General features: G+C 38.9%; 1 protein-coding gene and 2 non-coding genes across 8 annotated transcripts; all 3 read left to right on the forward strand.

Moving 5' to 3' along the window:
* The first annotated feature begins 10804 nt into the window (after positions 1-10804).
* Positions 10805-10911, forward strand: LOC112586326. Its single transcript, XR_003110786.2, has one exon. It is a non-coding gene; the product is annotated as a U6 spliceosomal RNA (small nuclear RNA).
* Positions 10912-15062: 4151 nt separating this feature from the next.
* On the forward strand, positions 15063-15166 carry LOC112586337. Its single transcript, XR_003110797.2, has one exon. It is a non-coding gene; the product is annotated as a U6 spliceosomal RNA (small nuclear RNA).
* A 31880-nt stretch (positions 15167-47046) lies between these two features.
* KLHL8 (kelch like family member 8) lies at positions 47047-121013 on the forward strand. 6 transcript variants are annotated; one of them, XM_044945665.1, is made up of 12 exons: positions 47047-47176; positions 49396-49530; positions 53997-54311; positions 87569-87921; positions 94814-95362; positions 96526-96712; positions 102735-102878; positions 103786-103897; positions 109141-109309; positions 109529-109688; positions 112145-112346; positions 116252-121013. In XM_044945665.1, exons 4-12 carry the CDS (start codon positions 87715-87717, stop codon positions 116373-116375), a joined length of 1854 nt encoding a protein of 617 aa, XP_044801600.1. In that variant the 5' UTR covers positions 47047-47176; positions 49396-49530; positions 53997-54311; positions 87569-87714; the 3' UTR covers positions 116376-121013. The 6 variants fall into 6 exon arrangements, 5 of the variants coding, with proteins under 5 accessions (XP_044801600.1, XP_044801601.1, XP_044801602.1 ...); XM_044945666.1 differs by having other exon boundaries at positions 54057-54311; XM_044945667.1 differs by lacking the exon at positions 49396-49530 and having other exon boundaries at positions 47049-47176; positions 54057-54311.
* The last annotated feature ends 883 nt before the right edge of the window (positions 121014-121896 follow it).

The raw sequence follows: 121896 nt of genomic DNA on the forward strand, positions 1-121896 counted from the left end.
AGCACCAAAGAATTGATGCTTTAGAACTGTGGTGTTGGAGAAGACTCTTGAGAGTCCCTGGGACTGCAAGGAGATCTAACCAGTCCATTCTAAAGGAGATCAGCCCTGGGATTTCTTTGGAAGGACTGATGCTGAAGCTGAAACTCCAGTACTTTGGCCACCTCATGCAAAGAGTTGACTCATTGGAAAAGACTCTGATGCTGGAAAGGATTGGGGGCAGGCGGAGAAGGGGACGACAGAGGATGAGATGGCTGGATGGCATCACTGACTCGATGGACGTGAGTCTGAGTGAACTCTGGGAGTTAGTGATGGACAGGGAGGCCTGGCATGCTGCGATTCATGGGGTCGTAAAGAGTCGGACACAACTGAACGACTGAACTGAACTGAACTGAACTACCATCTCCTAGCCTGTGTTATAAATGCTCTTCACATGTTAAATTATTTAACTCTCATAAAATCTTTATAACATAGATGATTTTGTTGTCCTTGTGTGCATGCTAAGTCACTTCAGTTGTGTCTGACTCTTTGCGACCCTATGAACGCACCAGGCTCCTCTGTCCATGGGATTCTCCAGGCAAGAACACTGGAGTGTGTTGCATGTCCTCCTTCAGTGAACCTTCCCAACACAGGAATTAAACCTGTGTGTCCTATGTCTCCTGCATTGGCAGGTGGGTTCCTTACCACCAGTGCCAGCTAGGAAGCCCTTTGTGATCCTTATTTTAAGATCAATGACCTGATGCACAGAGAAATTACTAAATAAGGTTAGAATGTACATGCTGGGGACCAGCCTCAGCAGAGTCCAGGGATACTCTCAAGATGAATGGTGTCGGCGAATGAATGACACGGGGAGGCCAAGCTTTGGTGAGCAAGGCCCGTAACTTTATTTTCAAAAGGAGCCTTTATACCCTGACTTGTACATAGAGGGAAATGAAAGATGCAAGGTCATGCAGAGTCAGCCCAAACACTCCAGCAGTTTTGCCCTTATCGAAATCAGGATTTTTTTCTGTATGCCTTTCCATAAACAAGGGTCTTATGCTATGTACATTATCTTCTGCCCTGGAGGCCTGTTGACATTTTATGACCCTTTTTTGATAAAGGTTGATCAACCAGAAAACTTGTTTTCCCTTGAAGTGTTTTTTCTTTATATTTCTAATCTGTGTCAGCCTCAGAAAGTACTAAACAGAGTTACATTCTCATGGAGCAAAGGTGCAGTGGGTCACAACAAAGAAAGAACTTACTAGCTCAAAGGTCTGATGTGGTTAATACCAAGGCTACTACTTGTTTTTCTTGCATTCCAACTACATTAAGTAATGCACTCCCACGTGCGCAGTGGATAAGGGATATGGGAACTTGGCAGCAAGCATTGGCCCAATAGTGAAGCCCTTTACCAGTACTATTCTAATAATTTTTAACCCCTTAAAGGGCTCTATGCCCATTAGGACTTTTAGAATGTTTAGGCTTCCCGTGCCTTTCATGGTTGGGAAGTTGTGAACAATCATGTGCATTAGTTGTAAGAGTAAGGAAAAACCTGTCAAGCAAGCTAGAATGCCAACAGAGGGATTAGAATAGAAATATTCCTTTCATGCCCAGGAGCCTTATCAACTTAGAGCCCTAAGTTGATTTTCTCCAGAGAAAGGTGGTCAGAGATAGCCCTCTGCTAATATCAGAAGAGTGGTTAAAAGGCATAATATAGTAGACAGTAGACAGACAGATTTTGGTTTTGGGGTAGATGCTCGAGCAGGTCCAGGGAATCCCTTGAGTCCTGATCCACCTTTGCCTGTCAGGTCTTCTCTGCACGACCTTTGTCATGGGTGGGATCTCCCGTGGTGGCTCCCAGCATGTACAGCTACTAAGTGACCCACCAAGGACTGGAGCCGTTGTCCAATAGAACTCATATTTATTTATTTATTTATTTGGCTGTACCGGGACTTAGTTGGGATGTATGGGATCTAGTTCCCTAATCAGGGATCAAACCTGCACCCCCCCTGCAGTGGAATCTGGGAGTCTTAACCACTAGACCACCAGGAAGTCCCTAGAATACATCCATTTTTTTTTTAACTACTATACCATACTGCCTCCTGGGAAGCTGTGGTGTATTGAGATTAATACAATATATATGATATATTTTGCTAAGAAAGTGGTTCACCTGCTTTTAATACTAGCTTCAACAAAAGACCTGGTTTATTTCTCTCTCATTTAAAAACTCTAAGCTAGGAACTTCCCTAGTGATCCAATAGCTGAAACTCCAAGCTCCCAATGCAGTGGGTCCAGGTTCAATCCCTGGTCAGGGAACTAGATCCCATATACTGCAATTAAGACTTGGTGCCACCAAATAAATAAAAATATTTTTTTAAATACTAATTTTAAAAAGCCTAAACTATTGGGAGGCCCAGGAGAAGAAGCCAGCCTTGCTCTACAGTGTCATTTAGGGACCCGGAACTCTTCTACAAATACTTCTCCATCTGCTCCTACGGTGTGTCTGTCCCCTGTCTTCCAGGACATCGTGGTTCCAGCACAAGGGAAGTGGGAAAGAGGAAGTGAAGGGAAAGCAGTTTTCTTCTGAGTATGACTTGGAAGTCACACACACCATTGCCATTCCTATGAAGAGAAGTGAAAGTAGTTCAGTCATGTCCAGCATTTTGCGATCCCATGGACTATAGCCCTCCAGGTTCCTCTGTCCGTGAAATTATCCAGGCGAGAATACTGGAGTGGGTTGCCATTCCCTTCTCCAGGGGACCTTCCTGACCCAGGTATCGAGCCCTGGTCTCCCACATTGCAGGCAGATTCTTTACCATCTGAAGGCTCCAGGAAAGTCCCCAGTTCAGCCATAACTTCATCATACAGCCTCAACAAGCTGTCTAAGGAACTGAGAATGTAGGGTTCAACAAGCCAGCCATGAGCTCATTGGAAACTCAGAGAAGAGTTGATTCTTTGCAATCTCTACCTTGCTTGGTCATCACATAAACATCACGTTCTTAATCATCAGACCATATGTAGTACCTAGGTTGTAGAGATGGAAAGTTATTTTATTTATTTATTTAAAAATTTTATTTATTTTACTTTACAATATTGTATTGGTTTTGCCATACATTGACTTGAATCTGCCATGGGTGTACATTTGTTCCCCATCCTGAACCCCCGTCCCACCTCCCTCCCCATACCATCCCTCTGGTCATCCCAGTGCACCAGCCCCGAGCACCCTGTATCATGCATTGAACCTGGACTGGTGATTGGTTTCACATATGATAATTTACATGTTTCAATGCCATTCTCCCATATCATCCCACCCTTGCCCTCTCCCACAGAGTCCAAAAGACTGTTCTATACATCTGTGTCTGTTTTGCTGTCTAGCATACAGGGTTATCATTACCATCTTTCTAAATTCCATATATATGCATTAGTATATTGTATTGGTGTTTTTCTTTCTGGCTTACTTCACTCTGTATAATAGGCTCCAGTTTCATCCACCTCATTAGAACTGATTCAAATGTATTCTTTTTAATTGCTGAGTAATACTCCACTGTGTATATGTACCACAACTTTCTTATCCATTCATCTGCTGATGGACATCTAGGTTGCTTCCATGTCCTAGCTATTATAAACAGTGCTGCGATGAACATTGGGGTACACGTGTCTCTTTCCCTTCTGGTTTCCTCAGTGTGTATGACCAGCAGTAGGATTGCTGGGTCATATGGCAGTTCTATTTCCAGTTTTTTAAGGAATCTCCACACTGTGCTCCATAGTGGCTGTACTAGTTTGCATTCCCACCAAAAATGTAAGAGGGTTCCCTTTTCTCCACACCCTCTCCAGCATTTATTGCTTGTAGACTTTTGGATCGCAGCCATTCTGACTGGTGTGAAATGGTACCTCATAGTGGTTTTGATTTGCATTTCTCTGATAATGAGTGATGTTGAGCATCTTTTCATGTGTTTGTTAGCCATCTGTATGTCTTCTTTGGAGAAATGTCTGTTTAGTTCTTTGGCCCACTTTTTGATTGGGTCTTTTATTTTTCTGGAATTGAGCTGTAGGAGTTGCTTGTATATTTTTGAGATTAATTCTTTGTCCATTGCTTTGTTTGCTATTATTTTCTCCCATTCTGAAGGCTGTCTTTTCACCTTCCTTATAGTTTCCTTTGTTGTGCAGAAGCTTTTAATTTTAATTAGGTCCCATTTGTTTATTTTTGCTTTTATATCCAATATTCTGGGAGGTGGATCATAGAGGATCCTGCTGTGGTTTATGTTGGAGAGTGTTTTGCTATGTTTTCCTCTAGGAGTTTAATAGTTTCTGGTCTTACATTTAGATCTTTAATCCATTTTGAGTTTATTTTTGTGTATAGTGTTAGAAAGTGTTCTAGATTCATTCTTTTACAAGTGGTTGACCAGTTTTCCCAGCACCATTTGTTAAAGAGATTGTCTTTTCTCCATTGTATATTCTTGCCTCCTTTGTCAAAGATAAGGCATCCATAGGTGCATGGATTTATCTCTGGGCTTTCTATTTTGTTCCATTGATCTATATTTCTGTCTTTGTGCCAATACCATACTGTCTTGATGACTATGGCAAGTTATTTTTTTAAATGTGTATAGAAAGCAACTCAGAAAAATTCTAGGTGGTAGAGAATAGGTAAAAAATAGTTTGTATAAATAGGTAAGCACAGTTTGGTAGTAGTGGGATGAACCCAATTTTAGATTCTGTAAGACTTGGGGTCTAATTTGCCTCTGACATTTACTAGTGTGTGAAGGTGGGCAATTTATTTAAATTCTCTCAACTTTGGATTCCTCATCTGTAAAATGAAAGTGACAACCAACACTTACTTTCAGAATTATTTTGGCAATTAATTAGATAAAGTATATAATGTCTATAAAACACGTCAAGTTTGACATTTCCAACACCAAACTCTCAATATTCTTTCCCAAACTTGCTTTTCTGATAGTCCTGCCTGTCAGAGTAGATAGGCAACTTCATCCTTCTATCTTCCCAGGCTAAAATCCCTGGAGTTATCATTATCATTTTCCATCTTCATATATAAACCATCAATAAATCCTGTCCACTTGCCACACAAACCACATCCACTATTCAACCACATCTCACCACTTGCCCTGCCACCACCCTGCTTCCAGTCATCATTTTGCTTTGCCTGGATCATTCCAACAGCCTCTTAAGTGTTCTTCTTGCTTCTTCCTGAGCCTCCTACACTATCTCCTAGCAGGCAAAATCATCTTTTTAAACATAAGACTGATTATGTTCAGAGCTATCCTCTGTTGTCTCAGAGTAAATCCTTCACAATCTGGCCACCTGTTGACTCTCTGACCCCATCTCTTATTATTCTCATGATTTTAAACTCAACTGGAGTCTGAAGATCATAGATTAATACCTATAAAGCAGCTGGTAAAGTATGGCTGGGATTCATCTATTAATGCTCTCCTCTAGCCAGAGCAATAGGGAAAAGAGATATTCAACATTTCACTGTGTTGAAGACCAATATTTTAAAAAAGCATTGAAAGAAAAGTGAAAGTGAAGTCGCTTAGTCATCTCCGACTCTTTGCAACCCCTTGGACTGTAGCCCACCAGGCTTCTACATCCATGGAATTTTCCAGGCAAGAGTATTGGAGTGGGTTGCCATTTCCTTCTCCAGGGGATCTTCCCAGCCCAGGGATTGAACCTGGGTCTCACACATTGCAGGCAGATGCTTTACCATCTAAGCCAATTTTATTTTGAAAAATGCTCCTTAAGAATTCCCTGGAAGTCCAGTGGTTTGGACTCTGTGTTTCCATGGCAGAGGGCATGGGTTCAATTCCTGGTTGGGGAACTAAGATCCCGCATGCCATGTGGTGTGCTAAAAAAAAAACAAACTCTTCTTGTCAAAAGAAGCGTATGGAAAAACAGCCGAGGCATCATTGAGACCTCAACTTGAATGATCATCTCATCTGAATCAGCCTCTTTATCCTGTCATTCATCACTGTATTATATTTCTTCCATAGCACCTCCCAGTTCAGTTCAGTCTCTCAGTCATGTACGACTCTTTGCAACCCCATGAACTACAGCATGCCAGACTTCTCTGTTCATCACCTACTCCCACAGCTTGCTCAAATTCATGCCCATCGAGTCAGTGATGCCATCCAACTGTCTCATCCTTTGTCGTCCCCTTCTCCTCCCACCTTCAATCTTTCCCAGCATCAGGGTCTTTTCCAATAAATCAGTTCTTCATATCAGTGGCCAAAGTATTGGAGCTTCAGCTTCAGCATCAGTCCTTCCAATGAATATTCAGGACTGATTTCCTTTAGGACTGACTGGTTGGATCTCCTTGCAGTCCAAGGGACTCTCAAGAGTCTTCTTCAACACCAGACTTCAAAACCATCAATTCTTTGGCGCTCAGCTTTCTTCACAGTCCAACTCTCACATCTATATGAGAGAGTCAGTTCCTAGGCCGGTTGATAAGGAGTCTAGGGGTCCCCAAGGAGAGAGGGGTCTGGAATTCTCAAAGAGGAAGAAAGGACAAACTTTTTTTCTTTCTCCACATTCCTTAGGATTATATAACAATAATGTATCCTGCCTAAGGACAGTCTCTGGATTAAACCTTCTGTTATCTTAAAATGTAAATTATGGGAGTAGACCTGGTCTTTACAAGGATGTACCTTGCCTGAGGACAATGTTATCTTAAAATATAAATTATGGGAGTAGGTCTGATGAGGTCTTTACAACCTCCAGACATTCTTTGGATTATATAACTTCATTGTTAACACTAGCAAGCAGGTACTATTTCTGCCCCCTTCTGATGCCTATGTCAGAAGCTTTCTCTATCTCCTTTATACTTTAATAAAAGTTTATTACACAAAAGCTCTGAGTGATCAAGCCTCGTCTCTGGCCCCGGATTGAATTCTTCTCCTCCGGGGGCCAAGAATCCCGGTGCGTTATTCAACAACCTTTCACATACATGACTATTGGAAAAACCATAGCCTTGACTAGACAGACCTTTGTTGGCAAAGTAATGTCTCTGTTTTTTAATATGCTGTCTAGGTTGGTCATAATTTTCCTTTTAAGGAGTAAGCATCTTTTAATTTCATGGCTGCAATCACCATCTGCAGTGATTTTGGAGCCCCCAAAAAATAAAGTCAGCCACTATTTCCACTGTTTCCCCATCTATCTGCCATGAAGTGATGGGACCAGATGCCATAATCTTGGTTTTCTGAATGTTGAGCTTTAAGCCAACTTTTTCACTCTCCTCTTTCACTTTCATCAAGAGGCTCTTTAGTTCCTCTTCACTTTCTGCCATGAGGGTGGTGTCATCTGCGTATCGGAGGTTATTGATATTTCTCCTGAAATGTTGTTAGTATTAAAACCACTACATTTATTGTCATTTTCTCAGTGTTCCCAAGGACAACGGATGTTCAAACATGAAAACCTAAGGTAAATTGTTTATGTAAAACGCATTCATAACAGAATTAGAATAAATTTAAAGGAATTTAAAGGCAAATAAAATTATAAAATTAATTTTTAATACTTATGGAAGCTATCCGATTCACACGTTTTCTTTCCAGTAACCCTCTGGTCATATTTCTGTGGGGTGTCCTTAGTGGCTGTGTGCTTCTCTTTCCAACTCTTCATTCAGTGATATCACACCCGTAGCATGAAACCTGCCATTGACGGAGTATTTACAGAAGAAGGGTATTTACAGTATTTACAGGATAAGGGGAAAATCGAAAAATCAGATTTTAGAACCCTCTCATCCTGGGAGAGCTAGCTGTTAAACATTTACCATCTCATGGCTGAACTTAGCATTTGCTAAGTTTACTATATGGAAATATATAGTAAGAGGTATTTTACAAACCTGTTAGGAATTGTGGGAAACTTGAGCCATAAGTTCAAGAACAACTAAGCAAGTAGGAAAAAATGAAGCAGTTATTATCTCTGCTGCTGTTTAGTCTCTAAGTCATGTCCGACTCTTTGGCAACCCCATGGACTGTAGCCCACCAGGCTCCTTCTGTCCATGGGATTTCCCAGGCAAGAATACTAGAGTGGGTTGCCACTTCCTTCTCCAGGGGATATTCCTGACCCAGGGATCAAACCCAAGTCTCCTGCATTGGCAGGTGGATTCTTTACCACTGAGCCATGAGGGAGGCCTAATTATTATCTCTAGGAAAAGCAAGACATAATAAATATACTATAACTATAATGCATTACCTGACTCAGCTAGGGGCAAAATCTTACATAATCGTTATAATGAAAGCACTGAGGACTTCCCTGCTGGTCCAGTGACTAGACTCTGTGCTCCCAATGCAGGGGGCCTGCATTCCATCCCTGGTCAGGGAGCTAGGTCCCACATGACATAACTAAGGGTTCAAATGCCGCTACTAAAGATCCCTCATGCCACAGTAAAGGCCCAGTGCAGCCAAATAAATAAATAAAGATTTGTTTAAAAACGAAGCACTGTGTGCATGCTAAGTCGCTTCAGTCATGTCCAACTCTGTGCACCCTATGAACTGCAGCCTACCAGGTTCCTCTGTCTATGGGATTTCCCAGGCAAGAATACTGAAGTGGGTTGCCCTGCCCTCCTCCAGGGGATCTGCCCATCCCAGGGATGGAACCCCCATCTGCCTGAGTCTCTTGCATTGAATTATTTATGACTAGCACCACCTGGGAAGCTCCAGGTCTCCACATTGCAGACAGATTCTTTACCATCTGAGGCACCAGGGAAGCTGCAAGCACTGAATATGGATTTAACCAAAACTGGAATATACATTTTTTGGAGGGAAGAAAAGAGGGAAGGAGCTCTGTGTAAGGGAACTAAGATCTTCACCTGTTGCATTGGAAGTGGTTGACAGGCAAGGGAATGTCCCCCTCTTGGACCTCTAGATGCAGGGAGCACGTCTACCCAGTGGGTCTAGTCGCTGCACTTTGAAATTGACCACTATAGCTATGTGGAGGTCACTCCTCCCATGGGCTGCTCCCAGCCAATGACTGGGAGATAGGGCATCCCTCCAAAGGGTGACTGTGACTCGAGGACTCCTCATTGGCCTTTTTGGCCTTTCCTTAGGGCTGCTCTGTGATCTAAGGTGACTCTACCCCATCTTCTGCCCTTCCCTGTCTCTTGACTTAGTAAGATCTCCAGGCAGTCTAACAGCATCTCCCAAGCTTCTCCCAGGTCCCTTTCCATTTTTCCTCACAGGCATGTCCTGGAATAAAGTTTTCTCTTTTGTGTCTGCCTCTTTGATGGTCTGGACTAACACAGAAGTCAATTAATAATACCTAAAATGAATGAACCTAATGATTATAGATATATATATTTCTTGAAATATACATGTAAATATCAGAAGAAGTAGCTAAGAACAGTAAAAGTGCTGAAGGGCATATATTTTTAACTCTTTAGCACTACTTGACTTTTTAATATGTGCTTATATTAACTATTTTTTAACTTTATTTTATATTATAGTTGATTAACAATGTGATAGTTTCAGGTGTATAGCAAAGTGATTCACTTATGTGTATACATGTATCTATTCTTTTTTCAAATTCTTTTCCCATTTAGGTTTATATTAACTCTTTTGGGGCTCCCGTAGTGGCTCACATGATAAAGAATCTATCTGCAATGCAGGAGACCCAGATTCAATCCCTGGGTCGGGAAGATCCCCTGGAGAAGGAAATGGCAACCCACTTCAGTATTCTTGCCTGGAGAATTCCATGGACAGAGGAGCCTGGCAGGCTGCAGTCCATGGGCTTCCAAAGTGTCGGACACAACTGGGTAACTAAGCACATATAACTATTTTTAAGTAAGTTGTCTAAAAGTTAAAGGCCACTGCTCTAGATATTGGTTGCTGTTGATTTTTAAGGGGAAACAAAACTTCATATACACTTTATCATCTGTTTTTCTAGCAATGATTCCTTTCACTTTCTTTTTGAATTCAACAAACTCCTAGCAAACAGCTCCTCCCAGAGGGAGCAAAATGATCTGCCATCTAAGTGCCCACTCTGGGATGAAAGTGCTAGTGACCATGCCTTTGAGTTATTTTTTCCACATTTAATATACATGAAAGAATAATTTTTAGAAATGTCATTTTTCTTTTCTTGTCTTCTCCTCACTTCAGGTAGAAAAGCCCTCATTATGAGTTTGGCTTGGGCATTTTTGCAAATGCCATCAAATTTGTATAAACCTACTAGAACTAGAACACCTTTTCAGATAAAAAGGACAGTTTACTGAGACACTGTATTTTATTATCCAAACACAGCAATAAGACCATTCACCATCTTCATGATTGGTTCAGTTATGTCTGACTCTTTTTGACCCCATGGACTGTAGCACACCAGGCTGTCCATCACCAACTCCTGGAGTTTGCTCAAACTCATGTCCATTGAGTCAGTGATGCCATTCAACCATCTCATCCTGTCATCCCCTTCTCCTGCTGTATAGCAAAGTGAATCTGCCACATGTATACATATCATCTTCATGATCATTAGGGAGGATTTTCCCATGTTGTGCTCATCTTTATGAAAATGTCACCTAATCCTAAATCCTTCATTTTTCACTTAAAAATGTAGTGGGAAATTCTAGTTAAACTGATAGATTAAAACATAAATTTACCACCATTCCCTCTCATAACTCCTCTAGAATGGCAATGAAGGAAACTTTAAAAGATGTAAAGTCACAGGGTAAAAAAAATTGCAACAGGGAAGAGAATACACAAAGCAGATGGATGAGTGTAAAGTAACAGCAGAACAGAGAATCCTGAAACCTAGCCCTCAGAGGGCTAAACCTGAAAGAAACAAACTGACATTTGCTTTTGAGGAAATTAAAGTAAAACAAGCAAGCACAGGGCTCGCTTCACTAGCACATATACTAAAATTGGAATGATACAGAAAAAATTTGTATGGCCCCTGCACAAGGATGACACTCAAATTCGTGAAGCATTTCATATTTTTTGGATTGGAAGATTGGGACTGACCTATATACACTCAGTTCAGTTCAGTTGCTCGGTCGTGTCCAACTCTTTGCAACCCCACAAACCGCAGCTACTGTGTAAAAAGCAGATAACCTATAAGAACCGACTGTATAGCACAGGGAACTCTACTCAGTGCTCTGGGTGGCCTTCCTTCCTAATGGGAAGGCAATCAAGGAAGAGGGGATGTATGTACACATGTGGCTGATTCACTATGCTATACAGCAGAAACTAACACAACATTGTAAGACAATTTTACTCCAATTAAAAAAAAATTTTAAATAAATCCTGTTAAATGCCTGATTTGCATTGCCACAAATTCTGTGGAATATTCTGATATGGGTTTGAACTGTCTTCATCAAAGTAATCTTTATGCAATCTGATTAAACCATTTTTAAGACCCCCTGGTGGCTCAGAGGGTAAAGCATCTGCCTGCAGTGCGGGAGACCCAGGTTCAGTCCCTGGGTTGGGAAGATCCTCTGGAGAAGGAAATGGCAATCCACTCCAGTACTCTTGCCTGGAAAATTCCATGGACTGAGGAGCCTGGTAGGCTACAGTCCATGGGGTCAGAAAGAATCTAACACAACTTAGTGACTAAACCACTGCTCATGAGCACTTAAAAAAAATGCAAATATAATGATATCCTCAAAGATTTAAGACATTGTATAAGATTTAAGATATCCTTAGAACAATAAAAATGTGCTAATGAACTTTTAGAAAACAAAAAGAGAAATCTTGGAAGTTAAGTGTAATATTACAGATATTAGAAATGCAATAAAAGGTTTAGAAGATAAAGCCAAGGAAATTACACAGAAATTAGAACAAAGAGTGAAAGTGAAGTGGCTCAGTTGTGTCTGACTCTTTGCGACCCCATGGACTGTAGCCTACCAGGCTCCTCCATCAGTCCATGGGATTTTCCCGGCAAGAGTACCAGAGTGGGTTGCCATTTCCTTCTCCAGGGGGATCTTCCTGACCCAGGGATGGAACTCTGGTCTCCCGAATTGTAGGCAGACGCTTTTACTGTCTGAGACACCAGGGAAGTCCAGAACAAAGAGACAAAGAGTTAACATAGAAGGAGAGAAAAATTAGAAAACAGGAGAACCAGAGGAGTTCCAGAAGACAGAGCAGAAACAAGAAGTGTAACTTAAAAATCCCCTATTTATTAGTCATGAGTTCATTTGTTCTCTTTTTAGTGAGTGTCTTCTCTACACCAGACATTGTGACAGGTGTGAGAACATGGCAGTGAGCAAGAAAGCAGTAGAATTCCTTATCTCGTGGAGCTTACTCAGAAATGAAGGTTGTGACTTCTTAGGTGGAAAGAGCCCAGTGAATATCGTGAAATAAATGAAAAATGTTGACAGTAAGACACACCATCATGAAATTTCAGAACACTAGAGATGATTTAAAAAAAAAAAAATTCCTAAAATCTCCCAGAAAATCTTTTATATACAAAAATTATGAATAAAAAAAAAAAATAGGCTTCTCAACATTGACACTAGAAGCTAGAAGACAATAAAACAATGTCTTTAGGATCCCAGGGGAAATTTCCTACCTAGAATTAAATTCCCAACCTGACTATTAATCAATGTGAGGGTGGAATATAGTTATTTTCAGATACCCCCAACTTTCAAGGTGGCTCAGTGGTTAAAAAAAAAAAAAAAAAAAATCCACCTGCTAATGCAGGAGACTCAGATGTGGGTTCAATTTCTGGGTCAGAAACATCCCCTGGGGTAGGAAATGGCAACCGCCTCCAGTATTCTTAACTGGAAAATTCCTTAGACAGAGGAGCCAGGCTACAGTCCATGGGGTTGCAAAGAGTTGGACATGACTGAGCACACACACGCAAACTTTCAAAACCTTTACCAATCATATGTCCTTTCTTGGAAAGCTACTAGAAGAGGTTCTTCACACAATGGAAGGTGAACCGAAAGAGACATACCATCTAGAAAATAGAAACTCCAACACAGGAAGGCAAAGAAAATTCCAGGACAGGAGCTGTGTGTTAGACCCGATGATGGTGATGCATGCATGCTCAGTCATATCTGACTCTGCGACTGACCCCATGGACTCTAGCCCACTAGACTCCTCTGACCATGGAATTTTCTAGGCAAGAACACTAAAGCAGTTTGCCATTTCCTACTCCAAGGGATCTTCCTGGATCAAACCTGCATCTCCTGTGTCTCCTGCATTGGCAGGCAGATTCTTTACCACTGTGCCACCTGCGAAGTCCCTAGACAGCAAGCAATCTCCATTAGAACAGAAGGTCAGAAAGCTCCAGGGGACAGCTGTTCGCAGAAAGAGGAAGGGGTGGGGATGGGGGTGGGGGATGGGTAGGCAGAAAGAAAAGCAAATTACTTAACTGATATATATGTATAACTTAAGAGGAGATTTACCCTGCTCTCAAGTTATGAATGAATAAAGGGTGAATGGATAAATAAAGAATATCAATTATACTTCTTTTTTTTTTTTTAAGAATTCGCTTTCTTTAAAAGGCAATTATTAACTCTTGTGGCGGGGTGACTGTACAGAAAAGGACATAACGTACCACAGGCTCATTTGTGAATAATGCTTACACGCTCATAATAATGTAAACTCTGAATATTAATTTGACTAAAAGGATCAAGAAACCAACACAATATTGTAAAGCAATTACCCTCCAATTAAAAATAAATTTAAATTAAAACAAGAATCATATAACTATATTGGGAGATGTTAGAAGATTGCTCAAGTTTAGAGAAGCTGTTGGAGGTGTAAGATAGTGACTTTGTAGAAAGCAATTGGGAATATGTAAAATGAGAAGAAAACCTCAAGAAATAGTAGTGTGAGCATATTATTTAGAAATGGAAATAAATTCCATGAATAGCTCATTGAAACAAATGTTTCTTCTGATGAAAAGAATGGTGGTGGGGATGAATGTGGCTGTGGACACTCAAGCCATGTTAAAATCTGAGAATATGTATTTTTCTGAAAAAAAATTTAAATTATAAAAAGGGAAATGGTTAAAAATTGATGCTGCTTCTTGCCTGGAAAATCCCATGGACGGAGGAGCCTGGTGGGCTGCAGTGCATGGGGTCGTGCAGAGTTGGATAGGAGTAAGCGACTTCACTTTCACTTTTCCCTTTCATACATTGGAGAAAGAAATGGCAGCCCACTCCAGTGTTCTTGCCTGGAGAATCCCAGGGACGGGGGAGCCTGGTGGGCTGCCATCTATGGGGTCGCACAGAGTTGAACACGACTGAAGCGACTTAGCAGCAGCAGAGCAGTTGTCAAAAAGTATGCAGTGAAATATAAAAATAATTGCTCAATAAAGCTATTTTACTTAACAGTAAAAAAGCAGACTTTCCCAGTTAGTTCTGTCGAGGAGTGTGTAATTTCCTCGGTTCTGTCTCACTGCAGCAAGAATTTGAAGCAGTGGACGGACTACTGTTATAGCTTGGTTTTATTTAGAAAGTAAAGGAAAATGCATCCTCCAGGTGTGAGGGCCGCTGCTGCTGCTGCTAAGTCGCTTCAGTCGTGTCCGACTCTGTGCGACCCCATAGACGGCAGCCCACCAGGCTCCCCCGTCCCTGGGATTCTCCAGGCAAGAACACTGGAGTGGGTTGCCATTTCCTTCTCCAATGCATGAAAGGGAAAAGTGAAAGTGAAGTCGCTCAGTCATCTCTGACTCTTAGCGACCGCATGGACTGCAGCCCACCAGGCTCCTCCGTCCATGGGGTTTTCCAGGCAAGAGTACTGGAGAGGGGTGCCATTGCCTTCTCTGAAGTGTGAGGGGCAGGCCGAACCAAAAGGCGCAAAAAGAAGAGAAGCCTCTGGCTCAATTTTGGCTTCTCCTTTTGTATGTTTTTTTCTCCTCCCGCTGAGCCTGACCTATGGAAATCAGGCTAACCAGGAGGGTGGTTTGTTTTACCTACGGTCCTCATTCCGGTCCTCGGACCTTCCTTGGTCCTATTTTCTAGGGCTTTTCCCTTCTTTGTCTTTTAGCCACCGCCATTTTGGACTCCTTTTTCCTATTCTAATTACCTAACAGTTCAAACACTCATCTTTTGAATCTGAAGGCAGAGCAAAGGAGTAAGTCATCTAAGAAAATAAGTACTGGTCCATGACTGTGGAATAAAAACAAATCAGGAAGGATCCTCGTTTTTGGCAGCTCATAAATTAAAACTGGAATGACACGGAGAAGATTAGCATGGCTCCTGCACAAGGCTGACACAAAAATTTGTGAAGCATTTCATATTTGGGGGGAGTTTGGGATTAGCAAACTATTACATATAGGATGGATACACAACAAGGTTCTACTGTACAGCATGTGTATCTGAGACACTGCTGTACAGAAGAAATTAGCACGACATTGTAAATCAACTATACTGCAGTAAAAAAAATTTTTTTAAAGAAAGAATGAAATCAGAAAGGGCTTCAAGCAATTTGGGCAGTGGATCTACAGTATATCATTAAATAGGCATGAGGTTCTGATCTGCCTTCTGTTCACCATTTCTCACTACCATGGAAGTCTTGTTTGCAAGGGAACTCAGAGTCATCTGGCAGAACTCGTCATCTCTTCCTTCCTAAAAAGGAAGTGGTGTAAACTTGGTGGTATCCAAAAAAGGGAGCAGAAACAATGTTAAATATCTGTAGAGCATTAAAAACAGAGAGAGATAGGAGTCAGAGAGAGAAAGAGACAGAGCGAGAGAGAAAACGTGCTTTAAACAGAATCTTCTGACTTAGCAATTTTTGTTTCATTATTATATAAACCTTGAGCAAAAAAAAAAACCAAAAAAACTCTTTGAAGCTCCATCTGGAATGAATCTACTACTGGGCCAGAAAAATGACTCAGTAAATTCTCAAAGTATTTGAAGTAAAAGAGTACTATCCTTTAAATTCCTTCATCTAAATTTTGACAAAATAAGTAAAACACAAAGATTCTCCAAGAAAGAGAGATAATGGAATAAACAAAAAGAAGAAAACCTCCTTTCCTCCCACCAGGGATTAATGACGGGAAAAACTGGATTTCCTTACAATCCATTCTTAGCCACATATCTCATTAATAGTTTGTCCTCCCTTTCACTTACTGAGTAGCGTTGTGTTAGTCGCTCAGTTATGTCCTACTCTTTGCAACCCCATGGACTGTAACCTACCAGGCTCCTCTGTCCATGGGATTCTCCAGGCAAGAATACTGGAGTGGGTTACCTTCTCCAAGAGGAGAAGCCATTTCCTTCTCCAGGGGGATCTTCCCAGTCTGGAGATTGAACCCAGGTCACCTGCATTGCAGGCAGATTCTTTACTGTCTGAGCTAAAGGGAACTCAAACTTAATCAGATCAGATCAGATTAGTCGCTCAGTCGTGTCCGACTCTTTGCGACCCCATGAATCGCAGCACACCAGGCCTCCCTGTCCATCACCAACTCCCGGAGTTCACTCAGCCTCACGTCCATTGAGTCAGTGATGCCATCCAGCCATCTCATCCTCTGTCGTCCCCTTCTCCTCTTGCCCCCAATCCCTCCCAGCATCAGAGTCTTTTCCAAAGAGTCAACTCTTCGCATGAGGTGGCCAAAGTACTGGAGTTTCAGCTTTAGCATCAGTTCTTCCAAAGAAATCCCAGGGCTGATCTCCTTCAGAATGGACTGGTTGGATCTCCTTGCAGTCCAAGGGACTCTCAAGAGTCTTCTCCAACACCACACTTCAAAAGCATCAATTCTTCGGTGCTCAGCCTTCTTCACAGTCCAACTCTCACATCCATATATGACCACAGGAAAAACCAGAGCCTTGACTAGACGAATCTTTGTTGGCAAAGTAATGTCTCTGCTTTTGAATATGCTATCTAGGTTGGTCAATAACTTTCCTTCCAAGAAGTAAGCATCTTTTAATTTCATGGCTGCAGTCACCATCTGTAGTGATTTTGGAGCCCAGAAAAATCAAGTCTGACACTGTTTCCACTGTTTCCCCATCTATTTGCCATGAAGTGATGGCACCGGATGCCATGATCTTCGTTTTCTGAATGTTGAGCTTTAAGCCAACTTTTTCACTCTCCACTTTCACTTTCATCAAGAGGCTTTTGAGTTCCTCTTCACTTTCTGCCGTAAGGCTGGTGTCATCTGCATATCTGAGGTTATTGATATTTCTCCCGGCAATCTTGATTCCCGCTTGTGCTTCTTCCAGTCCAGCGTTTCTCATGATGTACTCTGCATAGAAGTTAAATAAACAGGGTGACAATATACAGCCTTGATGTACTCCTTTTCCTATTTGGAACCGGTCTGTTGTTCTATGTCCAGTTCTAACTGTTGCTTCTTGACCTGCATACAAATTTCTCAAGAGGCAGATCAGGTGATCTGGTATTCCCATCTCTTTCAGAATTTTCCACAGTTTATTGTGATCCACACAAAGTCTTTGGCATAGTCAATAAAGCAGAAATAGATGCTTTTCTGGAACTCTCTTGCTTTTTCCATGATCCAGCAGATGTTGGCAATTTGATCTCTGGTTCCTCTGCCTTTTCTAAAACCAGCTTGAACATCAGGAAGTTCATGGTTCAAACTTAATAATGTGCATCAAATGGAGATTTTCTTTCAGAGCCTATATAACATCCTCTCCCAGAAGAGAAGAGCCTCAGGGCTTCAAATGGCCTTTTTAGCAAGAAGGAAATAGCAACAATGATTAAGTAACCCTTCTTCTGTTCCTCTTCTCTCTTCTCGTATTGAAGTATAATTGCTTTACAATGTTGTGTTAGTTTCTGCAGTACAGTGACCAAGTGAATCAGCTATATCTATTCATATATCCCCTCCCTCCTGGGCTTCCCTCCCCCTCACCCCCATCCCACCCCTCAAGGTCATCACAGAGCACTGAGCTGAGCTCCTGCAGGTTCCCACTAGCTATCTGTTTTACACATGATAGGGTACATCCCTATCTAATCTAATCCTAATCTCCCAACTGGTCCTACCCTCCCCTTACCCCGCTGTGTTCACAAGTCTGTTCTGCACATCTGCATCTATATTCCTGCCCTGTAAATATTTTCATCTGTACCATTTTTCTAGATTCCACCTCGCTATCTGAAGCCAGTAGCATGTTTTCACATCCTGATCTCCCTATGCTCAGGGCTCACCTTAGGGAATGGCTGAAGTCTGATGGCTGTTAAATGGCAGCTTTCTTTCGTTCCTGAGTTCCTGGGGTGCTGCAGTTAATGGGGTCACAAAGAGTCAGACATGACTGAGCAACTGAACAACAACAAATGGCCTTAGAGGCTCAAACAGCAACATTAAATAAACATAAGCAAGATGTGAGGTAAAACAAGCCCTTCTCCAAGGATAAAAATCCAGCTAAAACAAGAATTCCAATACTTTGGCCACCTGATGCAAACTGACTCATTGGAAAAGACCCTGATGCTGGGAAAGATTGAAGGCAGGAAGAGAAGGGGACGACAGAGGATGAGATGGTTGGATGGCATCACTGACTTGATGGACTTGAGTTTGAGCAAGCTCCAGGAGTTGGTGATGGACAGGGAAGCCTGGCATGCTGCAGTCCATGGGGTCACAAAGAGTCGGACACAACTGAGCTGAACTAAAAACAAGAACTCTGGATAAAAACAATTCTAGAATAGTCTCAATTTGTGCCTAACAAATGTAATTATTCATACTTGAACTCTAGCCTTTTCTAGTCCTGTGGCCACTGCTGAGTTTCCCAAATTTGCTGACTGATGCTGAAGCTGAAGCTCAAATACTTTGGCCACCTGATGTGAAGAGCCAACTCATTGGAAAAGACCCTGATGCTGGGAAAGATTGAATGCAAAAGAAGAAGAGGGTGGCCAAGGATGAGATGGGTAGACAGCATCACCGACTCAATGGACATGAATTTGAGCAAACTCTGGGAGATAGTATGTGCGTCCTAAGTCACTTCAGTCATGTCTGACTCTTTGAGACCTCATGGACTATAGCCTGCCAGGCTCTGTCCATGGGATTCTCTAAGCAAGAACACTGGAGTGGGTTGCTGTGCCCTCTTCCTAGAAATCTTCCCAACTCAGGGACTGAACCTGTGTATCTTATGTCTACCTGCATTGGCATGCGGGTTCTTTACCACTAGCACCACCTGGGAAGCAGGACAGGTGTCCATGGGGTTGCAAAGAGTCGGACATGACTTGGCAACTGAACAAAAGCTACCTCTTATAACTTTTTTCTGTCCTCAAAACAGTTTCAGGATTATTTCTAGAGTCTCTGCTCTCATAGACGAGATGGAGAAAAAGAAAGGATGCTGCTTTCATAGTACAGTTTATAAAATTGCTGTACTTGAATCAGCTGAAAAGCAGTGATCCAAAAATTTTCAGACTTTGCTCAACATAGCATCATTAAGGAAGTGACTAGGGGAATTGCTACTCTGAAACAAACTCTAACCAACGGGGAGGAATAACTTGGTGAAATGGAAAAGACAAGAATCTTGGGAGAAAATTACATGTCAGTATTAGAAATAGAATGAAGAGGCAAGGACTCATGAGGCACACAATTGCTATCTTTACATATTTGAAGAGCATCCATGTGGAAGAGAGATTTAGACTGTTTTATTTATCCCTAAGAAGCAAAATTTGGTCCAGTGAATAGAAACTGCAGGGTAATAGATTTCAGTTATTGTAAAGAAATAACTTTCAAAAACAGTGCTATTCAGTAAGGTGTACCTACAATAAGTTGTATAGAACGACCACATAAATTACATTATCAGTAGTATAGACTGTCATAATTAGACCAGGAACATTATTTTGAATATGATTAGGTTGATTTTTATAGTTTAATCAAAGAACCATCTCAAAGTCAGGCCACAGCTCTGTGTAGTGAAAATGTCTTGAATGTATTTTTAAATCACATTAACCCTAATATTAATATGGGGATTATATAACCCACCTAAAATATGGCAAGAAAATGTTAATATAAATTAAATAATGGAGTATACATTTTCTGCTTGAGCAAGTCTTATTTGAATATAAGACTGAGTTGCTTGTTTTACAAATTTTTCTCTTGTTTCTTTTGTTCACAAAGCTTAAGTTAAGGAAAGATGTTTTAAAAAAAATACTCAGTGCTATTCAAAGATTTGATAACTATAATTATCTGTGCCAAGTTTTTTGTTTTGTTTTGTTTTGATTTTCATCTCATATTACACAAAAGTAGAGAAAGTTACTGTTACAGGTGGGAAATTCTGTTTGCTAGGGGTGTCCAAGTCATGACTGGGAGGCCTTGGAGTTAGAAGTGATCCTATAAGCAAAGGGATATTTAGCTCTGTATCGGTATGTAACGAACTACTCCAAAGCTTAAGGACTTTAAAAAGAAATATAGCAAGTCCCCTATATACAAACCTTCAAGCTGCAAACTTTCCAAGATGCGAATCATGTGGGTTAGTTCACATGTCTGGCATACATTGGCACAGGTGTGCATCCCCTACGAGTGGCTTTGCTTTTGTGTACTTTACCGCACAGTACTATATAGAGCACAGTAGTACAGTATCTTTATTTCAAGCCCAGGATGTCCGGAAGCAAGCGTCAGTGATGTAGCTGGTACTGCTAAGGAGTGCCAAGAGGTGACCAGAGAAACAAAAGTGAAAGTATTTGAGGCTGGAGCTTGCCCTCCGTCTCTAATTGCTGACGATCCTTCAGCTCTGCCATCTCCCACCTCCTCTCCCTCCTCCAGTCAGTAACGCTTCTTGCCTGTTCACTTGATGCCAGTTCTTGTATGCCAGCTGTTGTTCTGCACTACTGTAATTTTCAAAGTACTGTACTGTAAGATTAAAACATTTTCTTTATTTTTATTCACTTGTTATGTATTATTTATGTGAAAAGTATTATAAACCTATTACAATGTAGTACTATATAGCCGATTGTGCTACTTGGGTACCTAAGCTAATTTTGTTAGACTTACACACAAATTGGACTAACTAATGAATGTGCTCTCAGAACAGAACTTATTCATATGTAGGGTACTTAATGTGTTTACTTAGCTCATAATTCTATGTATGAGCACTTTGATGTAAATTTAGTTGGACAATCCTTTCCTGATTATGCTTGCCCCTGTGTTTACACAGTAGAGAGGAGGATCTCAAGAGAGTGAGAGGAAATGTACAAATTACTAGCAGAACATTGCTGCATCTTATTGGCCGAAGCAAGTCACAAGGTCACCCAAGATTCAAGGAGAGGGGAAACAGATTTCACATTTTAATGGGAGGAATTGAAAAGTGATACTGTAAAGGGCCTGGCTACAAGGAAGATGAAGGATTGTGGTCATTTTCATAATCTTGTACAAAAATGTCCCAGATGGCACTAGTGGTAAATAACTCACCTACCAAAGCAGGAGATGCAGGTTCAGTCCCTGGATCGGGAAGATCCCTGGGGAAGGAAGTGGCAACCCACTCCAGTATTCTTATCTGGGAAATCCCATGGACAGAGAAGCTTGGCAGGCTAAAGTCCATAGGGTCACAAAGAGTCAGACATGACTGAAGCAACTTAGCATGCACGCATGTACAAAAAAGTCACTCAAGGATCTTCAGCAGTGGAATGTTGCAGTCAAATAAGTGTTCTAGAATTATCACTCGGGCAATATGTTGAGAGCCATTTCTTTGATATCCCTCAACTTACACTACAGAAAACACACAAGTTATACACAAGACAAGTTAGTCTTGTCTTTGCATGGTTCTGATACTCACAAAATTCAGTTACCACAGGATAGCTAAATAACACCATCACCCAACAACATGGGTTCAAACTCTGTTATCCCGGTAGAGTTTGTTGTTGTTGTTCAGTCACAAGTTGTGTCCAACTCTTTGTGATCCCATGGATGGTAGCATGCTCTTCTGTCTTCCTCTATGTCCCAGAGTTTGCTCAAATTCATGTCCATTGAGTCAGTGATGGCTATCTTACAATCTCATCCTCTGCCACCCTTCTTCTCCTTTTGCCTTCAATCTTTCCCAGAATCAGGATCCATTCCAATGAGTTGGCTTTTTGCATCAGGTGGCCAAAGTATTGGAGCTTTGGCTTCAGCAACAGTCCTTTCAATGAATATTCAGTGTTGATTTCCTTTAGGACTGACTGCTTTAATCTCCTTGCAGTCCAAGGGAGTCTCAAGAGTCTTCTCCAGCACCCTGGTACAATAATTGAGTATAATTACATAGAGTACCAACTTTACTGCTTGCTTTTTAACCCACAAATCACTGTGTAAGTAATTGATGTACACATGATCAGTGGCCAATCACGTCACTTCTTTTGAAGGTTGTCAGTGATTGGTCATTGCATACCTGCAATTTAGTTCACACTTATACAGCAAAAATGCAGCTGTGTGGTCCTCTCTTGTCTCCTAGTAATAAACCCCTGTGACATCTTTCAAAAACGCATCTTTGAAAGAGGAAATTGGCTAAGAAAGATGGTGGTGGTTTAGTCACTAAGTCGTGTCCGACTCCTGTGATCCCATGGATGGTAGCCTGCCAGGCTCCTCTGTCCATGGGATTCTCCAGGCAAGAATACTGGAGTGGGTAGCCATTTCCTTCTCCAGAGGATCTTCCCGACCCAGGAATCGAACCTGGGTCTCCTGCATTGCAGGCATATTCTTTACTGACTGAACTATGAGGGAAGAAGAAAGATGAAAGTACAACAAATAAACAAAAAGTAATATTGCTGGATATAAAATTAAAATCGAACATAAATGGAGTTATAAAGAAAGCACGGGCCATGGGAATGTTGACATTATATATGCAGACAGAAAGGAAACTTAGCGAAGGCAAACTTATTGACGTAAATGAAGAAAGCAGTTGTAATAAAAAGGATAGAGATGTTCCAAGGGAAAAGACAATAGCAAAACAAACTTTACATTAACGCAATTCTCAAAGATATCTGACAACACTGAAAGCACAAAGAATAAAATTTTGGAAGCTGATCCAAACTTACAAAAAAATATGAGAATAAGCCAAAGCATAGAAAAGTTGGTCATTCCATATTGTAAGTTCTGCAATAAGAAAGCAAGCACTATTCAAACGATTTGTGATGTTTTTTACAAACATTTAAATTCTCAATATGTTTAATGTTTTAAATCGCAATACACTAAAAAAATATTAGTTTTACTATTTTTCAATTTTCTTATACATTCATAACCAACAGTTAAACTTTTTAATGTTTTGACAGAAAGTCACAGAATGCTTGCAGTTCTTCCTATTGAAGATTGCTGTGCATGGTTTCAGCCAACTTACTCGTTTTATGGTCCCATAGTACTGGGCAGAGAGGATTCCCTGGTACAAGAAAGTTCCTTCTAAGTTCATGAGATTGTTCTCCATTTATAATTACCAGATTTGAAATTGTTTTGATCAGTAAACAAAAAATTAGATATTAGGAAAAACAAATTGAGTTTTAGTAAATAAAAGTATTTTTAATTAGAATTTATCCCATTGTTGCTGTTCAGTTGCTCAGTCGTGTCCAACTCTTTGCAACCCCAGGGACTGCAGCATGCCAGGCTCCTCTGTCCTCCACTATCTCTAGAGTTTTCTCAAACTCATGCCCATTGATTCGGTGATGCCATCCAACCAGCTCATCCTCTGTCGTCCCCCTATCCTCTTGCCCCCAATCTTTTCCAGCATCAGGGTCTTTTCCATACTAGTCCCACAGCTTTAAAAAAAAAAAAAAAGATCAAACTACTATCCAATAAAATGTTCCCAGAAAGAGAACTGCTTTTCCCCAAACATGACTTCAGAGCCTATGATAATGATGCATAATGAGCAACAAGCAGATCTTTATCAAGAATCAAAGCTTCCTGCTATAAAGTAGAAATCAGTTACAGCCTCATCTAAAATGAAATGCTTCCAAGCTTAAAAGCACACCAGCTTTTGGTGGTAGAGGCTCGCTGCCAATCTTGGTCCCAGCATACTCTGTTTGTATTGGTCTCTCTGGTCATCTGAGCTGGAGGAATAAATAAAAGCCCCTCAAAGACCACTTCTTCAGTAACTTTTCCATGCCCTTATTGTTCAGTCCAAAAGTACTGGTGAAAGCATTAAGGCTGAAGAGCAAATTATGTGTCCAGCAAAACAAGTTCACACACCAAAAAAAAGAAGTTTGGAAAAGATAAATGACTTAGCTTTCCTCTCCCACAACTAAATGGATCAAAATAAATACCCATTTTTTTAAAAAAAGAAGAAGAAAATAGGAGAAGTAGTGAAAATGCAAAAGGGAGCCTTGTTAATATTAAAGGTATCTTCTGAGATTCTCTTCATACTGAAACTGAAGTCACTCAGTTGTATCCAATTCTTTGCGACCCCATGGACTGTAGCCTGCTAGGCTCCTCCACCCATGGGATTTCCCAGGCAAGAGTACTGGAGTGAGTTGCCATTTCCTCCTCCAGAGGATCTTCCCAACCCAGGGATCGAACCTGGGTCTCCTGTATTGCAGGCAGACGCTTTACCATCTGAACCACCAGAGAAGCTATGAAGATATGAAGTTACCCTTATAATCTAAATATGGAGTTGGGTTTTTCTCAGTTTGTTTATTTTTTCTTCCTCTGGGTCGTTGTTGCTTTCTCTAGTTGCGGTGCATGGGTTTCGCATTGCGGTGGCTTCTCTTGTTGCAGACCGCAGGCTCTAGGCCCAAGTTCTTCAGTCGTTGCAGCATGCAGGCCTCAGTCCTCACGGCATGCAGGCTCCAGAGGGTAGGCTCAGTACTTGTGGCACACAGGTTCTAGTTGCTCCAAAGTATGTGGAATCTTCCCAAGACTAGAGATCAAACTCGTGTCCCCTCTATTGGCGGGCAGATTCCTATGGACTGTACCACCGGGGAAGTCCGTGGAGTTGTTTTAATGTAATAAGAAAACTATCACATTTATCTACATAGATTTTACTATATGCCAGGCACTGTGCTGAGCACTTAATGAATATTCATTCTGGGAGTCATCTCAACAGCTCTTTCAGGTATTTTTATGTATCTCATTTTAGAAGAAACTGAGGCCCGGAGAGGTTAAGAAACTTGCCCCATATCGCATTACTAATGCAGTAAAGCTGGAATTTGAACCCAAGTAGACTGGCAACAGAGGCTGTGCTCTTTTTTCAGTGTGCTGCGAACTGTTATTTTTTCCATCCAGTAGTCTAGTTTGGTATGTTTTTGTGTCTCTTTTCACATCCCTCCCACTGATCTCTGTTCTGCTGAAACTTGGAAAGCATTATCTTCTTTACACATCCCTCCCACTGATCTCTGTTTGTTCTGCTGAAACTTGGAAAGCATTATCTTCTTTACCCATCTATAGGATCTTGGATCTGATTCCTAATCTATGATTTTCACTCAGCATAATGGTCTACGAACTTTCAATGAGATCACATTGTATATAAGAAAGAGATGTGGTTTTGTTTCCTAAAGAGACAGAGGTCTATCCTTATAAAGTGACAGTCTTTGAAAAAATAGTCATCCAATTCTAGTACCACCATGTACCAGGCAGTGTGCTAAGCACTTTTATGTGCAGTTTTTCCTGTGTCCCGCACAACAACCCTAAGATGTAGGTATTATTATAATTCCCATTTTATAGATTGGAAAATTGAGATTAAAAGAGGTTAAGTAACTTGTTCAAAACAAGACAGCCAGTAGGTTATGGAGCCTAAATTCAAGGCTTAGGTTTATCTGGCTCTGAAGATCATTTGTTTTTGTCCATATTTCTATGCCATTTGACATGGTTTTATTTCCTTACAAGGATATTCAAAGGAGTTTGAGGGACTATTGCGTGACAGAAACTGCTGTCACTTTCTAGATAAAATTCTTCCTCTATAAGATGATAAGCCACACAGATACCCAATGGCTTCCCTGGTGGCTCAGTAGTAAAGAATCTGCATGCCAAAGCAGGATACTTGCAGGAGACGCAGGTTTGATCCCTGGGTAGGGAATATCCTCTGAGTAGGAAATGGCAACCCACTCCAGTATTCTTACCTGGAAAAGTCCCACGAACTGTAGCCCAGCAGCCTCCTCTGTCCATGGGTCACAAGAGTTGTGCACTCCTGAGGGACTAAACAACAGCAACCTTATATAGTCAACAAGTCATCGATCTATAACCAACCGTAATAAATACTGCATAATAAAATTAAAGGGAAGTTAAACTATAATGAAAACATACCTTCTAAGAAAGTGTCATTATTATTTCTTACCTATTCTAGACCATGTCTCATAAAAATAAAAAATTCGACACAGTACAAACACCTTACATAAGTCATCCACAAAACACTTAACACTATGACATTTCCAAAATAGCTACACTTTTCAGAACCTAGACGTCCTTCAACGTGCTCAACAGTCCTAGTCACAGCTTTCAAAACCACACATTTCTCATTATCAGTGAAGGAACACTTCAAAAAATGTGACATGTACCCTTTCAAGCATCACTTTATTAGAAAAACAAATAAAAAGAGAATGCAAAAAGAAGCCGTTTGTTAAATCAATTTCAGATACTGTGTCTAATGTTTTTTCATAACAGAACTTGGAGTCGATACTACGTGCTTATTTATAATTTGACTATTTTATATTAAATGATTTAAGTAATAACTCTTCATATTCAGATATTTTTTTCCTAAAGAATGTATTTATTTAAGGGTCCCAGTGGTTGTCAAGGATCTGCCATGGTCTCATGGATGGGAAAGGAGGATAAGATTGCCATTGCATTTTACGGCCTACTCGTCAGTTACAAATGGATTCCCTCAGAAGAGTAGTCATTTTAAATATTATTTATATGTTTGGCTGCTTTGGATCTTAGTTGTGGCCTGCAGGATCTTTAATTGCAGCATGTTAACTCTTAGTTGCAGCATGTGGAATCTAGTTTCCCGACCAGGGATGGAACCCAGGCCACCTTTGTTGGGAGCACAGAGTCTTAGCCACTAGGCCTCCAGGGAAATCCCATGAGTAATAGTTTTTGCAAAGTAAAAATTCCATTAATTTTGGAAGAACTTTGGTTATGGTTTTTTTGCATGAATTTACCTATCCCACTAGGAATTTAACAAAGAAGGCTGAGTGCCAAAGCATTGATGTGTGGGAATTGTGATGCTGGAGAAGACACTTGAGAGTCCCTTGGACTGCAAGGAGATCAAGCCAGTCAGTGCTAAAGGAAATCAACTCTGAATATTCATTGGAAGGACTGATGATGAATCTGAATTTGCCCACCCGATGCAAAGAGCTGACTCATCAGAAAAGACTCTAATAGTAGGAAAGATTGAAGGCAGAAGTGGGTGGCAGAAGATGAGATGGTTAGATATGAATAGCATCATTGACTCAATGGACATGAATTTGAGCAAACCCTGGGAGCTAGTGAAAGACAGAGGAGCCTGGAGTGCTGCAGTCCATGTGGTTACAGAGTAGGACACGACTTAGGAACTGAACAACAAGAATATTTAAGAAAACATCAAAGAAACCTGTTTTTAAATGGGATGTTTCATTAACACTGCTGAATTAATCACTACGTCATCACGTCTTAATTCTCAAAATTTCCTGGCAAGAACTCCTTAGCATTTCTGTCCCACACCAAGCCCCATACTTTATTTTTAAGTTTGAATTTTCAAGCACAAATATTTTTTGTGTTGAAATTTTTTTCCCGAATTTTAAACTTTTTATTTTGTATTAGAGTATAGCCAATTAACAATGTTGTGGTGGTTTCAGGTGAACAGCGAAGGGACTCAGACATACATATACACGTATCCATTCTCCCCCAAACCCCACTTCCAAATATTTTTAATAAAAAATTTCTTCCATTTTATAGGTGTTGGACAGAGGGGTGCAAGAGCTGGCCTTGTCATTTTCCCTGCAAAGCCATGAATCCAGCCTGCCCTGGGAGAAAGAAAGGAGATTCATGTAGAATTTGAGAATGAGGCATGAAATTAAGATGGGTCTGATGAGAATGAGATACAGTAACAGAAGGAGAATCTTTGCCCTCAAACAGTGGTGAGAAGATTAGCAGTTCATTCTCAACATGTTGAGGCAACTCTCAACATTCAATTACACAAATTTGCAAATAACATTCAATTACACAAACATTCTGGGCTGATGTTTTCCCTCAGTCTCTTCCCCAATGCAGGATGTCTAAATCAAGTGCTTTTTATTTGCATCATCTAAAGCTTGAATAAAAGATTGATGAATTTTTCTACACTCCCCTGAAAAGCGCATACAATGTGGCGACGACTCTCTCAGAGCTCATTCTTGTAGTTAAATACTTAGGTGCCTAGAGTAACCGTAGCTGCTGCACCGCCACCATCCGTCTTTCCACATCACTCCCCCAAGCTCTAGCATTACAGAGAGTTACTAAGGCTAGATTGAAGGGTTTAATGAGTGGAAAGATTAAACAAAACAAAAACAGAAGAGCCATCACAAACTGCAAATTAAGGGATCAGCAAACCCCCTGCTGGTTTAAAAATCCCATTCTACCTTGCCAAGGCACTAATTAATATAATAAAAAGCACAAAGATTTTTTGCTTAAAATTAAACGAGCAGGCTGCCCACGCAGGGCTCGCTGCCCACTCTCTGAGCAAGCATCTGCTTAGAATGTCACCAATTGTCTCCTTGGGAGGTTAAAGGAAGGGAGGAAAAATTGCTTTGGCAGAGAGACTAACAGTTAACTATGCCCCCTTTGAAAAGAGAATTCTTATCCTGTTTTTAATGCCAAGCACATACAATGTCAAGTAACTTGGTCTTAATACCAAACATGACAGAACTGCAGCAAAGGGATAAAACTGCTACTATTTATATTAACAAAAATAATAGATGTATGCATATCATTTATTGCAGTGTTAACCAGGAATTGAAATTTTTCTTCTTCCCAACTTGCACTCCTCTCTTGTACCTAGCACAGCACTTGGCACATATTGGGCACTCAATAAATATGTGTTTAATAATTATTCTAATTTAAAAGGGCTTCCTTAGTGGCTCAGTTGGCAATGCAGGAGACCCAGGTTCGATCCCTGGGTAGGGAAGACTCCCTGGAGAACGAAATGACAAACCATTCCAGCAGTCTTGCCTGGAGAATTCCATGGACAGAGGAGCCAGGCAGACTACAGTCCCTGGAATCGCAAAGAGTTGGACACAACCGTGCGACTAATCTTCACTTTCGCTAATTTTAAAACTATGTATTTGTTGATGTGCCACAGACACTGTTAATGTTAGCGGTTCAATATTAGTTCTTTTTTTTAAATTTTATTTTATTGAAGTATAGTTGACTTAATACAATGTTGTGTTAATTTCTGCTGTACAGCAAGGTGATTCAGCTATACATACATATATGTTTTCATATTTTTTCATTATGATTTATCACAGGATATTGAACATAGTTCAGTGTGCTATACAGCAGGACCTTGTTGTGATAAATTCTAATGCCCAAACTCAGAGGCCAAACATCTTGTTTTGCTTTATTCAATGAATAATGCATTTATTATGTCCATCTCTGTTTTAGGCACAATAAATCACACAAAAAAATTAAAGCTTTGTTGGGGGCCAGCGTGAGGCTCTTCGCCCGTGGCAAAGGTCATGAGGAAGGAGGCTCGGCATACGCAAAGGCGGGATCGAGCCTCAGGAGTCCCCCTGGAAATCCTCGAGCATCTACCCCCATAAGCAGAGCCTGCCTACTTTACTACTCCCACCTACACCTCTGACTTTACGAGGGGCTGTCCCCCACCACCTCTTTCGGAGAAGGAGTTAAACTAGAGCTCCAGTTAATAAAAAATCCTGGGTGTGACAGGAGTGTTTTAACCTACAAACTCCTCTGAAGGTTCTCTAGCCTGCCTGACAGGCTTGTCCGGCCACACGTGATTGCTCACAGCCTCCCAACCGTGAGAGGCACGAGATGCTTTAAACCTTCTAAAAATAGGTTCCTTAGAAAAGTTAGAAAACTATTAGTATAAGTATAATGGGCTGATTAGAAATTGTATTGGTGAAGGGTTTTTCATTTGTTGAGCCAATGTTTGTTGCTAAGTCTCCATATCCCCTGCCCTTACACACATTAATGAATATATAGAAGAAATAAGTATTAACCTTTGATATTAATCATGTTAGACCTTAGGCTAAGTAAATTCTTTCCTTAACTAAAACCCATTACACCCTCACCCTATAGGAATGTAACTTTATTTGGGTGGCGTCTGTTTTAAGAATAATCACCCCTGGAGAAATAAGTGTCCTGGTTGACTGACCACTGTCACAAGGAGAGGGTCATAAATTGTCAGCAGGCCCCCTGGCCAGAAGATGATGTAACACCCCTAAGACCTCTGTATACATTTGTATGAAGCACCTGACTTTGATAAAAATCAGGACTGCTGACCCCGTGTGACTTTTGCATAACATCTCTGTGTATAAAAGTAGACCATGGAAAATAAAGAATTGGGATCAGTTCCTCGAAAGACTGATCTCCCCATGTCGCTCTCTCTCTCACTCTGGCTGAGTCTCCATCTGGAGCGCGGAACCCGCCATGCTTACTAATTATGCCTGGGCTTCTAAGATCTGACCAGGGAGGCCTCAGTGTCTCCTCTCCTTCAGGAGAATGGAAGGACGCCTGCAGCCTACGTAAGTGGTGCAAACTTCTTGTCTTGAAGTTTTATTGGTCTCCCACATAAACCAAGCTACTCAGCCTCTTTTCTCCACTGAATTTTCCTACTGAGCTATCCTTATTCTATTACTCTTTATATCTCTAATTAATATCTAATTGAAGTTATTGTATCCTGATCCTCGCCGACGCCGTCCCCACTTCAAATACCTTGGATCAGCCGGGGCTGGACCCTGGCAAAGCTTCCTTGAGCAGCAGGCCTCAAGAGAAAAAAAAATGCCCAGATAGGAAAATACTACAAAGAAACAAGAACTGAGTGACTCATAGCAGGAGTAAACTGCTATCTTTCTATCACCGTTTCTTCAGTCAGTTCAGTTCAGTCGCTCAGTTGTGTCCAACTCTTTGCGACCCCATGAATCGCAGCATGCCAGGCCTCCCTGTCCATCACCAACTCCCGGAGTTCACCCAGACTCACGTCCATCGAGTCGGTGATGGCATCCAGCCATCTCATCCTCTGTCGTCCCCTTCTCCTCCTGCCCCCAATCCTTCCCAGCATCAGAGTCTTTTCCAATGAGTCAACTCTTCGCATGAGGTGGCCAAAGTACTGGAGTTTCAGCTTTAGCATCATTCCTTCCAAAGAACACCCAGGACTGGTATTCCATTACATTTACGAGTGTGTGTGCTATGTGCAAAGTCATTGTATGTACCGTTACTCATTTAACTAACTTTATCTTGAGAGTTGCTGAATCCGTTTTGAATTTTTCCTACTACCACAAATAATGCTGCAATGAACATCTTTTTATGTGTATCTGTGTATTTATGGAATTATAATATTTGGGACTGTTCATAAACTAGTTATTGATTTAAAGGGATTCAACCACATTAAAGACTAACGGGAAGAGATATATTTGCTTTTTATTTTATCTCTTCTTGCCACCTCTGGCATCTCTTTCACCCCTGACTTAAGTCTTAGATATGGTTAAGCATCCTGATCTCCTCTCTAGGTCTCAGGTTCATCCTGAGAACAGGAATATGATCATGTGAAATCAGAATTGGGGTACACAGAAGTAAGGACGGTGCCTAAGTACTGGAGACAGCAAGAACGCTGACTGTTTCCACTCTTGTCCACTTACAACCCACGGTCTGCACAGTGGTAAGAATGAGAGTAAGGCTAGAAAAAAAAAAATCAGACCATAATATTTTGCTTTTCTCATGGCTCTCCATTGCTCTTCAGACATAAAGTCCTTACAATGACCTATAAAGCCTCACAAGATTTGACCTCTGGTTACATATCTGACCCCCTCCCACCCCCCACCCCACAACTTCTCTCCCACAGTGTTGCCACATTCCAGCCAAACTTCCTTGTTTCTGTTTCCCAGAACACCAAGTTTCTTCATACCTTCATATATGCATTTCCCTCCAGCTCCAGCTCTGAGTTGGTTAGATAGCATCGCCAACTCAACAGAGCAAACTCTGGGAGACAGTGGAGAACAGAGGTGCCAGGTGAGCTGCAGTCCATGACTTATTGACTGAAAAACAACAACCAGCTCTTTCCCTGGGTGATCATGTGATAAGATCTTTCATAGCACATGGGAGGCTATTGATAAATATTAGTTAAATGAATAAAGAGAGGAGGTAAATATTCAAGCTAATCATATATTAATTAATTGAGCTAATACATTTTGATCATCTACTATGTGCTAAGCATTGGTGATACAAAGATGAACGTAAGACAAGTTACAACCTTACTTTCTTTTCAGGAGGAAAAGGATTGTTGTTTTAGATGCTTAGAGAAATCGTAAAGTACCAACTCGAAAATACCAACCTTGAACCATGATTTCTTTTTAACAAAAGTATTTATTTATTGCCCTCTCTGCATAGTATGTGGGCCTTAGTTCCCCAACCAGCAATTGAAATCCCACCTCCTGCATTGGAAGTGTGGTGTCTCAACCACAGAACCACCAGGGAAGTCCTGAAACATGATTTCTAAATCAAGAGGTATATTAATATTGGAACCATATTAACAACAAAGCTTAAATTCAAAGATCCTTCCTCATTGTGCAAACTGGTTTTGTTCTCTTATTGACTTTTTCCAGATGCAATAACCCAAAGGTATTCACCTTTTGGGATTGTCTTGTGACTATCTCCATGTCTGCTATAGAGGAGAAAGTTTTAAGACCTTTGATAAAAGTTTGCATATATAAATATGAAGAGAGATCTTTGTAATGATATGCACTTTCTATCGTTGAATTCTGGATTTTGATCCCATCTGAATTATGTTTGAAATGGACAAATATTACACATAGTAGAAGACCAGTCAAATAATAACGATCCAGCATAAAATTTATCCAGGAATGAAGCATGGTAAATATCAAGAAAATTCAGTGAAAGAAAGGATTTCAGAAGGCAAAGAGGAAGCGAGAGATCTCATGCTGGGTGGCCTCAGTCTTCAAAGGTGAAATGGAAGACAGGTCTTCAGTTAGAGTAGAGAAGTCACAAGATCTAAGGGCCTGAGAATGTCACCCACATAAATTTTGGAGAACTTCATGGAAAAAGTTGAAGGATCAGGTAGAAATTTGCAGCAATCTCAATCAACAGGTTTGGGTTTTTTTTTTTTTTAATATTTATTTATTTACTTATTTGGCCACATTGGTCTTAGCCACAGCACATGGAATCTTTCATTGCAGCTGCACGGACTCTCTAGTAGTGGCTCTCAGGCTCAGTAGTTGAGGTGCAAGGGTTTAGTTACTCTACAGCATATGGGATCTTAGTTCAAACCCAAGTCCCCTGCATTGCAAGGCAGATTCTTAACCGCCGGACCACCAGGGAAGTCCCAGCAGGGTTTCTTTAGTTTCAGAATCAGTAAAGAGAACAATGATAGTGTCCTGGGTTTGGAGATGACTAATAGAAATGGCAAGTGGAGGGGCCTCTGCACTTTCATTGCAGGGAGCATGAAGCAAGGGTTCCATCCCTGGTCAGAGAACTAAGATCCTACAAGCCACATGGCCAAAAACAAAAAAAGGCAAGTGGACCAGAAAATCAAGGACTGTAGGAAAAGTAGAAAGAATAGCTTAAAAATCCCATGTACTCAACATCCAACTTCAGCAATTATCTCCTCATAGGTAATCTTGTTTTATTTTTACTGCCACACTCCTCCTCAACTCATTAGATTATTTTGAAGACAATCACAGATATAGTAATATTTCACCTGGATTTTAATATCTTTAAAAGTAAGAGCTCTTTAAAAAAAAAAAACCCATAATCTCAATACCATTATTACCGTTGAAAAATGAACAATTCTTGATGCAAATATCCTATCCATGTTCAAGTCACTCCAACAGCCTCATAATTTGTTATAGTTTTAGTCAATTCAGAGTCCAACCAGAATGCACACTTTGCATGCACTTTATAGGTTTCTTAAGTTTCTTCAAACTTAAAAGTTCTCCCTCCCACTCTTTCTTTGCAATTTATTGTTGAAGAATCTAGAAGTAGGAGATGGACTCAGATTTGCATCTAAGGCTAGACTTTGTAGGAATTTACAGGCCATTGTGAAAACCATTAAGAAAGTAAAATATTGTTGATCTCAATTTTAGAAAGAAATTTATTTATTTGGCTGTGCTGAGTCTTAGTTGCAGCACGTGGGGTCTAGTTCCCAACCAGGGATCGAACCCAGACACCGGGAGCATGGAGTCTTAGCCACTGGACCACCAGGAACTCCCTGATGTCAATTTTTTTCTAGCCTCATTCTCATTCTGGCTACCGTGTGGGCAATGGATAACAGTGGGCAAGAGTGGAAACAGTCACTCCATCTCCAGCACTTATGCACTGTCCTGACTCTGGGTCCCTCTGTTACGGCTTCACATGACGATTTTCCTGTTTTCAAGATAAACAATGACTACACTGGGTATTTGTGAATGCTTTCAATCAAATAGCTCTCTTGAGGACAAAAGACAACCTTCTTTTCAAGATTCTTGATCATGAACATGAGCGAATACACAGCAGATTAATCTTGGCATGGCAGAGAATAAGCCCTCACTTGCTCTGAAGTGCTCCCCTCTGTGCAGAGACAAAATGGACCTTGGCCAGACTCGCCAGTATGAGCTGAATCCCACTGTTAACAGCAGCTTGCAGCACAAGCCTCACTGAGTCTGCTTGAGTTGGCAGCATTAAAAGAAACTTGGCCCTTGTTAACTATCAGAGGCAAATGCCCCATCCTGTTTCTTTCTTTTTTTTTTTTTTCCCAGCTGCCACTTCAAAATAAAGTGAATATTTCAAAGTCTATTGAGTGCTACAAATAGAACTCAAAGATTTAATAAAAACACACATTTCAAAGAGAATTCATATGGAAGCTTTTGAGTGTGCCTGCTACCAATAACATCTGAAGTCTAAGTTCCAGGAAAGGGCTTTTCCTAACCCAGGATACTTAATAATCAAGAAAAATTGTTGTATTCTTCTGTATAAAAAGATTAAAATTTCCAATAACCTCTAGAAGGTACGATGATATTTGTCACCATGAATTATTTTTTATGAAAGTATTTCCTGTTTACCAGTTCCTTTGGAACTTTGTTGCATAGTGACAATGACAAGGCAAATAATGTAAGCTGAGTGGATTCCACGTCTACTGCTTGGGTTTGAACCCTAGCTCTGTCCCTTTCTTAACTGTAAAACCTTAGGCAAGTTACTTAACCTAAGTTCAGGTTTCCTCCTAGTAACAGGACTGTCATAGGCTTGTAATAAGGACTGGATGAGTTAATAGCTACAGTGAATTTTGAACACTAACAATAGTATTAGAAAGTGTTAGGTATTATTAGCTACCTTCAAAGTTTTAAAATGTTGTTGAGGCTATGATTCTTATTTTAAATTTTTTAAATGAACAATTTAGTAGGTTTTAGTATTTTCACTTAGTTGTGCAATCATCACAAATATATACTGCCCAGTCATTTTCCACTTCCTGACAATCACTAACCTACTTACGGGCTCCATAGATTTGCCTGTTCTGGCCACCACATTTAAATAGAATCATAGGGTCATTCAGTCGCTCAGTCACGTCTGATTCTTTGCAACCCCATGGACTGCAGCATGCCAGGCTTCCCTGTCCATCACCAACTCCCAAAGCTTGCTTAAACTCATGTCCATTGCATCGGTGATGCCATCCAACCATCTCATCCTCTGTTTGTCCCCTTCTTCTCCTACCTTCAATCTTTCCCAGCATCAGGGTCTTTTCCAATGAGTCAGTTCTTCGCATCAGGTGGTTAAAGTAAAGTGAAAGCATTAGATGCTCAGTTGTGTCCAACCCTTTGTGACCGCATGGTCTGTTCATGGGATTCTCCAAGCAAGAATACTGGAGTGGGTTGTCATTCCCTTCTCCAGGGAATCTTCTCTACCCAGGGATCGAACCTGGGTCTCCTGCATTGCTGGCAGATTCTTTACTGTCTGAGCTACCCGGGAAAGCTACATTTCTTTTTATGGCTGAATAATATCACTTGTATGGACATATTATAGTGTGTTTGTCTACTAATCAGTTGATGGACATTTGGGTTGTTGCCAGTTTGAGGCTGTTACAAATAATCCTTCTATGAATATTCATATCCAAGCTTTTGTATGGACATACATTTTCAATTCTCTTCGGTAAACACCTGGAGAGGAATTCCTGTGTTATGTGATGAAGTGAAAGTCACTCAGTCGTGACCAACTCTTTGAGACCCCCATGAATTACACAGTCCTGGGAATTCTCCAAGCCAGAATACTGGAGTAGGTATAACCTTTTTCTTCTCCAGGGGATCTTCCCAACCCAGGGATCAAACTCAGGTCTCCCACATCGCAGGCAGATTCTTTACCAGCTGAGCCACCAGGAAAGCCCGTGTTATGTGATAATCCTACTTGTAAATTTTTGAAGAAATGTCAAACTGTTTTCCAAGGTGGTTGCAGCATTTTAATATTCTCACTAGCAATGTATGAGGATTCCAGTTTCTCTCCATTCTCCTCGACACTTATTATTCCTTGTTTGTTTTTATTATAGCCATTCTAGTGAGTGTGAAGTGGTATCTCACTGTGGTTTTGATTTGCAATTTTGCTAATGACTAATAATAGTAAGCATTTTTTCATATGCTTATTAGTCACATATATCTTTGTTAGAGAAATGTTTATTCAAGTCCTTTGCTCATTTTAAAATGAGATTGCCTTTTTAATTGTTGCATATACATATTTTTAATACATTCTGGATACAGATTCCTAATCAAATATATTATTAGGATAACTCCCATTCTGTGAGTTATCTTTTCACTTTCTTGATAGTGTCCTCCTTGAAGTACAAAGGTTTTTAGAGTTGAGGAAATCCAATTAAAAATTTTTTGTCTTTTATTACTTGTGTTTTTGGTGGTGTATGTTGCATCTAAAAACCATTGCTTAATCAAAAGCCACAAAGATTTATGCCTAAGTTTTCCTCTAAAAAAATCTTTACTTTTTACATTTAGATCTTATATCCATTTTGAGTTAATTTCTGTGTGTAGTACAATATAGGTATCCAAATTCATTCTTCTACATGCGAATACCCAATATGGCTCTTCTTCCACAGTACCACATACCTTGATTACTGTAGCTTTGTAGTAAGTTTTAAAATTGGGAAATGTGAATTCTCCAACTTTGCTCTTTTTTAAAAGATTCTTTTAGCTATTCTGTGTGCCCTGCATTTCCATATGAATTTTAGAATCAGCTTGTCACTTTTACAAAAATGTAGCTGGGATTATGTTGAATTTCTAAATCAATTTGGGAAGTATTATCATCTTAATGATATGAAATCTTCCAACATGAGATGTTTTTCCATTCATTTAGGTCTTCTTTCATTTCTTTCCACAAGGTTTTACAGTTTTCAATGACAAGTCTTGTATTTCTTTTGATGCCATTGTAAATGGAATTTTCTTAATTTCATTTTTGGATTGTCTATTCTAGTGTATAGAAATAACAACTGATTATTGTATATTGGTCTTGTATCCTGCACACTTGCTGAACTCGTTTATTAGTGTAATAGTTTGTGTGTGCATGTGTACCCCTTAGATTTTTCTATATAGAAGATCATGTCATCTGTGCACAACATTTTACTTTTTTCTTTCCAGTTTGGATGTCGTTTATTTCTCTTTCTCAGCTAATTGTCCTAGGTAAACCTCCAGTACAATGTTGAACAAAAGTGACAAGAGGGAACATCCCTGTTCCTGACATTAGGGGAAACCTTTTTCTCTCACCATTAAGTATGATCTAAGCTGTGATTTTTCATACTCTTTAGGATGAGGGAATTCTCTTCTGCTTCTAGTTGGCTGTGCATTGTATCATGAAATGGTGCTGGCTCTTGTCAAGTACTTTTTCTGCAACCACTGAGGTGATCATGTAGCTTTTTTCCCCTTCATTCTTTAATATGATATATAAAAATGATTTACATTCATATATTGAATTATCCCTGCATTTCTGAGATAAAATCCCATTCGGTCAAGGTGTACAATCTTTTAAATATATTATTGGCTTTGGTTCACTAGTATTTTGTTGAGGATTTTTGCATCTATATCCATAAGGGACATTGGTCTAAAGGCTGTTTTTTCTTATAATGTCTTTGTTGGTATTAGAGTAATACGAGCTTTATAGAATGAGTTGGGAAGTTGGGGCAAATCTAGAAATCTGCCCATTACACATAGGTTATCTAGAACTATAATTGGCATACAATTTTCATGATATTCCCTCATAATCTTTTTTAAAATTTCTGTAAGGTTCATAGTAATGTCTATACTTTCATTTGTGATTTTAGAAATTTGAGTCTTCTTTTCTTGATCAGCCTTGCTAAAGTTTTGTCATTTTGTTTATTCTTTTCAAAAAGACAACTTAATTTTACTTTTATTCATTAATTTTTCTTTTTGTTGTACCACATGGCTTGTGAGATCTTAGTTCCTCAACCAAGGATTGAACCTCTGTCCCTTGTAGTAGAAGCATGGAGTCTTAACCACTGGACCACCAGGGAAACCCAATCAAAAAGACAACTTTAGATTTCTTTGATTTTTTTTCCCCTTCATTCTTATATTCCCTATTTTATATAATTCTAATCAGTTATTATTTCCTTCCCTCTGCTTGTTTTCAGTTTAATTTTCTCTTCATTTTCTAGTTCCTTAATGTATACAAGTAGCATATTGATTTAAGATCTTTCTTCTTTTCTAATGTAGGCAGTTTAGTTCAGTCGCTCAGTCGTGTCCAACTCTTTGTACCCCCATGGACTGCAGCACGCCAGGCTTCCCTGTCCATCACCAACTCCCAGAGCTTACTCATGTCCATCGAGTCAGTGATGCCATTCAACCATCTCATCCTCTGTCATCCCCTTCTCCACCCACCTTCAATCTTTCCCAGCATCAGGGTCTTTCCAAATGACTCAGTTCTTCACATCAGGTGGTCAAAGTATTGGAGATTCAGCTTCAGCATCAGTCTTTCCAAAGAATATTCAGGACTGATTTCCTTTAGGATGGACCGGTTGGATCTTCTTGCAGTCTGAGGGACTCTCAAAAGTCTTCTCCAACACCACAGTACAAAAGCATCAATTCTTCAGGGCTCAGTTTTCTTTACGGTCCAACTCTTACATCCATACATGACTACTGGAAAAACCATAGCCTTGACTAGACAGACCTTTGTTAGCAAAGTAATGTCTCTGCTTTTTAATATGCTGTCTAGGTTGGTCATAACTTTTCTTCCAAGGAGTAAGCATCTTTTAATTTCATGGCTTCAGTCACCATCTGCAGTGATTTTACAGCCCCCAAAAATAAAGTCAGCCACTGTTTCCACTGTTTCCCCATCTATTTGCCATGAAGTGATGGGACTGGATGCCATGATCTTAAGTTTTCTGAATGTTGAACTTTAAGCCAACTTTTTCACTCTCCACTTTCACTTTCATCAAGAGGCTCTTTAGTTCTTTCTGCCATAAGGGTTATTGATATTTCTACCGTCAATCTTGATTCCAGCTTGTGCTTCATCCAGTCTGGCATTTCGCAAATGCAGTTATAAAACTTTTGTTCCTGCTCTAAGACTGTGCCTATCAAGAAATCATAAAGGCTAAATGTATGAAATATAAGACATAATGCTTAGCATCCAAGGACCTAAATGCATTAACAGTACACAAAATTTTTTTTTGAAGGAAGAGCAAAAAGAGAATTTATCATTACTAATGTTAAATTTGTATTATTATATTTAAAATATGAACTGAAAGCTATCAAATCTAACATTATTTTCAGAAGTAGGATATAAATGAAAAATATATGACTTACCATCTATCATTCTATTAATTTCTCCCTCTACGTCAGCCAATATTTTCCTTATTCCCATGCTATTAAATTTATCTCAGTCTAGTGATTTATTTATTTAATCAATGATTGCATCAGTATGTTGTTTATTAAGCCTTCCAATGAAATTAACTAGAACTAGGCTAACTTTGTATTTCCCTAATTATGTTTTTAAACAGAATTTTTGGATGAGAGCTCCTACTGAGAACAGCTAAATAAACAAAAATTTTAAGAAAAAAAAATATGTACTGGCAAGTACCTCATACATCAAGTCCCAACTCAAATATAACTTTTCTTTGAAGTTTTTTTCTGATTCTCTAAAAAACTATGTGTCCCTACAAACTTCTAATACATTCTTCTTTTATAGGATTTGCCATGTTTTGTTGTTACTGCTTGTGTTATTATAGTGTTTTCTTCATTAGGCTGTTAAATTGTGAATTCTAGGATGATGAGGAGAATGCTTTAGTCATCACCATGTCACCAGGCCTTTACGCAGTCCCAGGGACTCAATGCTACTCATCCGGGAGTATGGCTACCAACCAGTCATGGGATTTTAGCCACAGGAATATGTGACACCTTAGAAGTTTGTGTCACATCTCTTGGCTTCTCATTTACTCTCCATTGTCAAAGAGTTTGGGGTTGTTATCGTCATCTTCACTTTAAAATTAGAGAGACACAGTACAGAGATAAGTGACTTTCCAAAAGTTACATGATGAGTAAAAGTCTACTATATAAATATATTTTCAGTCATCAATGTTCTAAAATGATATTATGCTGTTCCCTGAGGCTGTTCCCCTAACGTGTCAGTTAACGAATCAAGTTGGGCTTCCCTGGGGACTCAGTGGCTTCCCTGGTGGCTCAGACGGTAAAGTGTCTGTCTGCAATGCGGGAGACCTGGGGGGGTGGGGGGTGGTGAGGCTCAGTGGTAAAGAATCTGCCTGTAGTGCAGGAGATGCAGGTTCAATCCCTGGTTCAGGAAGATCCCCTGGAGAAGGAAATGGCAACCCACTCCAGTATTCTTGCCTGGAGAATCCCATGGACAAAGAAGCCTGGTGGGCTGCAGTCCATGGGGTCACAAAGAGTTGGACACAACTGGGCGACTAAACATCAACAACAATGAATCGAGTTAACGCTTTTTGTACCATAAGGCCAATATTCCTAACATATAAGGAAAAAGTGACAAATTTTACAAAATCAAAACCTTAGAAGAAAGTCTACTACTGTTATTTTTAACTTTCCTTTTAACCTGGTGTCAATGCTAACTTTGAGATTGTTTCCTTTGTTTCCATTTCTTCCACCTTGGAGGTAGAGCTCTTCCTTCACTATTGCTCCTTAACCAATATATTCCAGCAGAGGGAGCTCCAAGTGTTTCACAACTACTATTACGGTTTCTCACTTCTCCCTCCGTGCCTATCCCAAAGACAGTGAAGTGAAGTCGCTCAGTGGTGTCTGACTCTTTGCGACCCCACGGACTGTAGCCTACCAGGCTCCTCTGTCCATGGGATTTTCCAGGCAATAGTACTGGAGTTGATTGCCATTTCCTTCTCCAGGGGATCTTCCCAACCCAGGGACCAAACCCAGGTCTCTCTCATTGTAGACAGACGTTTTACTGTCTGAACCACCAGTTTTAGCTTAATTTTGGTGCCAAGTTATTGAATGGGTCTGGCTTTCCCCTGAGGATGCATTACAAGTTGGTACGGTTTGAAAAACCTGAAGAGAGACTCTGTGTTTTACAATATATCTCCATATTCCATGAAGGAGGTCATATTTAAATACAATATGAAGTATAGAGCATAATTTTTAATGCTTGATTTGCTATAGTATAGAATCCATCTGCAATACCAGAGACCTGGGTTCGATCCCTGGGTCAGGAAGATCCCCTGGAGAAGGGAACAGCTACCCACTCCAGTAACTTCTCTAGGAAATCCCATGGAGAGACAAGCCTGATGGGCTATGGTCTGTGGGGTTGCAAAAGAGTTGGACACGACTGAGCAACTAAGACTTTCACTTTCATTTAGCAGATCAAATACTTTAAAATACTTCTATATCTACAATGTGGACCCAGAACTCATTCTACTCTAAATCTAGTGGTACATCCAAGAATCAAATGCTGATTGTGGTAAATTGCTGGTTTGCCTGTATTTTAGTAGTTTATGCAATATCTAAACAATAACAAAGAGTACTTTGTGGGGTGCTTCTAAAAGATTCGTGTAGCTTGAAATAAACACTCTAAAAAAATTTATTTAAAATAATAAACTAAAGAATAAAAAAAGAAGTGGAAAAATACTGAGTATTCGGTAAGCTGTCCATAATGTAGGCATAAGTGGTAAATTAAAATTTAACTTACCAAAATCCATTCAAGACGTCTAATAAATTAAATTTAACCTGTAAAACTCAAACATCGTAAAAGAAAATTTTGTGTGTGTCAGGAACAGAAACAAGAAAATTTTTATGTGTCAGAAATTTTCATGTTTCTTAAATATAAAAAGCTCAAGCCATTAGGGTAAATAAAGATAGATGAATTTACTTACATTCTAATTAAAAACTGGTTATCAAAAAATACCATTAAAAAGTAAGAAGCCAAGCCACAAAGTAGAAGGAGATGTTTAATACTCAGATAATAAACAGAAGATTAGTATTAGTATTTAGAATATTAAAGGTTACTTCTAAAAACTAATCAGTAAAAAGAACAAAAATCCACAAGAAAAGGAAAAATTTGAGCAAGAATTTTACAGAAAAGAAAATCTGAATTGGTAATAAACATACGTTCATTAAAATCTCATTCATAGATTCATAGCTATATTAATTCTAATTAAAATCAGGAGGGACTACCCTGGTGGTCCAGTGGTTAAGACTTCACCTTCCAAAGCAGAGGGTGAAGGTTCCATCCCTGGTGGGGTAGCTAAGATCCCACATGCCTCAAGGCCAAAAAACCAAAACATAAAACAGAAGCAATATTGTAACAAATTCAGTAAAGATTTTTCAAATGATCCACATCAAAAACAAAAGTCCAAAAAATAAAAAAACAACAGATTAAAACCAGGAGACACTATTTTATATTTAACAGACTGGCAGAAGTTAAGAAATCTGGCAAAACTAAATGTGGACCAGAATGTGGGACAACTGAAATCCTCAGAAACTTTTCTTAAAAGTGTAAATTGATATAATTGTATTGGAATACAATTTGGCATTACCTAGAAACATCAAGCGGAGAAGGCAATGGGACCCCACTCCAGTACTTTTGCCTGGAAAATCCTATGGACGGAGGAGCCTGGTAGGCTGCAGTCCATGGGGTTGCTAGAGTCGGACACGGCTGAAGCGACTTAGCGGCAGCAGCAGCAGAAACATCAAGGGGCTTCCCAGGTGGCTCAGTGGTAATGAATCCACCTGCCAATGCAGAACACACAGGAGACTCGAGTTCAGTCCCTGGGTTGGGACCTCTGGAGGAGGAAATGGCAACCACTCCAGTGTTCTTGCTTGGGAAATCCCATGAACAGAGGAAGCTGGCAGGCTACAGTCCATAGGGTTGCAAGGAGTCAGAAAGCACTTAGTGACTGAGTATGTATGCACAGTGACATCAAAGTCATGAACACTGTGAAATCAGCAATTCCACCTAATTCTTGCCTTTGCTATGTAAGCTTGTACATACCACAAGTGTCAGAGTCTGTAATAGGGAAAAAAAACCCCAGAAATAACTCAAAAGATATCAACAGAGGAGCCAATTATGGTACTCATAATTATGGTACACATCCAATGCAGTATTACACAGTAGTAAAAAATGAATAAACCATCAACAAGAACAAATCTTACATACAATGTTGAGCAAGAAAAGCAAGTTGCCAAAAAAAATATGTATAATATGATATTGCATATTTAAAGGTCAAAAGCATGCAAGCTAAATGCCAGAGTAAAACTGCAAAGCAATATATGGAAATGAAAAACATACATTCAAGATAGTATTTACCTCTGGACAGAGAGAAGGGAATGTGTTTGGAAAGGATCCCTCAGAGTAAGACTTTAATTATTCTTTATATCTCATGTATACACATATACTGTTATGTATAAGATAAATTTAATTATTTTAAAATTATGAAAATTGTGTGTGTAAAGCTCTTTTAGCCCTAAAGGGAGAAGTCCTCCTGACAGAACGCTGCTGCTGCTGCTAAGTTGCTTCAGTTATTTCCGACTCTTTGTGACCCCATGGTCCATAGGATTCTCCAGGCAAGAATAGTGGAGTGGGTTGCCATTTCCTTCTCCACTTGACAGAATGTGGTGGGTCTAAATTAGAGTCACGATTGTAGAAATAAAGCTTTAGGAGAAAACCTGTGAAATATTGTGAACAAAGAAACTGCATAGTCATGTTTGATTGCGTCTGAATACAAAAAAGATTAAAAAGAAGCTCTGCTATTTCAAATTTTGGAGTCCAAGAGAGTTTAGATAGAACTGAAAAAGTTGGTGATGGTAACAGACTGGAAGTCAGGACTCAACATGCTGAAAGTGAATAGTGATAGGAAAGCCAATGGAGAGATGCAGAAAGACTGATGTGGAAAGTCACTGATACAGGGGCCAAGGTTAAACTTAAGTGTAAATTAGATACCTGAAGCAAGGAGCGGTCAGAGGCCGTTCTTAGACAGGTCTGTTCTTGAAGGTAGAATAACCAACCAATTAACAAAAAGCAATGAGATCATAATGTCAGCTAGTATCACAGCAGCACGGTCTTCCTATGATTGTCTTTGTATACAGAAACAAGCCAGATCATTAAAAAAAGAATGGCCAATGGCAATATTAAAAAGTTCATCCTTGATATTAGGGTAGAAATAAAATTAATTATTGGCAAAGGGTTAAAGAAGAAAACAGAGATGATAGAACTGTCAGGAAGTAGTCTCATACTTTGCGGGTAGGAGCCACTTATGTAAGATGTCAGAAACCTTTTGAATCTATGTGATCTCTGATGTAGCAGTTCCACTTTGGGGAAGTATCTTAATGATTTAGTTACATGTTATACAACCTATAAACAATTTTTTTTGAAAGCTGGAACACTCTAAATAATTAAAACTGAAAGCTTGCTTAAAGGAATAGTAGTAGTAAGTCCCACTCCAGTGTTCTTCCCCGGAGAATTCCAGGGACGGGGGAGCCTGGTGAGCTGCCGTCTCTGGAGTCGCACAGAGTCAGACACGACTGAAGCGACTTAGCAGCAGCAGCAGCAGCAGTAGTAAGTCCATACAGTGAAACATCCTGAAATCATTCTTATTGTTTTGCAGAAAATTAGTTCCCTGACCAGGGATTGAACCTGTGCAGCTTGTAGTGGAAGGGGGAAGTCTTAACCACTGTACTGCCAGGAAGCCCTTGCAGTCATTTTGAATGCTATTAAACATGAGTTGTTTTTTTTTTTGATCTTGTCAAGTTATTCAACATACATTCTTCAGTGGGAAAAAAAGCAATTAAAAAGATCCATATTAATTCATGTAAAGAAAATGTTCCAAAAGGGCACACAGCAAGATATTAACAGTCGCTATTTTAGAACAGTGCTATTATTTTCAATAATAAAGATATGCTGCTGTTATAAAAAGATAAGACAACACTAACTTTATTTTTAGTATTTTAAAAAATCTGTAATTTTCCTCAGGCGGATCAATAATAATATGTTTAGATACCATGAAAGCCAAGAAAGAGGAAAATATCAGGACAGAGAAGCTATATCAAGAAAAGTACATCCTTGCATACTCCTACCACAAGTGGGTTGAATATCATTGGTGATATCACATCATTCTATCTTAGAAGTAAACATAAATAATTTAAGTAAGTGTTTCATATGGGAGGTGTTTCTAGGAAGCATTGGCAGCAGCAGAAAGAAGAAGAAAGGGAAGGAAGCTAATTAAGGGTGAATTGTTACGCAGATCATCCTTGTGTGTCTGAGGGGACTCTGGGAAACCTCTTAGGAGCTACTTCAGAGTTGCCCCCATCTCCATCATTTCGGTGAGGTTGCTTGATTTTTCACTCACCAGCTCCCTTCAATCACTATTTGAGACCCCTTGGGAGGAGACGAGGAGAAGGCAATGGCGACCCACTCCAGTACTCTTGCCTGGAAAATCCCATGGACGGAGGAGACTGATAGGCTGCAGTCCATGGGGTCACGAAGAGTCGGATACGACTGAGCAATTTCACTTTCACTTTTCACTTTCATGCATTGGAGAATGAAATGGCAACCCACTCCAGTGTTCTTGCCTGGAGAATCCCAGGGACGGGGGAGCCTGGTGGGCTGCCGTCTATGGGGTCGCACAGAGTCAGACATAACTGACGTGACATAGCATCGGCAGCAGCACTCCCTGGGAAGCCCCTCTGGGGCAGGTAGAGGGTGGGGATTAAAAAAGGGAGAGAATTAAGAAAATTACAATTAGTTTCAACTGGTCTGTGCTGAACACTGTGTTAGGTGCTATGGAGATTGAAAAGAAGCAAAACATAAATTGAGCTTACAATTTAATGGGATACTTACATATCTTTGAAACATTTAGTGGCAATAAAGGCTGTATATAGTTAAGTGTCAGTGGGAAAGATACAGCTGAAAATGCTAACCAGGAGAGAGGGATGTCTGTATTTAAAAGTAAGTCATATACTTGAATCCTAGACCATAGCAGAGGATTATATGACAATTGAAAATGAGAGTGTTCTAGGTGATAAGCCCAGCCTGAGCAAAAAATGTCAGAGCAGGTGGCTGAATATCTTCCAGTTGTCCCTCTAGATCTCTCTTCGTTCTTCTCTATCCAGCTTTGTGCCAGAAAAGCTGACGCTGATGAACAAAATTAACAGATTTCCTTGTCCTCTGGCTTCCAGAAGCTGCCTTTGGCAGGCAGTGTCACTAGTAAATCAAAGAGAAGGAGAATGGGACTTCTTTGGTGGCCCAGTGGTTAAGACTCTGTATTTCCAGTGCAGGAGATGCGGGTCTGATTCCTGGTTGGGGAACTGAGAGGGACCAAAAAGAAGAGGGAAATTAGGGTATTTCTATCCTAGCACCCTTCCTGCAGGGACTCATCAAGGCTTTATTATAGTCAGCAGGTCTCTATACACAGCTTTCTCTCCTCTCTGGGTTCTGGTAGTTTCTTTCTTATTAGCTCAGGAATACTGCATGGGTCCTTTTAGCTTTACTTAGAACCTGTTCACCAGAGAAGGCAATGACACCCCACTCCAGTACTCTTGTCTGGAAAATCCCAGGGACGGAGGAGCCTGGTAGGCTGCAGTCCATGGGGTCGCACAGAGTCGGACACGACTAAAGCGAATTAGCAGCAGCAGCAGCAGAACCTGTTCACACCTTTATTAAATTTGCCTCAAATGGCTCCTTCAATGTAATGGGAGTTCTCTGCCAGCAGCCTTCCTGAGAGGGTGAAAGCGGGCTGCTTGGGAGGAGAGAAGAGCTAAACTTTTGGCAGAACTTGAGGGTGATGGTTCATGTTGAGAAGTAGAGGCAGGTAAGCTGGACATTTCTTTTAAAAATTTTCTAAAGAAAAATGGTAGTCCAGATTTAAGGGTAATAATCTGGGTGAAGTCTTAAAATTCTTGACTAACATGTAAATGACTGCTTGCCATTGCAGCGCACATCAAAGGTGATCACATATCTTCTGTCCTGAGCTCTCTTTGGCCTCATTTGTTTTCTTCTCAACAGTTGTGAGCATATAAAAGCAACAGTCTTTTTTGTGGTACCTCCCTCCAGCCAGGTAGGCACAAATCCAGTGACCCTCTGTGCTTCTGCCTCAGGGCTCAGCTGAAGATCAAGCAGCAACTGAAACTTCCCAGAGAGGCTGAACAGCAGACTATTCAATTCTAATAATCCACTTTTGCCTCTGAGGAAATTGGCTGAAAGGTTTTCTTTTGGTTCTGCTTCCTTGAAAAAGAAGTGCCATTATAACAATTTCCCTCTTTCAACTTTGGCTGATAAACTCCCAAAGAGACGCACTTAACAAAGAGGGTCTAAAAATGTGATTTTCATCTGAGCAAGAATTATGAGCGCATGAATGTGGTAACAGGAGAGCCAGCAACCATTTAGGGGAAAGAATTACATCATTGTTACAAGATTGCAACATGAGAACCTCCATGTTGTCTTAAGGGTTCTATGTAAAATGGTCAAGGCCTAGCAAAGGAAGTAAATTCACATACTCTGCTGGGTTACTCAATCCTAGTTTTCCTCTTACTGATTTTCATCTGCTCATCTCTTCCTGGCTCTCGACAGATGTACTTCCTTCTCCACTGGCCCAGTGAAAGAGCAGTCCTAAATTGCTAATTCATATAGAAATAAAGCCTGTAAGCCTGGGCAGGCTGCGGTGCCAGTTCTAACATTTAGAAGGAGCCATATTTTGTTTATAATATACAAATATTACCTTTTTCACAACTGGAACTTCCAACCCCAAAAGGCTTGGGGGAGGACTGGTTTGGTGGCTCACTGGTCATTGAAGACCTAGGCTCTTTCTGTCATTTTCCACCATCTTATACATGATTACTACCCTCAAATAACCTCATAGTCTAAAGTGGCTGCTAAAACTCCAGCCATTACTTCCAGTAAGAAGGAAAGAAGCATAAGAGAGGTATCTTCCATTCCTTTAAGCAGCCATCCCCCTCAAAGTCCCAAGCAACACTTGTACTTATACTTTAAGAATAGAACTTAGTCTGTCAGGGAGCCTGACAAATAATCTATTAGCTAGGTACCTCAGTTCAGTTCACTCACTCAGTCATGTCCGACTCTTTGCGACCCCATGAATCGCAGCACGCCAGGCCTCCCTGTCCATCACAAACTCCCAGAGTTCACTCAGACTCACGTCCATCGAGTCAATGATGCCATCCAGCCATCTCATCCTCTGTCATCCCCTTCTCCTCCTGCCCTCAATCCCTCCCAGAATCAGAGTCTTTTCCAATGAGTCAACTCCTCGCATGAGGTGGCCAAAGTACTGGAGTTTCAGCTTTAGCATCATTCCTTCCAAAGAAATCCCAGGGCTGATCTCCTTCAGAATGGACTGGTTGGATCTCCTTGCAGTCCAAGGGACTCTCAAGAGTCCTCTGCAACACCACAGTTCAAAAGCAGCAATTCTTCGGTGCTCAGCTTTCTTCATAGTCCAACTCTCACATCCATACATGACCACTGTCATTCCTTAAAAAAAAAAAAAAACAACAAACTGGCCTTTATTAATGAAGAAGGCAACAAGATACTGTTTAAGCAGCTAGCAGGATCTGTCATTCTGCAACGTAATTTTTTTTTTAATAATAAAAAGAAAACCTTCCATAGATTTCTGTGAGAATGTGAAGATATCAGAAAGCTAATGCAATATAGATCTACAGCAGTTTTCATAGAGATCAGGCACTTGGAATAGTATTGGAACTGAAACACAATTATTACATTTGTATCACTGTGCCACTTTCTACAATACATATGGATAAAACTTGGCCCAGAACTGTGTAAGTTTCTCTAAATGTGTTTTTCTGATAAAGTTAGGAGGCTTTTGGAGTGTGGCAGTGTGTGTGCCCTTAGTTGCTCAGCCATGTCCCACTCTTTGTGACCCTTTGGGCTGTAGCCCACCAGCCTTCTCTGTCCATGAGATTTTACAGGCAAGAATACTGGAGTGGGTTGCCATTTCCTTCTCCAGGGAAACTTCCTGACTCAGGGATTGAACCCACATCTCCTATGTCTCCTGTATTGCAGGCTGATTCTTTACATGCTGAGCCATCGGGGAAGCTGGAGTGTGATAGGATGGAGGCGAACTGCTCTCATCCCTTCATATTAAAGAAGATTCCACAGCTCCCCCCAAAGGCAGCTTGAAAGCTTGACCATGTCTAGGTAGGCTCACGGGAAATGGAAAGCGATCTGACTTCGGCAGAAGGGAACAGCTAGAGTGAAATGTTAAAAGTGTGTGTGTGGTGGGGGCAGGAGGCAAACCGGAGTTTAAAAACTCACCAACACAGATAAATTTTCAAAAGAAATTATTTCGTGCGCAAACTAAACTGGCAGTGGCTTAGCAACAAAATGATGCTTTTTGTTTTAGCTCCATCTGTTGACCCACCTGCAAAGGACCCCAAAATAATCATTCTAAACAAGAACAAAATAGCTGCTATGTAAACATATCCTCAGTGATGCCCTCTAGCCGAAGCTGCACCCACTCCCCCACCCCAAGTCCTTCCATTCAAGTCATTCAAGGAACTCAGATTCCTTATTACATAGATATTATGGAACCACCAATGAGGATTAGCCATCATGCTTTAAGAAGCAGAGTTGAGTAGTTACAATGGAGACCTTGGTCTACAAGCTAAAATACATGCTTTACAGAAAATACTTTCAGGATCCTTCTTTTAGCTCACTTGGTAAAGAATCTGCCTATAATGCAGGAGACCCCGGTTTGATTCTTGGGTCAGGAAGATCCTCTGGAGAAGGGATAGGCTACCCAACTCCAGTATTCTTGGGCTTCCCTGGTGGCTTCAGACGGTAAAGAATCTGCCTGCAATGCGGGATATCTGGGTTTGATTCCTGGATTGGGAAGATCCCCTGGAGGAGCGGATGGCAACCCACTGCACTATTCTGGCCTTGAGAATTCCATGGACAGAGGAGCCTGGTTAGGCTACAGTCCATGGGGTTGCAAAGAGACGGACCCAACTGAGCGAGTTTCACTTCCACACTTTTCTTTACTGCCCAAAGTTGATATGTATCTGTTTATTTCCTAAGTATTTGTTAATCAGCCATCTTATACTCAGTACCATGTTCCTAATTTCTATTTAGGAAGCTATCAGACAAATGAAAGGATACCTAATTAAAATGCTCACTGAAAAGACAGCTATTTGAGAAGCAAAAATAGGTTGTAATGTGAGCATACACAGAAAGCATTAGCACAAAACAAAGAGGAGGGGAACTGTAACCAGGATATGCTTCCTGATGAAAACAATATCTGGGTTGATACTGAAAGGCAAGCAGGAGTTTACCAGGCAAAGAGGGAGACAGAAGGCACAGCAATTTCAAAGGCCCAGAGAGAAATTAGGGAAACTTAAATATCTCAGAGATGAGGGTGGAAAAGATCAGCAAAGGCTTAGAGATACCTATGTCAGATTAATGGCAAGGGTAATGGATGAAAGGACTGTCATAAAGTAGTTAAAATAGGTTAAGTTAGGCCATTGTGGGGCAGAATGCAGGATGTGATTGTTGTTAAGTAGAGCTGAAACCCAGGTCAAGATTGGATGAGGAAAGGGTGATAAAATATTAATACAAGTGGAAGAGTAGGAAGAAAGGTCACTGCAAGCCGGTGACTCTGACCTGGACATGAAGGTGTGTCTTGCTTGTTCAGGATATTCAAGAAGTTTTCATAGTCAGACAGTTGTCCAGGGAACTGCCCAGTGACTGAAAGCTTTGCCTCCACTGCAAATGAAAATTAAATGGTCCCCTTCATTAATCTTTCCAAATCGCTTGGCAGGCCACATCTGAAATTCTTTTGGATATTATAAAGCCTTTCATTCCAGATTAAAGACTTAACATGCAAATGTCAATTGAGATCAAAACATTGTAATTTATTTGGACCAAAGTACAACAGACAGTGAACCAACAGAGGTGAGATCTTTTCCAGTTTTAATTCATGGAATTTTAGAAAAGGAAGGAGTCTCTAATGAATAAGTCTCTTATTAATTAGGTTATTATGTAGTTCTGTTAATTCTGAAATGGAGCTAGGGAGGAATGAATAAAAGCTTAAGAAGATATCTTGGTCATATTCAGGAAATGTGTGATCTTTTCATTGAGATTGTAGCAGAGGAAAAAGTTTTTCTTGACTCTCCTAGGGTCTCTGAAAATTAAGCAAATGAAGACAGATTAACAGGATAAAAGCATACAAATTTTATAGAATTTTTACATGTTATATTGGAGGGCTTCCCTGTGACTCAGAGGTAAAGAATCTGCCTGTCAATGCAGGAGATGCAGGTTCCATCTTTGGATCTAGAAGATCCCCTGGAGAAGGAATTGGCAACCCACTCCAATAATTTTGCCTGGGAAATCCCATGGACAGAGGAACCTGGAGGGCTACAGTTCATGAAGCCTCAAAGAGTCAGACATGATTGAAGGACTAATACTTTCACTTTTCAGACAAAGAAATGATAAATTTGTGAAGAATTGACAAGACAGTGGGGTTTGGCCTAGGGTTAGTAAATGGTGAAGGAATTACTAGGAAGAAAAGAATTAGCTTAAGTATGTTTATACAGATTTCTCAGCCCTAAATTCAATCTCTGGCAATATGAATGCCTATAATTTTCTCCTGGTATAGGGAGGGTACCTTTTATATGGGAGTTTGATGACCAGTTTCGGGGAAGAAGGTTGGGGGTTGGAGAGACGTTCCTGCTTTTGCTATTTTCTCAGATTCCTTCAGTTGAAGATATTCAGTATGTCAAGGTGCTATGTTTTGGGGGTACCATGTTCTGAATCTCATCAAGATGTACCTTGTTTAGTAAGACATTATTTTTAAAAATAATTATTTGAGAGCAGTGTTGTGGCTATATCACGTTTAAGGGGAGGACTTCCCCCCCCAGTTTATTGTTATTTGATTTGAAAATTTCATTGAATTTTTGCCTGATCTCCCCTCTCCCAACAAAAAGTTCTAGATTACTATACCTTATATGCTCCCCACTTCCCTTGCCACCTTCTGCATGTGCATGCATGTGTGCTAAGTTGCTTTAGTTGTGTCTGAGTCTTTGTGACCCTGTGGACCATAGCCCTCCAGGCTCCTCTGTCCATGGGATTCTCCAGGCAAGAATACTGGAGTAGGTTGTCATGCCCTCCTCCAGGGGATCTTCCCTACCCAGGGAGCCAATCCGGGCCTCTTAAATGTCTCCTGCATTGGCAGGCTGGTTCTTTACCATTAGTCCACTTGGGAAGCCCAACCCTGTGCATACCTTTTTTTTTTTTTTTTAATATTTGTTTGGCTGTGTGGGGGTTTTAGTTGTAGCATGCAGATCTTTCAGTTGCAAGATGTGGGATCTAGTTTACTGACCAGGAATTGAACCTGGATGCTCTGCATTGTGAATGCAGAGTCTTAGCCACTGGACCACCAGGAAGTCCTTGTATACCTTTTTAGTTCTCATTATGTGTTTAGTTCTGTCTCTTCCACTAGCTCTTAAGTCTCCACAAGGGTAGGAACTATTCAGTTTCGTTCACTATTTCCCAGTTCTTAACTCAGTGCATGCCATATACTAAGTGCTCACTAAATATTCTTGAAAAAATAAATGGAAACCATATTGAAATACTGTGTAGATTTCTATGATGTAGTTAGTAAGTACAAGCAGTTTTTTATATGTCTATTAGCAGAGAAAAAAGAGCAGTTCTATAAGCATTTTTTAGGGGACACTGAACATGCAATTAAAAAGTTCATATTATAAAAAAATTCTATTAGAATATGACCTTATTAAATACACAGTATTACATCATACTTCCAAACAAATTTTACAATTTTTGTGTGTGCACACTAAAACTGGTCTTGCTCCACTTTTGTTTGTTCATATTAAAATTTCAAACATAAGGTCCTGAAGAGAAATATTCTGAAGTACTAAGATTTATTTCTATTTCTGCTATTTTAAAATGGAAAAGTGATTTTTTCGCCCCTAGAATTGAAATTTCAAATAGTTACCTTGGGGTTTTTACATAAGATGCAATTTTTTTTTCTAAAGGCTCTTTTCTAGCTAAATCAATCGAAACCTATGTATTAATATTTATAAATGTATCAGGATTGAATTTATTCTGAAATAGATTCCTAGGGTTGTGAAAGCTAGAGCTTGCTCTAACAAAAGATTTTAGCCTTCAAATTTTTTTTTTCTTTGCTCGCTCGTCTATCCCCTCCAACATTTCATTGAGTTTATAGAAAAATTAGTTGATTTCAACATCATTTTCACTTGCAGTGGTTTTTAGCAGTGAGTGCTCAGGTCGATCAACTGCTTCCTTGGTCTTACAAACTATGCTGCTATGCTATGCTAAGTCACTTCAGTCGTGTCCGACTCTGTGCGACCCCACAGACGGCAGCCCACCAGGCTCCCCCGTCCCTGGGATTCTCCAGGCAAGAACACTGGAGTGGGCTGCCATTTCCTTCTCCAATGCATGAAAGTGAAAGGTGAAAGTGAAGTCGCTCAGTCGTGTCCAACTCTTAGCGACCCCATGGATTGCAGCCTAACAGGCTCCTCCGCCCATGGGATTTTCCAAGCAAGAGTACTGGAGTGGGGTGCCTACAAACTATGGGTAAGTAGTTATATAAACACCAGGTGTTTTGTATCAATGTATCTCTTTTGCAGAGCCTGTGGAGAAATTGCCAGGAACAAAAGTAGACCCTTTTTTCCTTCTTTAAACGACAGAAACCCAGGAACCTTCACCATGAGCGAGACGGGACTTATGGTACATACAGCCACAAAAGAGAAGAAACGGATAACTTCGGAGGTTAATCATGCGGTGGCCTATCTGAACCTGTGTTTTGAGGACGCCAGTCAGGCCCCGCCGGCTGTCCCCAGCATCAGGAAGGACAACACTCCCCAGCTGGGTGAAAACTCCCGCCGCCCGCGCCCGAGCCGGGCTCGGAGAGCACGCGGGGCGGGGGCGGTCCCCTGCTGGAGGTAATTGGAAACCACACTACCCAGAGTGCTGTGCGCAGGCGCGGGCGAGAGGACGCCGGGCGCCGGCTAGGCTCGGCGAGGCCGCGCACAGGGGCGCGCGTCCGTCGGGTGCTCGCGCGGGGCCGGTGCGGCGCTGTCCGGGGCTGCAGGAACCTGGCAGCGCGGCTGCATCCTTGGCGAGGCCCGGGACAGGGGCGGGGGTGGGGAACCGAGCGGAGGGAACCAGCCGAGGACTGAGGTAACCGGGCTTTCGTCCCCCGCCCCCCCAACTCCCTCTTTTCTTTGTGCGGTGCTGTCCGCTCGTGCGAAGTCCTCCGTCACCTCAGCCCCGAGCTCAAATCGTAGCGCCGCCCGGGCTCGCGCCTGTGGCGGAGAAACTCCCCGAGTCCTGCACGCCGGAACCCAAACTCCCCTGCCGGGAGGGTTTCGGCCCCTTCAGCCGCTGCGCGGTTTCTGTCGCCCCCTCCCCCGTTTGTGGCGAGAGGCAAGGCGCGGGGTGGGGGGTAGTCGCGTTCCTCGAAGGGAACCCCGGTTTCCGGCTCTTCAGCCTGGCTCGTTCCTCAGGGTCTTTAGAAGAAAAGAGAGGCGGGCAGGTGCTTCTCGGGGTCCAGGCGAGGGCGGCATGTGGGGGCGGGGCGGGCCCGCGGGGCTGGGGCCCTGCGGTGAGGGACGCGCCGCCCGCGAGGGTCGGGGAGGCGGGCGCGGGTATCGGGGTCAGCCGCCGTCCGGGATGCTGGCCCTGGGGCGTGCTGGCCGTCCGTCTGGAGGGTAACCCTCCGGGACTGGCCTGCCGGCGAGACTCATGACCCCGGGGGTCTGGCTGGCGTGTGCTGGGGGCTTGCAGCTCGCCTTAGGTGGAGACCCTGCGGGGAGCGGGGGGGTGTCGAAGAGTGCCTTGGAGTTTGAGAGCAGAAACTGCAGCCTCTTTCAAAACACGCCTCTGCTCAGTGGAGTTGTTTTACAGCCCGGGATACCTGCTCTTGCCTCCTTTTCACGCACTTCTGGGCTTCGTTAGCCTGCTGGTTTCCCTGAGAGAGGCGGTTTATCTACATCCTTCGCGCTTTCTAGCCTGGGGCTGGTCCTTGACTGGATTTGACAGTCCTAGCGTTTGGATTGCCTGAGTTTGAAAAGGGTTTTTGTTTTGTTTTGTTTTGTTTTTGGTATGTTTTCCCACCTGGCAATGTTGGATCGGGTGACTTTAAGTAGGCTATTGAACTTTTTTTGTCAGGATTCTTTTCCATCTGTATTAATAGCGTAACTATGCTTGGCCATTTTAGCTTATGCTTATGTTATACTGCTTCGGGAGGATTCTTTGGGAAAATGTTCTTGCAAGAAGCTAGGTTGACACAGGTGTTTTATCTGCTGGTTGCACTTTTTCTTTCTTTGCATTCCCCCTCTCCCCCCCTCCACCCCGGTGAGGTTAGTTGTTGGACTGTTGGTGTTCTTCATTCTCGTAGACCGAGGAAATTCTTTTCCTCCGTCTCCCTCCAGTGTTGATCCTGCCAGAGAGTAGTCTTGGGTAAGCAGAGGACCTCAGCTAAGCGGTGGGTTATTTCATTGGCTGCAGCTTTTCCTCCTCCTCCCTACGATCACCCATTCTTTTGTCACTCATCCCGTGACCTACTTCAGACTTTAGTCGCTGTATATATCGCCTTTAAGATACAGAGAGTATGAACATAAATAAATATCAAAAGAAATTTTAGGATACCATACTCAGCTATTGCTTAACTTCATATTAACATTTCAAGCTGCCAATACTTTTAAAATCTTTTTAAAAACGTTTATTTTTAATTGGAGTACAATTGCTTTGGGGCCTTCCTCGTGTCTCATCGGTAAAAAAAAAAATCTGCCTGCAATGCAGGAGGCGTGGGTTCCATCCCTGGGTGGGGAAGATCCCTAGAGAAGGAAGTGGCAACCCACTTCAGTATTCTTCCCTGGGAAATCCCATGCACAAAGGAGCCTGGTGGGCTTCCTGGGGTCACAAAAGAGTCTGACACGACTTACTGACTAAAAAACAAAAATAATTTCTTGACAATGTTATGCTGGTTTCTGCTGTACAACAGTGTGAAATCAGCTGTAGTATATCGCCTGCCTCCTACTCCTCTAGGTCATCACAGAGCATTTAGCTGAGTTTCCTGTGCTATAAAGCAGCTTCCCACTATAGTGTGTATTTGTCAGTGCTGTTCTTAATTCATCCCCCTCTTCTTCCCCACCTCTGTCCACAAGTCTTTTCTCTGTATCTCTATTCCTGCCCTATAAATAGGATCATCAGTATCATTTTTCTAGATTCTTTATAAAGCTGTTAATTCTTTTAACATTTGATAAGATTATTATTATTTTCTAAGATGGTAATATATTCTGTAATAATTGCACATTCTGTCTCCTGGCAGGAAATTTAATTCACAGCCACTGAGGATAATTTTTAAAAACACTGTTTCCTCACTTGTTAAGAAAGTGAGGTAGATATATTAGACTCCGTATCCTTTATCAAAGTAGTTTATATTTAGAGCAATTTTAGATTCATAGCAAATTTAAGTGGGAGGAACAGAGATTTCTCATATACTCTCTGCCGTCATATGCTCCTGCCTTGCCCCATGTAAGCAGTCTCCCCCTCTATCAAAATCCCTACAGCAAAAAGGTAAATTTGTTACAGTCAGTAACCTACATTGATATACCATTACCCAAAGTCCAGAGTTTACATTAAGGTTCACTCTTGCTGTCTATTGAATATTCTGTGGATTTAGACAAACGACCTTTTTTCAAAAAATCAAGAACTCTTAAGAATTGTAGAGAACTGAAAATGGGTTTGTCATTTTGAAAAGATTAAAGGGACTATTTTGAATGTCCTAAAAATTAATTTCAAGAATTTTATGTTTTAAAACATTGGATATCTAAACTGGTTTTTTATATTTGAATTTTCAACAAAGGTTAATTATTTTTATATATTAAGAACTATAGCGATGAGGAATAAGAAATACTTCATAGAAGTAACAAAATGTCATGTCTTTCAGTCCTAAAACTCATTAGCTTGACCATTTCTTCACTATTCTGAAAAACATGTTTTATGTTAACCAATGAAGGAAGAAGAGATGGAACATTTAGAATAGACATTTGGGGATTTCCCTGGTAGTCCAATGGCTAGGACTCTGCACTCCCAAGGCAGGGAGCCCAGGGTTGATCCCTGGTCAGGGAATTAGATCCCACATGCTGCAACTGAGAGTTCCAATGTTGCCTCTAAAGATACCACATACTGCAGTTGAGACCCAGCATAGTTAAAGTATACTTTTTTTTAAACTGATGTCAGTATTCGGAATATAACTACACTAAAATGTGACCCATTAGGCTTTTTTTTGATCTGTTTTCTTTGTCTGAAAGCCTTTTGTGGAAGCATCAAAATGTAATAATGAGCTGGAACTAGACAGTTCTGGGTTAGAATACCAGCTCTTAATTTGTTGGCTGTGTGCCCACGGCAGGTTATTTTCTGAACCTATTTCCTTAAATGTAAAAGGGGGTAAAATACTAATTTTTATAATAGGTGAAGTCATTTTAGAAACTGTAAGGCACTATCGTTTATTGATATCATTAGTCACATGCTATATTTCAGAATGCTGTCAGTTTATTTTTTTGTTGAAAACTGCTTATGTAAGTACTATGAAACTTTTTTTAAAAGGCTATACAAGAGAATTCATTGTCTGTGAATAGTTTAGTTGATTCTTGTGAGTTAGAGGTAAAATTATGGAAGAGGGTCAAAGGGAAGAGAAAATTTCTACTTTGTCTCTGGTTCTTAACCTGGGTCTATGGATGTATCCATAAATGGTCTTCCAAGATTCTGTGAATTCTGTGTATATTTCTGTTTTTCTGGAGAGAAGACCCACAGCTTTCAATGTATGTTTAAAAGGAGTTCACTACCCCTTTTAAAAAAAAAATGGGAGTGTAATAGCTTTACAATGTTGTGTTAGTTTCTGTTGTACAACGAAGTGAATCAGGTATGTGTATACATATATCTCCTCTCTCTTAGACCTCCCATCCATCTAGATCATTGCTGAGCTTTCTGTGCTCTATAATAGCTTCCCACTAGCTATTGATACATGTAGTGTGTATATATATATATACACACACACACACTATATATATAGTTATATATATGCTACTCTCTCTGTATATACATATATATATATAATGCTACTCTCTCAATTCATCCCACCCTCCTCTTCCCCTCTGTGTGTCCACATGTCAGTTTCCTATGTTCTGTGTCTCTATTCCTGCCCAGCTAATAAGTTCATCTGTATTGTTTTTCTAGATTCCACATACATGTGTTAATATACAATAATTGTTCTGAGTTATCAGAATGAGAACACTGTACGACAGACTCTAGATTCATCTACATCTTTACAGATGACCCAACTGTGATCCTTTTTATGACTGAGTAATATTCTATTGTATATATGTATCTTCTTTATCCATTCATATGTCGATGGACATTTAGGTTGCTTCCATGTCCTGGCTGTTGTAAATAGTGCTGCAGTGAGCATTGGGGTACATGTGTCTTTTTGAATGATGGTTTTGTAATCTATTCTGTAATAATTGCACATTCTGTATCCTGGCAGGAAATTTAATTCACAGCCACTGAGGGTAATTTTTAAAAACACTATTTCCTCATTTCTTAAGAAGAGAGTAAAGAAGATATATTATACTCCACACCCTTTATCAAAATACTTTACATTTAGAGCAATTTTAGGTTTATAGCAAATTAAGTAGGGGAACAGAGATTTCATATACCCTCTGCCCTCATATGCCCCCTGCTTTGCCCCATATATGCACAGTCTCCCCACTATCAAAATCCCCACACCAAAAGGTACATTTGTTACAGTCAGTGAACCTACAATGATATACCATTACCCAAAGTCGAGAGTTTTACATTAAGGTTCACTCTTGGTGTCTGTTGTATATTGTGTGGATTTAGACAAATGACCCTTTTTCAAAAAAAAAGAACTCTTAAAGAGTTAGAAAGAACTGAAAATAGGTTTGTCATTTTGAAAAGATTAAAGGGACTATTTTGAATGTTGGGATTCTCCAGGCAAGAATACTGGCGTGGGTTGCCATTTCCTTCTCCAGAGGATCTTCCCAACCCAGGGATCGAACCTGAGTCTCCCGCATTGCAGGCAGACTCTTTACCATCTGAGTCACTGTGGAAGCCCCAAAATTAATTTCAAATGGCTTTTGTGTATTAAAACATCGGATATTTAAACTGGTTTCTTATATTTGAATTTTCAACAAAGGTTAATTATTTTTATATATTGAGAACTAGAGAGATGAAGGAGAATAAATGCCTCTTAGAATACCAAAATGCCCTATTTTTCAGTCCTAAAACTCCTTAGCTTGACCATTTCTTCACTTTTCTGAGAAATATGTTTTGTGTTAACCAGTGAAGGAAGAATAAATGGAACATTTAAAATATACATTTTTTTTACACTAATGTCAATATTCAAGATATAACCATATAAAATGTGACCCATTAGGCTTTTTTTTTTTTAAATTATTTGTCTGAAGGGCTTTTGTGGAAGCATCAGGATATAATAATGTATTGAACTCAGTTCTGAAACTAGACAACTCTGGTTTAGACTATCAGCTTTTCACTTTTGGCTGTGTGAACCAAAAATGGTCTTCCAAGAATCTGAATTCTGTGTGTACTTGTGTTTTTTCCTGGAGAGAAGAACCAAAGCTTTCAACATACGTTTAAAAGGAGTTCACAACCTTTTTTAACTGAACCATTTAGATAACAACCATTAGCTTCAGTTATCTAGGTTTCTGTACTAGATTTTTTGCATATTATTTTCAAAATTAGTGTTTTTGAGAAAAAGTGAACAGAATTGTGTGTGTGTGTATGCAGGTAATTTTTGAAGCACCGCGAATGCCTGTTTTTCTTCTAGAACTGGAGGTTGATATTTTTGATATAGTATGTTGATAGCAGTAAAAGTACTGCTGCTTACACCTGGAGTACATACCACTGATTGATCCGTTACCACGCCTCCCTCCACCCCTCTAGTGTTGATGGGCAGCAGACTGCGTGGCAAAGCATGCACCCTAGTACCATCCAGCACACTGGAATAGTATTTTGAAATGTTAAAAGATAGCTTGGTTTGTTTATCCTAAAATCTGGATTTTTTTTTCTTTTCTCAACAAAATACTAAAATGCTAATGAAAATTAAGTATTTTTTCTTCCAAGCTAGGTGATGATATTTATATTGTATATTTCTGGTGTGATATTTCATCTTACATAACACAGAGTATGAAGTTCTATTGAATCCTAATTGATGATCATTTTAAGGTTCAGCACTGCTAGTTTGGAAAGAATATGAAATTTATAATCAGCTTATGTAGATTAGATGGTGATTTGTGATTTTAATTATGACATTTAAAATTGATCTTATTTGCATTTTGTGAATTTGAGAAGTATGTTAGAGTTCTAAGATTGAGTTCATTCTTGTAGTAGAGTTTGGAAGTAAGCTACATAAAACTGCCCTATTTTCTTTGTTAGTGATAGGTTGCTGAACTTTCGGGCTTTACAGTGTGAAGCCAACTTCTGTTTCTGGGTCAATTACCGGTAGCAGTCACAAGGTCTAAAGACTATGAGATGGATCAAGTGATGGTATACCAACTTATGAATGAATCTATTCAGTAATGTGTTTCTGTCTTTTTGAGTTTTCTTTTTTCTTTGATATTGGTATTTTCATTTGATATCTGAATGCTTTTCACAGTTCAAGGTTTTAAATAAATAGTTGGGGATTTATAGACTAATCTACAAATTAGTAGCAGAATTGTGTTCAGCTCTCTAGACTTGCACTTTTTATAAAATCTGAGAGGTCTATATAGATCTCAAAGATCAGTTAGAGGTGAATGTCAGCATTTGCATAGCACCACATATATATATTTGTCACTATGCTGCATCTTTTGTTATTTTATTGCAGAGGATTGCTTATTTCTTTAATAATGAAAGAGTGAGTTTAATTAGAAATGGAAAACAGAAGAATCATTTTAGCAAAAATTTTACCTGTGGAAGTACTGTCACATTAAAAAGATCAGTGTTTTTATAAGGGAAAAGAATCTGAAAATGAAAAACGTGTGAGTCACTTTGCACTTCACCTGAAACTAACACAACATTGTAAATTCACTAAAGGTCAGTGATTTTATGTGTATTTTCTTACTCTTAAACTTTAAAAATATTAAAAAACATTTTCTGTCTGGGGAGAATATTATATCCATATTGTGGTTCCATAATCTAAACATACCATGCAAGATGTATAAAGACAGAATTAATGCTGTCTTCAGCCTCCTATTAAGAGTTTTGGCCGCACAGTCATGCATGCCTGTGTTGAGACCTAGGCATTGCCACTTAATAGCTGTGTGACCTCGGGTAGGTTTCTTAACGTCTCTGAGCCTTATTAGCAACAGCTATAAATATAGTAATAATATTGCTTTGAATTATCCTGAGGATTGAATAACTGTGAAATATCTTAACTCAAATAATAGCACTTGCTTATATAGCTTATGTGCCAGACAGTTTATTAACTCATTTAGTCCTTGTAACAATCTTAAGAAGTTTGTATTGCTGCTTTCCTCATTTTTACAGGTGAAGAAACTGAGGCTAATAAAAGATTATGTAACTTACCCAGAGTCATAGTCATACATGCAAAGTAGATAGTAATGCTGACTATTGTATCCAGGGGTCCCCAACCTCCAGGCCTCAGACCAGTACCTCCTGTCAGATCAGTGCCGGAATTAAATTAGAAATAAAGTGTACAATAAATGTAATGCACTTGAGTCATCCTGAAACCACCCTGTTTCCAGTTCATGGAAAAATTGTCTTCCATGAAACTGGTTCCTGGTGCCAAAAATGGTTGGGGACTACTGGTTGTATCAATAGTTTTTTTTTGTTTGTTTGTTTTTTTAAAGAAAGGCTTAGAGCAATATAACCAGTTCTCATCTTTTGCTGTAGTGCAAAATGCATCTGAATGTAGATCTAATAGCATATTGTATTTCTTTGCTGGGAAAAATGTTGATTGGAGGATTGTGTTCCTCACCGAGGACTGAGGATCACATAATTTATAAAAGTAATAGTGTCAGTTTATTGAATGCTTACTGTGAACTAGATACAGGGCTAAGTATTAATACATTACATATATTACTTCATTTATTCTTCACAGTAGTCTTAACAGTATGCTCAAGAGTGGTTTTAAGTAACTTGCCTAAGGTTATACAGCTAATGGGACTCTCAAAACTGGCTCTTAAGTCTGCTATTAACTGCTGGTTTTTGTGCCTTGTGTTAAATACGACTATAGTTTTCTCTGTATAGTCTAAATACGACTATAGTTTTCTCTAAAAAGAAGGGCAACAAGTTAGTTTTAAATTGAAAAAAAGTACTCTCTTAGTTTAGAACTAGAAGTACACAGGCTCTCTGTATCCACAGATTCCATATATGTAAATTCGAGGAAACTCGGATGAAAACATTCAGGGAAAAAAAAATTCCAGAAAATTCCGAAAAGCAAAACTTGAATTAGCTGCACACTGGTGACTTATTTACATAGCATTTACATGGTATTGTTGTTTATTGTTCAGTTGCTAAGATGCGTTTGACTGTTTGCAACCCCAGAGAGGATTTAAAGTAAATGAGAGGAGGTTGTACAAGGTTATATGCAAATACCATGCATGCCATTTATGTAAGGGACTTAAGCATCCTTGGATTTTGGTATGAAGGGCTGTGTCCTGGAACTAATGCCCCAGGATACTAGGGGACGGCTGTAAACAGTGATTACCCAAATCTGTGGTCTCTTAGGCCAAGCCTAGCTTGCTGCTGGTTTTGTAAAGTTTTATTGGAACCCAGCTACTCTCATTACTTTATGTATTTATCTATGGGTGCTTTCCTACTGCAGTGGCATGGTTGAGTAGTTGTGACAGAGTCTGGATGGTGCAAAAAGCCTGAAATATTTAATGTCTGGCCCTTTATAGGAAAAGACGCTGACCCCTGACCTAGACCAACACTGTTCTTTTATAAATGAAGACACTGAGACGTGAGAGATTAGGTAACTTCCCAATAATGCAGCTAGTTAAAATCCAGTTCCCCTAATACCTACCTCACTGTTTTTTCCCCTATACCATGCTACTTCTTAAGCCTTATAAAATCAACAAGTGTATCATATGATCATTATGTGAGGGACTGTAAAGTACTCTGAAATATTATTATATATAAAAATATTTAACCTAGTTAAAACAGACATGCTAGCTATAGTAAGAGGAAATATTTGGTCATTTTTCTTAGAATTTGAAGAGCTTTGGGAATATGCTTAGTATGGCCCATGCCTTAAAGGTCTGTGGCTAGTTTTAAACTTACATTTTCTTATTTTCCTCCATAAATTTCTCTGTAACCAAAAAAAAGAGGCTGTAGAATTTATTCATTAATTGGTTTGAAAACAGCAGTTCAAGTTAGAAGCATATCACATATACATTTTTAAAAAAACCATATAATTTGTACCTAGTTTTTTCTGCTTACTAGTACTTTATCCTTGGGCATTTTTAAGCACTGAGATGATGTGATCAGATTTGAATTTGGGGATGATAACTTGCAGCAGTAACAAGGATGTGAGAGAAGAGGCTATGGGGAGGCTGTGAGATGATGGGGCCTGTGAGTAAAGTGCTGTGGCTGGAGAAGCAAGGCCAACAGTATGAGGAAAAGTTAGGGAGTGGAGTGTATGAAACTAGGTCATAGTTGGATAAGTGGAATGGGAGCTTTGAGTACATATAAGCTATTGCATTTTTAATGGGGAGCCCTCTTGATCACCAAGGCTAGTTTAGATTCTCCCATGTTACCCAGTGTATCTCCCTACTATTGCCTTAACCACAGTATTATGACCACTTGTTTGTGTCCCAAAGGGATGACTCAAGCTCCTTAATAGTAGGAATTACGTCTTATTCATCTTTTTTTGGGGGGTGGGGGACTTACTTTAGATAACTTAAAAAATTAGATTATGCTTGTGCATAAATTTTTTTTTCCTTCTGGAGGAGGGCATGGCAACCCACTCCAGTATTCTTGCCTGGAGAATCCCATGGACAGAGGAGCCCAGGGGGCTACAGTCCACAGGGTTGCAAAGAGTCAGACACAACTGAAGTGACTTAACAGGCATACTTTTTTTTTTTTTTTTTAAGGAAAATATAAGAGATAGACCAGATAAGGTATTCCTGAATTTCGAGATAGACCAGATAAGGTATTCCTGAATTTCTTCACATTTAGGGTCTGGCTCTTGCAGCATTTTAAGAAGTCTTTTGTTTTTTTCCATACATTATAGCCTCCTAGTCCATCTGCAACATAGATGGTGCAACCTTCCGTTAGTGTGCTCTATCATCTGCTGAGGGGTTTTCTTTTAGGCCACTAGCACCATCCTTCTAATTTTGGAGCAAGTACTTCTTGGTGTGTAATGCATGTTATTTTTGCATGTATCTTGGTAGCAAAATGTAATTCAACCTCACCTACTCTGACTGCTTTTCTTGAGCCCCTTGAAGTAATTTTCTTCAGACACTACAGTAAAAAACTAGTTTGTGAATCAGTGCCTTGGTAAAGACAACAGAAATGAATGACTAGAAAAATGAAATTTAAAAAGATACACAAAATGCAAACTTCAATTTTTATGAAATTCAACATACAATTATTGTCAAATACAACTTTGTTCTAAGAGTTTCTAGGCACTTGATTTTTGTACCTACCTCGTTGCAGTGTGTTTAAAAAAAATGTGGACCAGACCCACTTTGAATAGCACTGCTTTAACGCCCTTTGTTGTTGCTTTGCCTATTCACCTGTGAATTTCCAGAACCTGCAATATAATGTCTGATGACTGACTGAATGATTAAATATAAGGCAAATGGTATTTATCCTTAACACTGACAGTATTAGTTTTTTTTTGTGAAATGTTATAAAACCACATGACCACTATATATCATATCCTTTAGTATATATATGTGTGTGTGTTGGCTTATGTGTTTATCTTGTTAAGGCAAATGGAGTTCCCAAACTCCTAAGAGAAGACTGATTCTCATATAGCCATGGTAACAATTAGTCATCAGAACCAGTTTGAAATTGGCTTACTTAATAAATGACAGTTCTTTAGCGTTGGTTTTAAGTCTGTTTAATGAATCAGTAACAACGTAGTGAATAAGATTTTGTAAGCCTCTGAAAGTTCACCAGCCACTAAGCACCACACTCCCTTCCAAACTGAGATTAGCGGTGTGCTCTACTCAGAGTGTGCTTGACCAGCAGGGCTCTCACTGGAGTATATAATAATTCTTACTTAGCTTTGGGTTTTGTTTCATATATTGAATGGGAAGTATCCCAATTTTGGACACTTGGAAACAAATTATTGGTGAATTAATTTTTTAGTAAACTTTATGTTTTTATTCAGATAATTATCATTTGTTATTTGAGTACAACCCTGTGACATTCTTAAGTAAAAATAATAATAGAGACTCTTTAAGAGTTCACAAATGTAGTTCGCGAATTAGATAAAATTCAAGTCCTTTTTAAAGCAAGTTATTTTATACTAGACTTTTAAACTATTATGATTGTAATAAATTCAGTGGTCTAATTCAAACAGGCAATGATTATGGGTAGTGGAACCGGAGTAGAATGCCTTTTTAATAAAACAGACCCTAAAATAGAAACATCTTACAAAATATTCAGTATAGTGAAAATGTTGTTTAGGGATCCTGGAAATGACAGTAGTATTTAACAAGCAGACTGATAACAAATAACAATTGTATCTAATATATGCTAAGAAAAATGTTTTTTTGTAAGTCATAGTAGTAAATTCTTGGAAGTTATTTGTATCTTTAATGAGTAGGAACTACTGAAGCTTGTCAATTCAGTTTGTCAAAGAAGCAGATTCTCCTTTAATTATTGGCACAATATATTTCTTCTGGATCATCTGATTCAAAATTTAAAATCTCGGTGCACAGCAACTAGAGAGTAGCTCCTGCTTCTTGCAGCTAGAGAAAGCCCATGCACAGCAACAAAGACCCAGGGCACCCATAAATGAATAAAATAAAAAATTTTTAAATCTCTGCTATTTGCTTTTGTTAAAAAAAAAAAAAAAAGAGGAAATAATGAGTGTAGCTTAATTTTTTCTGACTTAAAAGTTAAAAAATGAATTTAAGCAACATATTAATCTTTGTAATGAAATAATTGAAAAATGTCTTTGCTAAATGACATCCTTTGTGATTATGGTTAAAATAATACATCCAGAATTCAGGGTTAAAGTAATTTAATTATATGTTGATTTAGATAATAGAAAAAGAGTCTCTAGGGTTCAGAACTATTCTGTTTGGAAAGTATTTTTAGTACCTCTGCTAACTGTATGCTGTGCTCAACGTGGGCCTAGTAGAAGTGAGTAGAAATTGCCTATGTTTTGGGGACTCAGTGTTACTGGAAATACTAATAGTAATCAGGCAATTATTACAAGTATTATAAATTTGAATAAGGGTTGAGTATGGTACAACAACAGATTGGTTCCAAATAGGAAAAGGAGTTCGCCAAGGCTGTATATTGTCACCCTGCTTATTTAACTTATATGCAGAGTACATCATGAGAAACTCTGGACTGGAAGAAACACAAGCTGGAATCAAGATTGCCAGGAGAAATATCAATAACCTCAGATATGCAGATGACACCACCCTTATGGCAGAAAGTTAAGAGGAACTCAAAAGCCTCTTGATGAAAGTGAAAGAGGAGAGTGAAAAAGTTGGCTTAAAGCTCAATATTCAGAAAACGAAGATCATGGCATCCGGTCCCATCACTTCATGGCAAATAGATGGGGAAACAGTGGAAACAGTGTCAGACTTTTTTGAGGGGGGGCTCCAAAATCACTGCAGATGGTGACTGCAGCCATGAAATTAAAAGACCTTACTCCTTGGAAGGAAAGTTATGACCAACCTAGATAGCATATTCAAAAGCAGAGACATTACTTTGCCACCAAAGGTCCATCTAGTCAAGGCTATGGTTTTTCCTGTGGTCATGTATGGATGTGAGAGTTGGACTGTGAAGAAGGCTGAGTGCCGAAGAATTGATGCTTTAGAACTGTGGTGTTGGAGAAGACTCTTGAGAGTCCCTTGGACTGCAAGGAGATCCAACCAGTCCATTCTGAAGGAGATCGGCCCTGGGATTTCTTTGGAAGGAATGATGCTAAAGCTGAAACTCCAGTACTTTGGCCACCTCATGCAAAGAGTTGACTCATTGGAAAAGACTCTGATGCTGGGAGGGATTGGGGGCAAGAGGAGAAGGGGACGACAGAGGATGAGATGGCTGGATGGTATCACTGACTCAGTGGACGTGAGTTTGAGTGAACTCTGGGAGTTGGTGATGGACAGGGAGGCCTGGCGTGCTGCGATTCATGGGGTCGCAAAGAGTCGGACACGACTGAGCAACTGATCTGATCTGATCTGATGGTATAATCTGCTTTATAAGTACAATGAAAAAGATATTCAGTTGTTACAGGAGCACAGAGGAAGTACACCCAATCCAGGCTAAGAATAAGGGAGATTTTTTTAGGGCCTTTTTGAGCAAATAAACCTGAGTTGAGTCTTATAAAAATGAGTTAAGAGTCAGCTGGTAAGGATGGATGTTGCTTTAAGGGCATTTCAAAATGAGAAGATAGCCTGAACAAAGGCAGAAAGATAGCATGAAGTGTGTAGAGAATTACATGCAGTCAGGTTTTTCTCTGCACAACATAAGGTGGGGTTTACCATCTTATTTCACAAATATACACAAATTAATTTTGATAAATACACATTCTCTGTCAACTTTAAGATGTGGCTCTGAAATTAATCAGAAACCACTGTAAAATAAAATGCTTTCTATCATTTAAAGTCTTCATCTAACTGAATTGTAAAGAGTACAAACCAAACTTATTTTAAGGAAGCTTGAGTCTCCTAGCACTGTTGCTGCCCGTAGTAGGTACTGCATCAGTAACTGTATAGCTCTGAGTTGTCTTTAGAGGTGCTTTCAGTCGAAGTGCTGCTCTTGTCATGGAGCACAGGCTCTAGAGTGCACAGGCTCAGTCGTTGATACGCGGGCTTAGTAGCCCTGTGGCATGTGGGATCTTAGTTCCCAGACAGGGGTCAAACCTGTGTACCCTGCATTGGAAGGCAGATTCTTAACCACTGGACTACCAGAGAAGTCCTCAAAGTGCCATTTAGAATTCTTTCTACTAGTATAAATGCAAAGAAGTTTGAAAAACAGTATAAAGTGGACTGACTTATCACAGTTGTACCTTTATGCTTTTGCTGTAAGTCCTCTTTTCTCTGATTATCGCAAGTTGTTGTGTTTACATGTAAAAAAAAAATACATTTTTGTTAGGTATTTTCTGCAGTGAATCAGTAAAACCTATGTTCTTCTTTTTGAAGTACTTTAGTCTTCAGCTGTTGGTTGATACGACTTTATTGGCACTTAGAGGAACAAAAAAATGATCTTAACTTCCTACCTGTTTTAGTGCCATAATGTACCAGTGCTAAGTCACTTCAGTCATATCTGACTCTTTGCCACCCTATGAACCGTAGCCCGCCAGTCTCCTCTGTCCATGGGATTCTCCAGACAAGAATACTGGAGTGGGTTGCCATGCCCTCCTCCAGGGGATCTTCCCAGCCCAGGAGATTGAACCCAAGTCTCTTATGTCTCCTGCATTGGCAGGCGGGTTCTTTACCACTAGTGCTACCTGGGAAGCCCCATAATGTACCAGAGTGTGATAGAAATAAACTCTGTGGACCATCCCTCTTGTTTTCTGTTGTGTTTATAAACTCTTACATCACTGACTCAGTGGACATGAATTTGAGTATACTCTCGGAGATAGTGAAGGACACTGAAGCCTTGGGTGCTACAGTCCATGGGGTCAGAGAGTCGGACACGACTTAGCGACTGAACAACAAATATTTGGGGAAGGAGTATCTTTTTTTTCTTTCTAAGAGAATCTTAGGTACATTAAAAATAATTCTGGGTTAGAGTTTAGGTGGAGTTACACTTTAACTCATTACAAATTTGTGTTCTTTAAAGAACTTAGCTGACTGATGAGACTTATAGAGTGAAGTGTTTTACAGTAAATATTCTTTTCCTCTTCCTGGCTTCCTGTTCTGTTGTATATAACAAAATTTTTTAAAAATTGAAGACATTGAATTCTTTAAATACACCATTAAAAATTTTTTTTTTTTTGGCTACACCAGAGGTCTTGTGGGATCTTGGTTCTTCAACCAGGGTTCGAACCCTCACCCCCTGCATTGGGAGCACGGAGTCTTAACCATTGGACCTCCAAGGAAGTCCCTAAAAAGACCATTTTAAAATAATTTGGTGTGAAAGTTTTTGAGCTCTTGTCTCATGCCCAAATCTAACATCAAATATAAAAGCAATTTTATAAAAATGAGTATTTGCTAATACCCTCTTGATAGAGCAGTCCTCTGACAAAGGAAATTATTTTATGACCATAATAAAACTTTCTGCTAGACAGAGCTAGAGTAGTTTGATATAAGGGGGAAAATGTGTGATAGTTTTAAATTGAGTATATTTAAACCTAGTGAAGTTTAAATGAGATATTAATGATACCTACAGTCACATTACCCATTTAGGACATGAAATACAGTATGACAAAAGTTCTAGATGAAAGAAGACTCATTAGGCTAACCAGTAATGGAGAACTGACTCGGTTTTTTTAAATTTGGGGGGAAAAACACCCAGCCCACAAGAATCAGGTTAATTCAGTTACATATGATGCAAGCTCATGTGGGTAAGATACATGGGTGTCTTTGAGACATAATCTCAGTTCACACTGTGTTAGGTAGATAAGTCTAAAACACAAGAGGAAGACAGTGAACAAACTAGAGAAGTACAGAGTACTGTCTATGTTCATAGAAGGGGGATCACGTCTTATTGGGAGAATTAGAGACGTCGTGGAAGAAACATTACTTAATAAACTAGGCCTTCACATCCTTCTGCATGCGGAAAAGCTTTGAGGGCTTGTGTGTATACTTGAGGAAAGTGGAATAGTGACATCTGTGAAATAGTAGAAGAATGAACTGAATCAGAACTGAACTGAAACCCTAGCTTCCACAATTTTCTATCTGTGTGACAGGGCAAGTCAGGGATGTTTAGGCCATCTGTAATGTCGTGGATGTGCGTGCTAAGTCGCTTCAGTTTGTGTCCAACTCTGCGATGCTATGGACTGCCACCCGCCAGGCTCCTCTGTCCATGGAATTCTCCATGGCAAGAATACTGGAGTGGGTTGCCATGCCCTTCTCCAGGAGATCCTCCCAACCCAGGGGTCAAGCTCAGTGTCTCCTGCATTGGTAGGTTGGTTCTTTACCACTAGTGCCACTTTGTGATGCTTAAATGAGAGTATAGTCAGCCCTCTGTGTCTGTGGATTCTGTGTAAACGGAGGGCCAACTGTATTCTACCATTTTGTATAAGACACTTGAGCATCATCTGGTTTTAGTATCTGAGGGAGGTCCTTGAACTAATCCTCTGTGGATACTGAAGGACAGCTGTATCTATAAGATTTCTGGGAAAATATGTGACAGTGGTTTAGTAAGTAGTGTTTCCCCTTCTTTTTCCTATTTTATGTCAAAAATTAGTGGAGGAAAAAATTGGAAGGTAGGCTGGAGTCAGAGCAAGAAGAGCCTTGAACGCCTGGATAAGCTGCTGAAATGCATAACATTAAGCAGCTTGGAAGTGACACAGCCACATAAGTCTGGCGGTCCTACATAGATGTTTTGGGATGGGATGGAGAGGCATGGTGACTGGTTAATGAAAGATGCAGGAGTCTGAATTAGGGTGCAGTGAAAGAGAGGAGAGTTTAGGGAGAGTAGGAAGAAAGACAAATGGGAGAGAGATTTTTTCCCAAGTAGAAATCAGGGGAATTGAAATTAATGGGTTATATAAGTCAGAAAAGCAGTCAGATACGGCTCAGGTTTTTGAATGAGGGCAGCTGAAAAAATGGCATTGCCACTTGCAAAAGCAGAGGAATTAGAAAAAATAGCTGATTTTAGAGGGGAGAGGGTACAGAATTTGACTTTTCATGTATTTTTTTGTTCTGTGATTCTCTTTCACTTGCGGTATGCTCCAAATCATAATGCAGGGGTTAACAGCACAGACATTTGTAAAGTGTCCTGCTGGCTAGGTTTGAGTCCTGACTCTACCACTTAAAATTATATCCTTAGGGAATTGACCCTTTTGTCAGTATGTAGTGACACAACATAAAACTGCCCATCTAAACCATTTTTAAGTGTACAGTACATTAGTCTGTGTGGATCACAATAAAATGTGGAAAATTCTTCAAGAGATGGGAATACCAGATCACCTGACTTGCCTCTTGAGAAACCTATAAGCGGGTCATAAAGCAACAGTTAGAACTGGACATGGAACAGCAGACTGGTTCCAAATAGGAAAAGGAGTACGTCAAAGTTGTATATTGTACCCTGCATAACTTCTATGCAGAGTACATCATGAGAAACGCTGGGCTGGAAGAAGTACAAGCCGGAATCAAGATTGCCGGGAGAAATATCAATAACCTCAGGTATGGAGATGACACCACCCTTATGGCAGAAAGTGAAGAGGAACTAAAGAGCCTCTTGATGAAAGTGAAAGAGGAAAGTGAAAAAGTTGGCTTAAAGCTCAAAATTCAGAAAACGAAGATCGTGGCATCTGGTCCCATCACTTCATGGCAAATAGATGGGGAAACAATGGCTGACTTTATTTTTCTGGGCTCCAAAATCACTGCAAATGGTGATTGCAGCCATGAAATTAAAAGATGCTTACTCCTTGGAAGGAAAGTTATGACCAACCTAGACAGCGTATTAAAAACCAGAGACATTACTTTGCCAACAAAGGTCCATCTAGTCAAGGCTATGGTTTTTCCTGTGGTCATGTATGGATGTGAGAGTTGGACTGTGAAGAAAGCTGAGCACCGAAGAATTGATGCTTTTGAACTGTGGTGTTGGAGAAGACTCTTGAGAGTCCCTTGTACTGTAGATGGAGATCCAACCAGTCCATCCTAAAGGAGCTCAGTCTTGGGTGTTCATTGGACGGACTGATGTTGAAGCTGAAACGCCAATACTTTGGCCACCTGATGTGAAGAGCTGACTCATTTGAAAAGACCCTGATGCTGGGAAAGACTGAGGGCAGGAGGAGAAGGGAACGACAGAGGATGAGATGGCTGGATGGCATCACCGACTCGATGGACATGAGTTTGGGTGAACTCCGGGAGTTGGTGATGGAAGGGAGGCCTGGCGTTCATGGGGTCACAAAGAGTTGGACACAACTGAGCGACTGAACTGACTGACTGACTGACTAACATTAGTCTTAAAACACTATGTACACATTGTTGTGCAACACATTTCTGGAACTTTCCATCTTGCAAAACGGAAATATGTATATCTATTGAACAATAACTCTTCTTTTTCCCCACCCCCCGCCTCTGACAAACACATTTTATTTTTTTCATGAGCATATGAATACTTTAGATACCAAGGGGGAAGGTGGAAGAGGGTGGGATGAATTGGGAGATTGGGATCGACATATATACACTACTATGTATGAAACAGATAACTAAGGGGAACCTGCCGTATAGCACAGAGAACTACTCAGTGCTCTATGGTGACCTAAATGGGAAAGAAATCCAAAAAGGGGGGATCTATTTGTATATTTATAGCTGTTTCATTTTGCTTTATAACAGAAACTAACACAACATTGTAAAGCAACTATACTGCAGTAAAAATTACGTTAACTGTTATCTTATGGTTTCTGGGAGTGAGGAATCGGGACACAACTCATCTGGGTCCTCTGCTTAGGATTTCACAAGGCTGCAGTGAGGGTGCTGACCTGTGTTATCATGTGGAGGCTTAACTGTGAAACAGTCTACTTCCAAATTCATTTAGAAAGTTGGGATAATTTCTTTGCAGTAGTGTGACTGAGGACCCTAACGTTTTACTGACAGGTGGAGAACTCCCTCCGATCCTGGGGATTGCCTGTAGTTTCTTGCTGCAGGGCTCTCTGTCCATGGCACTTGGCTCCTTAAAGGCTTGCAGATGACCCTCTCACTTCAGTCTGTTCAATCTTATATAATGCAACATAATCAAGCGAGTGACACTTCATCACCTTTCCATGTTCTGTTGGTTAGAAGCAAGTCACAGGTGGGTCTTATCTTCAGGATTATATGAAAGCATGACTCATGGGAGGGTCACTGTTCTGTGTCTACCACAGTAGCTCTAAGAAGATATTAATAACTATAATCTGTAATCTTACATTGAACATTTTGGTCCCTGTCAAAAGCTAGAAACAGTTGTTGATGCAATTAATAATAAAGAGGCTAATATAGGAAAAGACTAGTTAAGGTATTTTTTTTCAGAAATGACATAAGTGAAGCTTCCATGCTAATAATACCAGTATTTGCAACATGGTTTATAATTTCATAAGTGCTTATAAATCCATTATTGCATTTGATTTAATTTTTGGAATAGTCTTATGAAGTAGATAGATATACCTGTTTACAGATGAATAAGGTTAGCAGGGCCCTCAAAAAAAAAACCTCACACATAGCCAGTAAGTGCATAATTACGTATTTTAACTTAAAATCTCTTTGTTACTGTCACTAAAGTAGAATGTAGCATAGAACTGTTCATGGTGTGAATACTCATCAAATGTGCTTTGATAATGAGTAAATTTGACTTTATATAAATATAGTAAATTTGATATGAAAATAAATGAGATTTTATAATGCAAGTGTCTGTTTAGCAGCACTGTATTTCTAATCCTCAGAATATTTCTTTAAGATAAGTGGCTTCTCTGTTTCACAGATGAGATAACTAAAGTTTTAGCGGGTTGTCATTTGCCCAAGGTTATTCATTTGGTAAATGGTGGAACCGTGAGCTGACTTCAAAATGTAGCATAAGCCTGTTTCAGTCAAAATACCCTCTATTTTTGCTTTGCATCACTGGATAAAGTCTTTAAATTTTCCAGTTTATAGCTTCTCTTTTTGGAGGTAGTGCATTCCATGTCTTAAAAGTAATGTGCTCTTGAATTGTTCTCAAATTAGATATTTTAAATCATTTTATTTATTTATTTATTTATTTATTTATGGCTGTGCTGGTTTTTGTTGCTGTGCTGGCTTTTCTCCAGTGTGGCGAGCAGTGGCCACTCTCTAGTTGTGATGTGTGGGCTTCTCATTGAGGAGGCTTCCCTGTTGGCTTCAGGCGTGTGGTCTCAGTAGTTGCCGCTCCCAGGCTTGAGAGCACGGCTCAGTGGTCGCGGTGCACAGACCTAGTTGCTCCGTGGCATGTGGGATCTTCGTGGATCAGGGATCCAACCCACGTCTGCATCATTGGCCGGTGGATACTTTACCACTGAGCCACCAGGGAAACCCCTAGATTTTTTTTATTGTGGTAAAATACACATAGCATAAAACTGTTTTTAAGCGTATGTTTCAGTGGTATTAAATACATTCACATTGTTAGGCCATCGCCACTATCATCCATCCCTGTAACTCTTTTCATCTTATAAAACTGAAACTCTGTACCCGCTAAATGTCCCCCTCCTCTCCCCACAGCCCTTGGCAATAGTCATTATACTTTCTGTGTTTATGATTTCACTATTTGTATCTCATATAAATTGGATCATACAGTCTGTCTTTTATTTGACTTATCTCACTTATCTTTAATGTTCTTAAACGTTCATCCACATTGTAGCAGAATAATATATTTATACCACATTTTGCTTATCCATTTATTTGTTTATGGACACTTGGACTGCTATAGTGAATAGTGCTGCTCTGAACATGGGATTGTAAATATCTCTTTAAGACCTTGCTTTCAGACTTACAAAAGGGGAAGGAGTAGGGAGGGATAAATTAGCAGGCTGGGATTACATATAGACACTGCCATATATAAAATAGATAACCAACAAGACATACTGTATAGCACAGGGACCTATGCCCAGAATTTTGAGTTCCTTTGGATGTATGTCCAGAAGTGGAATTGCTGCATGATACAGTAATTCTATTTTAATTTTTTTGAGGAACTACCACACTGTTTTCCACAGTGGCGGTACCATTTTACACTTCCACCAACTGTACACAAGGGTTTCGGTTTTCTGTTGATCTTTGCCAACACTTGTGGGCTTTGGTTTCAGGGTAATGCTGGCCTCGTAGAACAAATGGGGAAGTGTTTCTTCCTTGTCAATTTTTTGGAAAAGTTTGAAAAGGAAGGTATTAGTTCTTCTTTAAATGTTTGGTAAAATGTACTGGTGAAGTCATAAGGTCCAGGGCTTTTATTTGTTGGGAGATTTTGATTACTGATCAGCCTCCTTACTAGTTATGCTGCTGCTGCTGCTGCTAAGTCGCTTCAGTCGTGTCCGACTCTGTGCAACCCCATAGACGGCAGCCCACCAGGCTCCCCCGTCCCTGGGATTCTCCAGGCAAGAACACTGGAGTGGGTTGCCATTTCCTTCTCCAATGCGTGAAAGTGAAATCGCTCAGTCATGTCCGACCCTCATCGACCCCATGGACTGCAGCCTTCCAGGCTCCTCCGTCCATGGGATTTTCCAGGCAAGAGTACTGGAGTGGGGTGCCATTATAGGCCATAGTTATAGAAATAGAAAACAGATTTTCTATTTCTTTGTGATTTAGTGTTGATAGGTTTTGTGTTTTGAGGTACTTGTCCTTTTCATCTAGGTTATCCAAGTTGTACAGTTCATAATTTTCTCTTACAGTGTTTTTTGATTCTTTAGAATCAGTAGTAATGTCCCCATTTTAATTTCTGGATATAGTGATTTGAGCCTTCTCTTTTTTCTTAGTCTATCTAGCTGAAGTTTTGTCAATTTTGTTTATCTTTTCAGAGAGCCAGCTTTTAGTTTGATCAGTTTTCCTCTGTTGTTTTTCTGTTCTCTATTTCATTTCTCTTGGCTCTATTCTTCATTATTTCCTTCCTTCTGCTAGGTTTGGGTTTAGTTTATTACTGTCATTCTAGTTCCTGAAGTTTTAAAATTAGGTTGTTGATTTGAGATGTCTTTTTTTCCCCGCAAGTGTTTTAAAACTGTAAATTTCCCCTTGAGTGCTACTTTTGCTGCATCTCATGAGTTTAGCATGTTGTTTTCGTTTTCATTTGTCTCTAAGTATTTTCTAATTTCCCTGTGATTTCATCTTTGATTCATCAGTTTACAATTATGTTAATTTCCACAATTTCATACATTTTTCATTTTTCTGTTACTGATTTCTAAATTCATTGTGAAGTGATTAGAGAAGATACTTGGTGTGATACCTATCTTTTAAAATCTGTTGAGTCTCAATTTATGGCCTAACATGTGGTCTCTTCTGGAAAATGTTCCATGTGCTTGCACTCAAGAAAAATGTGTATTCTGCTGTTGTTGAGTAGAGTGTATGTTGAGTTCTGTATATGTCTGTTAGATCTAGTTGGTTTATTATGTTAAGTCTACTGAAATCTTCAACTATTAACTGTAGGACTATTTCTCTATTTCTTAGCTTTTGTTCCATATATCGTCATGACTTGTCATTAATACGTGTTTATAGTTGTTATATCTTCTTGCTGTATTGAACCTTTTATTAATATATAATTTCCTTTTTTGTTTCTTGTAACATTTTTTATTCAGTCTTATTTTTTTTTTTAATTTTATTTATTTTTAAACTTTACATAACTGTATTAGATTTGCCAAATATCAAAATGAATCCGCCACAGGTATACATGTGTTCCCCATCCTGAACCCTCCTCCCTCCTCCCTCCCCATTCCATCCCTCTGGGTCGTCCCAGTGCACCAGCCCCAAGCATCCAGTATCGTGCATCGAACCTGGACTGGCATCTCATTTCATACATGATATTTTACATGTTTCAATGCCATTCTCCCAAATCTTCCCACCCTCTCCCTCTCCCACAGAGTCCATAAGACTGTTCTATACATCAGTGTCTCTTTTGCTGTCTCGTACACAGGGTTATTGTTACCATCTTTCTAAATTCCATATATATGCGTTAGTATACTGTATTGGTGTTTTTCTTTCTGGCTTACTTCACTCTGTATAATAGGCTCCAGTTTCATCCACCTCATTAGAACTGATTCAAATGTATTCTTTTTAATGGCTGAATAATACTCCATTGTGTATATGTACCACAGCTTGCTTATCCATTCATCTGCTGATGGACATCTAGGTTGCTTCCATGTCCTGGCTATTATAAACAGTGCTGCGATGAACATTGGGGTACTCGTGTCTCTTTCCCTTCTGGTTTTCTCAGTGTGTATGCCCAGCAGTGGGATTGCTGGATCATAAGGCATGTCTATTTCCAGTTTTTTAAGGAATCTCCACACTGTTCTCCATAGTGGCTGTACTAGTTTGCATTCCCACCAACAGTGTAAGAGGGTTCCCTTTTCTCCACACCCTCTCCAGCATTTATTACTTGTAGACTTTTGGATCGCAGCCATTCTGACTGGTGTGAAATGGTACCTCATAGTGGTTTTGATTTGCATTTCTCTGATAATGAGTGATGTTGAGCATCTTTTCATGTGTTTGTTAGCCATCTGTATGTCTTCTTTGGAGAAATGTCTATTTAGTTCTTTGGCCCATTTTTTGATTGGGTCATTTATTTTTCTGGAGTTGAGCTGTAGGAGTTGCTTGTATATTCTCGAGATTAGTTGTTTGTCAGTTGTTTCATTTGCTATTATCTTCTCCCATTCTGAAGGCTGTCTTTTCACCTTGCTAATAGTTTCCTTTGATGTGCAGAAGCTTTTAAGGTTAATTAGGTCCCATTTGTTTATTTTTGCTTTTATTTCCAATATTCTGGGAGGTGGGTCATAGAGGATCCTGCTGTGATGTATGTCAGAGAGTGTTTTGCCTATGTTCTCCTCTAGGAGTTTTATAGTTTCTGGTCTTACGTTTAGATCTTTAATCCATTTTGAGTTTATTTTTGTGTATGGTGTTAGAAAGTGTTCTAGTTTCATTCTTTTACAAGTGGTTGACCAGAGTTCCCAGCACCACTTGTTAAAGAGATTGTCTTTAATCCATTGTATATTCTTGCCTCCTTTGTCGAAGATAAGGTGTCCATATGTGCGTGGATTTATCTCTGGGCTTTCTATTTTGTTCCATTGATCTATATTTCTGTCTTTGTGCCAGTACCATACTGTCTTGATAACTGTGGCTTTGTAGTAGAGCCTGAAGTCAGGTAGGTTGATTCCTCCAGTTCCATTCTTCTTTCTCAAGATCGCTTTGGCTATTCGAGGTTTTTTGTATTTCCATACAAATTGTGAAATTATTTGTTCTAGCTCTGTGAAGAATGCTGTTGGTAGCTTGATAGGGATTGCATTGAATCTATAGATTGCTTTGGGTAGTATACTCATTTTCACTATATTGATTCTTCCAATCCATGAACATGGTATATTTCTCCATCTGTTAGTGTCCTCTTTGATTTCTTTCACCAGTGTTTTATAGTTTTCTATATATAGGTCTTTAGATTCTTTAGGTAGATATATTCCTAAGTATTTTATTCTTTCCGTTGCAATGGTGAATGGAATTGTTTCCTTAATTTCTCTTTCTGTTTTCTCATTATTAGTGTATAGGAATGCAAGGGATTTCTGTGTGTTGATTTTATATCCTGCAACTTTACTATAGTCATTGATTAGTTCTAGTAATTTTCTGGTGGAGTCTTTAGGGTTTTCTATGTAGAGGATCATGTCATCTGCAAACAGTGAGAGCTTTACTTCTTCTTTTCCAATTTGGATTCCTTTTATTTCTTTTTCTGCTCTGATTGCTGTGGCCAAAACTTCCAAAACTATGTTGAATAGTAATGGTGAAAGTGGGCACCCTTGTCTTGTTCCTGACTTTAGAGGAAATGCTTTCAATTTTTCACCATTGAGGATAATGTTTGCTGTGGGTTTGTCATATATAGCTTTGATTATGTTGAGGTATGTTCCTTCTATTCCTGCTTTCTGGAGAGTTTTGATCATAAATGGATGTTGAATTTTGTCAAAGGCTTTCTCTGCATCTATTGAGATAATTATATGGTTTTTATTTTTCAATTTGTTAATGTGGTGTATTACATTGATTGATTTGCGGATATTGAAGAATCCTTGCATCCCTGGGATAAAGCCCACTTGGTCATGGTGTATGATCTTTTTAATGTGTTGTTGGATTCTGATTGCTAGAATTTTGTTAAGGATTTTTGCATCTATGTTCATCAGTGATATTGGCCTGTAGTTTTCTTTTTTTGTGGGATCTTTGTCAGGTTTTGGTATTAGGGTGATGGTGGCCTCATAGAATGAGTTTGGAAGTTTACCATCCTCTGCAATTTTCTGGAAGAGTTTGAGCAGGATAGGTGTTAGCTCTTCTCTAAATTTTTGGTAGAATTCAGCTGTGAAGCCGTCTGGACCTGGGCTTTTGTTTGCTGGAAGATTTTTGATTACAGTTTCAATTTCCGTGCTTGTGATGGGTCTGTTAAGATTTTCTATTTCTTCCTGATCGAGTTTTGGAAAGTTGTACTTTTCTAAGGATTTGTCCATTTCTTCCTCGTTGTCCATTTTATTGGCATATAATTGTTGATAGTAGTCTCTTATGATCCTTTGTATTTCTGTGTTGTCTGTTGTGATCTCTCCATTTTCATTTCTAATTTTATTGATTTGATTTTTCTCCCTTTGTTTCTTGATGAGTCTGGCTAATGGTTTGTCAATTTTATTTATCCTTTCAAAGAACCAGCTTTTGGTTTTGTTGATTTTTGCTATGGTCTCTTTTGTTTCTTTTGCATTTATTTCTGCTCTAATTTTTAAGATTTCTTTCCTTCTACTAACCCTGGGGTTCTTCATTTCTTCCTTTTCTAGTTGCTTTAGGTGTAGAGTTAGGTTATTTATTTGACTTTTTTCTTGTTTCTTGAGGTGTGCCTGTATTGCTATGAACTTTCCCCTTAGGACTGCTTTTACCGTGTCCCACAGGTTTTGGGTTGTTGTGTTTTCATTTTCATTCGTTTCTATGCAAATTTTGATTTCTTTTTTGATTTCTTCTGTGATTTGTTGGTTATTCAGCAGTGTGTTGTTCAGCCTCCATATGTTGGATTTTTTAATAGTTTTTCTCCTGTAATTGAGATCTAATCTTACTGCATTGTGGTCAGAAAAGATGCTTGGAATGATTTCTATTTTTTTGAATTTACCAAGGCTAGCTTTATGGCCCAGGATGTGATCTATCCTGGAGAAGGTTCCATGTGCACTTGAGAAGAAGGTGAAATTCATTGTTTTGGGATGAAATGTCCTATAGATATCAATTAGGTCTAACTGGTCTATTGTATCATTTAAAGTTTGTGTTTCCTTGTTAATTTTCTGTTTAGTTGATCTATCCATAGGTGTGAGTGGGGTATTAAAGTCTCCCACTATTATTGTGTTATTGTTAATTTCTTCTTTCATACTTGTTAGCATTTGTCTTACATACTGCGGTGCTCCCGTGTTGGGTGCATATATATTTATAATTGTTATATCTTCTTCTTGGATTGATCCTTTGATCATTATGTAGTGACCATCTTTGTCTCTTTTCACAGTCTTTGTTTTAAAGTCTATTTTATCTGATATGAGTATTGCTACTCCTGCTTTCTTTTGGTCCCTATTTGCATGGAAAATCTTTTTCAAGCCCTTCACTTTCAGTCTGTATGTGTCCCCTGTTTTGAGGTGGGTCTCTTGTAGACAACATATGCAGGAGTCTTGTTTTTGTATCCATTCAGCCAGTCTTTGTCTTTTGGTTGGGGCATTCAACCCATTTACGTTTAAGGTAATTACTGATAAGTATGACCCCGTTGCCATTTACTTTATTGTTTTGGGTTCGAATTTATACACAATTTTTGTGTTTCCTGTCTAGAGAATATTCTTTAGTATTTGTTGGAGAGCTGGTTTGGTGGTGCAGAATTCTCTCAGCTTTTGCTTGTCTGAAAAGCTTTTGATTTCTCCTTCATACTTGAATGAGATCCTTGCTGGGTACAATAATCTGGGCTGTAGGTTATTTTCTTTCATCATTTTAAGTATGTCTTGCCATTCCCTCCTGGCTTGAAGAGTTTCTATTGAAAGATCAGCTGTTATCCTTATGGGAATTCCCTTGTGTGTTATTTGTTGTTTTTCCCTTGCTGCTTTTAATATTTGTTCTTTGTGTTTGATCTTTGTTAATTTGATTAATATGTGTCTTGGGGTGTTTCGCCTTGGGTTTATCCTGTTTGGGACTCTCTGGGTTTCTTGGACTTGGGTGATTATTTCCTTCCCCATTTTAGGGAAGTTTTCAACTATTATCTCCTCAAGTATTTTCTCATGGTCTTTCTTTTTGTCTTCTTCTTCTGGGATCCCTATGATTCGAATGTTGTAGCGTTTAATATTGTCCTGGAGGTCTCTGAGATTGTCCTCATTTCTTTTGATTCGTTTTTCTTTTATCCTCTCTGATTCATTTATTTCTACCATTCTATCTTCTAATTCACTAATCCTATCTTCTGCCTCTGTTATTCTACTATTTGTTGCCTCCAGAGTGTTTTTAATTTCACTTATTGCATTATTCATTATATATTGACTCTTTTTTATTTCTTCTAAGTCCTTGTTAAACCTTTCTTGCATCTTCTCAATCCTTGCCTCCAGGCTATTTATCTGTGATTCCATTTTAATTTCAAGATTTTGGATCAATTTCACTATCATTATTCGGAATTCTTTATCAGGTAGATTCCCTATCTCTTCCTCTTTTGTTTGGTTTGGTGGGCATTTATCCTGTTCCTTTATCTGCTGGCTATTCCTCTGTCTCTTCATCTTGTTTAAATTGCTGAGTTTGGGGTGTCCTTTCTGTATTCTGGCAGTTTGTGGAGTTCTCTTTATTGTGGCGTTTCCTCACTGTGTGTGGGTTTGTACAGGTGGCTTGTCAAGGTTTCCTGGTTAGGGAAGCTTGTGTCGATATTCTGGTGGATGGAACTGTATTTCTTCTCTCTGGAGTGTAATGAAATGTCCAGTAATGAGTTATGAGATGTCTATGGTTTTGGGGTGACTTTGGGCAGCCTGTATCTTGAAGCTCAGGGCTGTGTTCCTTTGTTGCTGGAGAATTTGCTTGTTATGTCTTTCCCTGGAACTTGTTGGCCCTTGTGTGGTGCTTGGTTTCAGTGTCGGTATGGAGGCGTTTGATGAGCTCCTGTCAATTAATGTTCCTTGGAGTCAGGAGTTCCCTGGAGTCAGGGTTTGGACTTAAGCCTCCTACTTCCAGTTATCGGTCTTAATTTTACAGTAGTTTCAAAACTTCTCCTTCTATACAGCACCACTGATAAAACATCTACGTTAAAGATGAAAAGTTTCTCTACTGTGAGGGTCACTCAGAGAGGTTCACAGCGTTACATGGAGAAGAGAAGTGGGAGGAGGGAGTTAGAGGTGACCCAAATGAGATGAGGTGGAATCAATAGTGGAGAGAGTGGGCTATCCAGTAGTCCCTTCCTTATGTACACTCCACAACTGGACCACTCAGAGATGTTCACGGAGTTATACAGGGAAGAGAAGAAGGAGGCAGGAGACAGAGGTGGCCAGAAGGATAAAAGGGGGAAATGAAAAGGAGGGAGACAGATCCAGCCAGTAATCAGTTCCCTAAGTGTTCTCCACCGTCTGGAACACAGAAATTCACAGAGTTGGGTAGAGTAGAGAGGGGTTAGGGAGGAGATACAGGTGACCTGGTGGAGAAAATGGAGAGTCCAAAGGGAGAGAGAGCAGTCAAGCCAGTAATCTCGTACACTAGTGAAAAATGGGTCCTGAAGATTGGGTTCTTAAAGGTACAAAATTGGTAACAAATACATAAAAACAAAAATTAGAAATCTAGAGTAGAGTTTGGAATTTCAAAAATGCGATGTTAATGAAAAGAAGAAGGAAAAGAAAGAGAGAAAAAACGAACAAAGAAAAACAAACAAGGTCGTGAAAGTAATAAAGAAACTACAGGTACAAAATTGATAACTAATACCAAAAAGCAAAAATTAAAAATCTAGAGTAGAGTTTGGAATTTCAAAAATACAACGTTAAAAAAAAAAAAAAAGAAGAAGAAAAATAAAGAGAGAAAACAAACAAACCAACAAAAACAATGTCGCAAAAATTATAAAGAAAATACAGGTACAAAATTGATATCAAATACCAAAAAGCATAAATTAAAAATCTTGAGTAGAGTTTGGAATTGCAGATATATGATGTTATATAAAAGAAGAAGAGAAAGAAACAGAGAAAAAAAAAGTCACAGAAATTATGAAAAAAACTATAGGTACAAAATTGATAGCATATATCAAAAGACTAAAATTAAAAATCTAGAGTACAGTTTGGAATTTCAAAAAAACAATGTTAAAGAAAAGAAGAAAAAGAAAAAAGAAAAAAAAAACAAAAAAAAAACCATGGTCAAAAAATTATAAAATATATATATGAAGTTTGCTGAAGAAGAAAAAAAAAAATAGGGTCTTTTTTTTTTTTTTTTTTGCAAAGTAATAGTTATAAAAGTGAAAATTAAAGGACAATAGAGGACTTAAAAATTTTTTTCCTTTTTTAATTAAAAAAAAAAAAGAAAGATTGATCGTAAAAATAGTAAAAATATATCTAGGTCTTTCTCTGGTTTTGTTGTGAGTATTGTGGGTTCAGTTCATTTTTGGCAGTTCCTTAGTCCGACTTATATTTCTCAAGATCTATAGGCCCCTTCCTATGTAATCCGTAGTAACCACAGGGTTTTAATCTATGGCCTGTAGCTTCCAAGGCGTTTCCCTCTGTTACAGCTTCTTCTGTTTGCTGGTCTCTTCAGTGTCTGGTTCCCGCCCTGACACAAAGGGGATGGTTGAGGACACTATTTTTTTTTTTTTTTTTTAAATTTAGGCTCACTTGTTCAGCCGCGCTGTGGGGAGGGAGGGAGGGATGCTGCAGACAGATAACCCTGGCGTGCGCTCGCAGTGCCTCAGCCACACTGGGTCTGCCCCCGCTCACGGCGCGTGTAGCCTCCCTGCCCTCACTGCTCGGGCTCTAGGTTGTTCCGCCGGGAACCATCAGAGGCTGGCCCTGGGCTGAGCTCCCAGGTCCAAGCCGCTCAGGTTCAGGCACTCGGGTAGTCCTCAGAGGCGCAGACTCGGTTGGGCCTGCGTTTTGTGCTCTTCCCAGATCCGAGCAGCTCAGGTGATGTGTTTGGCGGGCGCCAATGCTGCGACTTATCGCCTCCCCGCCACTCGGTTATCTGGGTGTAAAACCGGCGCACCTTCTCAGGCAGATGTTGACCGTCCAGACCCCCAAGAAGTTTTAGTTAGCAAAGAAGCCTGCTTACAGTTTTATAGATAGTGTCTCTCTGGGGCTGCGATTGCCCCCTTCCAGCTCTGGCTGCCTGTCACCGGAGGGGGAAGGTCTGCAGCCGGCTATCTCTGCTCAGTCCTTTGTTCTGTGCGCGAGCCTGGCGGTGTCTTAGGTTAGGGCTGGCTTTTCGCGTGGTAGATATCCCACAGTCTGGTTTGCTAGCCCAAATTATTTCGCTCAGCTAGCGCTCAGGACATTCGGGCGGATTCTTACTCTAAGGGACACAGCCCGCGCCGCGCTTCCCTGCCCAGCCCCCGCTCGCTAATGCCGTGTGCTGGCGTCTGTGCTGCTTCTCCGCTGGGGGAGTTACCGTAGGGCTCACAATCCGCGATTTTTAATTGTTTATTTTTTTTTTTCCCCTCCCTTTTATGTTGCCCTCTGTGCTTCCAAAGCTCGGCACAGATTCGGCAGTGAGAGGGTTTCCTGGTGTTTGGAAACTTCTCTCTTTTTAAGACTCCCTTCCCGGGACGGAACTCCGTCCCTCCCTCTTTTGTCTCTTTTTTTGTTTTTTATATTTTTTCCTACCTCCTTTCGAAGAGTTGGGCTGCTTTTCTGGGTGCCTGATGTCCTCTGCCGGCATTCAGAAGTTGTTTTGTGGAATTTACTCGACGTTTAAATGCTCTTTTGATGAATTTGTGGGGGAGAAAGCGTTCTCCCCGTCCTACTCCTCCGCCATCTTGGCTCCTCCTCCTTCAGTCTTATTTTTGTCTAAAACTAGTGTAGCCATTTTTGCTGTCTTTTGGTTACTATTTGCATGAAATCTTTTTTCAGTCTTTTCTATTTAAACTATTTTGTGCCTTTGGATTGCAAACGAGGCTTGTGTAGACAGCATGTAATTGGATCATGTGTTTTTATTTATTTTGCCAAAATTGGAGCGTTTAATCCATTGACATTTGGTGTTACAAACCAAAATTACAGTAATGGTAGCTTTTTACATTAATAACTTGTTAAAAATTCATCTCTCAGATACAAAAAAGTAGTTACAAACTGCTGTTACAGTAATACTAGCTTTTGTCATTATCCATGTATATTACTTTCATATTCATGTGGCTTTTAGTTACTGTCTAGTATTCCTTCATTTCTTTCATCTATAGGACTTCCTTGAATTGCAGGCCAGGTCTAGTGATCTTGAACTCCATCAGCTTTTGCTTATCTGGGAATATCTTCTCTCTCACTTTTGAAGGACAGTTTTGCTAAATATAGATTCTTGGTTGACAGATTTTGTCTTTTAGTACTTTGAACATATCTGCCCATTATCTTTTGGCCTCCAGAGTTTCTGATGTGAAATCCACTGATAAATTTACTGAGGATCACTTGTATGTGATGATTCACTTCTCTTGTTTTCAAAATTCTTTCTTTATCTTTTTGGAAGTTTGACTGTAATATGTCTCTTTGAGTTCATCTTTTTTGAAGCTCATTAGATGTTTATGTCTTTCATAAAATTTGGGAAGTTTTCAGCCATTATTTCTATGCACTTTTCTTTGTCTCTTACTCATCCAGGACTCCCATGATATGAATGTTGGCCTGTTTGATGTCCCACAGGTCCCTTAAGTGCTGTTTATGTATCTTCAATCTTTCTGTTCCTCAGGCCTGATAATTTTCTTTAATTTCAAGTTTGCTGAGTCTTTTTTCTACCTGTCCAGGTCTGCCTTCAAACCTCTCTAATGAATTCTCAATTTCAGTTATTATACTTTTCAGTTCCAGAATCTCTTTATGATTGCTTCTTAGGTTTTCTGTTGCTCTACTGATAGTTCCATTTTGTTAACATGAATGACTGTACACATCTTCCTTTAGTTCTTTGAGTATCTTTAAGACAATTGTTTTAAAATCTTTGAAAGAGAGCTAATGGAATTTATCCCAAACAGACAGTTTCTGATGATTTATTTTTCCCCTTGAATAGCCCATACTTTCCTATTTCTTTGTATGCCTTGTGATTTTTTTGGTTATTGAATACTAGACATTTGAATCTAGTAATGTGATAACCCTAGAAACCAGATCTTCCCTATTCCTTAAGATTTGTTGTTTTTTGTTATTACTTGGCCTTTTGTTGTTGTAGGCTGTCTCTACACTGAAGGTCACCCTGAGGTATAAACCTAAGGTCTCAAGTTTTTTTCTGAGCCTTTTCCTGGGCATGCATGGTCACTTTATAATTTTCTGTGCATATGCAGTTGTTTTTTAGTGCCTTAGTCTTTAGTATTTTGCTTGTAAAGGGGGATAAAGAAAATGAAGGGGTGAAGGGCACCAGCCTTGAAAATCTGGAATTGACTTCAGATGAGAGGGAGGGACTTGAAACAACGGGAGAAGGTGGAATAGCAATGGAGGCCAACCCCTTGTCTGCAGTTCTGTGATCAGAAGTAGCAGACAGCAATCAGAGGGGAGATCCCTCATTTCTGAGGACAGAGTCCTTTTTGCCTGCTGTGGCTCCTGGAAACTCTGCAAGCTGCTTTGGGACAGCTGCTTACCGCTTGGCTGAGGGTGGGCAGCTGCTACTGTACAAAGAGCTGAAGTTGACCAAAATTAATCGTAACTTACTGACTTAGTCCTCTTCTGGAAGTTGTAAGCCTTCAGCAGACTTCACAGAGTTCCACAGTAGTTACATCAGGCGGATTCTGCTGGTGCAGTTGTTGTCCATGTGGGAGACAGATTCCTTGTGCTTCTGCTCTACCATCATACCATAATTTTCCAATTAGATTTTAAAAGAGTTCCTTCACTGATATAAAATAATTTGCTGAGATGGTTAACATAACATTTAGTGTAAAAATACAAAGTCACTTGCTGTTTTTTCAGCAGTGATTTATATGGTCATATTACATATATAGGTAAACTATAATTTCTAGTAATTTTTGAGAGGTTGTTTTTTAATGTGTGTTCTGTTATTTCTTTCAATCTCAGCAAACTGGACAGTGGCATTTGAGTAGTTTTTGAAAAATGTGTGAAGTTTAGTGGACTGTATCTACCTTCTGCCTTCTCCCCGTCCTTTACAAAAGAATAAATGGGATGTTTCAGAAGAGAGCTGTATTAAACGAAGAGTGTCGCAAATGGCTTCAGAAGCTGTGAATGCAAAACAGGCTAGGAATCGCTTCACAAAGGGGAAAAGACAACAGCAAATAAAGAACAGATCTTCACTTGGTGATGGTGATGGAGAAGACTCCTTTCTCTTTGAAGCAAATGAAGCTTGGAAAGATTTTCATGGTTCTCTTCTTCAGTTTTATGAAAATGGAGAACTCTGTGATGTCACACTGAAGGTCAGACTGCCTTTTTTTCTTTATTTTTTTCAATCTCTTCAGTGTATTGTGTAAAATCATGGTTTCTGTAACCACACAAGGCAAATTTTTGGTGCTGTACTTAAAATCAGAATGGTTTTATTTTCAATCCTTTATTCTGTTGAAGGGGAAGGGTAAGTAAAGGGAACTTAACATAAGAAAAGTTACTGTACTAGTTAAATGTTGATATTCACTGTTGCTTAGTTTCACTTCTGAAAGTTCTGGAGCCCTAAAACAAATAGTTATTATTTGTGAAATGAATAAATTACTGCTGACCTGATAAGCTTTTAACTTAAAAATCTTGATGTATTCACTTATTCTTGATGTTGTTTAGAAGTTGGGATTTTTATTGTGTATGTAGCTGCACTAGTGTTTTATTGTATGTTCCTATTCTGGTGCAAGCATACCTCTCTTTTTTTGCATTTTGCTTTATTGCGTTTTACAGATAATGCATTTTTGTTTGGATTTTTGTTTTGTTTTTTACACATTTGTTTTTTACACATTGAAGGTTTGTGGCAGATGATAGCATTTTTGAGTCTTTTAAACATAATTTCTCTATGCAGTGGCAAACAAAAAAAAATCATTTGATATGCTTTATTTTGGTGGTCTAGAACTGAACCTGCAATATCTCCGAGATATGCCTATAATTTAATCTCTGTTTCAATATTATGAAACAGAGATTAAAGTTTTAAGTTTTTAAGTGAGATTGTTTTTTAAATGAGATTGTTTATTTATACCTGATAGTGAACTAGATTTGGATGAAAAAGACTTCAGTAAACTGTGTCAAAGGTTATGTTGCTCTGCCACCAAAGACAGTTTTAGTAAAATTGGAAAATTGATAGAGCAGTGTGAAAGAGCCTGTAGTCTGATTGTTTCTCATTGCTCATTTAAAGTACTTACTTACTACTATTCTTATCTCTCATCGTGATATTAAGCTTTTTTGAGGATTTGTGTGCATCCATGCAGAATTTTTTAACGTGAGATTTGCCACTTTGGGATCTCTTAGATTCTGCTTTCTGCTCCTAATCAGTCAGGTCTTAGAGCTCAGAGTTATGGGGATTGAGGACATCCTTGGAGAATCGGATCAGGGGACATTCAGCAAAAGTCTGTAAACTGAATGCATAAATTCTGAGTTTCAGGTTCAGAATGTCCAGGAGTATAGAGTTATACTGTAAATAAATGACCTATATTCTCTTTAATTCTTAAACTTTTGGTGTCTTTACATATTTCTAGGTCCTAAGATATTGAGAAGAAGACCATTAAATAATTTTACTGACTGTATATGAAATTTAGCCTTGTATACATTTTAATGAAGGAACACCTAAACTCTTTGATTTGTACAGTATATTATGTTCAGTCTAATTTCTATTGTTCTAATTTTCAACCATACTGTGAAATTCAGTGACCCACACTAGCTTGGGCAAAAATAAAAATGTAAAATAGATTATTTGAATTTAATAAATTATCAGTTCAGTGTATCAGTATAAGCTGGAAAATAAATATTATTGACTGTATCAGTATATAATTTTTAATAACTACTGCATATAAACTTTCTTAAGTGAGAAGTATGGATACAGCCATTTTAGGGCAAGCGATAACTAACCTCATAACTTTTCTTTGTTTTACTGCTTGACTTCAGCAATAGGTTGAAAGGAAAACTTGAGAAGAATCTATAGGGGAAGTTCTAAAATGCTACATTTGAAGCAGTGACAGAGGTCATTTAGGAATGAGAAACTTCATAATTTTATGATTTTAATTTTTCAACTGTAAAATTACGATTAGATTTTTGTGAGGAATAAGTGAGTTAACATGTGAAGCCCTTAGAACAGTGCTTAATACATTAAATAATAAGTAATCAATTCTTAGGATCATTATGTATACTACTGTTATTGTTCCAAAGAGATCAGATAATGCTGCTATGGTATATTCTGTTCCTGTCATTAGGAGGAATTACAGTCTTTTAGTATATCTGTTATTGGATTTATTTCTTAATTCTAATTCAATATTTCTTAAACTTTCAGAATTTAACTATCATATAATAAAACAACTAAACCCAGTAGGATTATGGGTAGTTTATAATGCTTTGTTCAATATAAACTTCACTTTTTACATTCATATAACCTTGAGGATTATGCTTTGATATATTCATCTCCTTTTTTCTATTCGCATGCTTCCTTGATCATTATTGCTTTTAGGACAAACATTTCAGAAAGGCAGTTATCAACATTTGTTTTATTATTCATATGTAAGGCCATTAGTGTGTTTTTAAATTCCAAAGTGAGCACCTAAATTGGAAACAAGTAAGTTCATTTAACAGATTATGTACTAAGGTCTTACCACAGTACACAGAGAGTATAAATAAATCTGAATAATATGCTATACTTGTATTGAGGGAGTTTAAGGTTTAGCTGGAGATAGACACATATACAGCTAACTAAAATACAATTTAGTACCTGTCATTTTATGACATTTTTATGGAAGCAAAAGACAGGATCTATTAATTATATCTGAGAGGTGATTGGAAAGGCTTCACATAGGAGATTATATATTATCTTAAGGTCATACCAGGTTTACCAGAAAGGTAAAATTTATTTATATATTATGTTTATTAGTGAAAATATTTTTAAACAACATATCTCTTGGTAACACTAAAATTATAAATGAGGGAAGATTCTTAAGGGCAACAGTTTGGTTGGGGAACAGACAAAGGGAAATTGTCTCAAAAGGGGTATTGCATAGCACTCATAATACTTAGATTATGTGTTACAAATCAACAAGAATAGCATCTGCAAAGATGCTTTTTTTTATGCTTTATTTAGTCTGAGGAATGTCATTGTCCTTTTAATTTTTTTTCATTGTCCTTTTTAAAGATCGTAGTTAATTTACCTGAAGAGATTAATAGAGATTATTAAAGGAGGACAACCCGTTCCATCATCTCTTGATGCCACCACTGAGATATGTTTCATTCATATTATTTAGCTTCTTATTTTGAAACTGCATGTTTCTGTGATGATTAAAAATTTTTTTTAAATATTTATTTATTTGGCTTCACTGGGTCCTAGTTGTGGCATGGGAGATCCAGTTCCCCAACCAGGGACTGAACCCAGATCCTTGCATTGGGAACACCAAGTCTTAGCCACTGGACCACCAGGGAAGTTCCTATGATTTTTTTTTTTAATAAGTATTTATAGGATTCTAATGAACATGTTCAAGACTCTTAAGTGTTATAATTATTTGCCATCAAACTTTCAGCTGATCAGGTAAGAATAGTGCTCTGAAAGATTGCAGAGAAACAAAATATTTGAGCTCCATTAGAGTAGTGATGGAGAAGGCAATGGCACCCCACTCCAGTACTCTTGCCTGAATCCCATGGATGGAGGAGCCTGGAAGGCTGCAGTCCATGGGGTCGCTGAGGGTTGGACACGACTGAGCGACTTCACTTTCCCTTTTCACTTTCATGCATTGGAGAAGGAAATGGCAACCCCCTCCAGTGTTCTTGCCTGGAGAATCCCAGGGACGGGGGAGCCTGGTGGGCTGCCATCTATGGGGTCGCACAGAGTCGGACACGACTTAAGTGACTTAGAAGTAGAGTAGTGTACTTCCAAGAGGTAAAAATGATAAAAGTTATTATCCTTATAAATGTAACAGTTCCTGACTGGAGAGAAGACATAACCTAATAAAATAAATGATAAAGGAGAAAGTGATTTTATATTTAACACTTAAGTATTCTATGTTAACTCTAATAAAATGATGATCACTTCTACTTTTGTCCGTTCAACTAATAAGTCAATATTTTTATTTTTTTTATGTTGCTCAGAAGAAGGGATATTTGAGTATTTATATCCATAGATCTTTGTTTATTTGATCACCAAAATGCTACCTAAATTTTATTATTTTCATTGTGCAAGTTTTTTAAGTAAATGTGAGATAACACTTGGAGAAGGAAATGGTAACCCACTCCAGTGTTCTTGCCTGGAGAATCCCAGGGACGGGGGAGCCTGGTGGGCTGCCGTCTATGGGGTCGCACAGAGTCGGACACGACTGAAGTGACTTAGCAGCAGCAGCAGCAGAGATAACACTGTAGAACAGTCTATGTAGCTGGACATTGTGATACGGTAATTCACTGCAAGTCAAAACATTTTCTTGAGTCTTAAACATTTAACCCCTTCTTGACTTTGACAGTTAAACATATTTTTGGCTACTCAGGCTGATTAAAATTGGTGGATTATTGAAAAAACTGGGTAATTGAGCTAAAAAGGCAAAATTACTACATGGGATTAAACTGAAAAATTAAAATACAGCTTATAAATGGATGTAAAAGGAGACTTGGGTATATATGCTTTTTCTCTCCTGCTTTGTGTCTTAGGGACTTTTATTTCAATGTCTTCAGACATTTAGTTTGAGTTACTGTTAAGTGGCATAACTGTAAACATTTCAACTTAATGTATACTTTAGTTTTTGTTTTAATGGTTTTTTAAAAATTTAGTATGTTTTCAACAATTCATGTTAATGGAATTATACAATTAATACTTAGAAATGAAGTAAATACGTAAGAACAACAGTTTGTAAAAGAATAGTTCACAGGATATCCAAGTTTTTTAAAAGTACTACAAATGTAAAAATTAAATGAATTGAAAAATTATTCAGTTATTGGGGCTTCCTGCATGGCTCGGTGGTAAAGAACATGCCTGCCAGTGCAAGAGACACAGATTAGATCCTGATCAGGAAGATACTCTGAAGGAGGAAATGGCAACCCACTCCAGTACTCTTGCCTGGAGAATCTCATGGACAGAGGAGCCTGGCGGACTACAGTCCATGGGGTCACAAAGAGTCAGATGTGGCTGAGCAACTCAAAGGGCATTTATAAGCAAAACCATTTTATATCTTGTAACATTCCTTAGGCCTTTTCTTTTGAAGTTCTTATTTTAAAATCAGTTCTCAGATAATGAAACACAACTATATTACATAATCACAATGTTACATGGAAACAGGATAATTGCTAAAACACCACCATCTTATTATTTATTGATTAATATACAGTGCTGGCAAAACTGAGTACCTACTATGTTAAAAAGAAGATAAAAGTAAGAGGTGCAAACTTATGTATGGAATAAGTACAAGGAAATGTTGTACAACATGGGGAATATAGCCAATATTTTATAATAACTGTAAGTAGAATATTACAGAGGATGAGATGGTTGGATGGTGTCACCAACTCGGTGGACATGAGTTTGTGCAAGCTCTGGGAGTTGATGATGGACAGGAAAGCGTGGCATGCTGCAGTCCATGGGGTCACAAAGAGTCGGACACAATTGAGTGACTTAACTGAAGTAGAATATAACCTTTAAAAATTGTGAATCATAATATTGCACACCTGTAACGTACAGCAACTATACTTTAGTAAAAAAGATATGTCCTCTCGGTATCAAGAACTTCCAGATGGAAATACATTTGTGAAAACATAAAGCTGTTGAGTACTAAAAGGAATACCTGGAGTATGTATGGAATATTAGAATGATTCCCACTTAAGCATATCACCTAATGCAGAAGTCATAAAGAGAAAGGCTGGTTGATAATAAAAATCCATGGGGGATGAATTTAAAACACACTTAGAAAAGAAGTTTTGAAATATATATATGACAGATGACTAACATTCCGAAAGTCTGAGGCATTCTTACAAATAAAAAAATTCATAGAAAAGAGTTCATAGAAGACATAAAAGTAGTCCAAAATTTATGAATGAATTAATCATATTAGTAAAAGATAAAACTAAAACAGTGAGAGACTTCATTCATTGAATTGGCAAATATTTAACAAGTTAACACTTAGAATATGGCACAAGTATTGCAAGATCAGAAATGGACAATTTAGCAATATGTATCCAAACTGTACTTATCCTTTGAAGCAGCATTACTGTTTTATGTAGGAAATTATTAATAGAGAGTGGATACAAAGATCTCTTACAACAAAGTCCACTACTGTGTTTATAATGGCAATTACAGGAAGCAGTCTAATTTTTCAGCAATTAAAGCAGTGATGTTTCAATGTTTTTTATTACATTTCTATAAAATATCATTTCAAAATGATTTAAATAGGAAATGAAAAAACTTCAATTAAGCTCATAATAAATACTACTACATATTGATTTGTTTACTCTGCTTCAGGTTTCTCAGTGATAAATTGTGGATAATGATAGTATCTACTCATAGGACCTGGGACAATTAAGTGAATTAATATATGAAAAACAATGAGTAGTGCCTGACACAATAACTGTAGTTAGCAATACTGTGTTGTATATTTGAAAATAGATACGAGAGTAGATCTTAAAAGCTCTCATCAGAAAGAAAAAAAAAATGTATAATTAGGTGATAGTTACTAAAACTGTGGTAATAATTTCACTCTGTGTGTGTGTGTGTGTGTGTGTGTGTGTATATCTCAAATCATAATGTTGGCTACCTTAAACTTATACCGTCTTAGATGTCAGTAAAATTGGAAAAAAAGTTTTAAAATAAGAAGGGACTCATAGACCCTAAGGAAAACATAGTGCCTGATACATAGTAAGTTCTGGGTGATGTTTGCTGTTACTCATTAATTCACAAAATGCTTCTGAAATGTGAGATAATATAGAAAAATCTAGTTTTATGATATGCACATTATAGATACATATATAAAAGATTTGATTCTAATTTGGAAGAAGAAAATTGACTGACTTTTAAAAATTAGCCTAGGTTGACAGTAAGTGACCAAAAGATTACATTGTTAAATGCACTAAAATTGTCTGGAGGTTTTGTCCCTTCTACAGCATATCCTCTGTGCCGATCTCAGGTTTATCTTGATATTAAACTAAGTCTGCTTTTGTTTTTCTTTTGAACAGGTTGGCTCAAAGCTAATCTCCTGTCACAAACTGGCATTGGCTTGTGTTATTCCCTACTTCAAAGCCATGTTTCTCTCTGAAATGGCTGAAGCCAAGCAAACACTGATTGAAATAAGAGATTTTGATGGTGATGCAATAGAAGACTTGGTAAAGTTTGTCTATTCTTCACGGCTCACTTTGACGGTTGACAATGTCCAGCCTCTCTTATATGCAGCCTGTATTCTACAGGTTGAACTGGTGGCTAGAGCTTGTTGTGAATACATGAAGTTACATTTTCATCCGTCCAACTGTCTGGCGGTAAGAGCCTTTGCAGAAAGTCACAATCGAATAGACCTAATGGACATGGCGGATCAGTATGCCTGTGAGCATTTTACTGAAGTGGTGGAGTGTGAAGACTTCGTAAGCGTGTCACCTCAGCATCTCCATAAGCTTTTGTCCTCCAGTGACCTAAACATTGAGAATGAAAAGCAGGTCTATAGTGCTGCCATCAAGTGGCTTCTTGCCAATCCTCAACATCATCCCCAGTGGCTGGATGAAACACTTGCACAGGTGAGGACAAATAAGATTGTATATAGAAAGGAAATGATAGGGAAACAAATCAGCATGTTCCATTTGCCATAAAAGGTGGGGATTATCGATTGATGTAATATAATGTGAAAGTAGCTTTTGACTCTCCTGTACCATTTAAGGATAAGTCTGAATGTGTGATATTTGAATTAGAAATGTCACTACCTGCTTTTTAACCTGAATATTTACAAAGCCCCTTTGAGATAGTAGTAATGAATATTTTATTTATGCTGAAGTGTTCTGAGGAAACAGCTCTAAATTAATTTTTAACTATTGTTTTATAATATAAAGTTTCTAAACCTACTAAACTGCTTTGCTAATGAAAGTTTGTTTGTTCCTAGTGCATATAGGTTTGTTCTCAAAAGAATTATAAGGCATCACTTTGTTTTCTTCCCTCACCATTTTGTAGCTTCAAAAATATCTTTTTGTTTACTTTTCCTATCAATAGGAGTTTCTTAGGGAGATGACAAATAGGCCTTAGAATTACCTTGACAATAAGTTGGTCTACAAAACCAAAAAGTTTTATTATCTTGTACCTGTATCATATATTTGTGTGTGTGCCTTTAACTCAAAATCACATTATGGGGTTTGATCATCCCTTTAATATACTAGGCAGTCAACGCATCTTTAAGAGAAGAATGGTGAGTGCCTCTACTGAAAGAAGGGGATTATCCCTGAGTATAACCTTCCAAGTTGAAGGAAACAACACCCGTTTGCTTCAGATATGAGCGTGTGTGTGTGTGTAAGAAATCACATTCCCGTATGTTTGGTCTTAGTATTAAAAGGCAAACAAACATAGCAGCACAATTGTGTTTTGATTGTACCTTTTCTTCAACAGCAAGGGGCCTTACGATTATGACAGTACCGTTTTTGGAAGTGAGTAAGGAGCTTGAATTAAGACAATTGAATTATTTTATCCAGTCTACTTAAATCTGTATTTAAAAGGGGAGAATGTAGTTAACATATAATCTGATTTCATTAGTGCAGACCAGTACTGGGAATTGCTTTAGAACTTGGCACAGTGAACTTCATTCACATGTTAGAAAGTAAATGAGATTTGAAGAGAACGTTGCTACAGTGAAAGTAGAAAATGAGCTATCCACTTTCAACTTATATTTATATCTGCAACTATTCATGATCCTTAGGTTCGTTTGCCGCTGTTGCCAGTTGACTTTCTCATGGGTGTTGTGGCAAAAGAACAGATTGTGAAGCAAAATCTAAAATGTAGAGATTTATTAGATGAAGCAAGAAATTACCACCTTCACTTGAGTAGCAGAGCAGTACCTGACTTCGAGTACTCTATTCGGACTACCCCAAGGAAACATACTGCTGGTAATTAGATTACTCATTTTATCAACTCTGCTGGAAGGAGTTTTGTTCTTTTTGAGGGTTGTTCTATGAATGTCTAAACCTAATTGTAAGATTATTTAGTATCAATTGTCTTAAAGTAGTAATTGGCAAATAAGGTTATGTATGAATTTTTACTGTATATGACTTCAGATAGTTTTATTAATAAGCCAATTTTTTAAAAAGCCATAACAAGACATATACACTATGAGGAGTCTGCTGAAATATCTCTTTCTTGAACAGAGTCTTTTTTATTTCTTCTAAGCAGAATTAGTTCCTCTGTCGTTTTTGCTTAAATGACACTTGCTTTGCGCTTTTTTTCACTGTGTTGCACTGAAATTTATTTGACATGTTTTGAGCCTTTCAAAGACAGGTAAGTATCTTAATAGGTTTGTATCACAGGTACCAGGCATGGAGCTTGATACATGTTATATAGTTAAGTATTTGTTTTTTCATTTCACCACAGCAAAAAAGGTACTAAATACATCTAATGTTAGTATAACAGACTGTATTAGACTCTTAGAATATAAAGCTCTTATACTTGAGAGGCAAGTAGTTTTGCCTTTATTTGCCATAGTTTTCAGACTTTATGTTTTCCTGAGAAAGTAAGTCTGTGTTCACTTATGTTACTCTTCATGAAGAATATGTTTGTGGGACAAGGGGAAATAAATGTGGTCTATGAATTTAGGAATCAGTAGTCTGAACAGAGACTTCCTGTACATCTGCTGTGACCTAATGGGGTTATTAAATAAAGAGATTTGTGAAGTAACCTAAAAAAAAAAAGCAATACATATCATGAATAGTGGGATTTTATCTGAATAGTATGAAGAAAGTTTGAATGTGGTAGATCTGCCTATGAAGAAGTTGTTGTTCAGTCACTCAGTCGTGTCCGACTCTTTGTGACCCCATGGACTGCAGCACACCAGGCTTCCCTGTCCTTCACCATCTCTTGGAGCTTGCTCAAACTCATGTCCTTTGAGTCGGTAATGACATGCAACCATCTGATTCCAGCTTGTGCTCCATCCAGCCCAGCATTTCACATGATGTACTCTGCATATAAGTTTAATAAGCAGGGTGACAGTATACAGCCTTGACTTACTCCTTTTCCTATTTGGAACCAGTCTATAGTTCTCCTAAATAATTAGTATAACATAAAAAGGATGGCTTATTTATTTTCCCTCTTTATAGGTTGATATCAAGTATTAAATTTTTGAAGTGTAATTTTTTTTAGCTGTGAATCCTGTTTCAAGAGTTAAGGTGTTTAATTGTTCAGATTCAGATGTGAATTCAAAGACCTTGGCAGTCTATGTTATATGCCAAACGTATATTAGACCCTCATATCCATGATCTCTTACGTGATTGCAAGAACTTGGTGAAGGATATGATCCTTATTATGAGAAAGATGGTGTTACTTCGTCTTATGGATAAGGAAAAAAAAATTCAGGGTGAACAAATGCACAGGGCCACATGGAACAATGGAGAAAGAATTTGTGTCCTGATCTTACTTCATTTTAATTTTTTCCATTCCATGTCATATTCCTGGATGACCTATATAGCTGAAATATTAGGGTCCACTTAAACAAAATCTAATTGGTAGTTGGGATTATGTTCATGGATTGTAATTCCAACTGTGCCATTAAGCATCTGTAATTTGGGGCAGATTTCTTAATCTCTGAAGGCCTCAGTTTATAAATAATTTTGATTACATGATCTTTAAAGTATCTTTCAACTTTAAATTTCTCCAACTTTAAAAATATTGAATTAGTTGAAAAGATGACACAAGAAGTTCTGGTCACTCATTTTATGCAGTCATTTCAGCAAACATTTATTCAGTGTCTACTGTGTGCCAGGTTCTTGGTTAGACATTAGAAATGCAGACATAGGACTAACCTGGTACTGTCCAGGGGTTGAGAGTCTGCCAGCCAATGCAAAGGACACTGGCTCCATCTTCGGGCTGGGAAGATCCACATGCTGCAGGGCAGCTATGCCGAAGTACCACAACTTCTGAGGCCAAGCTCTAGAGCCCTTAAGCCACAACTGCTGAAGCTTACACGCCCTCAGTTCAGTTCAGTTCAGTCACTCAGTTGTGTCCGACTCTTTGCAACCCCATGAATCACAGCACACCAGGCCTCCCTGTCCATCACCAACTCCTGGAGTTCACTCAAACTCATGTCCATCAAGTCAGTGATGCCATCCAGCCATCTCATCCTCTGATGCCATCCAGCCACCTCATCCTCTGTTGTCCCCTTTTCCTCCTTCCCCCAATCCCTCCCAGCATCAGAGTCTTTTCCAGTGAGTCAACTCTTTGCATGAGGTGGCGAAAGTACTGGAGTTTCAGCTTTAGCATCATTCCTTCCAAAGAACACTCAGGGCTGATCTTCAGAATGTACTGGTTGGATCTCCTTGCAGTCCAAGAGACTCTCAAGAGTCTTCTCCAACACCACAGTTCAAAAGCATCAATTCTCTGGCGCTCAGCTTTCTTCACAGTCCAACTCTCACATCCATCCATGACCACTGGAAAAACCATAGCCTTGACTAGACAGACCTTTGTTGGCAAAGTAACGTCTCTGTTTTTGAATATGCTATCTAGGTTGGTCATAACTTTCCTTCCAAGGAGTAAGCATCTTTTAATTTCATGGCTGCAATCACCATCTGCAGTGATTTTGGAGCCCCCCTCAAAAAAGTCTGACACTGTTTCCACTGTTTCCCCATCTATTTGCCATGAAGTGATGGGACCAGATGCCATGATCTTCGTTTTCTGAATGTTGAGCTTTAAGCCAACTTTCTCACTCTCCTCTTTCACTTTCATCAAGAGGCTTTTGAGTTCCTCTTCACTTTCTGCCATAAGGGTGGTGTCATCTGCATATCTGAGGTTATTGATATTTCTGCCAGCTGTCTTGATTCCAGCTTGTGCTTCTTCCAGCCCAGCATTTCTCATGATGTACTCTGCATATAAGTTGAATAAGCAGGGTGACAGTATACAGCCTTGATGTACTCCTTTTCCTATTTGGAACCAGTCTCTTGTTCCATGTCCAGTTCTAACTGTTGCTTCCTGACCTGCATATAGGTTTCTCAAGAGGCAGGTCAGGTGGTCTGGTATTCCCATCTCTTTCAGAATTTTCCACAGTTTATTGTGATCCACACCATCAAACGCTTTGGCATAGTCCATAAAGCAGAAATAGATGTTTTTCTGGAACTCTCTTACTTTTTCCATGATCCAGTGGATGTTGGCAATTTGATCTCTGGTTCCTTTGCCTTTTCTAAAACCAGCTTGAACATCCGGAAGTTCACGGTTCATGTATTGCTGAAGCCTGGCTTGGAAAATTTTGAGCATTACTTTACTACCGTGTGAGATGAGTGCAATTTTGTGGTAGTTTGAGCATTCTTTGGCATTGCCTTTCTTTGGGATTGGAATGAAAACTGACCTTTTCCAGTCCTGTGGCCACTGCTGAGTTTTCCAAATTTGCTGGCATATTGAGTGCAGCACTTTCACAACATCATCTTTCAGGATTTGGAATAGCTCCACTGGAATTCCATCACCTCCACTAGCTTTGTTCATAGTGATGCTTTCTAAGGCCCACTTGACTTCACATTCCAGGATATCTGGCTCTAGGTGAGTGATCACACCATCGTGATTATCTTGGTCGTGAAGATCTTTTTTGTACAGTTCTCTGTACTCTTGCCACCTCTTCTTAATATCTTCTGCTTCTGTTAGGTCCATACCATTTCTGTCCTTTATCGAGCCCATCTTTGCATGAAATATTCCCTTGGTATCTCTAATTTTCTTGAAGAGATCTCTAGTCTTTCCCTATATACACGCCCTGAGCTTCAGGACAAGACAAGCCACCCCAACGAGAAGCCCAGGCACTGCAAATGACAAAAGCCTATGTGCACAGCAGCGAAGACCCAGTGCAGCCAAAAATAAATAAATAGAAGTTATTTTTTAAATAGTATTAAGAAGAAAAGAAATGCAAACACAAATAGAACATAGCCATTCCTATTTTGAGAGAACTTTCAATCTGATCTAGAGAAATAGACATATGAATAAGTAAATGCAATAAAGTGTTACAGGTGCTTTGATATAATCACAAAGTAGGGAAGCAAAAAGAGTGGTTATTTTTATTTTAGAAGGGCCAGAAAAGGTTTTATAGAGAAAGTAATCCCCAGTCTTCGTTTTCAGTAATAAATAGTTGTTTTTCTGGGTGCCAGTTAGAGACAAGGATATTCAGCTCACATTACATTTACTGAATGTTCAGTACATGCCAGGCACTGTGCTTGTCTTTACTAGTGCATAGATCCTTAACACACTGTCTTAATCCAGCTTAGACTCTGATAGATGCCAGCATAATAGATCATTTCAACACTGTGTATTACATGAATGGTAGTTACCAAAAGTTTCTGTCAGGGCATTGAGGATGATCACTCTATGGGTTGATGCAGGAGCTTGAACATTAAAGTAAGAAAGAGAGAGAATCGGGTTATAGACCCTGCAGGGCCTTTATGCTATACTAAGGCTTTATCTTGTAGAGCAGAGGTTCTCATAGAATGGGGCAAGTGGTGGCCTCTTGACCAACAGCATCAGCATTCACTTAGGAACTTTTTAGAAATTCAGAACTTTAGACCTACCCAAACCCACTGAATCAAACTCTTGGGAGTGGGGAAGGGTCAGGCCCAGCCATCTGTGTTTTATAAAGTTCTGGTGATTCTGAATGAGAATAAGGTGTTGATTTTTTTTTCTTTTTAAACAATGTGGTAAAATGCAGATAAAAATTGCCATTTTAACCTTCTAAAATTAATTTTTACTAAAGTATAGTTGTTTTACAATGCTGTGTTTGTTTCTGCTGTACAGTTCACCATTTAAAAACAGTTAAATAGTGGCATTCAATAAAATTTTTAATGACTACTGATACAGGTGTGACAAGCTGTTGAAAGAGCCTTTGAATTATTCTGTTGACAATCTGAAAGCAAAAAGAGTACTGAGTGGTAAAAGAGAACAGGATTTTGCAGTAAAATAGCTGATGAGGCTCTGAACTGAGGTGTGAATAACAGGGAGGTGAAAGAAAGTCTCAGGGAAGGAAGAGGATGTTTACATGGGTGAGGAGGGAAGATCCTTCTGTGTCGGGTATGAGATGCCTCTGGGACACCAAGTGGAAACGTGACTTAGAAATGTAGTTTGGAAAGCATTACGATACGATGGAAATTTTAGTCAAAGGATTGAACTTTTCCCACTGTGAGTATGAAATATGTGAGAAGTAGGCTGAGAATGAAGCATAGAAAACATAGGAAAGAGAAATGGTTGGAGACAAAAGGAGACTTCTTGACATTATGGAAATCAAGAGAGTTAAGGAGTTTCCAAAAAAACAGGGTGATGAGTATATCAAATGTTGTATTCAATCATAAATTACGAGCTTGTTGAATTTTGTCACGACTTTATTAGCAAGAGCAGTTTTTCAGGGTGGGTGAGGGTCTCAACTGTATTGTAGAGGGGCGTTAGCAAGCAGAGAAAACTGACATTAGTCCTTTTGTTGTTCATTCACTCAGTCATGTTTGACTCTGTGACCCCATGGACTTCAGCACACCAGGCTTCCCTGACGTTCACTATCTCCCAGAGTTTGCTCAAACTCAGGTCCATTGAGTCAGTGATCCTGTTCTTTGAGAATTTCAAATCAAGGGAAAAATTAAAATTAGATTTTTAGTAGTATAGTGATATTAAATGCTATGCAAATAACTTTTTTTTTTTCTGTTAATCAAATTTTGACTTCCTAAGTGTCTTTCTATACCTTAACATTTTTTTTTATTTTTTTTTTAACATTTTTTTTTAATTAGGGGGAATTCCCTGGTGATCCAAGGCTGTCACTTCCAAGGGCCTGGGTTCAGTCCCTGGTTGGGGAACTAACATCCCACAAGTTGTGTGGCGAGGTGAAATAAAAGAAAATAAAATTAACTGTAAGAAAAAAAAAATTAGGGAGCTGTGATTTTAACCTCTACCTTGTGGTTTTACCTTTAGGGGTGCTGTTTTGTGTAGGTGGTCGAGGTGGATCAGGTGACCCCTTCCGCAGTATTGAATGCTATTCTATCAACAAAAACAGTTGGTTCTTTGGACCAGAAATGAACAGTCGAAGGCGACATGTGGGTGTAATCTCAGTGGAAGGTGGGTCTGTTCTTCTGTGAAATCACATCACGTCATCACAGTGCTCCTGTTAAATATTTGAACTTTGAGAATTTCTTTCTGAAGAAAATTCCTGCATTGTAAAATACGTTTCAGTATATCAGTAAATTATTTGGGTGGTGAATATTTACTTTACCCAAAGATGCTCTGTGTACAGTCTCTTGCATATAGATGCTTAACTGGAGTTAGTATTAAGGAAAAGGGAGTTAAACTATTCTGTGTTTTCACAAAATAACCAAACTAAACAAAAATATTTATTGAACCCCAATAGTAAGTATATATCAGCTTTTTTTCTGTACCCATCTATACCCACCCTATTATTATTGAAATACTTTTTTTTTAATTAATAAAAGTGGATTAATTGCAGAATCATGGATGAATTATTAGGAGACTTTAAAAAAATCAGTTTTTTCTTATAATTATAAGAGGTATAAATACTTGGGGGGAAATATGAAAACATTGTAATAAAAAATAAAAATCATCTGTAACACCTAGTTGTGGCTAACATTTTGGTATGTAATAGTTCCAATTTTTGTTTCATTTAGAAAAGGTTTGATGTATTAAGGGTTTATATTTTATGTATATAAAAACATTTCATTTTATTGAATGTTTTTTGCAAGGATGATTAGTGATTTTGTCTAATAATAAAAAGTTGAGAAACCTGGGGGTGGGATACTGTTTGAGCATTTAAATAATTTCTTGTAAAACAGCATTTTTCAAACATTTTATTAGTAGAATCTTACATTTACTTTCATTTGACTACTGAAGTGACATTTATCATAATGTTGAATAGAAGAATATTAAAAGTTAATTTATCATGCCATTTTAATTATGTGTTCAATATATAAATTTATTTGGAATCACATGAAAATACTTCTTTACTTGACAGGTAAAGTGTATGCAGTGGGTGGACATGATGGCAATGAACATTTAGGTAGCATGGAGATGTTTGATCCCCTCACTAATAAATGGATGATGAAGGCATCGATGAACACAAAGAGGTAGATCAGTATGGACATTTATTGTTATTTGCTGGTGGAAAATAAAGCTTCCTGTAATTGAAAGAGCTAATTTTTTACTCTTTACATTTTTAGAAACTTTAAATACCTTCTTAAATACATTTTGTTAAAGCATCCAATATGACTCTAATTTAAGAAATTTTCCTGAGAATCAAGAATAGAATCATGTCTTTGAGTGTGATAGTGGTTGTCATCGTTTTGACTTATACCTGAGCATTTGTTGCTTTAAGTTTTTATTTTGAAATAATTTTAGATTTTCAGGAAAGATTAAAAAACAGTTGAGTTCCTATGTAGTAGAGGTTCTAAACTGAAATGATTTTGTACATGGGGAATCCACTGCCATTTAATTTTCTCTTCTTGATTAATTTAATATAGTGTTCTTAACTGAGTTTTCTTATATGGTAAAAATATGAAAAATTAGGGAAGGACAAATTGAAAGACTAACAATGAAACATAGACATTATTGTATGTAAAATAGATAGCCAGTAGGAATTTGCTGTTTGATGCACGGAGCTCAGAACTTGTGCTCTGTGGTAACCTAGAGGGGTGGGAGGGAGGTTAGAGGGAAGGGACAATGTATACCTGTGACTGATTCATGTTGATGTATGGCAGAAGCTAAGACAATACTATAAAGCAAGTATCCTCCAATTAAAAATAAATTTTAAAAATATGAAAAATTAAATGGAAAGTAAAAAGATTTTGGCCGCCTTTTCCCACTCATGAGGAGAAGGAATCTTACTAGGTGCCGGGAGCCGGCATATTGCATATTGAGTGAGGATCTGTAATAGCTCAACTGGAATTCTATCACTGCCAGGAGCCAGCGTGAGGCACTCCGCCCATGACAAAGGTCATGAGGAAGGAGGCTCGGCATACGCAAAGGCGTGATCGAGCCTCAGGAGTCCCCCTGGAAATTCTCGAGCATCTACCCCAAAACCAGAGTCTGCCTACTTTCTGCTTTGTGCTTTCACCTACACCTCTGACTTTACAGGGGGCTGTCCCCCACTACCTCTCTCTGAAAAAAAGAGTTAGCTTACAGCTCCAGTTAATAATTCCTGGGTGTGACAGTGTTTCAACCTACAAACTCCTTTGGAAATCCTCTAGCCTGCCTGAATGGGTTTTTCCGGCCACATGTGATTGTTCAGAGCCTCCCAACTGTGAGAGGCAGGAGATGTTCTAAACTGCCTAAACACAGATTCCTTTGAGTAGTTAAAAGATTGATTAGAAATTGTATTGGTGAAGGGTTTTTCACTTGTTGGGCCAATGTTTGCTGCTAAGTCTCCATACTCCTTACCTACTGTGTCCTTGGCAGTGTATTGATTGATATTATGGGTGTATAGAAATGTAAAATGCAGCTTTGTCCAATGCTTTTTGGAAGGCTGGTGCCTGACTTTGGAATAATCACCTTTAGAGAAAAATAAGTTTCTTAAAATGTTAACAGGCCTCCGGGCAAGAAGATGATGTCAATCACCTGAACTTTTGCATATGATAAGTTTGAAAGCCTGGCTTCGATTAGGACCAGGAACTGCTGTCCTTGCATGACTCCACCCCTTCCCCCATTATCCTCTATGCACAACTTTAGGTATAAAAACTACTTTGGAAAATAAAGTGCGGGCCTTGTTCACTGAAACTTGGTCTCCCCATGTCACTCTCTCTCCCAAATTCCAGCTGAGTGTCCATCTGGAGCGCGGATGTCCTCTGCGACCATTTATTTGCCTGGGCTTCTAAGACCCACTCGAGAAGGTGTCTAAGGTGGGGCACCTTCCGCTATTCGAGAGGGCGCCTGCGGCCTCCGTGGTCAGAGCTAACCTGGTGTCACGGGTTATATTGATTTTCCGCGTAAACCAAGCCACTCAGCTTCTTTTCTCCACTGAATTTTCCTACTGAGCTATCCTTATTTCAGCCGCTTTTCTCCACTGAATTTCCTCACTGAGCTATCCTCATTCTATTACTCTTTATATCTTTGATGAATAAATGATTAAATAGGTCGCCGACGCCGTCCCCGCTTCGAATACCCTGGATCAGCCGGGGCTGGACCCCGGCAACTAGGAAAACCCCTATTCTTAACATATACTACTTATCTATAAATGACATTTTAATACTTTAGTAGGGCTTGATTTATGCTACATGGCAACTACAAATCAATAGTTTAAATTCCAACATGTGAATTAAAATGGGGGAGAAAATCCTAAAGTACATTTTTAATTTTTATATCCTTGCCTGTTTATCATGCTAAGCTTATTTTTAGCTGAGAATTGAGTGAAACTTATCTAACAAAATAGCAGTTGAATTTCTTTAGTCTTATAATATATGCCCTGAATGTTGCCATAGCTTTCCAGCTGTATACAGAATAATAGAACTGCAAATATTTCCTCATGTTATTTGCTTTTATAATTTGTATCCCCACAAATGATTGTTTCAGTGTGCATTCCAAGATCATACGTGTTAAATACTTGGTTTTCTGTATTTTTCTCCCCTTTTTTATCTTTTCAGTAGAATTGATACTGGTGTTTGTTCAAGTTATGGTTTTATTGAAACCCATCATCCTAACAGAGCATCTCTAAGGGTTGATTTACTTTTCAGTAAATACTTAAGTGCCTTTTGCAAGATATGTCAAGTGCTGAAGATACAGCAGTAAATAAGATAGCCAAGGTCTCTACCTCCATAGAGCTTACATTCTAAAAGGCGAGATACAAATAGACATAATTACACGGGTAATAATGTTAGCACCACATAAGTAAAGGATGCTTGAGAGTAAAGATCATAATGTCAGTTCCATAGGTGAGAAGTCCAGCAATTTTAACCGACTTTTCCACCTAGAGTCTCAGAAATCAAAATCAAGGTGTAGGCTGTAGACTCTAATGGGGGCTCTGGGGAAGAAACTATTTCCAGGTCATTTAGGCTGTGGATGGAATTCAGCTCTTGGCGATTGAAGGACAGAGTTTGTGTTTACTGGCTGAAGGCCAGGGGTCACTCAGCTCCTAGAAGCCACTCTTACTTAGGTCTTTTCCAGGTGTTCCCCTCCATCTTCAAACAAGCAAACAACTTGCGGGATCCACCCCATTCTTTGAGTTTCTGACCAGTCTTCTGCTACCAGCTGAAGAAACTTCTCTGCTTTTACAGGGCTTATGTGTTTAGATCAGGCCCATTCATGTAATCTCCATTTTGCCACATAATGTAGCATAATCAGGAGTAAAACTAGAGAGTGAATATTGTGGAGAGAGGCATCTTAAAATCTGCCTAGCATAGGGAGGTGGACAGTAAGTATCACTTTAGAATATAGTTAAGTTTGAAGATCCAGACAGATTTGAAGTACAAGTTGAATGTATGTCTGGAAAAATATATTAGCGTTGTCATAAATCCATGGAAAGAATCAGATTGTCTCTAGAGAGAGTGTGGGGTGATAAGAGGCCTTAGAGAACTTCACAGTTCAGTGAAGCTGGAATAGAGAAGAAGAGACTGATGCAGGAAGCTGTAGGGACCAATTAGTAATGTCTTATGCCCTTGTGGGTTAAGGGGTGAAGGGTCAGGGGAATTACACTCACTTATGACGCCTGTATGTTCTAGAGTGTACACACGTGTTCACCCACACCTGGAAGTTTTTATAACAGTGTTTTGTAAGTCACTGTTTTATACTCAAGGGAAAAGAGGTGAAGGAGATGAAATGAAGGATAATGTTATCCTTAAGAATTCTTTCCAGGGTACTATTTTGATAAACTGAGTTAGACTCTCAGTAGAGCAGCAGCTCTCTGCAGTAATAATGACAGCTAATACATAGCACTGATTATGGGATAGTCACTGTTCTTAGTGCATTACTATATTGACTCCTTATATCAGCTGCGTCTACTCCTTTCTCAAATGGACAGATGAAGAAACAAGGTAGTTACAGGTTTAAACAATATACCTTAGCCAAAGTGCACACCAAGTCAGTGACAGATAAGTTTTAGAAAAGTTCAACTTTTGATTGATGTAATTTTTTAAAAAATTGATATAATTTTTTTTTCCAATCACCATTCTGATGAATTAGCTTTTCACATAGGCTAAGTCTTGGAGAAGGCAATGGCACCCCACTCCAGTACTCTTGCCTGGAAAATCCCATGGGCGGAGGAGCCTGGTGGGCTGCAGTCCATGGGGTCGCTGAGGATTGGACACGACTGAGCAACTTCACTTTCACTTTTCACTTTCATGCATTGGAGAAGGAAATGGCAATCCACTCTAGTGTTCTTGCCTGGAGAATCCCAGGGACGGTGGAGCCTGGTGGGCTGCCATCTATGGGGTTGCACAGAGTCGGACATGACTGAAGCAACTTAGTAGTAGTAGTAGTAGTAATAGTAGTAGGCTAAGTCTCTTCTGTTCCAAGATAAATAGATGCCCTTCAGAAGTAAAGCAATGTGATATAAAGCTTATAATATAAAATTGATAACGCAGGAGACCTCGGTTCGATTCCTGGGTTGGGAACATCCCCTGGAGAAGGGATAGGCTACCCACTCCAGTGTCTGGCCTGGAGAATTCCATGGACTGTTCAGTCCATGGGGTTGCAAAGAGTTGGACACGACTGAGCGACTGTCACTCACTCACTCTATGTGATGTAATGAAATACTGGAACAAAATGTGCTCTGCAGTTACATGAATTTAGTAATGAGATTAACTTTTGACCTCTCTAGCAAACCGTTTTTGTCAGTTCATCAACCTCTCACTTCTACAGCTGACTGCTGTACTAACTCAATCTTTCTGACTCCATTTATAGTGTTTTGTTGGATTTTCCTTTATTCTTTAAGTTTAACCTGTATTTGTTGTTTAGTTGCTAAGTTGTGTCCAACTCTTTTTGCAAACCTATGGACTGTAGCCCACCAGGCTTCTCTTTCCATGGGATTTTCCAGGCAAGAATGCTGGAGTGGGTTGCCATTTCCTTTTCCAGGGGATCTTCCTGACCCACAGATCAAACCTGTGTCTCCTGCACTGCAGGATTCTTTTACCACTGAGCCACCAAGGAAGCCCTTAATCGGTGTAGGCTATACAGTATAAAACTCCAGAGGGCACTGTCCACATAGACTTGCACAGTTTGACAACTCTAGAGCCATCTGTTCAGAAGCTTTGATAAATCTAAAAATAATGGGAGAAAAAGCCACATTGACGTTTAACATGATAAATGAGTGCATTAGCACACTTTTTTTGCTGCCTTTTTTCTGGAAACAGAATGCAAAAATGTGTTCTATTGTTTTTTGCAGGCGAGGAATTGCCTTGGCTTCCTTGGGAGGCCCAATTTATGCCATTGGAGGGTTAGATGACAACACTTGCTTCAATGATGTGGAGAGATACGACATAGAATCTGATCAGTGGAGTACAGTGGCACCTATGAATACTCCCCGTGGAGGTGTTGGCTCCGTGGCTCTCGTGGTGGGTTACATCACAGTTCAGTCACTGGATTGCATTGTATTACATCCTTAACCTAATAAGGAAGGGTCTGGTACATTCATATCTCCAGTATGCAGATTACACACCAGATTATTTCATGAAATACTGCTCTCTTGCACATTTTGGTCTACCTTTAGGACAGCATATAAATCATTTCAAAATCTAATGTCATATGTTTTTATATTTTTTGTCTTTGTTTAGAACCATGTTTATGCAGTAGGTGGCAATGATGGAGTAGCTTCTCTGTCTAGTGTGGAGAGGTATGATCCACATCTCGATAAGTGGATAGAAGTTAAAGAGATGGGTCAGCGAAGAGCAGGCAATGGAGTTAGTGAGCTCCATGGTTGCTTATACGTTGTTGGTGAGTGGATGGTTTTCTCTAATTTTTTACAGGACATATAATAGTGTCACAAAACAACACAGTAAGATAACTTACATTGCATTTAGGCTCAAGTGGAATCAGTCCTGAGATCTGCTTTTCCATTCTTCAGGTTCATGGACTTGCTTCTCTATTTACATCTTCATCTTTCATGTTTAAAACTCTGCCTCCATGTTTTTACTTAGGAGTGGCAAGTATGTCTAAAGTAGGAGATTACATTGAAATAAGACATATGTTTTTTTAATATAAGGACAGGTTGAATGTGCTTTGCGACAGTAAATCTGTAAAGATCTAAGACATGTTTTTCTCATCTTCAAGGGAACTGCATTGACTATTTTAAGCAAATAAATAGGTATTTCATATTCATGATGGTGGTTAGCATCTCTGTATTGCTTTTTGACTTTTTACTATATAGCAGAGTTGGAGGGAACCATAGCGTGGGCAGTACTTGTTCAGACTTTAACATGCATATGAATAATAATGAGATATTGTTAAATTGCAAGGGAGGAGGCCCAGATTCTGTAACAGCTCCTAAGTGATAGTCAGTGTTATTTCTGGTGGTCTACTCAACACATTTCCAGTGGCAGGGCTTTTAAAGGGCTATGACATGGGAATAATAATGTCTGTTTTTAAGAATTAAGAATCTGAGATTATGTTAAGCATCTCAGCTGTGTCTAGTACCTTACCAGTAAGTGGGTAGCTATATTGTAATTAGTAATCCCTTCCTTTATAGGAGGAGTTGTGTTTAGAGAGGTGGTCACAAGCGTATGTCATACTCTCTCATGTTAATATGAACTGGTGTTAACAAAACTCAGAGTGCTTGATAAGAGAGTAGGATATTGTTAGCACTTAAACATCTGCAAGTCATAGAAGTCATACTGGATATCTCAGTGCTTACATGTATTAAAGAGGGAAAATAACATAATTTACCCTTTTAGTCTCGCCTGATCATCACAGCAGCTCTTTTAGGAGGTTGGAAACTGAGAGAGTGAATATTTACTCATAGTCACATGCCTAAGTAAGCTGACAAAGCTGGAATTTGAAGAAGGGTCTGAGAACCCAGAGCTGTTACAGTATGCCAGTGCTCCTCTCAGCTCCCTATCTAGCATAGGTCTTGGCATGTGTGTATCTCAGTAGGAGCATCAGTGTTTCTGTTACTTGTTAAATTTTTTGAGCCCTTGTAGGTAGAACAGACATGGTAAAAATAAGACTGACTCAGGTTGAACCTTTCAAAAAAAAACAAAAAAACAAAACAAAACCCTCTTGTTCATCCAAGTCCTACTTAAAATATGTATAACTGATTTGAATAAGAAAACTTTGAAGGTAAACTGTATGTCCAGGAAGCTAATTGCATTCTGCCTTTTCTATTCCTCTGCTTTGAGCTTTTTGTTCAAGATTTATATGCATTACCTAGGAAGAGTATAGGAGCCAAAGAAAAAGAGTGCCATCAAAAATAGAACTACCCTGTATTAAAAACCTAATCTCCTCCATTAACATTAGCAATAATTAAAGCTAAAGCCTTTGTTGTAGTGGAAGAACGTTTTATATCATAGTTGTGGTGGGGATGGCACTACTACATTTGTTCAGTGAATTTTTTATCTCAGTTGATATAATGAAATTAAACCCATTAGAGAAGCTGACTTTGTTGATTTATTTTTTAACCTGACCTACCTTGTTTCTAAAAGGACTGGTCATAATATCAACACTTCCTGTCCCAGGAAAATAGGCTTAGTCACCCAGGAGACCTGTTACTTACATAGACTGAGATGGAGCCTAAAAAGAGACACATTTATTTTTTAAAGGAAAGAGCACTGTTGAAATAGTAGTCTCTGTGTTTAACACTCAGGAACATGATAAGTAACATTGTTTAGATAATCTATAGAGAGGACTGTCAGTGTTGAGAAATATAGCATGAAGATACAGTTTTGGCAAAAATTGTTAAGAATTCAATCATAGTCCACCATCTCTGCAATTATGATTGCAATTATAGTACTAAGGGAAACAGTTGGAAAATTTTGACTTATCTAAATGAGTCAAGTGATTTAGAATGATTTTTTCTAGTCTCAAGCCTTACTTTTTAAAAATCTGATATATACACAGAAGGAATATATGCACAGAAGGAATCTCAGTATTTTTTGCTTGCCTCTAGGATGCTAAGGAAAAATTATATTAAATGTCTGTGGGTTTTTTCTTCCTATATCATCTACTTAAATATAGGGACTCCAGTTTTTCTCACTTTTTAATCCTAACACTGAGGAAAGTAATACTTAAATTATCTAGAATTGTAGAAAATGTGTAATAGGAGTTGGTAGTAGTGATAGATGTTTGGGTTTTCTAAAATGTTTTTAAAAGATTGGCTTTCAAAAGCTTTTGAATTGAGATTTAATGGTTACTTTCTATGAAACATAATACTGTTTTAAAATTTTTCCTTTACACAGGTGGTTTTGATGATAATTCTCCTCTGAGTTCTGTTGAGCGGTATGACCCTCGAAGCAACAAATGGGATTACGTAGCAGCCCTTACCACTCCCAGGGGTGGAGTGGGGATCGCAACAGTGATGGGCAAAATCTTTGCAGTTGGTGGTCATAATGGCAATGCATATCTAAATACAGTGGAAGCATTTGATCCAGTGCTGAATAGGTAACTTTTATGTTTGCTTTATGTTTTGATGGGATCTTCCAGTAACAGATTATTTTAGAGTGCTAAGATGTTGCGTTTTGTTTGTTCAGTCACTGAGTTGTGTCTGACTCTCTGCGACCCCATGAACTACAGCACACCAGTCTCCCCTGACCTTCACTATCTACCAGAGTTTGCTCAAACTCATGTCCATTGAGTTTGTGATACTATCTAATCATCTCGTCCTCTGCTGCCCCTTTCTCCTTGGCCTTCAATCTTTCCCAGCATCAGAGTCTTTTCGAATGAGTTGGCTCTTTGCATCAAGTGGCCAAAGTTTTGAAGCTTCAGCGTCAGTCCTTCCAATGAATATCAGGACTGATTTCGTTTAGGATGGACTGGCTGGACCTTGCAGTCCAAGGGACTCTCGAGAGTCTTCTTCAACACCGCAGAACAAAAGCATCAGTTCTTCAGTGCTCAGTCTTGTTATGGTCCAACCCTCACATCCATACATGACTACTGGGAAAAACCATAGCTTTGACTAGATGGACCTTTGACTAGATGGCAAAGTGATGTCTCTGCTTTTTAATATGCTCCCTAGGTTTGTCATAGTTTTCCTTCCAAGGAGCAAGTATCGTTTAATTTCATGGTTGCAGTCACTGTCTGCAGTGATTTTGGAGCCCAAGAAAATAAAATCTGTCACTGCGTCCACTTTTCCTTCTTCTGTTTGTCATGAAGTAATGACATGATCTTAGTTTTTTGAATGTTGAGTTTCAAGCAAGCTTTTTCACTATGAGCTTTCACAAAACCTCATCAGGAGTCTCTCTATTTCCTCCTCACTTTCTGCCATTACAGTGGTATCATCTCCATATCTGAGGTTGTTGATCCATCTCCCCGAAATCTTGGCTCCAGCTTGTGCTTCATCCAGCCAAGCATTTCACATGATGTACTCTGCATAGAAGTTGAATAAGTGGGGTCAGTATACAGCCTTGTTGTACTCCTTTCCTAATTTTGAACCAGTCAGTTGCTTCATGTCCATTTCTAATTGCTGCTTCTTGACCTGCATGCAGCTTTCTTGGGAGACAGGTAAAGTGGTCTGGTATTCCCATTTTTTTGAGAATTTTCCAGTTTGTTGTGATCCACACAGTCAAAAACTTTAAGTCAATGAAGCATAAGTAGATATTTTTCTGGACTTGCCTGCTTTCTCCATGATCCAACGAATGTTGACAATTTGATCTCTGGTTCCTCTGCCTTTTCTAAACCAGCTTGTACCTCTGGAAGTTCTCAGTTTACTTACTGCTGAAGCTTAGCTTGAAGGATTTTGAGCATTAGTTTGCTAGCATTGAAATGAGCACAGTTGTGCAGTAGTTTGAAAATTTTTGGCATTGCCTTTCTTTGGGATTGGAATGAAAACTGACCTTTTCCAGTCCTGTGGCCACTGCCGAGTTTTCCAAATTTACTGGCATATTGAGTGCAGCACTTTCACAGCATCTCTTTTAGGTTTTGAAATAGCTCAACAGGAATTCCATTACCTCCACTAGCTTTGTTTGTAGTAATGCTTCCTAAGGCCCACTTGACTTCACACTCCAGGACATCTGACTCTAGCTGAGTGATCACAGCATCATGGTTATCCAAGTCATTAAGACCTTTTTGGTACAGTTTTTCTGTGCAGTTTCTTTTTTGTACAGTTTCTCTTCTGCTTCTGCTGGGTCCATACCGTTTCTGTCCTTTATTGTGCCCATCTTTGCATGAAATATTCCCTTGGAATCTCTAATTTTCTTTAACAGATCTCTTAGTCTTTTCCATTCTTTTGTTCTCTGTTTCTTTGCATTGTTCATGGAGGAAAGCTTTCTTATCTCTCCTTGCTATTCTTTGGAACTCTGCAGTCAGATTGGTATATATCTTTCCTTTTCTCCTTTGCCTTTTGCTTCTCTTCTTTCCTCAGCTATTTGTAAGGCCTCCTCAGACAGTCATTTTGCCTTTTTGCATTTCTTTGTCTTGGAATGGTTTTGGTCACTGCCTCCTATCCAGTGTTACAAACCTCTTCAAGCACTCTGTCTACTGTTCTTCAAGCACTCTGTCTACTGGATGTAGTCCCTTGAATACTTTCACTGTATAATCATAAGGGATTTGATTTAGGTCATACCTGAATGGCCTAGTGATTTTCCCTACTTTCTTCAGTTTAAGTCTGAGTTTTGCAATAAGGAGTTCATGACCTTAGCCACAGTCAGCTCCTGGTCTTGTTTTTGCTGACTATATAGAGTTTCTTCATCTTCAGCTGCAAAGAATTTAATCAGTCTGATTTTGGTATTGACCATCTGGTAACGTCCATGTGTAGAGTCGTCTCTCGTGTTGTTGGAAGATAGTGTTTGCCATGACCAGTGTGTTCTCTTGGCAAAACTGTCAGCCTTTGCCCTGCTTCATTTTGTACTCCAAGGCCAAACTTGCCTGTTGCTCCAGGTATATCTTGACTTCCTGCTTTTGCATGCCAGTCCCATATAATGAAAAGGACATCTTTTTTGGGGTGTTCTAGAAAATCTTGTAGGTCTTCATAGCACCGTTCAACTTCATCTTCTTTGGCATTAGTGGTTGGGGCATAGACATGGATTTCTGTGATATTGAATGTTTTGCCTTCTAAACGAACTGAGATCATTCCGTCATTTTGAGATTGGACCCAAGGACTGCATTTTGGACTGTTTTGTTGACTATGAGGGCTACCCTTTTTCTTCTGAGGGATTCTTGTCCACAGTAGTAGATATAATGGTCATCTGAATTAAATTTGCCCATTCCAGTCCATTTTAGTTCACTGATTGCTAAAATGTCGATATTCACTCTTGCCATCTCCTGTTTGACCACTTCCAGTTTACCTTGATTCATGGACCTAACATTCTAGGTTCCTATGCAGTATTGTTCTTTACCACATCAGACTTTACTTCCATCGCCAGTCGCATCCATAGCTGGGCATCATTTCTGCTTTGGCTCAGCCTCTTCATTCCTTCTGGAGCTATTTGCCTGCTCTTCTCCAGTAGCATTTTGGATGCCTGCTGACTTGGTGGGTTTGTCTTTCAGTATCATATCTTTCTTCCTTTTCATACTGTTCTGTTGGTCTCAATTGGTTCATTCAAATTCTGATGGCCAGCCACTATGCCCCTCATCTTCAAGGCTCTCATCATCTTTGCAAAACTTCTTAAACCACCCTCACTGTATGTTTATTAGCAGTTCCTGGGCCAAATGCATTGTTGAAGTTGCAAGTTGTCTGTGCTGCTTTACAAACCATTTTGAACTCAAATTAAAAAATTGCTTGAATTGGCGTTTTGTCTAACATCATTTCTATAATCTAAAATAAATATAAAATAAATAGCAAGTAATAAGTCATTAGCAAAAAAACATAAAGCAAGAAATGCACATTAAAATGATGTATAACATAAAGCATTTATTTAAGAATGTATTCCAGTGTCAAACAGCAGAGTTCCACAGTGAGAAGCCACAGTTACTTTTGCACCAACCTAATACTTCCCTCCACCCTTCCCCAATAGCATATTGGACACCTCTGACCTGGGGGGCTCAACTTCTGGTATCATATCTTTTTGTATTTTCATCTGTTCATGGGATTCTTGCAGCAGGAATACTGGAGTGGATTGCCAATTCCTCCTCCAGTGGACCATGTTTTGTCCGAACTCTTCACTATGACCCATCCATCTTGAGTGCCCTGCGTAGCATGGCTCATAGCTTCATTGAATCACACAAGCCCCTTTGCCATGACAAGGCTGTGATCCATAAAAAAGGAAAATGCTGCTAGATGTAGTTAATAGAAATGTTTGGGGATAGTTTACTGTCTTTCAAAACCAGTCTCTATAGGGAGGTTTTGTTTTGTCTTATGAGTGAAGCGAATCATGATTTAAGATAACATTCTTTGTTCTCTGTCTTTTCAGGTGGGAGCTTGTTGGATCTGTGTCTCACTGCAGAGCTGGAGCAGGTGTAGCTGTGTGTGCCTGTTTAACTAGCCAAATCCGAGATGTAGGTCATGGATCCAGCAATGTGGTTGACTGTATGTGACTTGAGTTCCAGTCACCAACAGTTTAGTCATATCTGATAGGCAGAAAGACAAGCAGGATTTTGTAATGGCCACCTTTGAGCAGTTTTAACTATTTACTAGAGTGTCATGTAAATGTAAACTGTTCTGTGTGACTGAGTGCAACTTTTGGAATGGTAGCTGAGGAATTACAAGTAATAAAGTTGATATTTCCCACTTTAACAAATAATTAAGTAGGGAAAGAAGACAGTCTAAGCTGAAACCTCCTCCTCCAAAAAAAAAAAGAAAGAAAGAAATGTTTAGCAGAGTGGAGTGCCAGAATTTTGAAATTAACTTTTTTTTTTAAAGTGTGGATGAATGAACATGCAGAAGGAAGTCGTTTGCTGAGCTTTACCTTTTGCCTAAAGGCGTTAAACTTAGGCATTGGATTTGTCCTCTGGGGAGATTAGAACCTGTTCATCAACACAGAGATATCAGGACTCCTAACAGACCTGCTGCATTTGAAGATCATTTCTCCTTGGTGCTGATGAATTTATGCCTTGCTTTTTTCTAGGTGTTGATTTGTCAATTCCTTGGATATTTACAGAAGTAGGAAAAATGTTTCATCTTTCTGAGTGTTAGCCTATAGGATCATAGGCTTCATTTCAGTTTGAATTGTTAGGACACCAAAAGATCTAAATGAACGATTCCATCTGAATGAATCTACACTTATTTTTTCACATGAAAGGGGTTTTGTTTCACAGTAATAAAAAATGGAACCAGATGAGATTATTAGAGGAGAAGGCTTTAGAGTCAGCATTATTCTAGTGCCCATTTGAGAGACCTTGAATGGGAGTGGTGTCCATTACATGACTCCCTAATGAGGCAACTCCAAAAATACGTTTAACACTCTGATTAATTATTTCATTCTGAATCTGAGATTTATTATCCTTCTATTTTGCTGTTTGCCACCATCATAGTTTTTCTAACTGTACAGAATCTGGATTTATTTATTATGAGAAATTGAATTCATTTCTACAAAAACCCTTTACAGACTTTAGTTGAACTGTTGATTAGTTCATATCCATCTTTACCAATAAAAGATATTGTAAAAGCAAAGGAAGATGAAACTAGTTTTTTTTTCTCCTGTTATATTTCTCTCCAGTGTACTTAATGAATTTTAATTGAAAATATTTCTTTCCATTGCTTTGAAGGCAGGCTATTTATACACCTGTTGATCTAACAGCTCTTCGTGGTTTTACCAGCATTATAAAGTGGCTTATTCATTATATGTATATATTTTTATAAATATTTATGAAGAATATTAAATTATTCTATTTTGTATTTGCAGTGCAGTTTGGTACTTCTCTTCCAGACGTTCTTGAATTCTCCTTTAGTTATTATGCCTTAGAATTTGGTGTAGTTCACTGCTGTCAGTCATCTTGTTCATGAGGAAGCTGGGGCAGTGCAGAACCTGAAGTTAACTGCCTAGTAGCTGTGATGGGCCTTGTTAAATGACAGCCTAGGCTTTTTCAGTACAGAGAGGCAAAAAGCCACATTATAAAAGCTAGTGCTTTGTGTATATTCAATCAAAAAAATAAGGTAAAGAAAATTTAAGAGAACTCAGCTAGCAGAAAAAGGTCTTTCATGAAGCCAACTCATATGTTCCCAAATTATGGCAATTTTTGCTGTCAGCCTGTGGGCAAGTCCATAAGTCATTGCTGGATCTGAACTGATGTTCTCTTCTACAACTGTAACTGTATTTCAGTCAAACCCCAACGCAGTTCACTCTGTAGCACTTACTGGACTGGCTATAACTGGCTGCATATGGAGAATAAGGCTCAAAACCTGGCTTCAGCTCCTTCCCAGGTCTAATGGACTTCCTGTATTATAATACTTGTCTAGGTATGGTTGCCTAATGTTATATTTATTTTGAGGGGGAGTGGATCTTTTATTCTTTCTAAGGTTATTAAAAAATTTTATTTCTGCCTTTGTCATGAGTATAGCACTTGGGAGCATGAAGGTGTTATGTTTTCATTACTAGTTTTATCAATACAGGAGTCATCTAACATTACTAAGTTGCTACTCTCGCTACCCATAAAATATGAACTCCTGCTAAGGGAAGTAATGTGAAGTAAACAACACGTGGCTAACTGTTGCATTATGTGCGGGCCATCAGAAGTATAGCCTTGAAGGACCTGACAATGGTATGAAAAGATTAAAGTGTTTTATGTAGAGTGACAAGTAGCAAAAGAACTTCTCTATAATATTTTCTCAAAACCATATATAAATTTGTGTAGTAATATTCCAGCAAATCAAAATACTGAAACTCTCATATATTACCAGGTACAGAGATCAGAAAGTTGGATTCACATCAGTGCTATTTATTGATTCAAAATACATTGTGTATATCTATTATGAATAGGAATATGAGTATTATGTATCTATTCTTTCTGTATAGTGTATGTAACTTTTTGATTGCTTTCATAGAATCTTTTCAAAATGATATAATTGTTTATTCTCCATCCTTCAAATACAAAATTGATTTAGTAGGTTGGCTGAAATATTTTTTTCTCCAAAGAAAGGATCTTTGTGTTTAACAGAAAATACGAAGATTTTTGTTAACCCTTAAAGAGGTTAAAGGCAACTGACTGAGCAATTGTCTCTTCAGCAGTTGTAGACTTATACTATTTAGAAATAAGATTCTTTACGCATTAAGATGTTGTCCTTCCAATTAGTAACCTCGTGAATCTTTGTTTTCTGCCTGTCTTGCCATTGCTAAAAACTCTTCTGAAACTCTTCCTTGGAAACCACCTGAAGATCCATTTGTAAGTCATCCAAGAGAATTAGTCTCATCACAGTCATACAAGAACAAACGTGGTTGCCAGAGGAGGTGGATGGGGAAAGGAGAGAAACAGGTGGGGAGATGAAGAAGTACAAGGTAACCTGGTTGCAAAATAAATGTGTCACGGGTATGAAAACAGTAGGATAGTTTCTTTGAAGGGAACTCTGGGAATTCTATTGTGGTGCAAAAATTCTGGTGGTTTTTGTTGTTTTAACAAGTCATTTTTCCATTATTTTATTGGTTGAGGCTAAATTCAGCCTACTTGAGCTATATAAGGGATTTCTTAAATTTGGGTAGTACTCATGGGGCGTACTGATAACTGCAATTTGTTTATTAATAACTATAGTTTGTTTAATATAATGCCTGCATCAGTCACTTTATAATAACATTTTAATCTTTACAGTAATTTTGCAATTGAGAGTTACTCAGATACAGGAAGTAACTTGTCCAAGATTTACAACTAGTCACTGGTTAACCAATATTTCTCTGACTGAAAAATTCTACTGTTCCACCTAAAAGTATGTACATTTAAGGAAGGATTTTCTTTTTCATAGCTGCTGCTTAGCAGTATAAAAGTACTTCTGGTCACTACTTCTCATTTTTCGGTCACTTATTTCCATTTATTATATTGGTTTAAGTTTTATGTGTACAATATAATGATTCAGTATATGTATACATTGTGAAATGGTCACCACAAGAATCCATCATCATAGTTTTTTTCCTTGAAATGAGAAGTTTTAAGATCTGTTCTCTCAGCTCCTTTCAGATATGCCACACAGCACTATTAACTATAGTCACCATGCCATACGTTACATCTCCAGGCTTATTTTTTAAATCTGGAATTTGTATTGATACCTTTTGACCCCCTTTACCTATTTCTCACACCCGCTACACTGCCTCTGGTAACCACTGATGACTGTATTTCTGTATTTAATATTTGATACATAAGTGGAATATATGTGTGACATGTACGTTTTTGAGCATAGTAATGAAATGCTTGTGCATTCAGTCCCTAATTATTAACAACATTCGTGGTAGTCCTGACTGTGCCTTTTGTTCCTTCTCAATTCCAATTCCCAGCCAACTGTTCTCACTAGAGCTAAGTACTATCCTGAGTCATTCATTTCTTTGCTCTTTTTTGTTTTCATACAAATAAGAAAGCTACATGTTGTGTACTCTTGCGTTGACGAGCTTTATAAAGAATAGTATCATTATGTAGTCTTAGTAATTTGATCTTTTCATTCAGCAGGTTCGCTTTTCAAATTTGTTGGGTATTTTCCATATTTTTGCTTTACAGTGCTGAAGTGAATATTTGAATACAGTTTCTTGGTATGCATGCGTGTGCAAGTTTTTTTAGAGTACATATCCAGAAGTAGCGTTTGCTTGATCAGCTTTATAAAATAGTGAAATTATTTCCTAAAATGGTTGTGCCAGTTTACACAACCATTTTGGAAAATGATTTATTATTTACTTGCTGTTGTAAGACATGATTCATTTGCCAATCTGTTAAGTGTAAGATGATATTTTATTATGGCTTTAGTTTGCATTTTCTTGATTGTTGAGTTGAACATGTTTCCATGATTATTAGTCGACTGGTTTCTTCTGTGAAATGCTCCTTTTTTCCATTTTTTCCTTGTTTACCTTAGAGTTCTTCATAATAGGATACTAATTTTTCCATTTATTTTTATTGCACATTATCTTCTCTCAGTTTGTGGCTTATCTCTTCACTTTGTATTTTGGTACAGAAAACTTAACTTTAATGTATTTACATGTTCTTTTTTGTGTCTTAAGAAATCTATCATTTATTCTAATAAAGTTTCTCATATGTAGTCTTTAATCCACCTGGAATTGATTTGTGTATGTGTGAGAGAAATTTTATTTATTTTTACTATTGGGTATTTTTTATTATGCGATGACCAGTTTTCTTCATACTGTTTAGTAACATCCTTTCTTTGGGGACCTTTCCTACATGGCCAGTTTCCGTGTAAGTAAATGTGTGGGACTTTCTATTCTACTCCAGTGGTCAGTTTGTCTTAACCAGGAGCTAAGTGACACACAGGGTGAAGTATTCTTTCTCTTCTATTCTCTGAATTATTTAACACTGAAACAATCCATTTATTCAACATGTAATAGAACTTACATATAAAACCACCTTGACCTCTTTTTCTTTTTTTTTTTTGAGGAAAAATTAATTATCCATTCAGTATCTTAGTGGTTATACAACCAAATATTTAGGATGTGTAAGTCATTTTAAGTAAGATATACTTTTTAAAATATCATTTGCTGGATCCCACTTGGTTTTACTTGTACTGTTTTCACTAATGTTCACTTCTAAGTATTTTATAAATGTTCATTCCATGTTTTGCTTTGATCTGTGAGTTAGAAGTATATTTTAAAATTCCAAATAATATTTTTTTCTTAATTTCTTTGGGTTCTATCATGATTGTTGTGAATTCTTGAAAAGCCTTATGTTGTAATGCAGTTTCTGTATTTGTGTTTTATATCACACTAGCTGATTGTGTTCTCAGTTGTCTGTTTATGGCTGTTTTTTTTTTTTCTGGTTCTTTGACCTATCACTGGAGGGAAGTATGTTGACATTCCACATTGTGACTAGTTTTCAGCAAGGGTGTGTGTGTGTGTGTGTGTGTGTGTTGAGGTTTTCTGATTTACATCTATGCTAATTTAAAGGAATAATTTTTTAACTTTTATTTTCGTTATTT

The sequence above is a fragment of the Bubalus bubalis genome, chromosome 7 (assembly GCF_019923935.1).
Source record: "Bubalus bubalis isolate 160015118507 breed Murrah chromosome 7, NDDB_SH_1, whole genome shotgun sequence".
NCBI classification, from domain to species: domain Eukaryota; kingdom Metazoa; phylum Chordata; class Mammalia; order Artiodactyla; family Bovidae; genus Bubalus; species Bubalus bubalis.

Bases quoted from the DNA above. Each gene is read 5' to 3' on its own strand.
- KLHL8 (XM_044945665.1), top strand. From the start codon at position 87,715: ATGGCTTCAGAAGCTGTGAATGCAAAACAGGCTAGGAATCGCTTCACA. The intron at 102,879-103,785 runs GTGGGTCTGTTC...TTTACTTGACAG, and splicing joins GGGTGTAATCTCAGTGGAAG to GTAAAGTGTATGCAGTGGGT. The intron at 109,689-112,144 runs GTGAGTGGATGG...TCCTTTACACAG, and splicing joins TGGTTGCTTATACGTTGTTG to GTGGTTTTGATGATAATTCT.